The following is a 144,179-nucleotide window of genomic DNA, read 5'->3' on the forward strand; positions in this document are numbered from 1 at the left end:
TGGATTAGAGATAAAAAGTCCTGCAGCACTCCCTTTGACCATTACTTTGAAATACTATATTTTTCACTGGCTGTATTTCTGACAAAAACTGAAGGGTTCAGTCAATATTTAATAAAGATTAATACTCATAAAATTTGATGGAAGCTCTTAAGGAGACACTACATCACTTCTTCAAGCTGACAGCGGAGTTGTTTGTTTAGTGGGACCCCCATAAAATGGCCAAAAATGATTATATTATTTTATTGAATATTAACAATAATAATAATAATGATAATAATAATAACTAGGACTGCAGGAAAAATCGTTAAAAGATCTCGATTCACACATACACATGATCTCATTTCGAAACACAACGATTCTTAAGTATTTTATTTCACGAGTGGCATCACAAACAAATGCTCCCATTTCTTCACGGATTATTTCAAGTGCCCCTAAAGGCAGCACTGCCGCTGACTCCTCCCTCGACCTATGGTGAAGCGTTTTTACAACATGTGATTCCGTCAGTGGAGAAAGCCCACCTGCAGTTGAGTGTGTGGAAACAGCGAGGGACAGAAGCAGAGAGAAGTCAGCGGTAAAGAGAGTTAAATGAATGGCGAAGAAACCCCAGGTGGTAGTGGCGAGAGTCACCCACAGACCCAGACTCTACTTGAATGAAACATTTGAATGTTTTATTTTGTCTGTTTTGTTTTGTTAAAGTTCATCAGTGCAATAAACATTTTGTAAAAAAAAAATAAATAAAAAATCGTGCCAAAGAATCGTGATCTCAGTTCTAAGCTAAAAAGTGTCAGAATCGTGCAGTCCTAATAATAACGATTAATAAATAGTATGCATTTTAAATGTTTTTGACTTTCGACAACGAAAAATGTAGTTGAGTCATCCAGGGCTAGGGAGCGTGTACACATTGAGTAAAATTTTAATATCCCTCCTCTGCCCTGAGCCTCTTGTCCGGTACCACTGCTCTGTGCTTGAAAACATACTCGGTGTATGGTTCAGCCACAACCATTAAAACCTCTGACAGGCCAAGTAAATGACAACTTTTGATTAGATTATAATTGGATTATAATCCGGATTGTATTGCATGCTATGTCACTTCTTCTTCTTTTTTGGCTGAGGTCTCTAGCAGAAACAACGCCACGCAGCGCCTGGGATATGTACTCCAGCCTTTCTACGACTAGTTTCGCAGTGGATCGACATTTACAGAGAAATACAAGACACGACGCCAAGGAAAACCGGATCGCTTTCGTACACGTGGATGTTGACGTGGCCTAGACTAGACCAGACACCCCCACCCCATACAAATGACACTCCTTGATAGCAGGAGCCATCCCAAGCAGGATGCAGCCTGACACACGCAAAAAAAAAAAAAAGTTTAGGAACAACTAAAAAACACGAAGAACAGCACAAGGTGTTGACCTGGTCTCTAAATTCACTAGATCCCAAAATGATCAAGTTTCTGAGGGATGCACTGGAATGAACCTGACCCACAGAGGCCCCTCCCCTCAACCCATAGGACCCAGAGGCCCTTCACTAACAACGTTCTGTTGACAGGGACATCCTCAGAAGGCCTGTGTCCATTCTATGATGAGTCACAACTGTTTTTGCCTTCACTTGAATTGTGCTTTTCATCAAATCTCCTGCCTCTCCCAGAGTGTGATAACACATGATGCTATACTCCAACTCTGGCCGTGAAATAGACGATGACGTTTTTTTTTTAGCCAAAATTATATACTGTGGTGTTTGAGATGATGCATGCACTCCTCATTCTCAGGGCTACTTTCCATTTCTCAGAAATAGTGCGACTCCTCACTCCTGTCGCCCCCTCCACTCCACGCTGTCATGACTCGGGGACTCTTGGATTATACGCAGGTCCATTTTGAAACCTCACTCCGGACATTAATGGAATGTTTGGATCGTGTTTGCCCTCATTCGGTTCTTCAAATAGCTGAATTAATTTGGCGTGCGCTGCGCTGAATTTTAAAGCAGCATGTTGCGACAACTCCTTAACAGTCGCACTCCTTACGCCGCTCACACTCATTTTCAATTAAATTGCGCGAACGCGTCGACACAAGGATCCCATAGCTTTCCAGAGCAGAGAAAATGAAATATATGGGACATGTTGCAGCCCTTTCAACATAACTCACTGTGCACCGGAAATTGTTAATTAATTCTTCCCAATGCACAAACAAGGAATCTGAAAACAGCTGGTAAACTCTTAAATTTTTTTTTAAAGTGAGATGCTTTCAGTGAGGTGAGAATTGAATTTATGTCTCTTTGCAATCTTGCAGTGACAATTAACACCCTGACAAGCCTGCATGTCATTATTTATAGGTGAAAAGGCATTAAATGCATAAGTGTAGGTTTGTGTCCTACAATTTGAGAACTGGGAGAGATTTTTTATGTTTTTGTTGACAGGCCTGCATCGTATTCTACTAACGTATGAATGGTGTTTGGACATTCTAAATTAGCCCCTTTTCTGAATGTACGTCCACCTGTACATCCGGATACGCTGATATTCGTTTTAATAGCATTCTTCGGAAAAGCTTTTTCTGACCCAGTTTACTGCAGTTTGCACAACCTGTTTATACCCAGCTCTGTCATTGCCCACAAACCAAACAGCCAATAATTTGTGAGAATTATTCGAATTCTGTTCAGAAGGAGATACACGCAACAACAACCTTTTACAATTATTTGTGCATATCTCTTTTTTTTTTGGTGTGAAAAGGTTTAATAGTGCTGACCCTAGTCCCGACGTAATAAAAGAAGTAGGAGGCTGTTTTGGTGCATTCAAATGAATCCTTGGAAAAATTCCCAGAGCGTGTAAACAGAAATATTAATCGAATTTTCATTTTCCATTAGGCGTAGCCGCGTCTGGAAAGCTTTGTGTACGCAGATGTTGAACGCCTGCCATAAAGCTGGTTGTAGAAAACAGTGATTCCTTTCTAATTTTAACTGCTTATTTATATTTACTCACAAACCATTATGCTTTCCGACGGTTTGCCAATTAATTATGTTCAGTATTGTAAGTGAAAGAAACCTTTCCGCCTCATTTAATTGCTCGGCTTTCGAGAGTTAAAGATTTAGGTCGTTCCACATTTTTATTCATTCAACTGATTCATTTAGTTAGAATAAAGGAAATTGAGGAAAAATCTGAGGGAGCTGCAGTATCTTTAATTATTTATTTATTTATTTAAATGGCTTTAATGAAGTCATGCTATTACACCAAAAGCAACAATAAAATATAGAAATGAAACGCCGGACTCTGGCCACACTTCTCATTAGTCATGGAGTCAATCATTGCAATACAGCAAAAGGAAATAACTAAAAGGTTTTTAAGTATTGTGGATTAAAGTGAAAAAAAAGGTATTAAAAAAAAGCTGACATTTAGAGAGAAAACTTTAAATATCACAGCTCTTGCTGTCGATACCGCAGACCGAAAGCTCACTTTGCTGCATGTTTATCATTCACGGTTGGCAACATCACCATCAGTGACATATTGGAAAACTGAGTGGGTGGGAGAAAGGGAAAGGATAATATGCGTTTCAGGCCAGGAGACAGTAGCCTGCCAAATTCTGATCTCCTTTTCTCTCGGGGGTCAATTCTAAGCTTTCCCCTCGTGGATACGGGCCTTTTTTCATTTTTTTGGAATTATTGGAATTAATTTATTAATTTCTTTGTTTTTTTGGTTTAGTTTCAGTAGCCGACCGCCTCTCTCTAAGGAGACGTACCCCGGAGTGTGTGTTGACACTGTTCCCAGGTGTCTTGGCTGAGCCGGTGAGCTCAGCGGAAGGTGGAGTGGAGTCATTCTCCGAGCCAATGAGCCAATTTGCCGCTCACAGTTCAGGGAGAATGCACAGAGTCTAATCTGTCACACGCTAAATCATGGCAGTTCAACATGGACTGAAGTGAAGTTCTTTCCCATTTTTTCCATTCTCCAAGAAATTTATGGACAATATCCATATGATTGCCTCAGAAAAGTGAAAATTTAGTGCAGCACTTAAAAGGAATTTGATATCTTTTAGAATCAGCTGGAATGTAATGGTAATTTTGAGGAGATGGTTTTCATGCTCATGCATCTGTTTCTTGTATCCCACTGCTGGTTTCTGTTTTTTTTATTTGTCACACAAAGAAAATTGTATCTGACTCTGGGTCTGTATTTTAGGCAACAATCCCCGTGATGTCAGCAGGGCTTTTGTGTGGTTGGTCACTTTTTTTGTGGTTTGTTTGTGCATGATGGGCACCGCTCTGACTGACTGCTGAAAGAATAACTGAAAATCTTAATTGAGTTATTTCATTCTAAAGCAGTCAGCATACACCGATCAGCCACAAGATTAAAACTACTGACAGGAGAAGTAAATTGACCATATAATCACAATACAATGTTCTGCTGGGCAACTTCTGGACCTGGCATTCATGTGGATGTTACTTAGACATATACCACCCACCTAGACCAGACCAGACACCACCACCCCATAGCAACGATGCCTAAAAACAATACAAGGTGACCTGGCCTCCATATTAACTAGATCCCAAACTGATCAAGTAACTGTGCGATGGAGACCCCTCCCCTCGACCCAAAGGACCCAAAGGCTCTCACTAACAACATCCTGTTACCAGACACCACAGGACACCCGCAGAAGACCCATGTCCATTCTCTGATGAGTCGCAGCTGTTTTGAGAGACGTACACAATATTACCTGATCGGTTCATAACAAAGGAAATAGTCAATACTAACAATAAATAAAGGAAAATATATAAAAAATGTTATTTTCAGAACTGAAATAGCTCAAATGGATACACACATTTTCAGTAAGATCAACTGAATAAAAATGATGCTACAGGCTCGACTTGCAACAGAATATTTTTACAGTTAGAACTTTTACTTATGAATAAATATTAATAAATAAATTATACGAACTCCACCGCTGGTCTTTGTCCAGATCACTCTAAAAGACAAAATTGAATGCAGCACTGTAATATTTAAAAGTCAAAATGGCCAATTGCTTGTTTGTAGCAAAGCTTAAGTGTGTAATTTGTAAAGAATAAAATGCACAAAAAAAGCAGTACCTTAAGGTCAAGGATGTTAGGTTTCCTCTAAACTGGAGCCAAATGCAGACACTGACACAACGCCATACAGTTGAACAGTTTAATAAAAAAGAAAACTGAACAAACATAATAGGTGAAAAATGGCTGAAGATGGTTGGAATCCCGAGGCAGCTTGCCTTTGTACTGTAGACTGGAGAAGGCAGGACTGAACGCAGAGGTTGGTAAAGGTTGACTAGCACTCGCACAAACAAATTGTGGACAAAGAATAAAACAAGGGTAAAAAATAAAAGTGAAGTAGCAGACAAGAACAAGAAATACCTAAGAAATCTCAAAGGCTCCATCACATAATCACCAGACGGAATAAAGTGTTGCAACTGGACGGGAGGGGGAACCGAATACAGAACCCTGGCATAGGGTCTGGTCTGGCATAATGACCAGCAGCTAGATGCACTTGAAACATACATTCACTTGTCACTTTATTAGGTACATCTGTTCAATTGCTTGTTAACATAAACATCTAATCAGCCAATGACATGGCTGTAATTCAATGCATTTAGGCATGTAGAGGTGACCAATGTTTAAACCGAGCATCAGAATGGGGAAAAAAGGGGATTTAAGTGACTTTGAATGTGGTATGGTTGTTGGTGCCAGATGGGCTGGTCTGAGTATTTCAGAAACTGCTGATTTACTGAGATTTTCACGCACAACTATCTCTAGGGTTCACAGAGAATGGTCTGAAAAAGAGAAAATATCCAGTGAGCAGCAGTTATGTGGACAAAAATGACTTGTTGATGTGAGAGGTCAGAGGAGAATGGACAGACTGGTCCAAGATTATAGAAAGGCAACGGTAACTCAAATAACCACTGGTTAAAACCAAGGAATGCAGAACACCATCTCTGAACGCACAACATGTCCAACCTTGAAGAAGATGGGCTACAGCAGCAGATGACCAGACTAGATGCCACTCCTGTCAGTTAAGAACAGGAAATTGAGACTGAGACAGTTCATACAGGCTCACCAACACTGGACAATAGAAGATTGGAAAAACGCTGTCTGGTCGAACAAGTCTCGATTTCAGTTGCGACATTTGGATGTCAAGGTCAGAATTTGGCGTAAACAACATGAAGGCATGGATCCATCCTGCCTTGTATCAACGGTTCAGGCTGCTGCTGGTGGTGGTGTAATGGTGTGGGGGATATTCTATTGGCACACTTTGGGCTCACAAACTGAGCATGGTTTAAATGCCACAGCCTACCTGAACACTGTTGCTGACCATGTCCATCCCTTTATGACACAATGTAGCCATCTTCTCACGGCTACTTCTGCCATGTCACAAAGCTCATATCATCTCAAACTGCTTTCTTGAACATGACAATGAGTTCAGTGTACTCCAATGGCCTCCACAGTCACCAGATCTCAATCTAATAGAGCACCTTTGGGATGTGGTGGAAGAGGAGATTCACATCATAGATGTGCAGCTGACAAATCTGCAGAAACTGTGTGATGCTATCGTGTTAATATGGACCAAACGTTTTGAGGAATGTTTCCAACACCTTGTTGAATGTAAGCCATGAAGAATGAAGGCAGTTCTGAAGGCAAAAGGGGTCCAACCTTTTAATAGCAAGGTGTACCTAATAAAGTATACCTAATATTCACATACATGTTTACATTAAGTTGTTGTCATTCTAATTATTTGAATTAATGCTAGAATTATTATAACTTGGGTAGTGGTACCAGTGGCAGTGTGTGAGGAAGGCAGTAGTAGTAGTAATATTATTAGGCTTAGACTTTCAGAGGGAAGTAAAATCATTTTTCTAAACAAACTTCACTCTGTGCTCTGCCTTTGTACATACCTGTGACATCTGAGATTTCACTGGAAAATGATCTCACCCCAAAAATAAAGTTCAAAGATCCCCAAACATCTCCTCCCTCCCTGCCTCTTTATCACCATGCTTCCTGCTGCTTACTAGTCTTGATGGCAGCTTGAAGCCAGCACCTCACGTGGGTCGGCGTTCTTGAATATTGACGCCGAGGATGAGCAACTTCTTCAATCTTCCTTAGCAATCTGTAAATAGACTGTTTTTTTTTTTTTCTTTGCTTCAGGCAAATTACCATGGTTATTGATCTTTCCGGATGTGCCGAGGAGCTTAGCGTTAGTTTTGGCTGAGGAATAATATTTTTCACATAGCTTCACTCGCTGACATTTTCCACGACTGTCATGGGGTTGTCTTACAGGTCTTTCAGTCTTATTGCACATCTGAAAATGTTTATTTGCTCCCGCAGACCTTGTTCTGTGCACTTGTAAAACCGACAACTCCTTCCTGCTCCACGGCTGCCTTTTCCTTTTTCCTCTTTCATCTTCTTCGCATCCTCCTCCCTCTTCCTCTGGAGGTGTCCTTGATGATTTCCACAGCCCCTCCTCTAGCGCGACTCCCGGAGCCTTTGCTCCTGTCTGGCTAAGTAAATTATGGGCAAATTTAGACAGCTGGTTAGCATGGGAGTCAGGATTTGGGCTCACTTAAAGACCCGGCGCACATAATTCATCAAAATTAACATCGGTTATAACTCGGCGGTGCCGTAAGCACTCCCAAATTGTCGACTCTCCTCCTCTGTCACACACACATGCAAGCACACACTTTGTCCCTGTTATAATTCAGGAACAAAGATTACAAGACATGATGGACTTTGTTACAAAAGAGTTTACAAGTTATAGTCTGGAACTGACATCATGAGGCTGTGAGATGAGCAGTGGATGTCAGCCATTTCATATCCAATATCTCCTCCATGTGAAGATGAGCCTTTGCTGTGAACTGCATTGAATGTGTCTGATATGTTGCAGAATCAGGCAATTTATTTTTTGAGCATCGCCCCATCACTGCATCCTTGGCTTGATATGTAATGTTGATGTAACTTTGTCAGTCTTTCCCCCTGCCTCACATTTACATTTTTATTAGACGCGCGTATACGGTAGACTGGCGCATCTGTTATGTTGATGCAACCTCTTCCGAGCCAGTTTCTCAACTCGCGCACGCATCCATCTCAAGTAACACCTAAGAGAACCGAAACTTTTTCAGGACAGCTGAAATATTCATGTGTCAGACAGCATCTCGCTGTAATCATCGCAGAAATGGGATATTCCAAACATTTCTGACATTACGCCGTGTTGTTGATTTACTTTGCCGGTTGGGGGTCTAGTGTAGGGTGTGAAAGCGCCTTTTAAAAGCTGCTCCATGCAGAACGTATTTAAAAACACTCAGACCGCATTGCTTGTATGCCGTTTGAAATTTGCATTTATTAATTTAACATACAACCAAACAGAACCACGGCAAGTCATAACTGCAGGAGGCTACGACTCTGTTTCTCTGTAAACTTGTGTTCTTAGAATTTGGTCCAAGCCATTCGTCTGAGAGAAGTGATCAATAAAAGGTTGCCACATTCAATATTTTTTTCCAGAGTGTACTGGTAGAGTCTTCCATTTCCAGATGAGTAATATCAATCCTCTGACAAATATACCACATTCTGTTCAGCGCTGGTTCGTAGTATCAGTGAATCCCAGAAACGCGACTGAAGGATTTAAATCAATGGGTCTGCGCTAAATGCTTTGGCAAAGTCAGAAAGATAATCCTCCACTAATCTGATATCCTCTGGCAGCGCGAGTTTAATAAGAACAATAAGGAGATCAAGTAGGTGAAGAATGAGCAATTTAATGAGGAAACATGTATGCGCAAGGTAATAGTTTGGTGGTTAGACTACGATGGTGTCATAGGACTGAGTCAGGACAGGATCCCCTGGAGTCTGGACGCTGATGACGGTGGAGGAAAAAAAACTGATAGGTAGCTGAAGGAGACCTCTGAAGAAGATGTAGAGGTGGAGATAGGGAGGAGGAGGAGGAGGAGGAGGAGGAGGGTTGCACAATGGGCACCCTGCAATCATCAGAGTAATTGACTGATTTTGACAGCATGGAAAAATGGAAGACAGAGTAGGAAATAGAGCGAGAGCCGACATTCACCGGATGGCAACAGATCTTCCTGGTTCAACTTTCCCCTGAGCTTCATAGTATGTCCTAACGACCCTAGCCTAAGCATGCACGGATCACAGCAAGGGTCTTGGAGGTAATTTGCTGAACTTCTGTTTGCACCATTGCAGACGATGTGTCCAGAAGAGGGCCACCCATGAGAAGAAAAAATTAGAGGAGGTAGTTTTTTTCCATCATGCGCTTTGGGGAAAAAGTCATACCCACGGAAGAGTATTGGGGCTTAATTAATAATTAATATTAAGAATTTAAAATTGTCTTTTCATATTGCTGATATATATTATATTGGACTGTTGCGTGTCAACAGTGGCCTAGACACTGTCACACACTGTGGCCTTGTCAGCTGAGGGAAGGACGGAAACACCAAGGCTAGCTCCAAGGACGTCCCTATCCGTGATGAAAAAAAAAAGAAAAGTGCATGATTTAAAAAAAATAAAAATATCGACCTCCTCTCTTTTCTACTCTTCTGTACGTTGTAGTCCTTTGAATTGTAAAAGGCGATGTCTTGCACAGAATTTTCAAATCTTTTTTTTGTCCGCCACTGCTCTTGTGCAGTCTCCTTCCCTAGATCATCCCACCAAGCAGATGTAAGTGTCCTATAGTTTCCACGCATATATGTTTGGGGAGGTTGAGGTTAAGTGTCTTGCTTAACTTCTGAACCTGCAGGTGCATAAAAAAAAGTCCAGCCTCATCAACGAATATGTCCATAAAACTATGAATTCCTTTCCTATACCAGTCTTCAGTAGACTGTTAAATGAGCGTACAAAGGAATGATTTTCTATTAGAGGACTAAGGAGAGATATAGAATGCCATTCATAAAATCTTCGGACCTGTGATTGTATCTTATGTGCTTGAGGGACCATTGGATTGTCTAATGATCCAGGAAATACAGAACTAAGAGATGACAATAATAAGGCTGGAAGAGGGGAGAAGGGTCTTTCTATGTTTAACTATAGTGGAGTACTGTAGCCAGAAAGACATTATCTTTACACTACTCCTCTAATAGTAAAGTTGATAGTTTGGTAGTCCCATTGCCCTTCTAATTCTAGAGTTTTTAGGTATTTTAATACTTTTCATTTTGCCCCACCATCAAGTATGTTTATTTCCATGATTGACATTTACTTTTGTGTCAGGCCTAGTGTGAAAGTAACTGTTAAGATGAAGGCCATTTAGCTGGCCTTAGTTTCCTGAAGGAATGTGGATCTTAAGACTGCACTGTACGTGGCTGGTAAGTCTGTTTGGGGATGGTTGGTAAGTTTGAAGCAGAAGACTTGACACCCATGCACATCTCAAATCTAGCAGCAACCACCAGATAAAACAAAAAATACCATTCCTCAAATGGATTCTTAGGGTTTGTTTCAAAAGAGAGTTATTCCACATATACCTCCATGTTAAAATGTCAAAATTGACTACAGGAATATACATGTTTACAACATGGTACATAAAACAGACATGGTCTCTGAGCTAATTTCTTTCCTGGAAGCCAGCCTGGACTTCCATTGTTCAACAATCCATTGTTGTGGTCTGGTGTTGCTCCCCCGGCAGATCTACCAGGCCGTTCACCTAATTTGGATGGTATTTGTGCAAAGGAAGGATAGAAGAGTAACAATGATGTACTCATACATGAGATCTGAGCACTGTCGAGCTGTAAATGGGTTGTAGGACTATATTTCTGTATCGGTTAAAACACGCCCGATAACGATAAATCCCAGTGCTGAATCACCAGAGTCAAATTCTGATAAGAAGACTGGTGACGTGTCCAGGATGTATCCTGCTTCCTGCCCAATGACAGCTGGGATGGGCTCCAGCCTCCAGGTGACCATATGGCCACCACAGTGGGTTTCAAAGCTGCTCTTCACATGTCACAGAACGACAACACGAAAGGTTAAAAATCTGAAACTCCATTAAGGTCAAGTTAGTGAGCTCGATTCTACATGCAAACTATGGTGAGAATATTACTTTCAAGGTAAATATGGCCAGTCTGTTCAGGATCAGCATATCTCCTTCCCAGTCTACTCAGCCTGTGATGACTAAGGTTGAATGAATTATAACCCATGTGTAATTCAAAAATTTAAATCAAGCCAAGGACTACCGATTCCTCCATTAAAGCTGATATGAGATGGATAATGAAAAGGGAAATGTGATTGTGAACCCCCTCAGGTTGAATGACTTAATGCTCAATTTTGTGAGCAATGAGCAAAATAAGAGACACCTAAAAGGAAATGATATGCAGTATATTTCATCAAAGTGTCCTTTCATTTCAAGAGACGCTGCTTATTTGTCCTGCAGGTACAACAGTTGTCTTTGTCATTCATGATTTATCACTTTCTGAATAAACATCAAAACCAGTGGAAAATCAAATTGTGTTTATTTATTTATTTATTTATTTTTTAACATTTTGGCCTTGGTAGTTGAGGAAAGTCGGGGGGAAGAACACAAAAAAGATCGACTGTTGGTCACGAAAACTTTCCTCTCTCTGCATACGCCCTTTTACGATATTAAACCATTCTTGTCTCATTACATAGCTTTCTTCACAGTTGTCTAAGCTTTCCACGACCCCTAGGGGCTCTGCTGAGGTACTGCAGGGGCAGTCGCAAAATCTTTGGTTGATTAGACATTTTTTTATGTATTTTTTAACCCCTTCCCCACACACAAATTTAAATTTCTTTAAATACACATTAACATGAATCCAACATATTTTAGTAAAGGTATAAGGGATAGCTTAACAATGAATGTAAAATGATAATAATAATGTATATTTATAAATAGCACTAGGGCGAGTTTAATATAACACACATACAGTAGGTAGGGGGTACTTAATTTCTCCATCAATTTGGAGTCCTTAGCCTGAAAAATGTTAAAGACCCCTGCTTTGGAACAAATGTGACGTGATGCCCAGTAGCCTACCCATTTTTAAAAAAGCAGGATTTTACCATTGTACTCAGCTCAATCTCTGTGAAATTCTAATAATGGTAGCCAGTTTTGCTCAGATTGTTACACATTTTGGCGAGGACTAGTGTGGCAGAGCAGTTCTGTCTCTGGGGTCGTACGAGTTGTCACCGTAGCAACCCACATACCCTCGTGCCCTCCAGTAACAAGTGTCAAACATGTAATTTTGTCTCACCTGGCATAACGGGAACCTCAGCAGCAACAGGTAAACTGCCAATCATAAATTTTGATAACCAGGCAGCTGCTCATTTAGATGATCCCAGAAGAGCTGAGGAGAGCGCTGCTGGTTCAGTAAGCTTGGTCAGCAAATAGATTTAATTAAAAGGTGCATAAAAACAGCGTCTGACTGCTCAGAGACATTTACTGTTTGAGCAAAGTTACAACCTCATTTAGTAAAAACATAGTTTCGGAAACATGCCGCGCACGCAATCTTTTTGGCCCAACAAGACTCCCTTTTACAGTGACTGATCAGAGATCTCTATGACTGAAGTATATCCTTGTTAAATTATCCTGGCTGTGAAGTGGAAAGCGTGTCTTTTCGGCAAGAAGTCCAGTTGCTTTTACTTCCAGTTCTCAATTCTCCGTCTTAAGGAGACGTAAACAGAAAGAAAGAGTTGGACGAAATATGATAAAACACTGTATATACTGTAGACTATATGATTGATACTGGAAGTCTATCTATATTATCCTAACCTCTTGAAGACAGTAGGCAGTAGATATATAATGCATACAGGCCTTTTTATGTCTACATGGAAAAAACAGACAACTAGAAAATACCTGAGCATGGCAGGTGAGAAAAAGAAGGAAAAAAGAAGTCACAGCCTTCTTCTATTCACAAAATAGCTCCATCTGCGAGTGTTGAACTCAAACCCAAACTGTGCTCTTATCTTTCACTTCCGTTCATCTGCTGTTGGACTGTTGCGGTCCGGACTTATTCCACTTTTCTGCTGTGTTTGAGAAGCTAATAGTTCCACCTCTTTGGACCACCAGCTGCTCTGGTGCCATGTTAAAGCTTATTGGTGTGGCATTCTGTGGAAAATTGCCAACCAATTTGAGGTGGCTAGCTTGATTGCGTCCATATTTGTTGCCCGGTCTTTGATTCTCCTCAAGCAGCCTGGTGCTTTAGCTTTAATATGACCGGTGCTCTCAACCAGAGTGAAGTGTGAGTATAACAATGGCGTTATACACAGTACAATAGTTTAGCTAGTTGATATTAGTGATGTCTAGTGATATCTTTCCACAGTAAAATATCTCCATATAGCAGATTTGTTTAATTTCGGTACATTCGAGGCTTCTTCTTTTTAAATTTTTGGAGACGGACAAGAGGAACAAGAACTTTTGTCCCTATAAATAAGTGGTTTTGGTTTATGACAAACCTAAAATAAACAACTACACAAGGCATCGATGAGCACATCCTTAGTTTGTGTGTTGTCACTGACCCTCTGAAAACTTTTTAAGTACAAAGGCTGAAGGCTCCAAGGAACTGCAATGATCTCATATAAACAAAAGGGAAAGGTCAGCGGAGCCTGTGGATATTCATATCAAGTCTCATAAGTTTCCGGCCAGTTGCTTCCGCCCACCATCAACATCCTGACCTTTTGATCCAGATGTGGCCGCGCAGGTATTTACAGTATGTGGCAGGAAGCTGCAACACGAAGGGGAAAAAAAAAATATGAAATATCCCACAACAAACATCTGATAATAGATCTTTGCACCGTAAAATCATAGTTAACACAAGTAGTCACATAATGCGTTAATACAAACGCTTTTATCAGCGTTGGTCTCTTTACCATGTTTATAAATGTATTCAAAGGTTTCATGACATTAACGTATAATAGCACCATTAGATTAATACTGAAGCATCAGCAGCATATTAGCAGGTGGAAGTGGAGTAGAATCTTATGTACAGTTTTATACACAAGGCAGAAAATACATCTGAGATGATTGAAAGATGAGAAAAGCGGATAAGCATCGTTTTTTAGATCTTTTATCAGCATCATCTTTGATTATTGAACCATATTAACATTTATCAAAACCAAAGTATGAGACGTGTGAGTGTGGATCTCAGTTCGGTGGGGGTGGTAAGACATCTGTTCTTGTTTTACTAGTCTTTATTTTAAAAGCAGGTAAAGGAAATCCAATATTATAGCTCAGTGGACGGATGTCATAGAATAAAATGGAAATACTCAAGGACAAATACCTCCAAATCACTTCAGTAAATGTAGCCTTTACGCTCCTGATGTGGCTGAGCAATGCTTTGTCCAACAGTACAACCGGATCACAGATCGGGCCTCTAAAACACATATCATACAAACGTGACATTTTCCCACCGAAGCTTCATTTCCTTTGTGGTCTACCTTGATAAAAGGTGAAATTATCCCTCCCGAGCTCAAAAACCTTCTTACATCTCCAAAGGCTTTTTCATCACCTTTGATTTCCCTCTGGCATCTTTAACTCTTCGCGCCACTCAATCAGTCAGTCCCTCTGCCCGTTTTCATCTCTATTTTGGGTTCTCCTGCAGCGGCGGTGAAAATCCAGAGGCAGGAGTTCTCGTGCAGTAATAGTCTATTACGAGTCATTTCTCTCACACGGTGTCGTCGACTCGCAGCGAGTCCTGTCACTCAGTCACGCTGCGAACGAAGGCACATAATCAACAGAAAATGGGCCAGTTCTACAAGCGAGACACGGACTGCTAGACACGTATGACACACTCAAACTCAAACGGCGCACCCGCCGCTCTTTGAGTTGGAGAATGAGATTTTTATGATCAGTCTTCTGGCCTTGCCAGCTTCACCAAGAAAACTGAATGAAATCATTATTCTTTGTCAGACTGATCTGATAATAGCCACTCATCAACTTTATCACATTTTCTAAAAGGTCTTACAAAGCTGCTAGACTTTCATTTGCTCTGTAACTCTATAGAGTGGAACAGTTAGAGGAGAAAGCCCCTTTACATTTACACTATTATTAATTATTCAGTTGTTTTGCAAATTGGAAACGCAGTATAATCAAGGCTCATACATATTTGCTTTATTGAACGCTTCTCTCGGCTCCTTTTCTTTTTTTTTCTGTCCTGTGTTCTCGCTCGCTACGTTTCCCTCCCGTTTCTTTCTTCATATTTATTCTCTTTGTTTTTTTCTCTCTTGCCCGTTCATCCCCGCCCACCGTCCGCCCTCAAAATGCACTTTAGATGTAAGTGAACTCAAAAAGCGCCGAGTTGGGTTCATGATTAATAAATACACGCACGCACACGTATATAATGGGTGAGCTCTTTTTCTGGCTTCAATTTCATCTCCGCCGACTCTTTTTTCCCAGGGGATTAAAGGAAAACCAAACCAAAGCAGCTATTTAAATTGTTGTTTACTTTTCAACAAATCAAGCAGGGCCTCTTATGAATATATTCAGTGGAGGCTTCGGGCCACGATATTGTAGTGTAACGCTCCTTAAAGATTTACTGCTGCGTGATCAAAGAGCAGTTATTCCCAATACCATGCTAACGCGGACCAGCATCTCTGATCATCAGACCAGCGTCAACAATATCAGAAAACACTATTACGTAGCTTAAATGAACACCACAAACCCGTTATCAAAACAAATGGAAAGTCTGAATTACAGAATGAAATTCAACTCAGGGCATCTGAATTTAATTTACTTCTCTGTCCACCCCCTACCCCCTTTATTCTCATGATATCTGGTATTAAACACACACAGATTGCCATTATGCAGCCACACCAGCGGAGGTACATTCTAGCCTTCATTAAACTTCTCTTCATACTCAAGTGCATTTATACAAATTGAAATCTGCTGTACTGGAATACGATTAAATTGGAATACGAGTAACTGCCTCGTACCTCTAAGGAGGATACCAAGGTTGTAACGGCAAATAACTGCGTAGACGGTGATGGCTACGCTATAGATACATAAAGTCTTTTCGCAGTTGCCTCGACCTGTTTCTATTCTGGCAGGAAGTGGTCGTCGGTTGGTCACATTGTGTAACATATTGCGAAGGTTTTAATGCTTTCTTGGAGTAAGCTGACACTTGTAATAGACGTCACCAAGATTGGAGGTGCACCACCCACCCTGTCTAGATTAGACCAGGAACCCCCACCCCATAGCAATAACATCATTTGGTGACAGCAGCCATCCCCAGCAGGACGCAAGCTTGACACAGACAAACACAAATGGTTTAGGAACAATTAAAAAAACATGAAAAACAAGTATCTGTGGGATGATCTATAGAGGCCCCTCCTCTCAACCCACAGGACACAAAGGTCCCCACTAAAAACATTGTGTTGGGAACCCGCAGAAGACCCATGTCCATTCTCTAATGAGTCTAGGGAGACCTACACAATACAGGTGGTCATAATGTTATGCCTGATCAGTGTATAAATTCATTGTGTCCTGGTTTCTATTTACAGGAGCAGTTACCAGATGATTCATTGATTCATTTTATTCAATTATCTGTTAAGGTAATAGACGAAGATAATTATCTGTAACTTTATATGTTCAAACTATTAAAGACCCCAGTTCGAGCTCATGAAAAAGTTTTATAGTCTGGCGCCAGAAGTTGCAAAAATATTCATATCCTTTTATAATCTCGTTTTTCAGATTCACGTGGCACAGAAGGTGACACCAAACGGAGCTCAAATACGCCTTGTGTTAGTTGAGACGACTTGACTGCGTGACGTTTTCATCAGATCACATTGTGCCAAACTGTTATTAAGCATCGACGGTGAGATGCAGGAGCTGAGACCCCGTTGGGAAAAGCACTTTCTTTCTCTCACTCAAGTAATTTTCAACTTGGACAAGCCTGTGCTTCGGTTTGTATCTATTAGCACCCGCTCGTTCGGTCCTTCTAACTTTCAGTCTGTTTTTTAGTCCTTTAGACACTGAATCTAAAATCCGCATCAGACTGTCTATGCCTATATTATGTCTACCACGATGCTGCCGCTCCCAGTTCACCAGAATGTGTTTTCTTGTCATTATTAACACAAATGCTTCACATGTCTTTCTAGCCACTTTGCAGTTGTGTGATTATAATCAGGCATGACAAGTGCCTTCTTTGCCATCCAGTGTAGAAATCTAATGCAGACTCTGCACAGCTGAAATAAATAAATAAATAAAAAAGATCCTGCATGCTGAATGCAACACTCATTCACCCATAATGGCAAATTGTATGTCATGTGCAATTTCCTTTGAGGATGAGAAGACAAATGTTTTCCTCTTCAAGTATTTCTACGGACTATCACAAACAATTTGGGTTGCACTGGTTACACTGCTAAATAAACAACAACAATCCACTCGGCAAAAGAAAAAAAAAACACAAAAATATATCAATAATTTGCATTCAAGCCTTTACAGCTCAAAGGGGTATTCAGAGAGGTAACAAAGAGGACCCAAACGCTGGTCGATCCACCTAATTGGCAAAATGTTATTATCACAAAAAAAAGAAAAAAGAAAGCGGCTGAGAAACCACTCACACATGTTTTCATTTCTTTAATACTGCCAGTGACAAGGAAACTTTTTCATCTCTCACGGCCAGACGGTAACAACTCACGGAGCAGTTGGTATGGCAACTGGTAGTCATCGTCACATCACGTTTACTTGTTCACATAGCTAGCTAAAGCAAAACTCATCAGAAAAATGCATCAGTGTTATATTAACTACCTAAAATGACTGAAACCATCCTTGAAAAAAACATTTGACATGTATTTTCGTGTTTTTGGCCCAACACTAACATCACTAACATGGAGCGGGTGGAGCTTACCTCAGGCCACGCCCTTTTACTTTACTTTACTTTACTTTACATTTTACTTAGAACTAATGTTATTGTCTGACTGCCCTCTAGAATGTAACTTAAGAAGTTACTTAAGGTATGACTTCATCACAAAAAATACTGCATAAATAAATATTACATGACACAAAATGTGAACCACAACACCAGGTTTCCGTGCCTAGATTCCAGCTGTCTCTTCTAATGCAGCGATCCAGTTACTTCTCTTTTCTCTGGCAGTAGGAGGTACTTGTAAAAATTTATCTGCTTTTCAAATCTGTTGGTACAGTCAAATGCACAACAATTAATATTACAATTTAGACGCTATTAAAGCCGATTGGTTAACACTAATGAGGTCTATTAATGCTCAACTGTCACTGTAACCATGGAGACTTCGCTTTCGGCAGCACCACATGTGTAGCCTCTATACTGCATCCAGTCACCAGGGGGAGCTCTACGTGCTTTGACTTCACTTGAGCTGTTCCATCATCCATATTTATACAGTTTCTGGTTAGAACAGGTGCCAACACAGCACTGCCAAAAACTGTAGTAACTTCAAACCGACATATGAAGCTCCAAAAGCAAATGAATCCCCATAACACGCCCCATGTCAAACAGTTTAGAGCGGAAATAAAGTTGTTTATCCTGTTATTCCTTGACAATTCATATATATGTGTGTGTGTGTGTGTGTATAATTCATCCTTTTAAATTGTTTTAAGATTCGAAGTTGTTCATCATCAAGAGAAGGTGGCTTCAAAAGCTGCCTGCCTCAGTGCAACTAACACTCCATCTCTTGGCCTATTTTTGGATTAGTCAGGAGACACTGCCAAGGTGGCGCCATCCGGAGACACCACACTGAGCTTCAAAAGTGCTCCCCAGGAAACATATTAAGTTATTACACTTTCAGTTGGGAACAAGGCCACAAGTCATCTTGTTCTGTTCCATAACAGAACAAACAGCAGATGTAAAAACAGCATTTCTTAAATCACATACCTCCTGCTCTGGCCATTTTAAGGCTCTGCGAGATCCCAGTTACCACAAACACATTTTCTCACCCACACCTCTAAGTCTCCCCCTCTTCCCTACATCGATCTGTTCGGGGGTCTCTGTGCCGTTCTGAGTGCAGCCTCTAATCTTTTCATCTCCTCTTCTTCACTGGTGGAACAATGTGCCCCGGCAGTCGACACAGACTCTGTCCTCCCAGGGGCATAAACAGCTTTGACTGTTAACCTGATTAAGAGATCCAAGATAGTATCTTGTGACGACTGAAGAAGAATGCAAGAGAGTGAGATTGGAATGATAGAAAATGAACGATAACAACCCGAATGATAAATGACCCACAGCACTGAAGTCCTTGGGAACTCTAGATTGACATTGTGTCCGTGGAACAAATGCGTATGTGCACATGCTGGCACTGGCAAATATTAAATTAGCATGCAGGGACTTCTTTTTCTTTACTTTGAATTTGTATTTTCTTCCTCCACTTTGAATAACACAGTACTATTTTCAAGGCTTCAGCGCAATAACAAAAATAGCTGCATATAGACAGTATAGCTCTCTCTCTGTATATATTTTAACACAATGTGAGACAGCTTGACATTGGTGTCAGACAAGAGGTAGTATGTCATTTTGAGGTCCGCGCATTCTCCTCCAGTCACACTCCCTGTCTCATCTGCATCCTATTTCTGTTCCGTCTTCCCTTCATACTCCTCAGAGATTAAGCACAATCCCTCCCTCTCTGCTTTTCATCTTTTTTTCTGTTCCAGGCTTTACAGATAACAGGAGAAAATGTGGAGATGGTCAACCAGTTAGAATGAAAGATAAATCCTTTTCATATCAGGGTCATGAAGTCTGATTCTTGTGGCATTTTAATTAAAAGTTGAATTAAAGCATTGTGTTGGGACACCCACTGATACACTTAAATAATGTTATAAGTTTCCCCCACATTTTTGTCCTTATTATGTTCTAATATTGATCCCATGCTTGTCATTAGGTCGATATAACTATCACCACAACAATCTCTCCCTCTTTGAGTGTTATTTTTCCACTGCTCTTTCAACGGTCTCCAACTATTTTTTAATTGGCTGTGTAAAATGCCAAATCTTGATAATATTATAATCAATATTTAATTGGTGTATGGCCCCTGCTGTAGCTCAGAGCTTTTGGCTTCAAAGAAGCATGCTCTTTACCAAACCCTACCCAGGCAACATGCAAAACACAAGAAAGATGTTTTCCACGAAAAAGCAAAATAAGACCAGTTTCATCGGTAATTAGAAAAGAGGGAGTATGAGGCCACTGCTCTAAAATGTCTTACTGTCTCAGCCATAACTCATAGGGAATACCTTACTTTCAGTAAGTATAAATTATATACTATTATATCAGTATAAACTGTACAGACTAGCAAGAGAGTGATGAGAATACATTTTGACAAAAAAGGGTTACAATTGTCAACTGTCTTTGGAAGCAGTGAAGCTTCAGTGGTTTATTGTACAGTTTTATCCATTTAGGTGGTTTCACATTACAATCAGGCATTTGGCCTTATGTGGACTGGTGATTTGTTTGTGGACTGCATGCATCTGATGCTGGTGCATTGTCACCGGTTGAAAGAATAAAGAACAGTGAATGAATATTTTAATTTTGCTGCCAGCATAATAATATTAAAATACTGTCTCAGTGCCTTGATTCTTAGATTGCATTGCTGTTCCTGTGTCTCTGAGGGCTCTCAGTCATCCAGGTCATAGTACGTCTAAAAATGTTACAGAAAGGGAACCTGACTTGTCAAGCTCTAAAGGATTGGTGGGGAGTTGAGGTGTCTATTAATGACCAGATACTTATCCGTCATTGGAGCCTCTGACTGGGTTGTTACAGCACCATTCATCGAGCTTTGACTTAAGAAGACAGGGACAACCAGTCCCCTCCCAACATGTAAGTATCTAGTGAAAGTGTTGAAAGTTGAGCCAACGTTGACTAGTCCACTCAAAAAAACAAGGTAAGAGGTGGTGCTTTGCAACAATGAAATCTCGTGTCTCACACAAGGAAGCTACGGAGGCTTTTCTGCAAGGTAACTGAAGCTTCAACTTGGGTTACTCGGCTGTAGCTCATGTTAACACCAATAACACCGTCAGTCTAACTATGCAGCTCTCGATCGTCAAACTCAACTCTACCATAACTTCCATCTCTGGCATGGTGCATTTACTGACATCAAGGACAAAAACACACATTATACAATCACTCCTAGACCACTTATTTTTGTTGGACAAAGGTTTGTCTGTGTGATCTGGACCTTGGTTTGAGGGATGTTTGACACTTATAATTCCGTCTCTAAAAGGGACCTTTATAATTATGAAAGCCCCATCATGTGACCCCCTAGGTATTTTCCTCAGACACTGAGGAGGGAACGTTTCCGTTCACATTTATACTGATGACACCAAGCTTTATCTTTAAGTCTAACCTGAGGCATGGGGCCCACTCAAGAACTTTTAAGCAACCATCAGGATACTAAAAAATAACTTCATGCAACTTAACCATCTCAAAACTAAAAAAAAAAAAAAAAAAACTAAAAAATCTGAAAACCAATTTTTCAGTCATCGCATGAGGTTTTAAAAAGCTGCGCTAAATCTTATTGACACCCTGAATGAACTTGCCAATAAACTAAATCTATCATCTACTAGAATCTGCTCATATTTCTGTTCAGAAATGTCAGTCCTTCAGTCCAAACTGTGAGTTATGTATGCTTTCCCTAAATCTGGATGGGACGTTTTCAGATCTCTGCACTACTCTCTCAACACCAAGGCCATGAACTACTTTGAAATGCAGCAGACAGAAAAGTCTGTATAAAACAAAGAAAAGAGACCATGTTTATCGTATTCTGGCTCAATGGTTAAAGTTCTTCAGGTAAGTCTGAGCCTTTCAAAGCCCTAAACTTCACTCAGAAATACTCACCACACTGAAGTCCAAAGTCAAAACAACTATTATAAAGCTGTGACTGCCTCCACTTTAGGGAAAGGCGTAATCTGGTAGCCTTACACCATTTTATTAATTTGAGCTTATTCTAATATTATTATTATTATTTTGGCATTGATATATATTCTGACACATTTTAGTTACATTTCTTCACGTGTTCCCCAGTATAGTTATTTTTTTCATAATGAGCCTTTGCAGTAGAACTAGGGGTAACATGATTAGAAGTAACCTTAATGTTACCGAATTCATTTGCTTGGTTTTCACAATTAGGACCTGCCATGGGAATTAACTGTTGCTTCATGTCCTTCTATTCGAAATTAAGCAGGAAACCTGTGCCAGATTCTCTCCTGGCACAATACCACCACGAGTTACACATTCCAAGATCGGTCCTCTGAAGCGAGGAAATGGTGGCGGAAAGAATACCGTTTGCTTGATGGTAGGCCCGATTGTCATATGCCAGCCAAAGGTAATTTAAAAATTAGCCTAAGCTAATTATCTCCCTGTATTTGAATATGATCTCCGCAGATTTTTTTAATTTTTTTTTTTGGCCATTGTTGGTTTTCAGCTTTGTTTTCAGTTCAGCTATCTTCCCCCATACCCAGGTCTTCTTGTAAGCAACTGGAGTCTATGATGGTCATAATTAGGCTATGCTGGCTAACCTGTGTCAACTTGAACCTAGTCCGAAAACAAGTGCTCTGTTTCCCTGCATGCTACCATCTTTGATCTTCATTAACTGTTGTTACTGTTGCAATTTGGTGGCTTGGCCGTAAAGGGCCCTCTGTCCAAACCAACAGAGACCATTTTTATGGATGGCCATGAATAAAACAGTATTCTTTGCACTGTGGTAGGAATAGGAAATATAAATGCAGAACTGTTTTGCCGAGTCAGAAAACAAGACTAAGTTTCATAGGAATCAAGTGGTTTCAGACTAGCTTCTGGAAAGTTAGCTATTACTCACCAATCGGTAGAAAATTAATTTGTTGCACTCAACAATTTGAACAGCATTCTTATTACCTTCTATCCAGGCACATCTTCCAGTATCTTCCCTTTTTCCAACTTTGTTTACTTTTTTAATGTTCAGTTTTACCTCACTCCTCAAGCACTTTAAAGCTTGCGGAAGGAGCATTGACTATTTGCAACAACGTCCTATCAGATAAAGAAGAAACTATGTATCTCATACTAAAAGCAGTCAGACCTGGATGGTACACTAAAAGCACTTCAACCAGCCCATGCTGGAGTGAAAAATGTTTGGAGGTCTGAATGAAGTAACTTACATAAATGGCCTTAATGCTGCATTCAGACAGACATGAGGCCTACATAAAAAATAAAATATATATATATTTTTTGAGCATCCAGCTACAGGTTGTGTTGACAAATGAATGAAATTCAGCTTTTGCTGCAATGTGACATCATTGGGTAGTGCTGGTGAATCCAATACAGCGTCCAATATTTCTTGTGTTACTGTTGAAAGCTGTGACAAATAGTAGCCTCCCTGATAGCAGCCATACTGTTTTAGGGCACCGTAAAGCATTATTTCATGCTTTAGCCAATATCTGTCCCCACTACAAGTGTGTTAGGAAGTCCAATTTAGATCTGTCACAAACAGATCCCAACACCCTCTACAAAGTCACTGTGACTAACCTGTTGCTAGTGCTGTAATCCCTTGCCAGTTTCCCACCTGGTCATCACCGCCACATACGTTTGATAGAGCTACCACAAGCCCTTCACTTTATGTCCCACTGGCTAACTGTCCGCATGTAAAACTGCAATGTGAAAGGTTTTCTGTTCACTGCAATTATGGATACATGCCAAATATGAAGACAGCCCTATTATAATGTGACCAAAATATATTTCCATCAGCTTCAGCTGTTTGCAGGTGGCAGTTTTAGAAGTACATTTTCATTGCTTTGGATTGAAGGAAACGCCTGGAGCTTTTTGTAAACACACAGGCCAAGCTATACAATCGTAATGGGAATTCCAGCGCATATCATCTTAAAATCTAAATTTTAACTAATAATATTTTTTCTCTCTCTTTCTTTCAATGGACCCAAATGTTAAAATGATTCACAATGTACAGTTATAGAAAGTAGATCATTGGTTATGTCCAAAATGAAAGCACCTCTCCTGCGCATACTGTAGGATACCACCCACCAACTCACAAATACAAATTTAAACCTAAAAAATTACATAGGTTTAGGATGCCTTAACCATAACTGTGACATGTAAACCCAGTTACATTCTTCCTTTCCCAACTACAATTATATATCAAGGCAACTTACTGGCAAACCAGCGTAAATGTTTTTAGTATGTGACTTTTACGTGCCAATTATTTCTTTGAGATTTGACAGCCAACTTTACACTTTACTGTAGTCACTCTTAAAAATGATCTTCCATGTCATAAATGTTATTATTAACCATTGTCATGGTTATTATTAAGAACTTATATTGGTACTTAGTGTCAGAAAGTTCGTCTGATGCAAAGTGAAAGTGGTGTCAGTGCATCTCTGAACTGTATCTGCAATTGTGTCTCCCCTTAAAAAAACTCAGAAGGATTAATCTGGGGTGTATTTTCAGCAGAGTGGAAATGACTGAAAATATTACAGGGATGCTGCTGTGAGCAGTGTGTATCTATCATCGCCTTGCTTTTCTGCAGCTTTACATTGCTTTTTATCTCTATGAACATGAAGGCAATGCTGCTCCATATGGCATGGAGTACGGGCTGCAATATGATGGAGAGCTGTAAATATGTCGTAGATAGTTTAGAAAATACTAGAGATCAACAATAAAGCTGGCAGAAAGGACTGAGAGGCTGAGAGGGGGAGAAAAAAAAAGCGCAGTTACAAATCCATCCGCTACTTCAGCACCACAGAGAGCACCGTGGATGAATCAATACACGGCACAGTGGATGATAGAATGTTGACAAGGGGATGGGATGGATTTTTGCCATGTTGATAAAAAGGGAGCTATTCTCCAGAGCTGAAGAAGGCACTTCGATGAGAGGTGAAACATCTTCAAGGAAACAAGTCCAACAGCCTTTCCTAAAGCTTCATTTTTTTGACCACACTTGCAATATGTTGTCGGCTACTCTTGAACTGGTCACACTTTTGAAGTTTAGCCACACTTATTTGAATGTCCAGTCTCGACACCTTAGACACAAAAACTCCCTTTAAAGGTCGGTGTCGTTTATTGCACATGTAAGCTGGGTTCAGGTCCCACACCGCATACCGATTCAGTGCAGGTCCTGAGATGCTGTGATGCTGTTGCATACTAAATACATTTAATTCAAGGTTGTTGTTGTTTATGTACAATCTCGTCTTGAATCGCAATGCCCGAAGGAAAGAACAGAGCGGTTAAAATCACCTGTGGTTTTTTATTCCGTTGATTTTTAGGTCTATTTCTGCTTTCTTTTGTGTTTGTCGACATTTGTTCCTTGTATTTTGTTATTTAGAGTCCATCACGACTGATCTTCACTGATTTGTGAATTTTAAGAGTAAGAAAACTATCCAGTCGGATTCTGTCACTTCTCCCTGCTCCAGATGACTACTGAAGATGTTGTCAGAGGGTGTAATTGTAATGTAAAATGGTAATGAATACCGAGTCACGGAGGAGAAGTAGTAAACAGCTAACTGAACACACATATACTATGGACAAACCCATTGTGACGTCATCCATTGGATTCTAAACCTTGACAATGAATCCCAAAGTGGGCGGAGCCTGCAGTCTCCATATTGGATGAGCCCACATGCAGATACTCCAAATATGGACATGGGTGGTCTCACCTCCTTTTTTTAACCCCATCAACTAACACTCTTTTCTGTAGTGCCACCTAATGTCACAACCATGTAATAACCATTACAAGACATAACAATAATGTATGTTAAATTTCATAAGAGCTATCAGCGATAGCGTTTAAGCCAACCCATGATTTTACTGTGTTTCTGTTTATACGGACACATCCTTTACAATCAGTAAAGTTTTTTTTTTTTTTTTTAAATTTAACTTTCACATGCATTTATTTAGGTGGTCTGGCAGTCTTCTCTCTTGGAGATTATAGGTTTTATCTTACAGCAGTGACTTCAATAATACAAAAGTTGAACAAGCAAAACTGCAATTATAAGTTGCAGACATATTTTTTTTAAGTCTCAGTTTCGACTACCAGACATGTTTTCTTCAAAGGCGAAATGCACAATTAAGTAGGTGATTCCAGCCTTATAACCCTGCACTCTTGACTTTTGCTCAGCAGAGAATCAGTTGATATTGACAGCAGCCGAAAACGAAGCAGATCACTGCGGGTAGCTGAAGGGCTGACAAGCCAAGCAAAGAGCCTTAGTAGCTGGAGACATTTGGAAAGCTGCCGCAACGGGAGGGAAACAAAAGGCTTATGCATTTCAACACAAAACACACGGCTGAAATAATGAAAGATGACGCAGGTGCTGCAAAGACTATAGTTTGGGTTTAAGAGGCTAGACACTCACGGAGGTCTCGACTCGGGGAAAAGAGCGCGGCTCGTTTGATAAACAAGACGAGCGTGCTTGACTTTCACTGCCTTTTAACATTTAAAAGCCACTCAACATCCCCTCTTGGAGCAAGGACATCAATACTTCTGGATCTAACCCACAACCACCATGGAGCACATTGACTGATGACAGCTGGAATTCTTTTTCGGATTCAAGTCCGGTGAGAGTACTGCAAGTAAACACAGGCGAACTAACACTGTATGAAGTAAGAAATAATACAAACTCCTTAAAGTATAATTTGTCTTCCTTATCGATATTTAATATTGCAACTTTTGTAAAGGCTGAAGAAAAAAATGACTCCATAATTGGACTGACTGTATCGGTGTTTCAGTGTTTTTTTTGTTTTGTTTTGCTATTTCACCGTACTGCGTGCTGTCAGAAGCCAAACTAAAAGATTTAAAAGACTACACTCGTATTTTTTCTTTCTTTGTTTGCAAACAAACATCCTGAGCCGTGGTTGCCAACCTGTGCGCAGGCTTCCTGTAACATATGAAACAGCTTATGACAACAAGACAACAAAGACCCTGCAAATTGAAGCGATGCCGAGCAGCGCATTCAGCACGAACGGATCCTGGCGCTGCCAAAGGCTTCTCCCGCTCTGCTGACTATTTACCGGTGGTGTCAGTCATTGCACCAGTCTGTCGTCTCTGGACTACATCAGAACCGTGCCACCTTCATTCCGGATTCCATGCTAAGCCACGGAAATGAAGACATCAGCGATTTACAAAGCCACACTGCAGCTATCTATGAACCGTTTAGCAAGAACGCGATGGCTCTGTTCAGACAGTCGGAGACGCTGAACTCGAGGAAGTGAGGATTTGAATAGCTGTGTGGTTTGATTTGCTGGAGCAGTCAACATCTCTCAGGCGTGAAGTACACTGTGTTGCTGTGTGGTCTTGTTTTCAAGCACACGTTGCCATTACACAGCATGAGAGGATTATTCCTTATCAAACCTGTGATTTACACTCACTTGCCTCTTTATTAGGTACACCTGTTCAATCGCTTCTAACACTAATAGCTAATCAACCAATTACACAACCATCTCTAGGGTTTACAGATAAAGGTCTGAATAAGAGAAAATATCCAGTGAGCTAAGATGCCTTGTTGATGTGAGAGGTCAGAGGAGAATGAGCAGACCGGTTGGAGATGAGAGAAAGGCAACAGTAACTCAAATAACCACTCGTTACAACCAATCAATGCAGAACACCATCTCTGAACGCACGTTGAACCTTGAAGAAGATGGTCTACAGCAGCAGAGGACCACACCGGGTGCCACTCCTGTCAGCTAAGAACAGGAAACTGAGACTACAGTTCACACAGGGTCACTGAATTTGGACAATAGAAGATTGGAAAAACGTTGCCTGGTCTGATGAGTGTTGATTTCAGCTGCGACATTCAGATATCAGGGCCAGAATTTGGTGTAAAGAACATGAAAGCATGGATCCATCCTGTCTTGTATCAACGGTTCAAGTGCTGTAATGGTGTGGCGGATATTTTCTTGGTCCACTTTGGGCCCCTTAGTTAAATAAATTGAGCATGATTTAATTGCCACAGCCTACCTGAGTATTGTTGCTGACCATGTCCATCCCTTTATGACCACAGTGTACCATCTTCTGACAACTACTTCCAGCAGGATAACGCACCATGTCACAAAGCTCATATCATCTCAAACTGGTTTCTAGAACATGAAAATGAGTTCACTGTACTCCAATGGCCTCCACAGTCACCAGATCCAATAGAGCACCTTTGGGATGTGATGGAACACGAGATTTCACAGATGTGCAGCCGACAAATTTGTAGCAATCTGATGCTATTATGTCAACATGGTCCATAATTTCCAAGTTTTCAGCCTTGTTGAAAGTACGCCATGAAGAATTAAGGCAGTTCTGAAGGCAAATGGGGGTCCAACCTTTTACTAGCAAGGTGTACCTAATAAAGTGGCCAGTGAGTGCATATCACATCCTTCATTACTGAAAAATATTCCATTCTAGTCAGACACATTAACATTTCACCACCTTGAAGCCTTCACTGCTTCACTGTATTTTCTTTTTTTTTTTATTCAGCTGTAGCATCGGTAATTGCTGCTCTCTGGGGCGAACATCTGAAAGTCTCAGCTATCTCGTTTGAGACCGCCACCAGCCCCGAGCGCAGAGGGAGATCGGGTTTCATACAATGTACTATTAAATAAGATGCTTATTTTGCCTTCTGGCTGAGTGAGGTGAGCCCAGTGGGTGCTGCTCTCCAGCTGAGCCTCTCAGTCACGCCTCCTTCGCTCCCTTTTCCAGCATCGGCGAGGAGGAAAAGGAGGAGGGGGGGTTGGATGTTTACATTTTAACATCAAGTATAGATTGGTGAGGGTTATGGGATTTAAAAGTTGCGCGGAGCAGGGTTAAGGGGTTTAGAAGTGGCACAGAGCGTAGCATTAGCAGCGTCGGTTTTATGTGGGGCTGCAAGCGGCATGAATATTTAGAAATGCGCCTGTGAGCATCCATTTGAAAAAGGGACGGGTGGCTGCATCCGTGTCCTAATGAAGGGGATTTTTTTTTTTCAGTGTGAAACAGAGCAAGGCTGGGGCTCTTGGGAGATTCTATGGAAATCAAAGGCGCGGCCCGTCGGATGCGCTGCTGGTTCGGCGGCGATATAAGCAGGGCTGCTACCTTGAAAGATTGAAATACAGATTAAACTCATCATCTCCTTTGAAATTGCATCGTGAGGCTTTCTATTGGACATTGAAGTGGATTCTTTTCTTTCTTTCTTTTTTTTCCGGTGCGTTTTACTCTAAGAACACCCCTTGCCTGATTCCCTTCACGTCCTAGTTATGTTTCCTGGCAACACACTCGCCCACTTTTAAAAACTAGAGAATTCATGCATATATTTTTTACTGAAAAAAGTACTTTATAGTTGACAGTAACACTAGAATACAATTTAATCAAACTCGCTGAAAGCATAATCTTATTGTAATCTGCCACAGCCCGTGTGACCCACTTCTTCCACCATCCTCTCACGCATGTACTTATGAATGTTTGATGATGCCAGCTGAAACTGTACATTGTTGTTGTACTCTGAAGATATGTAAAGACTTGTTTGGTGCCGACGAGCTGAACGGGTTCGCAGGAAAGCCAGAACAGATGACAACTACTGAACAACACGTCCACACAGCCCACCGCGTACATGCAAACACACTCTGCCTGCAGGGAGGACAGGCAACCCACATGTCTCTGGGCCGCCCCGCTTCTTTTTGTTTCTTTAATAAGAGAGGTGATTGCACACCAAATCAATACCTGCTTCCAGCCGCTGTTCATCCCGAGGAGGGATTTACACAAAGCTCAGTGAGAAACGAAGTCATCTGCTCATTTTGTATTCACATGACGCTTGGATGTCTCCGCGCCAGGTAACACCACGCCACGTGTTTTTATTTTGACATTAACATTCAGAGAAAGCCCGTAATCGCCTTTAAGCCACGATGGCATGCTTGGTCGGACGAGCCTTTTTTTTTTTTTACAGAAGCTCATTAAATAGATACTCGGGGAGAGTGGATGGAGCCATTTGATGAGGAGTCATATTTGACAGTTTTGACAGGCCTGGCATTTGATGTCCTGTTAAGGCTCCACAGTTGGTTTAGTGCGTCTTCATCAGCGTGGTGCCAGGAGAGTTATCACCATTTGCGTGCGTGGGGGAAACAACACGGAGCACTCTGAACTGTGGCTTGCAGTCTGAGCATTTCATGGGCTGACAACCCCGATTTTCCTTGAACCATGAGCCAACTCTTTGCTCATTCGAAGAAACTACAGAATTTTATGTCTTATGTGTCTGAGTATGGGGAGAACTAATCGGGCATAACACTACAACCACCCTAGAGATACTTGGATCAGTTTGGGATCTAGTGAATTTGGAGGCCAGGTCAACACCTTGTGCTGATGTTCATGTTTTTTTTTTTTTTTTAGTTGTTCCTAAACCGTTTTTTTTTCCAAATGTTTTCCAAAAGTTTCCCAGGACAACATTGAATTGTCACAAGATGATCAATAGTTTCTGAAAATTCGACAAAGTACAGTTGCGCTTTGTACCTGTTTCCATTCAAAGGGGTTTTGCAAACTCTCGTAGAGTCTCGTAATATCCCACAATTGTTTTAAATTCTCGTCACGTGAGTTCAAATGAACTTGTCACATCACCCCCACCGTCTCCAGTGATGCCAGTGACGAGGAATTGCGGAAAAAAGTGTTTCCATTGCACTTTTGCGCTAAACTGTTACTGTACATCAATACGTCTGAAAAACCACCTCATGAGAGTGTAAAAGTGTTTTAGTGATATCTGAGAGGTTTTTTAGAAATGTAGCTGTTTCCATTACCAGTTTTTTATTGCGATATTTGGGTTTTGCACATTTCCAGGGGTAATGGAAAAGCAAATGTTATTTACTTCTCCTGCCAGTGGTTATAATTTTGTTGCTGATCGGTGTATGTCATTTTGAGTTAGGGCTCATATAAAGTACTGCGGGACTAGATGCCGTCACTTGTGCGCCTGTCAGACAGCCTCTCTCTGTAAAAAGTGGCCAAGTGGGGCCCTGTAGGCTGTGTCTTTTTTTTTGCCAATTATTTTTTGTTTTTACTTTCCGCTGCACTTTCAACAATGGCAGCTGACATTTTTGGCGAAATCTGGCTGAAGTCGAGTTATACAAATGTCTGTATCTCCGAACCTCCTCAGCGAACCTTCCCCCCATGTGTCCCATATTTATTAATTCAAAACGTTCAATGTTGAAATTGTGGAGATGGAGAAGCAGCCGGAAATAAACTACGACCAAGTGGACCAATCACAGGTCTTGTGGGCTGCGTCACCATGACGTGGATTTACATTGGCTTAACATTGAAGGGTCAAAAACATATTTAGTCAGGTCCTCATTACTTTTGACCAGCAAATTCTAATCAGCTAATGAGTCCAAAAATGTGTGCTGCATTTGACAAAGAAATTCTGAAGAAATCTGTTCATCTTTGACTCCAGGTGAAGAATATCTTCACTTTCAAGAGGTCACAAGGTCTTTTGCGAGATCACAGTGACACCGACTTTTGAAAGTTCTAAACGATTCATCCTTGAGCTCAAGTGAACTTTTGTGCTAAATTTGTAGAGATTCTCTCAAGGCGTAACCTCAAAAGGTTATGCCTCTGGGCCATGGGTCTTTCCAGCACAGAGGCATGGATATATTTTAGGCAAAACCAACACTGACTGATCTGTGCCTGCTGTGTTGCTTCCGCCTGTTATTTGTCTTCTCTCTACATAGGCAGGTTACAGTGCCTCTAATTGGATGAACCTCACAGGTTCTAACTGGTTAAAGTGTGAATGGTAAATCTAATCAAAACTCTGGTAATTGGATGGGTAATTGGTAATGGGTATGGCTGTGACACATCATGCAATGCAGATTAAGTCAGTGCCTACTCTAATGGACAAAGCCACTTTTATCACCTGCAATTACCCAGAAACAGGTGTTTTCATAGCTGATACAAGAACAGTCTGGACAAAATTTAAATCAGTTCATTTGTTTTACTATGAAAATTGAACAGGGTAAAACTAGAAGTTTAGGAAAACCAAACCACAGGAAGGCTTTTCTGTATGATTGATTGTATGTTAAATTCATTATCTGTATTGGCGTGATAGAACTTGTGCTTCATGTTTGATGCTGAATAAATGAAAGCATGTGCACGCATCTTCGCTAAATTAGCAGGGTTTAAATGTCAGAAACTTCAATGTGGCTGTTACCGTGGAAACAGCATAGCACAGCATGGAAACATCACGTTGGCAGCGCGCGCACATGTGCACACAAGCTCACACGTACCCTAGCTTCTTTTGAGGTCGCACATGCTGTGATTTTAAGTGAGACGCATTTAATGACACGCTTATCTAATCACAGCCGAGATGAACAACAACACAACAAAGTTTACAAGCAAGCCCACGTTAAATATCCCATTAATGGACAAGCTATTCATTGCGGCCCATATATCTAACGTTTGTAGTGTGTTCAGACGGGTTTAGACGTAGCCCCTCATGACATGATCTGGATCCGTACTTACACAGTGCATTACCTTGTGCAGTCCCCTGATAAGGTTTACGCTCTTGAACAACAGGGAATGAGCTGATTCTAAATAATCATTTAAAAATGGATACATAATCATGGTGTCATGTGATTAAACTTTCTGTTAAGACATATATAAGAGTAATAAATTAGGCCACACCCCAATTTGGGTGAAAATAAGCCACTAGCGGTAAATACAGCGCCCCCACAGTTTATTTTGTGTTGCTAGCATTCATCGGCTGGAAAGCGGGTGAAATGGTGAAATGTTAGTCAAGCAGACACATATATAATGACGTTGCGGGGAAATGATCGGTAACGTTAAACGGAAAAATTAAAAAAATAAAATAAAAATAGGTGCTGTATGTCCAAATAGCCTACCTACTGAGAAGGGCCTCAGTGGCCCGTTGGTGTCAAACCTGGACTTTTACTCATGATGACATCTATCATCAATTTATTATCATTCCATAATGTTAAATTAATTAATCATGACATAAATACAGCATTTACAGAAGCTTAGCCAACGTTAACCCTTTTGTAAAAAATTTAAAAAAAAAAAATGCTTTACAGTAACGTCACTCTGTGCTCTGTCATTACCTACTGTCATCTCAGTTTAGAATCAACGTTCACTACATTGATCTTTTAGCATGAATTTGGAATTTTTAACATTAACTAACTAACAACTCTGACTACTGACATTAGCTAATGTTAGCATCATCATGATTAAGTGTTTGCCGCAACGCACACATATCGACAACCAGAATCCCACAGCTTTCCATCTTTGTCCACCCATTTTATGGCCTGAAGCCATACATTTATTCTTTTTTCGTCCCTCCCTCTTGAAGGGAGACATAAGACACAAAAAAAAGTTTTGTCTTAAATAGTTCGCACTGCAACTTCTTTGTTTTCACCCATAATGGGGCGATCAAAACCATGGGATATTAAATACAAGTACACACTACCAAAGGATTTAAAGGTGCATTATGCATTTTTTTTGTGTGTGTGAACATACTGAAGTTAACACTTTGTCAAAAATATCTTTGTTGTGAAGATTTCTGATGAAGTTAGCAAGCTGATCGGCTAGCCCAGGTAGCACAACCCTCTATCCCGTCTTGCAATAGCGTACCACTTTGTGTGATGGAATAATTAAACAATGGCTGAAGTTCTTGACAAGCGTCCGTTATTAATCAGACGCTTCCAGCAAGAACACATGCAAGAAAAAAATGAAGTAAAACAAGAGCTAACAATAGCCATGCTTTCCACCGCTGGGAACAGCTTGTGATCCCCAGTAGTTTCTTGTGTGATGCTGAGTTAACAATTTTTAGAGACTGGTAAGTAAAGAGCTGGTGATATTAATGTTGGTCATGTGACAGTGATCCAAAGGTAGCAAATCATAATCATAATGACAGCGCTGCTTTTGATGGACGCCAGTGCCACAATAATTATATGCTAATCGCCTTTTGGAAGTTTATATAAGTTTATAATTGCGCACATTGCACCATTCACAATAAGAGCACGATAAGAGTCACACCTGAAAGAGGAAAGTAGAGAGGGAGGGTAAGCAAAGTTAAAAGGAGATGGGATTTGTGTACGAAACAATGGGGGGACGAAACAATGCTTTTTCTTTTTGAATTCCTAGAAAAATACCGCACGAGTTGCGAAATCACTTTATTTTGGAAAGATAATGACCTGGCTGAAGAATAACAGAATAACAATAACATTTAGCAGTTTTCTTTGAAGCCTACATCAGAAATAACGTCTCGTTCCCTTTTCTTTTGCCTTCTTTTATAAATAAACAGGCAAGGAGAAAGGTAAAATACCACAGGGGATGCACAAAAGACACAGGAGACAAAGGAAGACTTTTTAAAAAATACGTCATACGTGGTTTTGCATGGTCAATCTTATGTCTTCAATGCTTAGAAAACTTTTAAAACCTGCAATTAAGGTGTAGAGTACATTTCTATTTTCTGCAGCACGTTATTATGTTGTCACAACAAGTGACCAGGTTTAAGATGAACCTGTTCAAATATATGTCTTTGATTGCAAATACGCAGCATTTCCCCATTTTTCTAAAGTTTGGGATGTAAATATTCAGCAGTCTTAGGAATATAGACCAGTTTGTTTGTCTGTGCATATATATAAGTACTTCAAAAATGTTTTACGAGATCAACAAAGCTGTAAAATCCAAAGCACTGGATAACTCCTGCTGTCAGGAGTATAACTTATGTGTTATATCTTACAAGTTTTGTCTTTGCTCTAAACAGAGAACAAGTAGCAGTAAATCTCATTTCCATAACACATGGCAAGATTGAGGTAATTATGAGACTTAATTACACCTTCTTGACAAATTAAAATTCTGCTGTTCACCGCCAGTAATGAGAGGTGTGCCTTCCAAGGAGGCATATTGACAACTAATGGAACAAATTGACTCATAAATCAGCTTCTGTGCTGCTGGGGGGTGCCATGTCAAGCCGCGGGGCAAATTCAAAAAAACAACTACAAAAAAAAATGTACAACTAGGTCCGAGAACACACACAGAGAACCCTGTTTTCATATCCGCTTCCTAATGCAGGGGTCTTCAAACACAACACTCTTTGGACAAACAAATAAAAAAGGAAAATTTATATAAACATTTAAAACTGTGAAGATAATAAATAGAAAATTATAAAACAGGGCAATTAATAGGTCTGGAAATACAGAAACCAATTTAAAATAAAAAATAAATATCAACTTATGTTCATTAACTACACTTATTCTTTATTTTGTTGGTGGTGCATTTAAAGCTGTATGCAAAAAGTCACTGTATCATACACACACACACACACACACACACACACACACACACACACACACACACACACACACACACACACACACACACAGTTTGGTTCCTCCATAGATGTCATCACCAACCAGCAACGAGCAACAGTGATGCTCAATAAAAGAAAAGTAACTTCAAACGTATGGCTTTCCCAACATTGGGAATGAGGATTAGAGGAGAACTGTAGTCTGGAGTGTTAGAGCAAATATCTTAAATCCATCACAGCCTGAACAGAGCAGCTGCAAAAAATATTCCGAGAAGCCCACAGATAAAAAAAAATAAAATAAAATAAAATGCATTAAAACATTTTCTCTTTCTGCCCACCCGATGGTCAATCTATCAGATCTCAGACTTATTAGGTGTCAGATACAGTGTGCTTAATCATCACTGCAAGTCTGCGAGTCTTTCCTCAGTGTCAGTTTGACAAATCATACGGAAAATGCAGAACTTTCTTTTTTTGTGGGTGATGAATCCTAGCATTGCTGCTTATGCTAGGTTGAACGTGTGCTGACCGATGGACTCCCTGTGGGCAGTGGTAATTACAACATTTCCACTGTTTGCTCACTCATTACATGTGCATACTTAAACATTTGGTGGAATTGCTGCGAATGCGAAATGAAAGTATAAATTAGTGTTACCTTTGTAGAGGATAAAGGAAAATATACAATCAGTGTCCAAACCATCAGCTCAGTGCTAATTGCTGAAGTGCTCTTGAAAGCATCCAGAAAACAGCATACCTCGTAATCTCCACCGTGGAGAACGCACAACGCAGAAGCATCTAGCTCCTCCATCCATCTCCCGCGGCCCGGAGCAGATGCTGCCTCAGTTGCCTGTGGGGTTAGACAGAGCCTGGGGATTCTGGCAGTAGGATCCTTCAAACACCATTATTGTTCTCCGCCCCTCGCCTCTTCTTTTCTGCTATTCTCACCTCCTTCCTTGCATCCTTTCCAGCCCAGGTGGGCAATGGAATGACACCCTCATAATATGCCTCATCTGTACGGCGCCTGGAAGCGTCCTGCACCCAACCACACAAGTGATCATTTCTCACAAACTGCTGGAAATGGGAAAAAAAGGGAAAAAGTGAAGGTGGAGATCACTGGAGCTGGATGTTGACCCTTTTCTAATTTGTAGCATCTGGGCGTATCAGAGGCGGAAGGGTATCACTTGCCATTTGTGCTGAGTAGCAACAATCAAATGTTTTATTGCAGCTGACCAAACTATAATGTTTTGGAAGTTGTTCATTTCCTTTAGAGGCACTCTTACTTTACTTGTCCAGTCATCTTCTCCTTACAAGTCATTACTGCTCCCAACTATCAACCGATCGCATGCCCTCTGCTGTGAGTAGAAATGTACTACACAGTCCTTGTGTCCTTGTGTATATACTACTAAAACATTGCCATGAATGATACTAAAAGGGCCCCTTTGGCACCCCGCTGAGTGCCTACGCACACGGCTGACGCAATTCTGCATCCTGCCGGGGTTAACCACAACCATTACACAAATATTCAAGTAGCGGCAAAGCACAAAGAAACACTGCAACACAACGGAAGAACGCCTCAGGTTTTAAAAAGAAAACTTACTTTGAAACTGGTTTGAAAAAAAACAGTTTGTTGTCACAAAAACTCCACCTTGACATTTGGTGACCATGTATGAAGGGAGAGTTAGGTAAAAGGTTTTCTCAGTGTTGCTATTCTGTTACTCAGTATTTTTTTTTTCTCAGTGTCTCAATGTTTCCTCAATGTTGCAAACAGTCAAATCAATCCGAATCCAAGCAGCGGTAACCGTTTATTGCAGGGGTCTTCAACGTTCATCAAACCAAGGACCACAAACTGATGAGGAGATTCAGTACCTACTATATGTGTTCTATATTAGACTGGGCCTAGTGCTACTCATAAATATATTATTATTATCATTTAATCATTTAAAATCATTAATTTCAACATTAAGCTATTTAAATAATACACAGGTTCAAATATTACTTTTTTCAATTTCAAACATGTGCAGCAGTAGGGTGCAAATAACTGACAGATTCAAGCGTTAACATAATGCTAATGTAGTAGCAATTTCAGCCTCAGTCGGCTGATCAGCTTCGCTTCTGCTGATAAATAAATAAAAATAAATAAATAGGCTCTCGGCCAATTGTGGGGAACCTGACAGAGTCCGGCCATAATATACGGCCTCGTGATTGGCTCAGCAGGGATAGGGGCGGGTCCTACTGTGTACAGGAGGCTTAGATTGACAGGTCCAGTGTGGCGCTCTGTGTCAAACCGTGCGCTGTTGAACAGTGTATCGCTGAATGACAGAAAGATAACACCTTCATTTGTCCCTTTACTGAAATATGTTGGATTCATGTATTTATTTAAAGAAATTTAAATCTGAGGGGGACAATAGCGGGGGGAAATTGAAAAACATGTAAAAAATGTCTAATCAACCAAATCCCCCTCGCAGTACATCGCGGACCCACTAGGGGTCGCAGATCCCCCGTTGAACACCATTGGTTTACTGCTTACGATTGATTGACAAGCAAGCAAGTGACTGAATAAAGACAGATCAGACAAGATTGAGATCTACTTTGGGGAGAAAAGTGACACGTTACAATGACTAATTGCAGACATGAATTGCTAATTGCATGCAGTGTATAAATAGTGTTTTCTTAAAAGACAGGTTTTGTAACACATTTCTCTGGACCACCAAGCTTTAATTTACTCCAGAGGAAGAAAACACAACAAAATGAAGGGTCATACAGACACACTAGACAAAGAGCTATTGCACTCACTGATTGGGTCTGAACAGAGACCTCATTACTTCTCATATGTGATCAGTTTGCAGAAGTACATCGGCGCCTTTCGCTAGTTTCCTTTAGTGTCTTTCTCACTCGGGAACAAAACAAGCTCCCAGTCCTGTCACCGGGAGTTGAACCAAAGTGGTAAATTAATTCTTCACCTAAATATTCCCCACAGCAGCAGCTGAACAGAGACACCATATGCTGACTGCTTTATACAAATAGTGTTATAGAATGCGGTAGCGAGACAATAAATCATTTTTCATGACACTTTCAACAGATAGCTGATCTGGGATTGTTTACGGAGGAGGTTGTTTCTTGCCGTCTTTGTGTGTCCTCAGAGGAAACGTGGTGCATCTTTTATTGGGTCCAATTACACTTACATTGTGTGGCTTCACAAAGAATCGGCCCATTAACAAGCCCTAGTTGCTAATGGAGATCTAAAAAAAACCCAACAACATTCACTGGTGCTTTTTTCGTTACCCATGGGATGGTTCTCTCACTGTGTTGTGGTGTCTGTATTCACTGTGCTCGCTGCAACATAACAACGCTGACCTCCTGTTTTCTAGAGTGGCACTGCCAAATCTCTAAAGGAGGCGATATTGGCAGCGTTGAGCAATGCTGCAATGATGGCTAAGGTGACCCACACAATGGGTAAATTAATAGCAGGATAAGTAGACGGTGTCACATTGCAATGGACAGCCGGTTTTTGCAGTCCAGCTCCGGTACCAAAACCAGCAACCACTGGCATTTTAGTTTAGTACATCTCCGCAATCATCGGACGCAGGACATAATGTACATCTCATTTTTAAAAAATGGGGATGGCTGCTGCCGTCAAGGAGTGTCATTGCTATGGGGTGGGGGTGCCTGGTCTGGTCTAGGTGGGTGGTACATGTCTAAGTAACATCCACACAAATGTTAAACGTTTACCAGCAGAATGTTGAATTGTTCATTTATTTCTCCTACCAGTGGTTTTAATGTTGTGGCCGATCGGTGTATTGGACTGAAACAGCAAAGACTAAAATTGTAGATATTTCTTGTATAGTTTGTTTAAGAATGTTTTTTTGTTTTTTAATTTCAGTAATATTGTATTTTGCTCCAAATCCTTGCCCTGAGAGTAGTAAACACAAAGGGCAAATACAAAAACTAATGAAGTGAAATGAGCATTATCGCTCTAACGTTCTAATGCTGTGGCCAAATAGGACTCATTATTAAAGATTAGAAGTTTGAAAAAAAAAAAAAAAAAGCACTGACCCCTACAAATGAGACTCATTTTATATATGGGAAAATGTGCTTCTCTGCACAACCAGCAGTAATGTTACAGTAATATGCCACCTAAACAGCTAGGTCCGGCCGAACAATTCACCAAAGCTGCAATGCTGAGCTACTTAGAAACGTTAATTAAGACGCAAACCGGACGAAACTGAATTATACTCTGTGATGTCCGCTATCTGAAATATGTCGCGGCCCTGCCCTCCAGTGCTCCCTCTGTCAAAGACTGGCAGCCTGCCGTTCCATTAGGCTCCAAGCAGGCCCAGGTGAAGAATGGGCACTTTGCTGTGCGCTGACCGCAGCCCAGTCAGTGCCGCCGAAGAGCCCTATTCATCATTTGCTCAGGGAAAGGCACACAGTTTTCGAAGATTTCCCCCCAGAACTGCATCCGGAAAACGAATCTCACCCCGGCATCTGTCTGCCTGTGTTTGCTTGCCTCCGCCCGTTATCTGGTTCGACCCTGTCTGGCGGTCGCTTTTTTGACTTCACCCTGAATTTCTCTGTTTGTTTATTTTGGTGTCTTCATTTCTGTGTCTCGGTCATTGATTATGATGAATTTTCCGCTGTTTGGGAGTGGGTTTTACGTGCCCTGAATCTCCAGTGAAAAACTTGAACACTCGACACGATGACCTCTTAGTGCTTCACCATAATTATTCACAACCTGTTAACAAAACAAGTGTAGAGCAATGGCACTCTGACTCTTAAAGGCTCAGCTGTTCTCCAGTCTATTCAAAAAAAATAACTAATCGTTTTTGAGTGCGAATGTTGTACTAATGAGCAGCTCACTTGAAACTCTCTTTTCAGTAAGACACAGGTCTTCAACAGGGGGTCCATGATCCCTAGGTGGTCCGCGGAGGTACTGGTTGATGAGACATTTTTATTTATTTTTTTAAATTTTACCCCACAAATTAAAATTTCTTTAAATAACATTAACAAAAATCCAACATATTTTAGACTCCTGCAGTAAGACAGGCGGTACATGACCACAGCATACCTGTTGCCACCAAACTACACTGATTTCAATACATTATTGCCAACATGAACAAGGCATAGTTCGCCCTATCCATGGAACAATCTGTAAGTAAAGACAAGTCTATTCTTAAAAAGCTACAGCGCCAATGGTAACATGCTGGTGTTAGCAGATGTGATGTGCTCCGTCTTAGTTTACCGTGTTAGTTTGGGATGTCAAAATGTTAGTGTTGGCGGATGAGGAATGTCTTCATAGTTTTGGAGATATTTGGTGACCAACAAGTGTTGGGGCTAGAAAGTCAAGCGAACACTTAACTGCCAGAAATTGGTGTTCTTTGGACGGCTTTTTGAGCCCCGTGTTGAGTTAAAATTCTCGACTTTACAACACAAATAAACCCATTCACAGTCCTGACATTTTTGAGGTGACTCCTTCGACAAAGCTTCAAATTATTCATATTTTAGACCTCTTTCAGTTTTAAGTGAGGCCGTCATAGGTCACTAGCCTCCGTCTCAGCTCCACTCACATTCATGTGTCACTGGTCATATCTGAGGTAGTTTTGAGTTGGAAGAAACTCAAGATGGTGAATTTCTGTGGCTTGTTTTTTTCTGGCACAATTTACAGATAAACGTGATATTTTTCCCACCAGGATTTGTACCGCTCTTTTCAAAAAACCCCTTCAAATGTTCCTCCCGCGGCTTCTCTTTCGGCTGCGCCAGCCGCCCCGACTGACAGCTGTCGCGAAATTTTTTACATTTATTTTCTTCCCTGAAAAATAATTCCCCTTCCCATTTTATTTTGAAACGCTGCTAAATTTAAGCCTGCTCTGCGATCGGAGCTATCGGAGGTGTTTTGGTCCCCTGTGATTAAACATCTTGGAGCTGCAGCTGTTAGTGAAATGCCAAGTCTAGGCTTCATGAAAGCATCTTTATATTCAGAGACAGTGGTCAGTATAAAATGCACTTTACTCTACACTAATTTAATCCTGCCGAGGGCTGCTGTCACACAGCATTTCAGTTATTTGTGGGAAAAGGCCACAGCAGAAGGTCAATTTACTGAAAAAGAGCTACCATTGATTATTAAAATGTTACTTTTAGAATAACTGTGGATTTTGACTGGTCGCTATATAAAACTTTAGGTCGTGTTTGTGACGCACTCTCTAGTGTGAATTAGTTAGACCCTTATTATACTTCACTCTACTTTTCTTAAGTATATAAAATACAGTATATAAAAAATAAACTTCAAGTATACTGCCTCAGTTTTAGTATAATATGAGTATACTTGTCGTACACTTGAATAAACTGCTTTTTGCTAAGGGGAAGTATGATTGCTTGTGTGGATTGTCGTCGAAAATTGTGACAGTTTTTCTGAATTTGTGTGATTAGCATTACTTACGAGCCGACAGTTAACTGAAGTGCAAATATTTGCTGCTGAACTTAAAATAACTGAATGACAATGTATCCATGCAGATTTTGGGCCCTAAAGTTCCATGGTAACATGACTGGGAGCCTAATTAGCAGGTAGAATACGCCAAAAAAATAAAAAGAATATTGCAATTTATTACAATTTATTCTCAACCAAAACCAAAAAAAAAAAAGAAAAAAAAAGAGAGAGATGAAAAGCAGTTTTCAGCTGTGCAGCTGACGTTAGTGTGAAGCTCAAGTTTGAGATGAAAGAGACAAATCCTCAGAAGGTGGCTGTAAAAAATGCATGAGAAAATAAAGCGCGCACGAACAGGAACGTGCGTCAATTTATAACGTACGCGATTAACCCATAAACATTTTAGTGCATTATTAACTCATCCTCCGTTCAATCTTATCATTATTTCATACTTTTTCACCCTCCTCCTCGGTGTGAGCCTGGATTTCTGTGTGTGCGTCCAGAACCATTTGAAGACGAACCATAAACACCTACATGAAAGACCTTGGTGGCTCATAAAATCATAAAATCTGTCTTAGGTGGGGCTTAATCACGGCATTAATCACCCAGATATCGGGAACAAAGCAGGTAAACACGCCTAAAGGTGCCAAACTCCAAATATCTCATCTACATCTTCCTGATTAGCAGGGTCTCATTTGATAAAAATATAAATATTCATAAATTAATTTCATACTTTGTTTAACCCCACCTGCGAGCGTTGGCTCTGCGTGAAATAATGATAAGAGCCCAGGGGTCCCATTAGGCTTCCCACTAATCCCAATAAATCCTCTTGCTTCTGTGGCACAGTCCGACATGACTTGCCTTGCTTTTAAATGACGGCCGCAGCGTAGAGACATTGATGGATCGCGCCCCCGTCCCACCTGTCCCTAACGAGGACGATCAGCCGGACTGACTGGCGAAATCTTGACGTGAAGACGGTGGGAGACGTCGCCGTGCGTGACTGGCAGGTGATAAGCGGGCGTGTCAAAGAGTCATTTTGTGTCTGATGCCAGCAGAACAGCCCATCCTCATTCAAAAGAGCTCGTTCAATACGGCGCTTTGCTGCAACAACAGCTCCGACGTCTTCATGCAGGCCTGTCAATTTTTCTTCCCCGTCACCCTAGTGAATTTTGACATGCTGTGCCAAGCGTAACAAGAGAAAAGAAACAACAAAGTGTCTAAATTGGGAAAGATCTGCATTTTTCATTCATTCTGCCACACAATCTGCTAGATGCGAGGGGTTATGGATCTCACTGTGGAGACACCGAAAGATTTATATGTTTCTCTATAGAGGGAAATCTATCTAAAATGACAGTTTAATCCTCTCAAACCACTAGCCAGCACGATCGAAGAATAGACTTTAATGTTGCATGTGTTCTGAAAGCTGGGAGCATCTTCTCCATTAGGAATGTTGCTACGTTTGACCCATTTGAATGGAAGAATGATGTGCCCGCATTACGTAATGAAGGCGTTGTGAATCTGTGCGTGACCTCACTTTTATCTTTCATGCAAAATACTGTATATAAAGTCTTATAAAGAGAATTTTAAAGGCTTCTTTAGTCCCACTTCTCAGCATGGGATCACTGCAAAGCCTTGTTATTGCAGCCATGTGAGATGAAGCACTGGGCTGGATGCTGAAATCTTGCCATAATACCTCGTCTTGAATGGGACCACAGGATTTAACAGAGAATGAGTGAATGAATGGCTCCACAAATGCGCTTTTATACACTCAAGAACTCGTGTTGTAATCTTTGCGCATTGTGTGTTAACCAATACAGAACCCCAATTCCGATGACTCACAAGAGTAGTCTCGTTGCACCAGCAGCTTTGATTAAGTATTAAAATGATTCATTTGGACGTAGGCATGGTAGTGTCCTGACACTGTGGTGAAAGAAACACGTCCATAGGCTCCGCCTACGTTTATATGCATCTGGTAGGTTCTCAGCACCTTGGTGCAACAAGTGTTTCCCAAGCACCAGTCTCTCATACTGCTATCTTGAAGAAGAACAGTCCGCGGTGTGGACACAGTTTACCATCAATTCCCGACTTAAAACATTATAGCTTAAATGTTATGGTGACTTTCTTTCCTAACCCAGTAGGTTAACTTGAACGTCACTAATTGGCCAATCAAACAGATTGACACCTGTCCATGCCATTTAAGCCATATTTATACTACAGTGCAGGGCTACGCAAGGACCACCCAACGTATGAGACATACTTGTGCGCTTGTCATTTGGCTCGCTCTGTAACAAACACTAGGCGGCGCCAGGTTTTGCCAGTCAGGTTAATTTTTGTTTCCACTTCCTGCTCCACATTCAACAATGGCGGCTCAAACTTCCGCCGGAGTTTTGGTCGAATTCCGGCGAAGTTTCGCAGAATACGAGTCATACAAATGTCTGTATCTCCAAATCTCCTAAGTAGGGGTGAAAATGTACACCGTATTTCGGTATATCACGGTAGTGATAATTGATTCATTATTTGAATATTATGCGGCGCTGCCGGCGCAACACCACTTACACGAGTAGGGAACTCACAAATAAAACATTTCACTTCACGTTCACATTAAGATCAGTGGTGGTCAGTCTGCAGCACTCAGTCACATTATAATCTAACTCTGCAGCCGCAGCAGTAGACTGAAAAAGCGTTTCCTACCTGTGTGCTGCTCAAATGTATATTCCATTTAGTTCAGGGCAGGCTGCGTGGTCAGCGTCTTTTAGCTGGTTCAGTGACAGTCCAATCAAAAAAGGTAGTGTCGGGATCTGCATTCATGCAGGAGCATCTGCGACACTTTAGCGCAGTAGTATAAATTGCGCATTACAACTCAAGACAATGGTGCATTCAGGAGCCAAGTTAAGTATACGATATTCCACATACTTAATGAACATTCCCAACACTGAACATTTCAATTTGTAACGGTCTAATGTAATTTCCTCATTTTGCAAATTCTTGCCATGCGCCAGATCCTCTACTGAGGCTAGCAACTTTCGTATGAGTGTGTATCACATGTGGGGACGTTCTTAGTATGCATGTTGTAAAGCGTCATATGTATCACATGGTAGTGGCGTCGTGCACAATGGGCTTTAAACACTATCCCAGTCCCCCGGTCTGTAGCTATCCAATGTTTCGGTGGGAGCAGAGCGTTGTTTGCAAACAAACCGAGCTATCCTCCAGATTTCCTAATAAGAGCTGGTGTTTCATATACTGCCTTGAAAAGCAATCAAGCGCAAAGCCCTTTGTTTGCCTCCAGGCTGTGAAATAGATCAGATACATATAAATGTCAAAAAACACGATCCTTGGTCACAAGTTAATGTCCACTGGTTCTTTGGCAAATTGTAAGAAACAATTCATTTTTTTTCTTTTTTTTTTGGGGGGGGGGGGGGCTGCTTGGGGTATTTTACCCCAGGCAGCCATATATTCTCCATGCTGCCAAGCGTTGGAGTGCGATCTCAACAGTAATTTAATATTATAAATCTATATATAAGATTATTATTATTATTATTATTGGATGGTACTGTTGGTTGCATATTGCATAAAATGATAAATAAAAAAGGTATTTGTTGAAATAAGTCTTAAAGCCTTTTGCTATAATTTATTTGAACGGTACTGTCAACTTTCAGCTCTCTGTTATGTTTCTGGTTTTCCCAGCTTTAATAGACAAATACAATAAAGGCTACAGTAGCATTAGCATGTAACACGGTTGTACATCTAGATAGATTTGACACAGGCCTGCTGATAATTACAGGGAGGATGCATGACTACGCTACTCGCTTTGGGTCTCTGTTAACGCTGCAAAGATTGGAATACTGTTTTGTATTCCATACATATTAAAGAACTAGGCACGTGATTTATTCAGATGACTGAAATTGTTAATTGAGGTCACTATTTGCAATCAATCACTCCCTGCTGTTGGGGGACTGCTGTGAACCTTCCTTGGTTTCTACCATCATTTATGAATACCTTAGTGCATGTCAGTCTATTTATTCTGATGTGCCTGTACGTCCGCTTAGGGATCACTCAGTCTTGCTTTTCTTCACACCGGAAGCATCAGAGTGGAGACTGTTTGTTTTTTAAAGTCCAGACCTGCTATAGTTCAAGGGGGAGCAAAGGTTTAAATAACCGATGTTTTGGATTTTATTAATTTAGCCAGAAATTTGACAGAACGTCCACTAGTGATATGTAGAAATAGTAATGCAACAAACCTTCAAAAGCTGAAAAGCCTTAGGCAAGTTTACATCAATCATCCACAACATTAAAACCACTGACAGTAAATAACACTGACCATCTTGGTGCAATATATTGTTCAGCTGGGAAACCTTTGGACCTGGCATTTATATGGATGTTACTTGTTGGTGGCATGTACCATCCATCTAGACCAGACACCCCCAACCCATAGCGATGGCACTCCTTGATGGCAGCAGCCATCTCCAGCAGGATGCAGCCTGACACAGACACACACAAAAACAGTTTAGGGACGACTCAAAAAACATGAAAAAACGTGTCACCCGGCCTCCAAATTCACTAGATTCCCAACTGATCAAGTACCTGTGGGAAGAACAGGAAAAAGCCTGATCCGCAGAGGAAGGTGGTCATAATGTTATGTCTGATTGGTGTAATCAGAGGAGGAATATTCAGGGGGTAGCTGTCCAACTCCTTGAACTTGAAGCACTCTGCTCTGTTCACCTAGGGCTGATTTTATAACGATAAAGTGTGTTTGGAGTAGGAGGAAATGCTTGTCTTTCCCTATAGATTTCCACCTGCTGCAGTTTTGTCCAGTGTTTAGACTCAGTGGAGTTTTTCTGTAACGTGTCCTGTAGAAGGCCCCGGAGGGCTGGAGTTTTGGTGTAAAAAAATAAAATTTGTTTTACTACACTTTAGGCCGTGTGCTTTCTCCTTGTACCACTGGCTGGCTGTTTATATATAGGCTTATATATTCTTTCTAACCCTATTCTTTCACGTCCTCAGCTCTGTTTGCTCTTTTCCACAATTCCCACGCTGTCAGAATCACTTAATTATCAGCGTCACCACTAAGGTCCATTGATCTGTTTGGTTGCATTATCTGAGCCAATCAATCCCTAGTACCTGTTCCTTAAGTTTGTTCGTAAACCTGTCACTCATACATTAGATGGTCAATTATGTGACCCTCCTCCTTCTCCTCCCGACTTCCACCTCGTCTTCATGTGAGGTCCCACACCTCTGCTACACTACTACACTACAGTGACTGGACTTCCAGGGCCTCATTCCTGCCTTCTTTCATAGTCTACAACTCTACTTCATGCAGTTTCTCACTGAACCGTCAAGAGAAAACACTTTCATGTTCACTGCAATAGAAATCTCAGTCAATACTTCCATATGATCTCTTTTTATTAGAAATCGTTGTTGAAGTGCTTTGAGGAACACCGTCGGTTCGGTGTGTTTAATGATGCTCGGCTGCACGACTGAGCATCCGTTTGCACTGCCAGTGTGTTTTGACCCCGGAGGGTTAGTATTAGGTTCTACCTGTCGACATGTCTTTGCACAATCTGCCAAATTTGCCCCCTAAGGATTACTGATTTGATTTATTTAATCTACTGGAATATTAACTTTAGTTTCTCTTTTCAACAAAAAATATTTATCTCCGAATCCCAGACGGCTCAACCTTTGGGGTTTGTGCTGCTGTTGTTAAAGTGTGAACAAATTTATATTTGGTGATTTCCCAAGGTGGTTGGTCTCCTTCTGCAGGCATTAAACGTGTCTACCTTTGCCACATAAGATTTGCCATTTACGTGAGTGCTGTAGTCTGTGCCTAATGTGGCACAATTTTATCTTTAGTGCATATTCATTTTCCAAACTGTGTGTGTGTGTGTGTTGCTGGCCTTAATTAGTATCACATAATGTCCTGGTTTTTCGACTAATTTTTCCACAGACTAAAATGTCTTCTGCATATTTAACTGTTTTAACAATTTTCGAATCTTTGAATCTGCGGTCGACCTGTCCGCACACTACATCTTATTAATGTCTAAATAATCCCTATTAAATTGCGCCACCATTCCCTATAAGCAACCTGGTAGACAAATGTTATAAATCCTTGAAATCTTTGCCAATTCACTGCGAAGGTGTTAAAATCAAGGCGAAAAGGACAGCAGGTGTTAAAGGATAACATGCCATTCTGCTGCGGCTAAATTACTAAAAATATCAGGTTCTGAGCATTGAGATGTGAGATATGGCCTTACTTTTAAATTCATATAGGGATAAGAGCACAAAGATTAACGGAGGCATAAATTACCTAGGTTTAATCCCTGAGCGTATGGGGACACTGTTGCTGAGCTTACATTCTCTGACCATTTATAAGTATAACTCTCCGAGGTGGTTAATTACAGCCTTGGCTTCCAAAAGGAAGCATGACCTACATATCAGCTCTTGTGAACAACATCTAAAAGATGTACGGCGATTAGCCGCAACATTAAAACCAAAGGAGAAGTAAATAACATTGACCATCTTTTTTTTTAAACAATTTATTTATTAATATTTTTCATATACAGTTCACAGCATCAATAACAGCAATGCCTTCATCCCTAAAAAAAAATAAAAATAGGTAAAAAAGGAAGAATAACAACAATAATAATTGATTAAATGACAAGTATGTTGGTTAAATAATTAATAAAAATAAATTAAAACCATAAAAAGATAAAGAAAATACAAAGCACGGCAAATTACGTGCAGCACAGGCAACAGAGACATTGGCAACAGAGAAGCACAGCTACTCCTACAGGTGTGCTGCAACCAATGACCACCGCCACAGAACTCAGCTACTTAACTGTGAAAACTTATCTAGGTGGTTAGTGCGTTTTGATGGCAGGAATGTCGTTTGAGTGCAGTTTTATTTTCTGAATATAGATGCACATGCTCAAAAATAAATGTTGCATATCAGTGTACACTTGCAAGATGCAGTATGTTCCAATTGTACTGACAAGATATTTATTCACCGAGACGTGTGATGTGCACGCAATTGTACAGCACAAAATTGTATCCACTGCAATGCTGCGAGGCTTTGTCTGGATGCTTTAATTCTCTTCGCCTTACCTTCTCTCTGCCGTAGATGTTGTAGCCTCTGCTTTTATGAGAGCCTATGGGCAAATCTGAACAAAACACAGCCAGAGGTTGTAAATAATAGAGGGAGGCACGAGCTACAAAGCCAACATGCTCTATCCTTCTTTGCATCTCACTTTGGCTTTGTGATCCACTCAACTAATCGCCCCTGTGATAAATCATCTGACATTCAATAGAACGGCCTGTGTGCATGCATAAAACCCTCATCATAATAAATTAACATAGTCGCGTATCTCTGCTCGTGCTCATCACAGGATGCACTACGTCTTACATGTGAATCATTATTCCTCCACCACGCGCTTCGGATGCCACGGGCAGATAAAGTCAAGTCTGACTGGCAGTGGCTGGTAGAGAGAGCAAAATAAATAAATAAATAAACGAATAATCAGATACGACTGCGAGGATTGCTGGAGCTCATTTGAACTCCTGGCTTCAACATATTTGAAGGAATTTTGACCTTCGACATTCTGCATCAGCTTTTGATGTCTTTAACGCTCGTTGAGAAATCAATTTTTATGTTTGGAGCTACTGATCTATATCCAGATGTGTGTGCAAGTGCAGAGGCGCAGCTTGTCAACCGGCAAGGCAGGAAACGGCTCGGGTCCCCCCAGGCCAATAGGAGGCCCTTTGATGGCTGACAAACTTAAAGTGAAGCGGTGGGAATACGAAGAGTTTCCAGTGACAGCGGTAGACCTCCCTAAGGGCCCCTCATCTGACGCAACTCTGCACATTCAGGCACGTTAGAAGATATGTGCGTGACTCTTTAAAGTAGTTAAGTTAGAAAATTAAAAGTTATCCCTCTGAGAGTGAAGAAAATAAGGAAAAGAAAGAGAAGCGGGACAATGGGAAGTGAAGCAGACAATGATGATAAATAACGCTACTAACTATCTAACTGAATGCTGCTAGTCTAGCCTAAGCTATGAAAGAGAGTCATTTGAATAAAATAACTGCAAGAGGCGTCAAGCGATTTGGTTTGTTCTGTCCTTGACCATTAATATTAGTTAACTTAGCCAGCAGAGTGCAACCAGCTCTGTTGTGGTGACAATTTTTGCCTAGGGTGTCAACAGAGTCTAGACTCTCCCGCCATGACTCAAACACGACTTTGGTTACACGATGAGCCAAACTGACTGAACTTTGCAGTGGTAGGTTTGAAAACACGCGATGATTCTGTTTTGTAAAGCGTATGTAACATGCAAATACATGGTTGTAGGTTTTCCTGCACTCACTTTTTGCGCATCAGCGTAAGTCATCCTCTCCTGCTTTGAAAAAAAAAAATTTTAAAAAAATATCTCAGTCGGTCAGTAAGCCAGTCACTCATATTCAGGAACAGATTTAAACAGATTTACTTAAGTGTGCTATATACGTTCACATACTGACAATATCACACTAGAGCCAATATCATTACCGACAGCTTCTTCAGATTCCACAATCTGCCTCGCCAGGATTCAGCAACTCAGTAAAGGTTTATTGGGACAGAGAACCAATAATCTTTCTCTACACCAACCTGTGCTCCAAAATCAACACTCATTTTAAAAATAATAAAGTCTGCTACCGCCAATCATTTGCTTTTATGGTCACTATTTCTCAGAATACTCTCAGCTTCTCTCTGAAACAGATGAGTAATGTCTAGTTTCTCCCCAGTGTTGCTGTTTTTCGATAGCCAGCAAAAGCATCTCTTGTTGTGCCCAGAATAATAAATTGCATTACGCCGACTGATATGATGTATGTTATTACTGCAAACTGCTGCCTGGGTGCTGCGCTAGCCCACTGCTACGAGTGCACACGCTGCTGTGTAAATAAATGGATGAGTTAGATGCAGAGAAAAGAATTTCCCCATGCGGGATTATTAACACCTTTGCCTTTTTGTGTTGACATGGTTATTTACAGGAGTACTGGAAGAAAGACATCTGTTCCTCTGTCTCCTGTTTTATATGCTGAACATGGTAATGATGTTCAAGTGTTTTTCTGCTTAATTTATCATTACAATTTGAAAGAATTACATATAAAAAACTAAAACAATGAAGCAAACAGAATGAGGACAGCACTAATGAAATCTATTAAATGTTTATTAGTGAATTGTTTAAAACATGTGGAATCTAATAAAAACAGATGAGTTTAATCAGATCAACCATATTTTACTACACTGCTTGTTAAATACTGTAGCTGTACTATGTAGCTAGTTTTAGAAACACGTATAGGAAAGGAGCTTTAAAGGTTAAATGAAGGGTAAAAATATAATATTTTATAATAAATAAAAATATTAGATTAAAAGTTCCCCTATTTAAACTCCAAAGCGTTTATCCAGCATTTATGTTTGAGTCTCTCAACTCGTTCTAATTATTTTTAGACAAAATTGAGTATGTGCTTATTGAAATAAATAAACTTTGTATGCTTTTATTTCATCTACAAACTCTCAAGAACTTAAACGGACAACGGACTGGTAGTTAATGCAGATTTGATTCATCACAGCACATTCGACACATTTAAAAAACGATGTAATTGACGAATAGTAAATATGCATGTGGATATATATATTTTATACTTCCCTAAAATGACAAATGCCATCGAAAAAAATATGTAGTATTAGTAAGTTTGAACAACTCATACTTTTGAAACTTATAATTCTGCAGTGTAAATGTCGTTATATGCCGACTCGCATACACAGCTACTTTTACGCTCTTGCCAACATGGCGACTCTCAGCATGTAGCATTTTGTCTAGGAGGAAAATGCACGGATTATTGTGACATTTAGATCACCTGCCGGCTATTTGGTTATCAGAAAACCTCTGCAGTACCCTTGTTACTGTTTCGTCTTGTAAGATAACCTGCTTCCGCGAATATCTGGGAAATGTATCGTCGTGCAGCGGCAAAGAAAGACCACAACAACAAACCGGCGGTGAAGGATGTGAGTGACAGTGAGAAATACGCCGACCTCTTGGTGTTCGGCTATGCCTGCAAACTCTTCCGAGACGACGAAAGGGCTGTTTACCACGAACATGGAAAACATCTTATTCCATGGATGGGGGACAAGAGCATCACGATTGATAGGTCGGTTGAACAAACTTAGAACCGAAACATTATGCTAACCATCTGTGCTGTCCGTTAGCCTGTTTCACAATGCAAGGGACCACTTGGAGTTTGTCTTGCAGAAGCTTGTGAACACCAGCAACTGGCGACGATTGTGTTATTTCTTGCCTGTTAACTTGTCCTTGGATGTACCTGAAGTGATGTGACATGTTTTTTTTACGAAGTTTTTACTGTAACGTGCCAACATGCAAACGCATACCAGTGTTTTTAATAGTAGCCTTGACTGGCTACTGATACTCGTTGGTATGGACACCAGCCCAAAGGTACTGTCATCTAAAATAAGTACAATCGATACAAATGGGGTGGAGATAGTCGATTTAACTATCAATGCAATTCGCCATTACTTTGAGCTAAATACACCTATTTGCCAAAACTTTAAGACCAGGAGACATGCAATAAATCCCCCTTCATGGCCATTCAACCGTATTAACATTTTGAGGGGTGTAGTTTGTGGTGCTGTTAAAGTGTACAAGATTGTTTCTGTTACTCAGCCTCAACACACTGGCTAAAATGGGGGTTGTCAAAAATAATATGAACAGTTGCTCATACGATTCGTTACGACTGCAAACCACAGCCCCAAAATTGAAAACACAGTTGAACCAGCAACTTTCTGAGGTATTAGAAACCAGTGCTGATTATCGTTAAGAAGCTGAGAGCGGCCCTTAGTGCAGGACTCATTTTCACCGTCTCTGCATAATGAACTGGCAAATTATTCTTTAATTGGTGTATTTCAAACCCAGTTTCTACTTTGGTTGGTTCTGAAATAGGCTTTGCATCTTGGCATGTTAGGAGAATTTCCTCTGGGAACTTCAACTCCATGGACAGAGTTCTAATCGAACAATGTGGCTTTAAAATGATGTACGACACAGGAGAGTGTTTGTTCTTTCCGGCCCCTTTTCCCCCCCCGACACATTCTTTCTCTATGTGACATGGGACTTTAATATTCTTTGATAAAATCCAGAGGCAAATTCTGTCCAAGACTGAAGTTACTGTAGTTGAGGTGATTCAAGATTGACCGATGAGAAACTCGTGTTCGACTAACAAAAGCTTGAAAGGTGCTTTTAGCCTTTCTGATAAAGTTTCTGCAGCTGAAGGAGTTCCGCTGTTGCCTCCTTGCAGAAGCTGAACAGAGACCAAACTGCTCTGAACAGTGCAGGCGATTTAATTGAATCACCCTGAACTGCAGCAACCCAACTTATGTTTCATTTGTACAGCCTTTGTATGTGTGTCTTTATTACATAACCCAGTTTCTTCCCCAGCAAGGTAGGCTAAGGGGTCCTTCCAAACCCTGAATGCCAACCTCGGCACCCCATTTCTTTGCCTTCATGGAGAAACTGCAACAGAGAGATGGCGTAGAGGGACGAACCCTGGAAAATGTCGTCCATTTGGGTTCTTACGGATAGGTATTTATGTGCTCGGGTTTGTGTGAATGTAACTTTCTTTGCAGATGTAGAAGTAATAGGGGGGGAATTGAACCCTGTAAGGTAAGAGACGAGTTGCTTTGTTTGTCTTTCTTTTGTTCCTTTTTTTTTTGTTTATTTTATTTTTTGCGGTGTAGGCTGGTTGGTTTGTAAGACTTGTCAAGGAAGAAAATAGAAGCTCAAGCCTTTCTAGATATACTAAGCCCAAGGACTTTATTAAGTCATTGTGTATTTAGAAAAAATGTCAGACCGTCTATATTTTGCATTTATAACTTCTTGGGGCAGACTTACAGAGGTAGACCAGTTTTAATGTTGTAAATTGGGGGTTTAGGTCCCACTGCCTTGGTAAGTAGGTCCATGTTTTGCATAAAAAGCTCCGTGGACTCCCTTCTCTCTAATCCTTCTTATCATTCAACAGATACGATGGCCGTGGTCACTTACATGACCTTTCAGAGTATGACAGCGGGTCATGGAATACATCCTACCAGCTGTCCGAGGAGGAGGCCAGGATTGAGGCGCTGTGCGATGAGGAGCGGTACCTGGCCATGCACACTGACCTGCTGGAGGAGGAGGCAAGACAAGGTGGGCAGGATGTCGGTTCTCATGTTCAGTTAAAAAAAAAAGAAGAAAAAAAGACACTATTTAAAATGTGAAAATATGCATGGCACACCTTAATGTGAAACTTCCCCTCATGGGTAATGAAGTAGGGAATTAAATGTCTTTAATATCCAAAATTGAGTATCTTCTTTCACACCTAATGAAGGAGAATGCAACATCTCTCCTTACCATCTTTTAAAGAAGATGGGAATCTTCACGCTCGTGCAAGCTGTGGTTCTGTAATGTTCACTTTTAGTTTCTGAAACTGGAAAGTAGGAACATGAGTAAACGTGACCGAAATACTGATCGACACAGGCAGCTGACATTTAGATTTTAATACCTGTGCGCTAGGGTAATTAACAGGGCAAGCCACATCTGAACACTGTGAACATCACACAACTTTGGCATATGTGAAGTTATTGCTTATTACTGCCTTTATAACTCATCCCTTATTCATGGACTGTACGCTGCGTCACAGAACCTCACTGCGGTGGCAGGATCTCATTATGTAAAATTAGTTTATGAAGTCATTATACACTGCTGGCCCAAAAGAAAAGTTGCCACGGAAAAAAGGTCACACACTCTAATATTTCATTGGACCGCCTTTAGCTTTGATTACAGCACGCATTCGCTGTGGCATTATCTCAGTAAGCTTCTGCGTGTCATAAGATTTATTTCCATCTAGTGTTGCATTCATTTTTCACCGAGATCTTCTATTGATGATGGGAGAGTCTGACCACTGCACAAAGCCTTCTCCAGCACGTCCCAAAGATTCTCAGTGGGGTTAAGGTCTGGACTCTGTGGTGGCCAATCCATGCCTGAAAATGATGTCTCATACTCCTTGAACCACTCTTTCACAATTTGAGCCCAATGAATTCTGCCATTTTGGAATATACCCGTGGCGTCAGAGAAGGTTAAAGAAATTGATTGATGGAATAACCTGGTCATTCAGTATATTCAGGTAGTCAGCCGACCTCATTCTTTGGGCATAATGTTGCTGAATCTGGAACTCCCAGATCACAGCACTACCCCCACAGGCTTGTACAGTTGACACTATGATGGGTACATCACTTCATGTGCCTCTCTTCTTACCCTGATGCCCCATCACTCTAGAACTGGGTAAATCTGGACTCATCAGACCACATGACATTCTTCCATTGCTCCAGAGTCCAATCCTTATGCCCCCTAGCAAATTGAAGCCTTTTTTCCCCAGTTAGCCTGACTGATTATTGGTTTTCTTAAGGCTACATAGCTGTTCAGTCCCAATCCCTTGAGTTCCCTTTGCATTGTACAGTACATGTGGAAATGCTCTTACTTTCACTATTAAACACAGGCCTGACTTCTACTGTTGTGTTACTTCGATTCGGTTTCCCTAAACGTTCCAATCACCAATTTTCTGACCACATTTTGTCCTCGAAGACGATGTTTCCCCACTATCCTTCTAGTTTTTAATAATGTGTCCTTAAGCCAGTTTTAGTAGTTTCTGCTTCTCCTTAGTCTTCTTAGATCTTTTCTCTGCTTGATGCATGCCAATGATTTGACCCTTTTTAAACAGTCTTTGCCACGACCACGGGATGTGTCTTTGGTTATATAAGAAATGAGAAGCCATTCATTGCATCAGTTGGGGTTAAATAACTTGTTTCCAGCTGAAAGATAATCGCCCATGCTGTAATTATCCAATAGGAGGCTCATGCCTACAATGTATGAGCTCTTGTCAGTGTTGTCTGGCTGTTTCATGGCAGTGCTTACATTTTTGTCCAGAAAAACGTTTAATTCCAGGCATGCATCGTCTTTTACCAATTTTCCTGCAGACCTCCGCCGTGGAGAAAGTGGCATAAAAAAATAAAAAAATTGAAAGTGGCAAGTTACAGCTGTTCCGTGCTTTAATCTAGGCTTCTTAACACAATGTGATATTCTAGCACAAACCCTCAGAACAAAGTGACATCCCCATCGAAATCATTTTCAGCTTTATGTCTCTGAAAGGGACCGGCTTTGACTCAAATGCCGCCATTTATATGGGAGTCACTCTTGACTCGTCTCCGATGCTTGCATCTCAGTCATTTTACACCGTAATGAAAATGGCTGATTTGATGACAAAGGACCCGTCTGAAAGACTGGCTTAATGACTCTAATTGAATTAATAAGCCACAATTTTAAGTGAAATATGGTGTCTTATGCTCAAACCGACAGGACAGAATGAGTCAGCTAATGGTTTGTGTCACACCCTCACTGCAGAAGGTTCATCCCCGGGGCTGGTTTGCCCTTGAATTTGGAGGCCTGACCCCATTCACTCGAGCTATTACCCATCTGTCCGTTAAAAGGACGGTGTGAAGGCGCAAGAAACACTGATGGTTTCAGTTGGAATTTTGCCCTTGCTATTTTTATATGCTTTCTATCAATTCCTGTAGACGGTCTTGTTCGAAGTATAAATACCAATAAAAGATCAGTTTTAAAATACTTTTCAAGTGGCGTGTAAACAGGTTTTCCAGAGACCTCGTTCTGTCAAGCATCAACGCTCATCAAGGGCATCATTGTGCAGTAATCTCCAGACACCGGCTGTCACATCAAGATCATAAACTATCAAAAGTGAGAGATTTCGGTCACACGTTCTGAAGTGGTTTGTTTGTGCTGTGAAAGCAATCTGACCTGATTATAATCTACTATAATAATCTATCTATAATCTGTACTCGGTGAGTCGGACCTGAGCGGCTCTTATAGCCAGCTGCAGTTTGCATGGTATGAACTCAACGGTTGCTAGCAACAAGCTGCTCTCACTCTCGCCTTAGGGCTGCAACAAACGAAGCTTATTCATGGCTCCTGGCCAGTGGTGGGGTGGCTGGTGAGCGCCCGCAGCCCAAATTTTTGGTAAAAGTCAGAGCCATGTGAGCAGTGGGTGAGTTCACTGGTGGACCGTTCGCTTTGGTAAATAAACACAGAAAGAGAAATGGAACTGACAAAAGTAAGCGGACACTAAAGCAGAGGTGAACCAACTGATGAGCAGCGTTCAGGGGAGGCCAGCTCTGTGCATCTAGTGCATTTTACAGTATTTTGGACCAGACACCGTCGGCATGAGGGGACGCTACAGTTAGTCTTGTTGTGTCTCAGTCTATAGACATGTCTTACCAATGAACACAGTGGACATTATCACATTATTATTTCTTGCATAAAAAGAAACAAAACCAGGAGAAAGCACAACCAACTCATCCACAGATTAGTACTCATTGATTGATCTGCTTACCTAGTGTTACGTTTTCCAGGGCATGCACTTACAATGATCATCAGCCTCAATCCGTCTTTGTTCTGTTTCCTTATCCTCCACAGAGGAGGAGTACAAACGTCTGAGTGAGGCGCTGGCTGACGAAGGCACTTACAACGCGGTGGCTTTCAAATACAGCGCCGACTACTACGACCCCTCCCAGCCCACTGAAGAGGAAGACGCTAACAAGGCAGTCGGTGAGGACGACGCGCGCACCCTTTACCAGTAGAGCTAACGCTACAAAGCACAGGGAATATGCAGAGCAGCTCTTTGTAGATTCAGAGTCTCTCTATTTTCCGGTCGCCCACTGTGACACCGATACGCTTCGGATAGCGTACAAAACATCCCTCCAGACTTCAGTAATCAATTAGTTGGGTTTTATCAAAAATAATCACATTTGAATGTTCCACATGAGAACTTGATCTTTGGTATGCCACTTAAGTATGTTTGGCTGCTGCAGTCAAAGCACCCTTGAGGTTTTTCTCTGAAGTTGAATTTCTGCAACATGATATGACCCCCAATCTGATTTCGACTGCTAATCACCTCTCACCGCCAGTCAGGTTTATTTTGCATTCACATCAGACTTCACACAGGCGTCTGTCTTTTTAAGGACCCTTCATTGACGCTCCCCTAACTCCTCACTCTAACATCACAACAAAATGCCCATCCTCATCCTAACTACAATCTCATTTCTAATTCAGACTTTTGAACCTAACTTTCCACAAATGTCCTCAATCTCAAGGCCCGTATTTCAAAATTGTCCCGACACCGACAGACCCACAAGCGCACACGCGCACTTGTGAAACTTTAAATATTTGATGGAGAGTTTTCTGGAAGTGCTTCCAGCGGCTTCGTTGGTAAACGGACTAGATCCCTCTGGGGGATTTGTAGATTTGTGTCCATGTCTTTTAGAGCTGACGATGTCAGTAGAATTTGCCTTTAGGGATTAAATTGGAAGGTACACGCGTCTCTCTGGCTATTTTGATCTGAACTTTTCCTTTAAAGCGTTTGACAGTGTAAAAGAAACGCTATATTAATAATAAAAACTGCTCAGAACCTCTCTCACTACAAAGCGCATTATAGCTCAGAGAGACAGCGTTTGAGCTGACGGATACAGACGCACATAATCACAGTTTAAAATCAAATCATTATCACCGTTCCTTTCTCCTGAGTGAAAGCCAAATAAGCCAGAAGGTTAATTGCGGTATAATTTATCACATGTCCCCTGTCAAAACATGACAAACATGTCTTATTGTGAACCACTGCATAAAAAAAGCCCACATTAATTGTTACTCAGCCGTTTTACAGTACACCTGTTAATTTCATGTTCCGTCAAACCAAGGAACTTAATTTGAATATTTTATATAAATTAGCTGAATATATTTAAACCTACCCACTTTGCTTTCACCAGCCCTCTAGACCGTAGCAGACTTCATTCTTTTTTTTTTTTTATGTATATTGAGCTGCTGAGTGCATGTGCAGCTTTGAATAAAAAGGACGTTGTACTTTTATATAAAAGCGAGAGTACATCCATTTTGATGGTTTTGTTGTGGAGTGCAATTATCAATGAGGTTCACATAATATGCCACTTAAGCATTGGCTGCGTCGTTCAAATACAGTTTAGTCAGGCATGGTGATTCAAATCCAAGATGGAGTGAACACCAGCAGTTTCAAATCGTAGAGGAACAACCTGCGCATGAAGCGAACGCCGAATGAAATCAATAGACCCAGCCAAACGTCTTTTATCACCCTGCAATCTCCGTACAGCACAACATAAAAAATGAAGTATATCTTCTCCTCCTGACCCGTGCGTTGTTATAGAGAAGGAGTTAAAGGCTAGTTTGGCATTTTGCTCTGATGCATTCGTGTATTTGGGGGAAGTGTGGAGGGCGTGCGTTACAACCGTTCTTGAAAATGTTTTTGGAATTCAGAATTAGCGTCCCTGTTTAGCCATCCAGTAGGGCATATTAGCGCTTGGTAACAAATGACTAACCGGAGTTAATCTCGTTCTTTTTGTGCCTCTGAACACACACAGAGGAGACGGAGCCTGAGGAGAACGAAGAGCCATTTGTTGCTCCCGCAGGGCTGGATATCCCCCCTGATGTGGAACTGGTGAGTGTTAGATGTTCTGCTGCCTCGCTGATGCTGGTAACCTACTGGGGCCGTATATACAGTATAGACACGCAGGTATTCTCCATGTCATAAACAAAATCATAACATTAAGTGTGTCTAATTGGCCACAGTTCTTATTCTACTACTAAAAGCATTCAAATGCTGTTAAACTACTAATAAGAAATTACATTTTCAACTATATAATAAAATAAAAAATATGTGTGTTTAGTATATTTTTAGGACAAGTCATAATTCAGTTAACCATTAAAAAGTGAGTAAAGGTTTAACTTCACCACTTAAGGCTAGGCAGTATACCGGTTCATAGTATCAGTATGGTATATATCAGTATTTCCTTTTGTTACAGTATGAGTTTCTAATATACTGGCATACCAGAGTGTTTGATTACACAGCATTTGGAACGCTGCTCCGTGAGACGCTGTTTCAGACCGGACCGTTTTCAATGTAGCGCTTCTTAACACGCATGGTGCAAGCACATCACAGGGAGGTGTGGTGAAAATGGTCCAAAAATTAGGTGGCAGAACAAGAAGACCATGAAGGCACGGAAGAACATGTGCTGAAAAATAAGCCTTGTCGATTGTTTGGGGTTTTTCAGTTTTAAAAACTGACTTCGACCAAGTGCTGTCGGGCTAAAGTTGTAGTGCTAACATGAGACCATGCGAACTTATTTTACCTATTTTTACTTATCCTCACTCATCAAAATAGTCAATCTACTGCATTAATTCCTTTGTCAGCCAGTAGAAAATGTTGTGAACACCTGATTATGCATGAAAAAAACACTGCAATACAGTCAGGATTTTGAAAAAAATACCATAATATACATTTTTGGTCATACTGCCCAGCCCTCTTTGTTGGGTCATGATTGTTTGATAAAAATAAAACTTTAATGTGTCACTGGGAAGCTGAGGACAGATTTGATGCTTAAGTTGTACATTTTAAAGTTTAACCATAGCTAGCAGGTTGTAGCCGAAAGAAAATAACTGGTGTGCTGCCAGAACGTCCCAGGTGGACCAACACTACAACTGCTTGTGTTTTGTCGCTGCAATTACACAGCAATGAATAGACGTCTGACGGGAATTGTTCAGGTCACCGGGCCTACCAGCTGAGAACACTTATTTTTATATGTCATAGTGGACTTTGTTCAGTTTGGCACAAGTACACATACCGTTACACCCCTCCTATCACCTATCCTGTTATTGTCCACTTGTGACCACAATCAATGATAAACTTGAAGAAAGTAGCCATGAAGTCTCATGTCATGGCTCACCTTTCTTTAAATGCTGGATTTTGTAAAAATGAGGATTATTGACAATTTGTTATTTTAATCGAGTGTTGATAAATGTCTCTGTCAAGAACTTTCTAATAGTTCCATTTGGAAATTGTCAGTCCAAAATCCAAAGTTTATTTTCCAGAGAGTCCAAAGACGCCCAAATATTTATTTTTATAAAATAATAAAAACCCAAATAAATTTTAGTGTCCTTGCTTAAAATAAATCATTGAGATAATCAGTTGCTAAATAGAATTGATGCTTACAACTTGTCCGTCATTTGACTAAATGATGAATTGACAGAGCGATCAATGATTCATCAGTGAAGTTTTACCAGTGTAATCAATGGCCACTGTGGCTTTTTTTCTCGGAACATTATGGCGAAAGTTTTGTTTCAAAAACAGTGTTGATGATTGTATAGCCCTTACTTCAGTGCACGTAGGGAAGGTTTCACAGCGACACAACATAAAAGAAATCCCAAAGAAAAGAAAACAGAAGTAAGTAATAGACTGACATATTTAAATTGAATTTGCTTTGTTCTCCCTGGTGTCCGCCACCAGAAACCTCGCGGTTCCCTACGGCTGCCCCTTTCTTATGCATGAAAGGAAAAACAAGCTTGAACGCTGCCATGGACTGCGTGCATATTCAATACCATACAGAGTAAAACACAGCCAAAACCACAATGTGTGCATCTGTAGAGAGCACACCATAGCAGCGGTATATTGTATGTCAAAATTAATAGGCTCTCTTCCCTGCATTGTTTTTGGGGAATGCAATTCTTTTGAATACACTCATCTAGCCTGGTCTGTAGCCTACATTTTACACTGACCTTTTGCTTTGGCTTCTTGATTAAAAATACTCAAGGCCTTTGTTCAAAATGACTAGACTGGTAAGTTTAAATTATTAATATCAGCTGAAAAGGCGACTTTATTATAGCTGGTACCAGTAATGCACATGTACTTGGATCGGTCCTGACACCTATCCTTAGGATAGAGACACGCTATAAGCATTTACCATTACTAATTTAAAAGGATTATGAGATTTCCCCTTGTTTGGTGAGCGAGAGAAATAGAGAAGAAAGGGGGAATAATTCTTTCAGATCCAAGGTTTAATCATCTTTAGCATCTTAGATCAGATAGTTACTAAGAAACAAACACAATAAGATCCATTTTGTAGTACTGAAACAGTTTACTGTTGGTAATATTGTATTTGTTAAACTATGATTACAGAAATGGTAGCATCAGTATGCTACTATGGGTAGAAACCCGTCAACAGTCTAGATCAGATTGGAACCCATAATTGCTAACAGAGGTGACACACTACTTTTGTGTGCGTAAATGAGAGAACAAACAGCCATAAAATCGACATTATACTCTGAGCATGCTCAGTGGGTATTCTATTGGTTGCTGACTTAGATGTGTGAGTAAGGATGCTTTCCCTGCCCATATCACATAAAAATGAGCATCTCACACCCCGTTCCCCTTAATGGCTAAGTTCTTAAATTGAATTGGAGAAGGTCCTTGTATGTCAGGAAGTCCTTGGCAGCTTAAAACGCAATAATGGCCGATTGGTGTGAGGCGCTGGCATCTTTTTGGCCAGTGTCTCGAAAGGCAATATTTTTTTTATGACTTTCGACCTGGTGAGATATGTGTGTACTTTTGGAGATTGCTGCACTTCCCTGTACTCTCTAGGTAATGACGATGATTAATCATTAAAAGCACACAAGGCGAACAATAATAAAGAAATTATGGACTGTTTCTTGTTCCACTGATTTCCAGCCCTTACGTGTATCCAAAGTGAATGTCACCTAGCGGGAGCATAAGAGCGCTTGACATGAAAACATTCCTCAGACAAAATGGCCTGTGTCCTTGGCTTGAATGCTCCTCACACACTGTACTTCAAATTCATATTCAGTCTCTCTTATGTACTGATACTTACTTTGTTTTCTTTTTGTTTTCTGTGTTCTGTTTGCATTTTGTTTAAAATATCTTCCTGAAACTGAGAATGTAAAAATTCAGTCTGAATCTTTAAACCATCAACATTCTTTCTTTTTTTTTGTAGCCGGCAACCGTCAAGACTCACAACATTATTGAGAGGACAGCCAACTTCGTGTGTCAGCAGGGGGCTCAGTTTGAGATAGTGCTGAAAGCTAAGCAGGCCGGTAACTCCCAGTTTGACTTTCTTCGGTTTGACCATTACCTGAACCCTTATTACAAACACATCCTGCGGGCCATGAAGGAAGGTCGATACAACCTCAGCGCTGCCAACAAGCAAGAACAGTCGCAGGGTGAGTTCACAACATTTCTGTGAGGTACTGAGTGCCATAACTCATGCATGAACGTCAGATCTGTAATAGATAACTAGTCAATTAGAACAGAAATATAAATTAAAATACGGGTCGTTTTTCAGGCCAATTACTCCCAAACTAATAGAGAGATTAAGTAGGGACCCCTACCTACTATATGTGTTCTATATTAAACTTGGCCTACCGCTATTTATGGATATATATATTTTATATATACAAATTCAAATTTGTGGAGGAAAATTAAAAAAAAAAAAAATCTAATCAACCAAAGATTTTGTGATGCCCCTGCAGTACCTTGAATGCCTTAAAACATTTGAAAGTATAAAAAAAAAAAATCTATAATAACTTTTGTACATGCAGACATTCATTCCTTTTTCTTTTTGCTCTCTTCGTGTAGAATCTAATTCCGATGATTCAGACGATGATGGAGATGGCAACTACCTTCATCCCAGCCTGTTTGCTCCTAAAAAGAGCTCTCGTCTGGAGGAGCTTATGAAGGTAATGAAAATTGAAGACCCAGTGATGAGGGATATTTTACCAGTTCATGCAGTGGCCTGTGAGAACTTCATCTGATCTATGAAAGCCCCACCTCCCAACTTACTGGACTGAAAGGATCTGCTGCTGACATTTTGGTGCCTGATACCCCAGCATGCCTTGATTGCTCAGGGCTGTTGAAAGGGGGGCCAACACATTGGTGTATGTCGCAATTCTAAAGGCTCATTTAGAGTCATACAAATGTGTGTACAGTGAACCCTCGTTTATCGCGGGGGTTACGTTCCAAAAAGAACCCGCGATAGGCGAAATCCGTGAAGTAGAAACCTTTATTTTTTTACAGTTATTATACAATGAAATACAGTGAACCCTCATTTATTGCGGGGGTTACGTTCCAAAAAGAACCCGCGATAGGTGAAATCTGTGAAGTAGTCAGCTTTATTTTTTTTTTTTTACAATTATTATACAATACAATACAATACTATAGAATAGAAACCCACGATCAAAACCTGTTTTCAGGCCCAAGCATTTGTTAAAGATATAAAAATATCCTTGTTAAAACTTATCGCTGCTGTTGTCCTTATGTTATTTTCCTCCTTCTTTACGGAATGAACCGAAGATTTATTTATTCCGTGATGGCGTCCTACAGCCGCATAGCTTCTACCTTCCTTTAGCATGTCCAGAAGTTTAACTTTTTCTGCGATAGTTAGCATCTTCCTCTGCCTTTTGGGCGCAGAACGTTTCGTCAACATTGTGGGTTTTGTCATGGAGAAAATTTGCAAACGTAAATTTGGCAGGCTGTACAGAGAGGAGGCACGGAGACTGTTGACATTGGTCTACAGTCCCTTAGCCAATCAGGATGCAGAACACAACGCACTGTAAAAAAGAAGCATAAAAAAACTGCACAAAAAAATCCGCGAAGCCGCGAAAGGTGAACCGCATTATAGTGAGGGTTCACTGTATCTCCCAACCTAATCTGTGTTGATCCAAAACAATCAATTCAAAAATTGTGGAGATGAAGAAGCAGACGGAAATACTCAAGTGGACACACGCTACTACCTAGCAGACCACTTCAATCCAGTACAGCTCTTGTGGTCTGTGTTGCTGCTGTGCATAGTTACATGTCTGAGGCGGTCCCATCAAGGACTGGGCTAGGGACTGGGCTAGGGACCGGGCTAGGGACCGGGCTAGGGACCGGGCTAGGGACCGGATTAGGGACCGGGCTAGGGACCGGGCTAGGGACCGGGCTAGGGACCGGGCTAGGGACTGGGCTAGGGACTGGGCTAGGGACTGGGCAGGCTCTATGCTGTCGATGTAGCTATGGCCCAGAACTCTAAACCGCTTATAACTTGGAGGCGACCACTGTCTGCCATCAAAATAATACATTATTTTTTTATATCCCTTTAGGGCTGCCCACATCCTTACTGAGATTAATACCCGACAACTCTGTTCCGTTTCCCTGCCTTCACGCTGTTACAGTTTGTGTTAGTGCTTTCATGTGCCTTGTCAGGATAGTCATTAGTCTTTGAGCAGCAATAATAGAAGCATCTTTTTAAAGAAGCATAATGAGCTGCTTTTAGTAAGAAGCTGTCTAACAGTCGCCTCCCATCACGAGGGATCCCTTTTCAGATCATCTACTGTAATTGTCTACTAAAGACTCACATGTGTGGGGTTAACTCTTTAATTCTGTTGATCTTTTATACTGCACTGAGATGACAGAAGATTGCTGCATAAAGTTGTTAGAGGAAAGTAATAATTATTATATTGCACTGTATTTAAATACAAACTAACACTGTCTCACATTATACACATGTGGTGTATTCTCAGATACTGAAATATTTCCATGCAAAGAATAAAAAGCCTGTGGTATATTGTTTTCTCAAAAATTTTGCAGCCTCTTCGGGTAATGGACCCAGATCATCCGCTGGCAGAACTTGTACGAAAAGCCAAACAGGAAAGAAATGGCACTGCAGCAGTAGCAACTAAACCAGAGGAACCTGCATCCACTACACCGGCACAGTATACTGCCGACCGTGAGTATAGTTTCTTGTCTGAGAGACACAATATCACATGTTTGATGCGTATTACTTTGTTTTCTGTCTGTACTTTTGTCTATACTTTTATCAAGTATTTTCTACTTATATTGTTTTCCATCTGCTCATTCAGTGCCACTTCTCGCTACTGATGCTAACTATAGTCAATAATTAGTGTACAGGGATTTTCTTGGCAGCAAACTAATTATCAGTTTAGAGAGCTTGCAAGGTCAGATTTCCTGAAAACAAAGAGGACCTGACCCAGACCAAGTCCCAAATCCCCACAGAGTCTTGGTTCTGAGTCAGGTCAGCTTTAAATAGATGTGTGGCCTTGTGTTTGCAGAATTTCAATCAGCCTAATAAGTTTTGATAACATACTGTGACCGCAGTCAGTCAGAATAAATTATCCAAATGTAGATATGGCACATTAGACACTGTACATATTGTTCTTGTTTCACCCTCTGTCCTCCTCCTTAAGGCTCCCCTCCCTAAAAACCCACTTTGCTCTGATTGGTCAGGTGGCCCACTGTTGCTTTGAGTCAGCCACTTACTTGCAAGATGCAATCTTTTTCAAAAGAACCCAGAAATATGACGCACCACACCTGTCCCATAGCAACAAATGTTGGGAGTTTTTCCTTGATGCGTCAACCACTTATATGCTCTCGTTTGACCACTTTTAAAGGGAATGACGTCAGCAGCAGTGTAATCGAGTGCTTGAGCATCACTTAACGTTGACATTATTGCCACGCTGACCGAGTTGCTGCATTTGTTGGCTGTAGAGTAAAGGGAGCAGTAGAGCGTGAGTGGTGTCAAACCGTCGGACGTTATGCAAATACCTTACAAATAGATGAGTAAAAATGAGAAGATGCTGGACTCAAGTGATGTGTTTCAGGCAGTTCAGGAGCACTTGTTTTATTTGGCACTTTGCCGACATGGCCAAAGTTGTGTATACCACAATGAAGGAAAGGAGAACTCTGTTGCATAATGTGGCCTCCTTAAAGGCATAGGTTAGACTCCTTTTTAATGTCTAAAACGTATGAGGTACACACTGGTAGTGACATTAATCCAGACATTTAAGTGCATCTAATACACTCTCCTCTCCACTATGGGCATTTGTTGAGCTTGTGACATGCTTTTAGTGAATGAAATGGATATACCAGAATATGCATAAGCCTCAACTCATACACGGCTCTAAAATGATAATAAGTGATAAATAAAAGCTTTCAACAAAATAGATTAGGTGAAACATAAAATCTTAGTGTCTGAGTAAATTCTTTTGAGAAATGCTAAAATAACGGTTTTCTCCTAAATACCACAAGACCCACAGCTACTTCTTTCTTTGACACATAATTACACGAATTGAGCTACTTTGGGAGATCACTGGAGGATGATTGGCAATTCTGAGTCGGCCTTGGTATTAAAATGAATTAATCATCCCCTTACGCGAGGAATACGGCATTAAGGCGGAATATCATTCAAGCTTTTAAAATAAATCAAAATGTCATTTTAAATGGAACGAAGCAAAACAATAGAACTGTCTTTATGTTGAAGAAAGATCATCTGGTGTCGTAAGTGTATTCATTCACGATGAGCCTCATCTACGCTGCCCCCCCCCCCAAGTTGTGCGTCACAAATTGCCGAGGCAATTGTGCCATGTGCAGGCCGTGCTCAGCCTTGTCTGAAATAGCTGCTTACATATACTGATGGTCATTGCTCCCTGCTGACCCGTGAATGTTCACTTGTCTTTCCGAAATATATTCATCCCTAAGACAGTTGCGTAGGCTGTACTTTGACCTCATCTTTGGTGCTGGAATAGGGCTGTTGATGTTTGTAAATTGGTTGTGCATGACTTGGTTGCTTAATGCCGCTTAAATGCACTGTTGCTCAGTACAGAAGCTGTTCATTTGTGAGCCAGTGACGCCATGCTTTCGTCCGGTCCAGTGGCTTTGTCTTTTTATTTATTTATTTATTGTTCCGCCACCAATTATAATACAGGAGATGCGCCATCGTATCTCTTAAACGAGATAGCCGGCCTTCGTTCAGTGAATATAATCATCTGTTTTAATGGTAACAAGTCTGCCGACGACCCTTTAAAGAGCGTGACGTAAAACTCAAGAAAAAAAAACAACTAACTTCAAAATAAAAGTCAATGAAATCCATCTTACAATTTATTATGTCTGGTTGGCCAACCACCAAACTTAATTTTTTTTTTCGCCTTCTACGTACCCATCCTAAGACGTTATCCTGTATCATATGTTGTAAATGAGAGCCCCTGCTTTAGCTTTCCATTTTCTTGACTAGAGAAAATTGGATATCATTAAAGTCAACCAGCTCAATGACTAATGACTTAATATCACACTGTCTCCAGTTTTATTTTGTCTCGTCCCCATTTTGCTCCCTCCTCCCCGCCTCTCCCATTTCAATAAATGGCATTTGTAATACAAACCCCTTAATACGAGAGACAACCTTTTTTTTTGTCACATGTCGATTTATAGTTTTGTAATTCTGCTTAATAAATAAATTGGTGCAATCGACACATTAGGCACACAATAAAAACAAAGCTTGAAACAACCGCAGTCAAAGCAAGCATCGCCAACAAAAGGCCCATTGCGGCGATATAATGAACGCCTCGACAACCCCGACTCCTCAAGTCCGACCTCATCAACCGCACCGTATTGCTGTCCAGTGACCAATTTCAATGCAGCTGCCTTCTTGTTGCTTCCACTCACCAACACAGTGTAAAATATTCTTAATAACGCGGATCTCTCAGAGTAGCACTTTCATTACTGAGGTTGATGAACATTTTCAGGTCCTGGTTTGTCCGTAAATTTGCCACAAACCTCGAGATTGTGCTTTAAAAAAAAAGTTCTTTGAAAAAGTTCCTGTGGTCGTAAAGGGCAATCAGTTTGTCTAGCTTTCCTATTTTTCCACTTCCTTGAAAATGTAATTTCAACAGTGATTGAGCACAAATGTGACGTCGGGGGTTATTTATAGACTCCCTAAACAACCCCGCTTTGACACATTTCCATTTCTGGTGGGAGATGGCTCTCCTCCGTGACCTGCTCATATCTTTCACCAAGGTTAAAATGGAGAGATTGCATGATGCAAGTCTGAAATGAATTAGTAAATCATCTTGTAACCGTTATAAATGTGCCGTCATTCCCCATAAAACGTAAGCGTTCGTTTCACAGTACTTCCCACTTCCCAACTTAACTATGCAGGGGGCGAAAGAAACACCCCTCGCTCTGAAGCGCGGAGGGGAATCAATGAGTCTGGCCGTGCCAGAGAAGAACTGAAAATTACCATCTCGCTAAGGCTATTATTTATTGTATGGGTGCGAAAATGGATTGCATTATATTGTGCAGTTTGTTTTCACATTCAGAGGCGAAGCAACTCATCCATTCATTCATGTACAAAGCAGGGCAGTTTCATCTGTTCATCCCAACTACCGACACAAAGCTGTGTATTCACCCATGGATCCCACTTGAATTGACAGAAATGTTTGTCCTTTTGTCAGGCGCGACGGAATTATTTCAGGGAGGTATTTCGTGTAATGATTTCCTCCCGCTTTGTCCACAGCCAACGCAGCTGCGATGTACTACGGATACTACATGCTCCCAGATGGATCGTTCTGCTTAGCCCCGCCTCCCCCGGGCGTAGACGCCACCTCATACTATAACAGCATGCCTGCGTCTCTCATGGCGCCCCCCGCTTCCTCTGAGGCTTTGCCTCAAATGGCGACAACGGCGACTCCAGCCGAAACCGTCACCGTGGCGACACCGGCTATAGCGCCCTCTCAGGTCACCACCTCTGCTGCTCAAGTGTGTGTACCAAGTGTACCAGAAACCAGGTAGGAACTGAACCACAATCTCATTCAACTTTGCTTTATCAGAAATAAACTAATGGGAATCTGGCTTAATGTGTTCATAATTAGATTGATTAGTTGTAATTATGGGTCACGACTGATTTCCTGTTTCACATTGTCCCTATTCCATTCAGTTTAATATTCGTTCATTTAGAGATGCTTCAGTTTTGAAACAATTTAGCTTACTTATGAAGTAGATTTTTTTCAAAATTATCACCGGTTTCAGAGCTTTGTTGTATTTCCACTCCAAAATGTATCCTTAGTTGCCTCATCTTTGCTTTTGTCCAACTCAACAACTATTAAAATTTGCTCTCAGAGTTTTATCATTTCTTTTTTTTTGTATCTGCCTCCTACATGGGAAAAACCTGCAGCAAATGACTCATCTTAAAAAAAAATAAAAATCAATCCAAGAATGTTATATAACAATAATGGATCTTTCAAATGAAGGTTGGATTGAATCTTGAAATCGACCTTTTTAAACTCATCACTAACCATAATGACATTGATCCTTTGTTTGTTCAGAGTATTTAAGTAAAAAGCGCAATCAAGCCGACTGAGTTTTAGAGGTATAGGGCTTGAGGACTTGTTTCACATGACTTAAACGCATAAAGTCATTCAACACAAATGTAAACTCATCACATCTTAAATTTCCCTGCAGCTCCAAGGCCGAGGCGCCGGCTTCCACACCAGCAGCAGCAGCCATCATCCCCCCACCACCTGACATCCAGCCAGTCATAGACAAGCTGGCCGAGTACGTTGCAAGGAACGGTCTGAAGTTTGAGGCCAGCGTCCGTGCCAAGAATGATCCTCGGTGAATGTCCAGAAATAAATCTGTCGTTCCAGTCCGATCTTGGTTCTGGGAATGCTTATCGGTAACTTCACTCCTTCACCATCCTGGCTCATCAGTATTTGTTATTCTTTCTGTGCACTGTAGGTTTGAATTTCTGCAATCTTGGAACCAGTACAACACCTACTATGAGTTTAAGAAGAATTACTACATGCAAAAGGGAGGAAGAAGCTTTGCAGAGGTATTATGAGTTTTTTTTATCCAATCTGTGCACCTTCAAGTAAAATGTGCCCTTTTACACGACCGTGTGTTCGATGCGGTCAACAGTACGACTACCTCGCAGCCTTAAAGAGTCGTCCGAGTTCCCAATGAGAAGAGGTTGTCTCAACATGCACTGCACTTACACTCAGCCTTGAAATTAGCTTCTTTTTATCGTGAATACGCCTGGACCTGCCATGCTCAAATTCGATTATAGGTGTTGAAATGATGGAAGAGTAGAACACTGAGAACAAAGAAGAAATTAAATGTCAAGAGTATTGTCAAAAGTTTGATCCAATTTTCTTACTGGGGAGCAGAGCAGCACACCAGCTTATCTCCTCATCCAGTCTTGTTTTCCACGTTCAAGGATTTTAGCGCAGTTTTGCCACTGATGTAATTCCACCTTTGTCTGCCTTGTTTCAGAAATAAATTCAGTCGAGAGCCTCTTGAAATAATAATGCAGAATGCCGCAGTTATCAAAAGATTAAATATTCCCCGCACAAAGTGATTGATTTACTAAGAACATACTTAACTCGGCGCCGCGGCTTGAGGTTTTTCCAGGCACATCTTTGGTGTTCGCTCATGTGTTTCTAAGCCATTATCCCCATCAAGCCGTTACGCCCTTCGAGAGCTTTTCTTGCGTTTTGAACAGGTAAATAATTAGCTGCAAGGATAGACGCCTCGTACAAATGAACAAACAGCACATCTGTGTAAATATTATACATTCGCCTCTTCGTGATTTCAGGAGTCTGCTTTTTATCGCAGCGTGAAAGGGAAACGAAGTGAGCGAGTCCTTTTTTTTAAATTATTTTTTAGGAAGGGATTTATCTTGTGAAGAATCAAATCCATTAAGTTGTCAGAGTGCAGAGAAGTGTGTCTCGTTGTTACGCGGCACACGCTGCTCTTACAAGCTGCCGCTCGTCTCTTCTATCAAGAAACCAGTGTTTGTGATTTTGCACCGTGGTCAAAGGGTTGCATACATTGAAGTTATAATATATAGTTTCGTAGTTAATGAAATAGTGAGTGGGTGCTTAAATCAGCCGCTTTGTGTTGTATCAATAAAGTGTTGGCAATCTTTCGAATGGTGCACTTTTGAACTAAAGAAAAGTAATTATATAGGAACTTATGATTCTATGCCTAGAATCTAATACACTCCGATTCTCATTCACACATGGTTTTTAATGGCTTTTAATTAAAAGTGTGATTTTTCTGTTCTGCTGGAACCTTCTGAGAAGACCTTATCATTTAAAAAAAAAACATAAACATATGTTTTCTTCTTGTTGGAGTCACCCATGTCACCATGACGGGCCGTTTCTGGCTTAGATGTGATTGGAAACCCCAGGCGAGACTGTGTTCAGTCAAGAAGAAATAATTTGTTCAAGTTAAATTTGTGATAATGTTGTAGAGATAAGCTGGATTTGGGCGCGACGCCGCAAGCTTACGTAGGATGTGGAGCACTATATGGCAGTTTTCATTCACTCTGCTGTCAGATTATCCACAATTAAGTCATTCTGACGCATCAAGTCTAATGGCTGGACGTAGACTTGGGCAGACTTTAATGATCCGCGAGGGAAATGGCTTGGCCACAGGAGTTCAGTTGCACATAAAAGAAACACTTAAAAACCACAAGTAAAAATAAAGATAAAATAAGAGAAATTTTCAGACCACCAATCAGTCTACTTCCTTTTATCACCTCAACCCTAGGTAACGTGGAGGCGAGACCGCTAACGTGCTAACTTTGACATACTTGTCTATTCACCTGTTTTATGTACGTTTAGTTTTTAAGGTTTAATGCTCCCGAGTCTACAGACTTTCAGTGTTTTCTGAGGGGAATAAGACTAAGATGGGTCTATAACCTAGCAACAGTAACATAGGAAGCCAGGCCTCTGGTTGGTGGACCAATCAAAAAGGCCAACAATGGTTCAGTTTTCATTCTCAGGACACGTTCTTCAATTTAAGCCCATATGAAAGCTCACCTTTTCCCTTGAACGACCTAACTCACTTATAGTTTTCTGCAAGCAAAGGAAGAATTATTACCCTCTGAGCTGTCATGTGTGAATTAATCCATCCAAGGACTGTTGGTGCTCACAGTTTAAATGTGAGCGCGATCAACGAAGATCTTCCCATAGTGGTTCAGAGTGTTTCGTCCTGCTTCTTCTCCTGTGAGTTTTTATTTGGAGTTTTGCTCTCCGGGGGCCTCCGTAAAGTGCTCTCGCTGTTGAAAGCAGCGTTCAGCTCCAGCTGAATAGTAGGAAGTTGCCTTTGAAGCGTTCTTCAAACGTGATAAAACGTATCTCACGAGGTTACGTTTCTCTCCTGTGGCGCTGCCTTCATCACCACTTTTCCATCTCATCCCATCAGTAGTTTATATTTGGGATGGCACCTAAGAGCACTTGGTCCGCAGGTATTACTACAGAGGGGTTTCTGGTTATCTCGCTCCTGCACAGCAGCTAGCTATAAGGGCTTTGTGGGGATACTTTGTTGATGTGAGGAGCAGCAGACGGATAAGTTTATGGGAGTGACAAGGAAATTGAGTGAGAAGCAAGATGGAACAAGTAAAAGTTAAATGAGTCAGTCCTGTTCATACACGGTTTACATAATGATGTTACTAGTCACCTCCACACTTCCCTTAACGCCGGTATGTACTTCATCACTTAAGTTTTAACAGATTCTCACAGAAAAATGCCTTTTGATTGAATGAATGTGAACAAAGCTCCGTGTTAATTGCAGTTTCAGATACAGAACGTCCTGTTATGATGAGTTGAGCTCAGACAATTAATAGAAAAATGGGCCGGGACGCAAATTAGTTACTGATTGAACACCGGCGTACTTCATTTGTAAAAATGAATGCATCGCTAAATAGCGAGCTTTGTGTTGCTGATAATTTAATTTAGTGACCACAATAACTGTGTCTTCCTTCAGTGTGCTACATCAAACTGAATTCAGACACCGGCGCGCATTCAGTAAATGGTGTTTTTCTGTGAGGAGAGGTGTCGATGTGCGAGAGAAGGAAGGAGCTGCCAATCATTTGTTGTGGACGAGACTTAAAAGACTAACGCTGCACACACTTTAATACTTGCCTCTTCCTTACCCTCCATTACGGCGCTGCGGCTGTAGTTCTCTGTAGAAAAAAAAAAATTGTCTCATCAGACTAACCCGATTCTAAAGAGCCGTCCGCTTTTGTTAATGGTATCCAGCCTCCACTATAGAAATATAATGGTGGCGAAGAACAGAACATTAGGCCAGAGACGTAATGTTCTGTTCTCCATGGGCGCTGTTGGTTTCTCTGCGGAAACATCCACTGTAGCGCAGTAGGGAGACGTCTAACCTCAGCTGTGGATGCAACCCCGCAAATGAGTAATTATAATGATTAAATGAAACTGTTTTAGTTTTTAGGTTTGTTGGAAACCAGTGGAAAGGAGGGACTCGTTCTAACATGTCACGTCCATCCATTAACAATTTTACACAGTGAAGAAGCACCGCGAACCCTTGGAGGTGTTCTGTGTTTTCAGCTACCCTTCCAATTTAATTAGGTTTTTTGCAAGAAGTGACAGGAGACGGATGTGAGGCTTTTCGCGATGTTTCTATTAAAAAAAACACCAACTTCTCTCACGTGCTGCTTCCGTACGTCCAGTCCGCCATAAAAAGAACATCGTGCAAAAAAGAAAAAAAAAAGAAAGAAGGCGTGCAGGTTTCTGTGAAATCTCATTCTCGGCACCATCTGTCTCTTGTCAAAGTTGTCCTGGTTTTCACATAATTTGGATTCACTGCAGCGTGTTGTGTGGCCTCTACAACATGTTTAAGAACCAGATTTTGAAGCTGATCTTGTTCTGTCCTCGTATTCTCCTTCATCTAGAGTGGGACAGTGGACGATTGTGACGAGCTTCAGTCTGACAAGTCGGCCATGGATTCCAAGCTGACAAAAGGTACGACACTGACACGAGCAAATGCACAAACACACAGGCCGCAGTGGCGCTTCCTATTCTTTAGTTCATTCCTTTATTAAATGAGATGCAAAGCCTTTGGGGCATTATGTGTATATGAGTCTACACGAGTGTGTTTGCTGTAGTGTGTGTGCGAGCGGGTGCCGTATGTTGGAGTTTATGCACAGCCGCCTGCTGGTATTTATGCTGGCAATTTCATTTGGCGATATCAGACCACAAATGTGTGTGCAAAGATGAAAGGGTCTGCTTGCCACTACGCTGGCGGGAGTCGTAAACATGCACATGTATGCAAATGAAGGCGTGCACTCGCGCAGGCTGTGGGAATGCGACAGATCGCAGAACAGGCCGAGGAAAAGAAATGACTTGTCAGAGGAGTGTGTAAGTATCCAGCCCGCCACAATAACCGTAAGGGTCTTATAAAGGTTACTTCTTCAGGGAGCTGGTCTCTTTTAGAGGAGAGACGCTTCATAATACAATAGAAATGACTGTGTCTGTGACTCTTGTTTTGTAAACTCTCTTTTCTTTCTTTTGTTGTGTGTTCCTCATTTCCTTTTGACACTTCTTCCGTTCTGTTCATCTATCTTTTTGTTATCGCTTTGTCCATTCCATTCCGATCCTTCTTGCAGCCTCCACTTTCTACCTTGTCCCGAACTTTTCTCATACTCCTCATTAGAGATCGACCCATATATATTGGCTGGCCGATATTTGTGCTTTCTACTGGTACCGGCATATATATCTGTTCCTGGCAAGGTTTACAGACGCATCCTCGGGCAACCCTGTGCTGCTGGAGATACTGCAGACCTGTGCAGCCCATACATTGCCCCTCCCCCACTAGAAGACTGCATGTTGCTGGAAGCTGGAAAATGCTTTTGCTCTGTATCAGCTAAAAATATTGGTTCAGCAAAATGGGCAGCACATATCAGCCACCGGCCAAGGCTGATGTAAAAACAATCAGTATCGACCCTAAAAAAAATCCATATCAGTCCATTTCTACCTCTCATACAATTTTCTTTTCACTCCTTGATACCACAATGCACTTTCTTACCTGTTTCTCCTCAATCATCTCTCTCGGCGGCAGTTTAATCTTCTGTCCCTGTGACATTACAGCCTCGTTTGCCCCCATCTGTTTTGCCATCAAGGCAAAGGAAAATGACATGCTGCCACTGGAGAAGAACAGGGTTCGACTGGATGATGACTCGGACGAGGACAAGGTCTGGTTCAGCTTTGTTTAGTCGCTGCACATGCTGTAGATCCAGTGTTTTGATTGTGATTCTTGAACGTGTAAAAACACTTTTTCATATGCATTTGCTTGAAGCTGTTAGAAGAGCAGGGGCTGGAAGCCGTGATGGGGGGAGCTGAGACGGTGGACAGGGAGCCCTCTGCCACCAGCGCCCCAGAAGAGAAGAAACCCACCCTCAGTTTGGAAGAGTTGGAAGCAAAACAAGGTAACATTATAATAATTTAAAAATTGTAGAAAAAAAATATATATTTCTTGGGGGGGTGTATGTAAGAACAAGTTAATTAACTTCATTTGAAGACAATCCTGCACTGAAACTAACATCAGCCTCATTCTTCTTGAGTCCCTGACAAGATGTTAAAATAGAGCCTGATGGTGAATTTCTCAGCTTCGTGGTGATTTGCTGTGGACCTGCTAAAACACATTTTTTTTTTTTTTCACTGTTGGCAAATAGGCGGCTTGGTTACAAGACATCTCTTTCACACCTGCTGGCATTATGTTGTTTTTGGGGAAGGTTGGAAAGAAAAAAAAAGAATAAATCCACTGAATCTGAATTATGAATTCTCTCAACATCTCTGTACCCAGCAGTGAGAGACAAGCAATGTAGTACAGTAAACGGCCCTATTTATCTCTCCCAAAGGCGTAACAGAGATGTATGTATTCTCTCTGTTTTTGTCTCTCATTTGTTTGGTGGTGGATATTAGATAACAGTCTTTCAAACTAAAGTAATGCCTCAATGATTTTCATATTCTATTAGGTTCATGTGCCTCAGAAATCATAAATAATATCAGGTTAACACCACAGATGGTGGAGGGTTGATAATAATAGTGTTTTACTGAAAGCTAGTGCAGAAAGGGCCGAGATTTGACCTAGCTTGTTAACCAGAGAAATAAACTGTCTCTAACAAAGGTGTAACACGGCACAAATTTCTACTGCCATTTCCCGAAATTACAATCATGCCACGTCTGCAGAAATTGCTTGCTACCAATGACTGCTGTGATAATGACAAGTCGACTGCTGACACGCCTGCTCCCTCCGCGAAAGCTACATTTCTTAATTCTGAAGCCATAGAATTAACAAATGCCAAAGAATAGTATTAGAGCAACTTTAGACTTAGACCGACTTTAATGATCCACAAGGGAAATTACTTGGTCGCAGTAGCTCAGTTGCACATAAAAGAAAGACTCTTAAAACCACAAGTAAAAAGAAGGAGAAAATAAGTTTAAAATAAAAGTATTATCTAGTAATATAAAATGGCACACAGTGTAAGCAAAACATGTAAATAATTATCATTATCATTGAAGAAATTTACAAACCTTGTTGGCAAAACAGGTGATCCGGTTGTTTGGACTGTTGCATGGCAACAGTGGTGTGGATAATGTCAGGTAGCTTGTCCACTGAGGGAGGGACGTAAACTCCGACACATAGGAGCATGTCTCCATCTGCCCGTAGAGTCCCAAAGCTGGGCACAGATGCACTGTGGTCCGGGAAGGTCGCACACAGCCAGGTCGCCACAAAACCCAAACAATGCTCACGGCCACCTCCCTCTGGTCCCAGCAAGCAGAGACAGTTCGTCCATCTTGCCAAAGACTTTCCTTCCCCATGAGCGCAGATGTCACCCCCGGCCTTAACCTCCTTCTCCGCTCTTTCTCTACCGATCCCTGCCGACCACCACAGCCCAACACGAAAAGAACAAAAAGAAAGCAGCACAAACAGACAAAACCAGCCAAAAGCAAAAAAAAATAACCACTAACACACAATGCTGGCTGCTGTTAGAAGTAATATTACGCTTTACCATGTACCGATGGCTATAGCATGTCGTATAGTCCTCCACATTACCACCACACGCTGGACTGCTGAGGAGCAAGATGTTGATGTGTAAAGACCACCTTGGAGTTTTAAGACCTCAACAGACGCCACTAGCAATGCAAACAACCAACAGTCTGAGAGAACCTCTTCGTTCAACAATAATGTTATTGCAAGGAACACTAAGAAGAAGGGAGGCAACAAGATGAATTCATTGGTCAAACCTCAAACGGCAGAGGTGAAAACACAGAAGGGAACGTGGCACTTCTGCCCGTTTCATCAAGCTTTTTATCTACGTTTGAATGGAGACACTTCCTACATTTATTCAAAGTGGTGTGGTCAGCTCAAATAAGTCTACAGTTCAGGAGATTGTGACAAGCTTGGCAGTTTTATTAGATTATTTTTTTTTTTAGTGAGTTGTATTTAAATCTTCCAAGTTTGAGAATCTCTTGTAAAGAACCACATTCAGCGCTGTGAAATTTCTTTAACAACGCGAAATAAAACCAAGCAGCATAGTGCAAAATTTATACTTAGCAGTTTAACAGTCGTTTTTGTGCTGCGAAGTTTGAAGGGGCTTCGGCTGTTTGGCCAAACTCCCCAGAGACGGCGTGGGTCTTCAAAGACACGGATTTCAACAGTTCACAAGACCGAAAAGGGACGGAGTGAAAGCGTAATAATCTCCCTCAGACCTTATAGACAGCTGTGAAATAGAGCCTGAAAAGATAGATGGACGGACGGACGGACAGAAAGTCGACGACAAATGTTCTTCTTTTCCCTATCAAGGAGGTTGACAGGTCCCGTTTAGGTTCAGCGGAACAGCCTCCGAGTGTAATGGCCTCTTTTGGAGTTGACAGGCGGCCAGAGAAAGAGGCTGGAAGAGCCTAATAAAAAGCTGACTGAATTGGCTTTGCCGTGCTGCAAAGTAGCTGTCAGTCAGCGGACCTAACTCGATCAGATAGCAGGAGAATCGGTGGCTGGCGGGCAGCACAACACTAATCCGTATTGCCGGACTGGAAAACAGCCCCTCACACTTAACACGGTGGCTAGGGATAAGTACATAAGTGCAGTCATTTCCCAGTCAATGTGCATGTTTAAGAGTGACGGCAGAAGACTTAAAAGACCCTATGGTATCTAAAATTGCATCTTTTAAATCTGCGTCGAGATTCCGTTCGGATAATATTAATGCAGATACTGTTCTCTCATGTAGGGCTCGTCTGGTTTATGTGGCTGCCGTATTTTTGGGGCAGATAACAGTGTGAAAGCTGTGTTGAAATGTGACATTTGTGATGAACATACTACTCCCTTTTATATGAGCTTTTGAAGTTCCTTTCGTTTGTGGGTAAAAATTAAAAAATATATAAAAAATGTCTAATCAACCAAAGATTTTGCGACCCCCTCCCCCCAGTTGGACACCTACGGTGTTAAGTAATGTGAAACTGATAAAAACAACCAACTTGAAAGAGGTTGAACCTGGAGAATGTTTTGCTTGATAAGTGGCTGAAACCGTGACTATGGCAACGCAATTTTTAGACTCGTTATTTAATTTAGTAATTTACCATTTTCGCACAACTGCTATTCCTTGTTCAGGCACATTAATCTATAAATACAGTAGTGTAAGACCGGACCAGGAGATGGATTGTGCTTCACTTGCTTGTTGCTCCCTGCATTCAAATATGATGTGCCTCGGCAGCCGGCCTATTTTTAACCCCCAAAGTGATAACAGGAGCCCCAGCAGTTGCATAACTTAAACAACTTGTTTTCCGCAAGCATTTGCTTTATACTTTTCTCTTTCTCGCTCATGCCGTTGCTCTCTGCGCCCCGTTACATTCTCCCTGCCTATCTACTCTCTGCCCGTCTGCCACTTCTTCCTCTTTCCTCATCTTTCAAACTGTGCATTTTTTCCCCCCACTCCCATTGTCATTCAGATGTCTGTCTGCTCCTCTCCACCCACATGCTCTCTCCTACTTTGTCTACCTTTCCTGTATAAACTTTGAATTGCATCAAATTATGTATCACCAGAGACTTAGTCAGGACTTGCCTCTTAGAGCAAGAACTTTGTGAATTCACAGCAGTTGGAAACTCAGCAAAATGCCAGACATCACCTTAGTTAAATGTGTCAGCAAGAGAGGATAAAATCCCATCATCTTTTTGTTCTTGCTTGTTTTTTTCCACTTTTCGTCCTGTCTGATTTATTTTCTTACACGGCCTTCCTTACGTCTTCCTGTCTATCTTTTCTCCATATTTTCTCGCTCTCCTTCCCGTCTCTCCAAAGACAATTTGCTTGTGAACGGGAACAAGGTTTGATTTCCTCTCACTTTACAATCAGAGGGAGCAAATCCACCATTTAGCAAGTTTTTTTTTTCCCTTATCTGTGGTAAAAACAAAATAAGAGACTAAAAGTACAACCGTCTCCCTTGTGTGTACCCACTCGTCTCCCCGCCCTCAGCCAAGCAGAAACTGGAGGATCGTCTAGCAGCTGCAGCCAGGGAGAAGCTGGCCCAGGCATCTAAGGAGTCCAAGGAGAAACAGCTACAGGCGGAGAGGAAAAGGAAGGCAGCACTCTTCCTACAGACCCTCCGCAACCCGCTCTCTGGAGAACCGGATGCCAAAAGAGCCGAGCTGGAGTCGTGTTCCCAGTTTGAGGTACGTCACGGGTTGGTGAAGGTAGATGACAATTAGACCAGAACACTAACCGTTCTTGCTGAGATCAAGGCTAAATGCCGAAACCACAAGCGAACAGATCCCAAGTTTCCCTGAAACACAACATCAGGTGACTCGTTCACACCAGCGAGTTACACAGGTCCGTAACGGTGTAAATAGAGTGGACATGTAATGAGAATGGATGCGACGTAGAAGTGATCCCATTAATCCCCATGACCAGATTTCTGCTTCATTTTAAAAGTTAATAGGTGCATAACTCACAGACTCCGCTACTAATGAGTAGTTTATGTGATGCTGAGACAGTACCAAACTGGGCTGTTTGTGATTGCAGTTTGGGGCGTCGTGTCAAAGGGGAAATCATCTTGGTTATATTAAATCATCATTTAATATCATAGTTTTTTTCATGCCACATCCATTCCTGCTGATATCGTTTCCTCTCAGAGCCTAAAGGATAGGCCTGAGATGCCTAAGCTCTCTGCAGCCTACGTATTAAATGTTGAATAGACATCGGTATTGGTGGAAAGGTTGTGTGTCTGATTCCCAAACTGTTCAATCAAATCAGTATTATAGAACAGAGAAAATGGTTGCTAGATCATCAGTTCTCATCATGGTCTTTAGACTTGGGTTGCTTCTTATTTATTCCTTAACATCCAACTTAACGTGTAGCCAATATATGTCATTTCAGTTTTTGACAAAGTTGGGATGAGCACTGTCCACAGTATGGACAGTATAAAACAAATATTGAACTAAAATACATACAGACTTTACCCTGACAGTTGCATGTATATCTTTCCAGCCAGTCTTAAACCAGGTTTTGTATTATGAGAAAAACCCCAAATGCACGAGTAAGAATAAGTAAGAAAGAATAGTGACATTTTTTCCCATCACGATTGAAACATCAGTCTTGTAAAATCATGCAGGTTTGGTTGCTAGAATATAAATATTATAATATTTTGTACAGTTGGAGTATGTATCCCGTATGTAAACATCCTCCCTCCCTACACTAGAGTAGTATTTTAGACATTGAGACATCAGATGGCATACAGTGTTGTCCTGTCTTTGTCGTGCACTTAGAATTCAATCTTAGCACGGCGTTACGCTGATCAGCCGCAACATTAAAGCCACCGACAGGTGCAGTGAGTAACACTGACCATCTTGTGACAGACGGCACGCCATTCATCTGGCATTCATGTGGACGGTACTTAGACACGTACCACCCACTTTAGAATAAGTTTCGAGCACTTACATGAAGTGGGAAACTTTTTTTTCTTCCCCCCACAGTCAGAAGACAACTTTGACGAGTGTAATAATATCATAAAATAGAACGCCAACCACCACATCACCCAGCGAGTCTCCTAATAAAACTGCAAACTCAATTATAGGAAACTTCTTTTCTTGCCTGTTGTCTGGCTCGCTGCCCTCCAGATAATAGCACTGTATCTGCTTTAAAAATCTCCTTTTGTGAAGTTTCACCAAGGTGTTGCAATAACGCACATTTTACGAGCCTTTTGTCTGTCATAATAAGGAGGCGAGGAATACTTTATAGTGTAAATAAGAGCCGGTGGCCATTTGATGTGTAGATTGCCTGTCTGTCTGTGATGGATGTCGCACGTCAGCTCCTCATGTTCCCCCGACTGATACGTGGCGAGCTGGCCCGGCGCCTGTCAGGCCAGGTGGCAGTGGGCAGGGTCCTGCCACTGCTGCGCCGACGCTCATTTATTTTTCCAGATGTTTGTCGACTTCTGCAGTGACCATCAGAGCACGTACGTGGAGAAACAACCAACACTCACGTCCTTGGCCTGGCGACCGGTAAATGGATGTCGCAGTTGAGTGTAGCAGGAGTTGGAGATCGTGTACTTTGTCGGACGTCCACTCTTCAAGGGACCGCGTGTTCAAATCTAATCAACACTAGCAGGCAGAGATTGAACATTCCTGTTAAGAAGAGACTCACAAGAGCTGCGATGTATAATTTTTCGGGTGAATAGGTTTTCGGGGTCCCAAAGAATGCGCCGGCTAATTCTAAGGCTTGATTAAAGCTGATGTTGGATAAGTAGCACCGCGCAAGCCTGCGTCTTGATTTTTTGTTCAGTCGAAGAGGCGCTTTGAAGAAATTTTACCTGAATTTGGAGCAAGTCGGGGAAGATCAGATGTATTTTTGGAGCATCAGAGAACTCGGCATCCAGTAGGTCTGAGGACGGCTGCAAATGATGATCCCGTGTCTGTGTAGATTTTCGCGCAACGCTCATCATCTGTTAGTCCGTCTGTTGGTGGTGTGATTCTGTTTCCTTTGACACTGCGGCTCATCCTGAGCAGATGAACATGGTGCAGACCAACATGCTGTTAGATTGACGCACATCTACCGTCTTCAAACCCTTCGGGACGTCGCTAGCTTCTTCTTTTTGTTGTTAGTCTGATGTTCTTGTCACTGAGACGGTGTAAATGTTTGTTAGAGTTTCATTCAGACATGACGGGTCACGTCTTCAGTTGTCGGTGGTGGATTTTAAAACGTGCAGTTCAGGACTTAATCAGCCGCCATTATTAGCACGAGGAATGTGTCTCTCACGCGGTTTCTCGTTTAATTGCCATCTTTAATTAGACGTATTTGCCACCCAGTTACTTTTATGATGTCTTTTTTTTTTGTATGACTAGACTCGTCAAAAGGGAAAGTAATCTCTCTTCTCCTCTCCTGGGACTGTAGTTTTTTTTTTTTTTTTTTTTGGTGACGCACCTCTTACTCTCTGAAGTTCTGTATCTTACTAGAACAGGTGTGAGAGATTTCCTGTGCCTGGTGTTGGAATAAGCCTCCCAGGTGTCGGTGCTAATTTTCAAACCAGACCCCGTCATTATCTTTCCCTTAAACCACACGCCTGACCTAGATATTGTATATATGTTTATTGTTGTTTGTCATGGGCGCATTCTCCTGTTCCTTTCCTTTTGTCTTTCCCTCTCTATTTCCCCCTCTAGTTTTGTGCTCCACCCATTTCTTACAGGTTTTAGCAGATGGGTGAGAGGTGGGTGGCTTTGGGATTGGAGAGATTGAACATCCCTTTTATCATTCTGGACTAGGAGAGAAACGTTTACTACAGCTAGTATGGCGCAGACAGATGTTTGCTTTGTGCACTAATGTCCATTACTTGTCAAGAGAGGGACTCATGTCACTTTGCTAATATTAGCATATAAAGTAAAATTAGTTTAATGTATAACTTTATCCAGACGCCCGTATAGATACGAGGAGTGCATACATATGTGACATCGGTGGCTGCGGGAGCCGTCTAAGACCTGAGTCCTAACCCTGGCAGATAAAATCTGACCTTGGAAGATTTACCGCCGTGTTTAATCCACCGATGGACTGGAGCCATGTTATTTTTCAGCATGAATCCAGCAGCAGGCCAATCTTAAATGAGCAGGCAGACTCGCATTGGGGTAATTAGAGGCACTTTGCAGCTGACAGTTGTAACTCAGTGTGTAGCCATAGGGCTGCACCGTGTTGTGTAGCTTGCACCATCTTTTAATCAGCTGAGTATGGATTTCTTTTTTCTTCTTCCCGCTTTGTTAAAGCAGAGTTGTAATAATTTCCCAAGAGAGCAAGAGACTTTTGACTTGAGCCAGTTGGTTACCATGCCATGCCCCTTCGAGTGCTTGTTCTGTAACTATTTATAGTACCTCCTTTTAAAAAGGAAAAGAAAAACTCTTTTGTATTTCCCCTTGCTTTGCTTTTTGTTAATGTACCAACCTTTTATTCTGTTTGATACTGCACAGATATTAAATATTAAGTATGACACTTTCGCGTATTGCATGCTAAATTATATTTTATATTTTCCAATACAGGACAAGAAGTTCCTCAACTAATACAAATATGTAACACTGACAACGATGGGATGTAGCATGAATAAATCTGTCTTTAAGAAGACAGGCTTTCATATTGAATTGCCGCATGTGTCCACAGTAGGGCTGTCACGATATCTTACTTTCACTTCGCGATTATCGTGGACAAAAAATATCACGATAACGGTATTATCACGATATCAGCAAAAATGTAAATAATAATGACGACATCCAGGACATGCATCTTTAACTTTATTCATGTCGTTTTCTCTCTTTTAGGAGATGCATTACACTCAAAGTAACAGTAGTGGGTCTGGATCACTTTCACAATATTATCATATGCTCATTTTTAACATGATATTGAAATTTCATTTTTTAATACCATGATTATTGTCAATACTACGACATCCCTACTCCGTGGGTATCATGCATTTGGCAATTCAGTGAAAGGACGAGTGAACATTTAATCTCATCCATGTGTTCTTTCTGTCTGATTTTAAAGCAAAAGGAGAACAGTCAAAAATAAAAAGCTATGCCTGTAGCACTAATATTTCTTTTTCCTCTCTCCTCCTTTAATCCACCTCTCCGTCTAGCTGCAAGAGGCCCTTTCGGTTCTGTCCGATCAGGCGCCTCCTCAAGCGTCCCCCGCACCGCCCGTGTATCTTCAGGATCAGAGGCTCACCGCGGAGAACCAGAACCATGGGGCCCATCGCAGCAGGGACGCCCCATCCAGCTCGTCGTCCTCTCACGCTACCTCCAAGGGAGCGCACAGGGATCGGGATCGGGATCGGGATCGAGACAGAGACAGGGATAGAGACAGAGACAGGGATAGAGACAGAGACAGAGATAGAGACAGAGACAGGGATAGAGACAGAGACAGAGATCGAGACAGACACAGAGACAGAGACAGGAACAAAGGTAGAGACAAAGAGAAAAAGAAGAAGAAACACAAGAGGCGGTCGAGATCGAGGTCGAGATCAAAATCAAAATCGAAGAGCAGATACTCCCTTCCCAGTGCCTACAGGAGGTCCCACAGGAGCCGGTAAGTTCCACTCCATGGAACTAGTCATGGACCCCTTTTCCTCTGTCGCTAGAAAAAAAAAACTCACTGTACGGCTGGATTCACAGTCCTATAATTAGTTACACCCTTGAAACGTAATATTATATTCTAGCGGTGGCCTGCATTCTGTTTGCAGTGAGACAAAACAAGCTGCAGACGTCCACTCCTTTATTGGCTTCTCTTTTTTTTTGGTGACTACAGGCACAGTAGAAGGAATAGTTTTATTATAGTTATTTTATTCTTGTGTTTTTATTGTTTTTTATGCTGCCTTGCTGCCTGGACTAACTATTAAACACCTGAACAGGATGAAGCTCCACAGCACTCTAGGGAAATACAGGAAAGACGCATAGTCGGCCGCGTTCCTAGTATTATCACGGTTCTCGCTTGACTTTTAGAAACGGAGTGTACTTTTCTTCTCTAGCTTTGCTACTTTATGCTTGTAAGTGACACGCATGTTCTGCATACTAGCCAGGGGGACAAAACCATTTCAGCCCCACCATTTATGCAGAGAAATTAATCTTTTCCACTGTCCATAAATATTTAATACTGTTTTCTTTTCAGGCTAGTAATTCCATTTCGAGAGTCCATATGATATCATTTCTATAATGAGCTGAACTCTGGGCTGGTTTTTATTCTGTGGCCCGGTTGCACACCATTTAGATTGGGTTTCATTTCTTTAATGCGATTTTTAGCCACTTTCAGGTATTTAAAAATAAGTGAAAATCTTGCTCAGAGCCTAATCAACCTGTCACAGTTTTCAGTCATGCCGCCTTCATCCTGAGTGCTCCCTTTATATTTTGCCATTGTTTTATCGCTCTTTGCCTCATCTACTCCTCATATTCATTTTAAAATGCATCTTCTTCAATTTAATGGCTTTAATGGCTTCTTCCCGTCTCATGTTTTTTGGGTTGTTGTTGTTTGTTTGCTTGCCAGATCCCGTTCCCACTCCCCAGGGAGAAGGGACAGGAGGGGGCCCTCATCAGAAAGGAGGCGTGAGGAGAGAGAGCGGGAACGCCATCATCCCAGCAGCAGCTCCGGTTTGCCCAAGGGACATTCACGATCCAGGTAAATCCAGCCGCAGGTCTGCGGGCAAGAGGAAAAGTCATGGATCTTAGCGCACAGCTGTGCTTATTTCACAGCTTGTACGCATCTACTGTACCTTGTTCTGTTGTGTATTTAAGTTTTATTATGTAACTTGAACCCCAAATGAGCGATAATTGAAAAGTGCTGAGTGTTTTGCTGAATAAACAGTCATGTGTTTAAAAAAAAAAAAAAAAGCACATGGAAATTGTGTGTACTTCCTCAGCATATTTGAACAGGCAAACACTTGACTCACTTTTAAGCAGTACCTAGAGATTAAGGTAATATATTCAAATGACTGAGATGTAACATTTGCATTTACATCGTTTTAAATCATTAAAAACAAATCAGCCACATGGGAATAGTAAGTACACTGCTCACATTCTTCAAAGCCATAAAACTCCGGGACCTGACTGAAAAAATAAAAACATCTACGGTCTGGCATCTTCTTTCTTGTTTAAGTCGTGTAAACATGCAAAGACCGGAAGAGATTTCGGCCGATTTATCCCCAAAATTCACCTCCCCCAGAAATCAGGTCAGGTTCTTGTTTGGTACTGAGGTTCACTTTAACCCAGATTAGGTTTTAATAAGGTGTTTTACGGATCTGCCGTTAAACCTCCGAGATTAATATCGCACGCATTTGATATTTGGCGCTCAAAATCTGGACAAGAGAAACATGAGCAGCTGAACGTTCTCAGCAAGTTCTTGTCCCCCGTTTCCCCACAAGATCATGCGAATTCGCCCGTATCTGCCGCGACAATCTAAATAATAGCATGTGCCGTGCGTCGAGCAATTACTTTAAATTCCGGTGGCGGGTCCATGTTTGAGATTAGAGGGGAAAAATATCTCTTAAGTCTTTCCTGAACTGGGTCAGGCAACATGGTTTCAAAATCAGGCAGGATTTTAATATTACTGTAGTCTGAAGCGAGCTTAAGTAAAATAAGTGGAATTTATTTATATGGTGTTTTATATGTTAATAGAATTATAACAACGGAATAAAGCAAAAAAAATAATAATTTAAAGCGGTGGCGAATTGCATAAACATGAGAAGCAGATCTGGCCCGCACAGATTACCCAAGCAGCCGTATAAACAGACACGTCTTCTCTGCCTTTTAACACATTGTACAGAATCTGCAAACCTTAGGGGTGCAGGCAGAGCGCTCCGCAGTCCTGGTGCCACAAAAGCTCAGTCACCTCGGGTCCTTGGTGGGCAGTGAATTTAGCATGTGTGACCTAAGTCACCGAGATGAATAGGTGGAGGTGGAGGAGATCAGCCACATGGCCTGAGTGCATGGCTGAGGATTGCTTTGTGAGAAAGAGTGAGAATTCGAAACTGGTTCCTTAATGCAACAGGGAGCCAGTGAAGAGACGTACGCTACAGGCCAGAAGTTTGGAATTAACTTGGAGTTTCTGTTCACAATGTCTTTCTTTAAAAAAGAAGCCACGTTCCATGTATTCTGGGATGTATTTACTACATGATCACACTTTGCTTTTATGATATTTTCCTCAGTTTATCTTGAAGTGTACATTAATGTTACCAGACCAAAGGTGAATAAATGTCAGCAACAGAAAAGAAGAAGAGCTTAGTTTTAGGGTCGAGAACATTTGAAAGAGTCATAACTTCATGGCAAAAGTAAAAAAAAAAAAAATGAAAAAGTTTCATTATTTACTTTAACTCTTTGGCTTTGGCCAAAAATCCCCCGTATATGTCATGATGTTGTCAAAGCCAGAGGAGGTTACTATGAAGAAAGACCTGATAATTATAGTACAGATGTCCTCTGATCAGTAAGGGTTAGGGTTGGTGCAAAGTAAACCAATGAAACTATCCTTTTTGTACAAATTTGATGTTGCTTCCAAACTATTGGCCTGTAGTGTAAGTAGAAGGACAGTCTGTTTGACCGAATGTGTAGTCTTACGTGGAGGCAGAATTCTGGATTATCGACAGATGTTTGAAGGAAGTGAGGAAAAAAAGCATGACAAAAGGCATGAAAAAAAGGCGTTAGCTGAGTAATGTCAACCCAACCCAAATTTTACGTCTGGGAGTCGCTTTGCCGAGCACCTTGCAGTCATTGATTTATCTGTGAATTTCGCATCCTGTCGAAGAGCGTCAGATAATGTGAGGACGTGAGCCGAAGCTGAGCTGACTTTTCTTTTTTTTTCCTGAGGGTTTCCTGAGGATTATGTAATGGTCTAGTGTGGGAAAGATTGCACATTTGAATGCCGTTGAAATGTTGTGGGGGTGGTAATTGCAAGCAAACCCTCAAACACCTTTCAACTGTAGGGATTTTCGTATGATGTTCATGTATATCAGTGAGCCAGTGGCAGAGGCTGCTGAACTAAACGCCTTTCTACTTCAGCTAAAAGAGGTAATACTTCTGAGATCAAGGGTGCGCTTGCTTTTCCACATAATATTGCATCATTTGATAGTTTTGCTAAATAAATGATTGAAAAAGCCTATTTATCCCGTGATGCCGTCCTAATGTATCACATTTACCTGTAGGCAATGCTTCAGGGAGCATCAAAGGTTTGCGTGTCCAAATATAAAAAAGAAGCCATTCCACCCCTTTTGATTTATTGTGAAATGCGCGGAGCTGCTCCCTGAATATGAATTTTTTACCTCCTGCTGCTCTCTTCCCGGCTTTTTGTCTCTCAGGTCCCCTCCCGAACAAAGGAAGAGCTCCCTGGCATCCTCAGGACAGATTCAAACTGCAGCTTCATCTTTCTCCCCGTACTCTTCGCCGAGAGTTTTGTCCCCGTCTGCGAGCCCCGCCTCCAGCCTGGGCCACTCAAGGTAACGCTCCACAAGCAGACAATCATTTAGATCCATTCCCAGATGGAACAGGAAATTCGCCTTATATTTGAACTACACAGCTTTTAGACTAAAAAGACAAAGAAGATACTTTATGTACCATATACACTGATCAGCCACAACATTAAAACCACTGACAGGAGAAGTAAATGAGCATCTTTTGATGAATTTTCAACTTGGCGTTCATGTGGATGTTGCTCAGACATGAACAACGCACAGACCCCCACCCCATAGCAATGATGCTCCTTGATGGCAGCAGCCATTCCAAGCAGGATGCAGCCTGACACAGACACACACACAAAAACAGTTAAAGAACAACTCAAAAAAAAGACATGAAAATCAGAACAAGTTGTTGACCTGGCCTCCAAATTCACTAGTTCCCAAAATGATCTGGGGCATAATCCACAGAGGCCCCTTCCCTCAACACTAAATCCTTAGGGTTAGGGTTAGGGTTAGGGTTAGGGTAACCCCCCTAACCCTAACGCAAAGACTCCCCACTAACAACATTCTAACACCACAAGACCCCCTCAGAAGACCCATGTCCATTCTCTGATGAGTCACAACTGCTTTGGAGGCACAAGGGAGACCTACACAATATTTAAAAAGGTTTTAATTCAACTGCATGATCTCTTTGGAGGATGCAGTTTGTTGAGCTGGACTGAATTAAACACAAGGATGTTTCCGTTTTTTTAGCCTAGCTAAAATTAGGTTGTGAAAATGATAGGGACATGTGTCAACACAACACAAAGCAGTTCAATAGCACCACAAACCACAGCCTCCATGCAGAGTAGAATCATCAGCTCTCTTGCTGGACACCCTAACCTTCACGAAGCTCCAAAACAGAAATAAACTCTAACGCACGGTATTCATTTCTGCAGCTCGTAAAATCTGTGCCGGCGCACGCGCGCACGATTGAAGACGACGCGGAATAAATTGCCATTAACTTTCTAACGTGAACTCTTGAGAAAATATGCGGAGAAACACGCTTTTGCTTGTTTTGCAAAATCCCTCTCTTGAACAATGTCTGTAGGCTTACACCTCTCTCAGCTTCAAGGTCAGAAGAAGAAAAGTAATTCACGGCGGCGGATTCTTGTGATTTCTTGGGGATGTTGGAATATTTTCAGCACGGTGTCGGAGCTGCATACATTGACTTTTGGATGTTAGAGGACGAGAACGTATTGTCCAAAAATGTAATCCCTCCGTGTATCATGCAGCGCAAAAGCCCTGCGAAATCTTATTTTAACAGAATTTGGTTATTTTCCAACTATTCACATGTAACATCAGTTCAAACTCTGCCAATATTTATTGTCCATTTGTTTTATCATGCATCTGAAATTTGCTCGTCCGTTCGTACACACAAACACTTGTGAGGGAACTGTTAGTTTGTACATGATTCTCTTTCAGTGTCTCCAAGTACAAGCTCTACGCTTTAAATGCTTTTCTACACGGTAAATCAATAGGGTTGCATGAAAGTGTAACTTCTAATGTATTTCCCAGAAACATTTTTTAAAGATGGTAAGCCATGTAATTATTTTCTATTTTAAAGCAGACAAATAAAAAGGCTCTGGGTTTTTTTTATATATTTATATATACGTATACCTGTACCGTCTTTTTTATTACAGCCAACCTCTCGCGCTTACTGCACTTTTATATATATTTTTAAAAGCATCTCTTTTATTCTTTAACTACATCCAACGTAACCAGTATCTTGTACATCAGCCCTTTGTTACAGGTAGCAAAGCTTTTTATCTGATAAGAAAAATTTAGCTTGCTTTTTACTGTTTGTCTGCTGTAATTCTTCCATCTTTTCAGCGAAGCGCAATTATTTCAGCAGCCGCATAAGAGGAGTCCATTCCTCGAGGAAATTGGCTTGTTTTTTTTTCTCCCCCTTTCTTGTGGTTTTTTTTTTTTTTTTTTTGTTTCTTTTTTAATCAAAAGTTCTTCTTTTCAGTAAAATGTGTGAAAGGATGGGGCCTGGCCTCTGTTGGGTTTCGCCGTTCAGTTTCTACAAGGGAAGGGAACTCAAAATGCAATAATGGAGGCGGTGGAGTGCCGTGCGGAGGCACAGTCGTTCCAAATTTCCCCACTTCCCCCAGTGGACCGGAGCCTAAAAGCTCCACATCAGCAGCGGCGACAGTCTATTCTCCAGTTCCTTGTCACCTGTTGTGTTCTATCAACTTGATGCACATGATTTGGTCCCATTTTTTTATTTTTATTTTTTTAAATAAAAAATCTCTCAATAAATTATGAAGTGTTACACTGTAGAGAGATTAACAGCTTTGGACAGAACCAAAAAGTTGAATTTGTGTCGTGCGACTTTTGGCACGCTTTTGTGTGCGTCATTATGCGCCCGACTGCGTTTGACTGCTGCGGATATTTTAAGTTTTTTCGCGCGTCTCTTCCTCTTGTTCCCGCTCCCTGTCCAACCTCGAACATTTCAGAAAATACCATCAATATTGTATATCCTCCCCTGTTAACATGATTGATTCTCTCCCCTCTCCCTCTCCTCTCTTTAGGGGGGCCTCTCAGGAGAAAGACAAGGCGGTGGCGTCATCCATAGTGTCTGCTGTTCAGTCCAAAATAACTCAGGTATTGTTCTTTGCTTTTATCTCAGATGCGTCCTCTGCTGAACCTCGCCGCCGACAAAAGTACTGAGTGGTGTTCTTTGTTTCCATCATGCAAAGAGAATGGATGGAGAGTGCTTTTCACTTCACACACAGAAATATAACTGTTTTTTTATAGCCTTTGTTACTTTAATTAATTTTTTATTTCATCCACATATTGCTCCTACTGTATGTTTGTACAACACATCTATAAATCATATTATATAAGCCTTGTTTGTTTGAGCCTAGGAAGATGTTATTGTCTCGTCTTTCCCTCTGGTGTTGCTGCTGCTGCTGCTGCTGCTGCTGTTGTTGTTGTTGTGTGCAGTCACTGGCCACCTTATTAGGTACACCTAGTACGAGCCTGTCTTCACAACTGCCTTAGTTCTCTGTGGCATAGCTTCGACAAGAAATGTTTCGGCCACGTGCGGCCACGTGCGGTCCTTTCACATGCTGGCTTCGCGTAGTTGCTGCTGCGAATATGCCGTTCCACCGCATACCAAAATGTGCTCTGTTGGATTGATTTGATGACTTTGGATGATTAGTTTGAGATAATTAGGTTTGTGACGTGGCTCGTAGTCATCAGATGATGGGTACCCTGTGGTCATAGATGGACACGGTGGGTAACAATACTCAGACTGTGCCAGGAAAATATCCACCAGCCTGAACTGTCCATACCAGGAATGATGGTAACATGTTTCCATGTTCCCGTCCCTACAGCTTCAATATTGCAGACCAGGAAACATGGTTCCCAATCATCTGTTGATGTTGGTCAGCCCTCGCGAACCGTTGACTCCTTCTTATGTCATGAGTGGCATTTGATGTGATTTTCTGCTCTAGTCCGCCTCCTTCAAGTTGCCGTGCGTTCAGAGATGCTCCTTTACGTACTTCGGTTGCAACAAGTGGTTTAATTTGTGTTGCCGTTATGTTTCCGTCAGCCTGAAGCAGTGCAGCTATTTTCCAATGGATGTGCACGGATGAGCTGGACGTGTGTCTTTGTTACGCAGCCAGTTTGTGCTGTCACGTAGAAGAACTATTTGCAGTTGAACGATTTCTTAATATGAAGTTCCTAGTTAGTTTAGTTTTTGGTTTAAAATGGGGCTTTTATCAAAAGAGCCTTGACTCAGGATCAATTTTTTCTAAAACTCACAACTCTTATCAACTGGTCGTCTTCAGCAGAGATGAGTTTGTACCACATAAGTGTAGAAAAAAAATAAAATAATATGTTGTGATGTTCAAACTTTTTTTTATTTTGCCTCCTCTTGATGTGGACAAAGTCTGAATGGAACTGTCGGTATACATGTGATAATTTACTGAGTTATAGTTTGTTGTTGTTGTTGTTGTATTGAATTTCCAAATGGTGTTCCTGTGGTTGTGTCTGTCTTCAGGGGGTACAGGTAATGTCAAGGCCGTACACTTGTATTTTAACAAACAAACTGGAGTTGTAATGCTAACAACCGCAGCAGCTCATCCAGGCTGAAACGGCGCATCTGGCCTTTGCATTCATTCTGGGAGCTTTGCCAGGAGTTTAGGAGGAGAGGGGCTAAATATTGGTCGATGCCAGTTGAGTGGCAGGAGAAAGTGAAGGCCTTGGCGAACTTGCCCATGGCTGCATAAAATCTTTCGGGACATGGGGTCTCACCTCTACCGAGGAAGCAGGCAGAACTAATATATGGTCTTAAAATTGTTTGTCCTCCAGTAGTAAAGTAAATTTGGAAAAGACGGAGAGTTGCTACTTTTAGTGAGATATTCAAGTAAGTTGTCTTTTTATGATAAAAAAAACTATAAACCGTTATTTCACTTCACCCTCACCTCCCCTTGCGGTCAATAGCACTTATAAAAGCTTCATAGTGAGTTTGAATATATCGTCTTCCCCACCCACAATCTCTTCTAGTTTTGTTTAATTGTCACCACTATGAAACGTTTTTTTCTATACCAAGCAGGCAGAGGTTTTTGCCAAAAAAAACACTACAAACAAGCCATATTATTAGCAGCAATCACCAGATGCGTAAATATGCGACTGTTTGCTCACAAGTTGGCCACATTTTGCGTCTTTTATTGTAGATTCAACAAAACCATGTGGCGATGGGAGGTTTTTGACCGTAAAGCGGCCACGTGCGGTACGGCCTCCCGGAAGCCGTGGCCTCCCGCCGAGCGCTAAAGCCAGCATGGACACTTTCATCTGTGAAATTATAGTAATCGCGCCCAAGGCTCTGCACGTAACCAGTTGTCTTTACCAACTGTAAAGACTCCAGATCTTCCTGAATCATATTTGCTGCTCACGTCAGCGCCCTGCTGTAGCAGATTTACCACCGCAGATGCGTTTAACAGTGATTCAGCGTTTAGATAAAATTAAAAGACATTGAATAGGACGGCTATTTTTTTTTCATACAGTGGTCCACCTATTTATTTGGTGAATGACAAATATTCTACAAAGCCAAAGGTACGTGTGCAGTTTATTCAATTTATTATTGTCGAACATCTCATTTTAAAACAGCCACGTACTCCGCATACGTGTTCTTTATCGTTATGGAACGACCAGGTTCTAGGTAATAAAGCTAATGTAGGTAAGTGGCTCAATAAGTGGTATACACTCATTACTCACAATGTAACCTCACACACAAGCTGTCAATAAATCCTGACCCTGGTCGGTGTACCCTCTCCCTGCTCCACCCACTGCTTTCTGAAAAATCAGCAAAATATAATGTATGTACCGCACCACAAATATGTTGTGGGTTGGTGAAAAGCTATAAACTGCAGAGAGATAACTTAATCCTTAAGACTCTTTGTAGGGCGATTCTGTCACTGCCGTGCTAGATCTCGTTATATTAGCTAAAAGGTTTCTAAGTGCTGTCACTATAAATATGAAACAAGCAGCCATTGCTCGGTATAATGTGCCTTCTTTATTCCATTTTTGTCCAAATTCTCTTCCGGACCTCTTGTGCAATATTCAGATGTTCCCTTCAATTGCCTTAATGTTGGCTGCTTGTGAAAACTCGGAGAAGCATCCCCAGAGACGGATTTCTGAATCAATTACTTTGATTAGTTTGAAATGAATTCACTAAAATGGAAGACAGTTCCGCAGATGCAAACTCTCGGATTGTTGGTGCCTCTTGCACTTTCGGGTCTGGATTGCCATCAACGTCTTAAATTAAACATCAGCAATTTCATTTTCACATCTCGCACAAAGTGATTGCAGTATTTTGATGTATTGATTTTCCTGCAGCCGCACGTGCAGCTGAATGCGTTAAATCTAAAATTCAGGGCTCGGCACGTAGTGAATGATTTAGGGTAAAATCATGTGATGCCGAAACAGTTACCCTCCACTAAACAAGTGTTAAAGTCGAGAGAGGCTGCATTGACGGAGCGTTTCAGGGTGAGGGTAGAAAATCTCTCGACGCAACTCTCTCATCAACCCGACTTTCTTTTCTTTCTGCTCGTCTCCCAGCTTTGCCTTTGTCTCAACATGGCAACATAAGCTAGCTCATGAAAACAGACTGTTGTTACACAGATTCAGAACCGCTAACTACTAACAGCCCATCTGTGATGTTTTACAAACACATCTTGAATAATTCAGCACATCCTCATCTGCCTAATGGGCTCTTCTTCCCCGAGGGTGCTTGGTTGCTGTTTGCCTCGTTCCATCCCTCCTTTTCCTCCTGTTTGTCTCTTCCGCTGTCTTCGGTCGCTTCTTTCTCTGCTGAACGTTTGATAGATTCTCTGTGAACCCTTACAACAGCTTTCAGACCTTTTTTTTTAAAAAAAAAAAATCATTTGCGATTTTTAATTTTTGTGCGGATCGTCTTATATCTTGTTTTTAGTCTGTGATAATGGAAGGGGCTTGAGCCAGTCTACAGGGAATTTATGCCAGGCAAGTGTGTGCATGTGTGCACAGCTCTCTTCAAGCGTTTATAACAATGTTCTTGTTAAAGCCTTTAAGTGTGAGGGTGTTGGCAATTACAAGCAAGACGTGGGCAATTCTTCTTATATGTGTGATGCAAGTTGCTTTCCTCTGTTCTCAGTGAGGGTTAGAAATGGGTTTGCCACTGTCTCAGGGCTAGGGTTATACGCTTGTTTCAATTCAGATTCAAATTATTTGTGACCAAGCCGAAAGTAGAAGATATTTTTAAGTGTCAGACACAGTGATGATAAAAGTTGTATCCTGCCAACATCCTCAAATTGGGAGTGTACCTATGTTCCCTGGGTCCTATGTTCCCCGGATCCCTAGCCCTGTCCCTAACCCTAATCCTAACCCTAATCCTTTTGTAAAAAAAAAAAAAAGGGTCCTATGTTCCCCGGTCACATACAAAGCAGGGAACATAGGGATAATGCCCTCACTTATAACAAGCCAATTCAGTGGGTACTGGTATATCTGTTAACAGTGCAGCAACGCAAACTCCCATTATTTTATGAAGAAGCCAGTCAAGTATGGTAGCATGCTGTACTCACTGCAAAGGTTACTACACAACAGCTGGGGAGTTAGAGATGTGCAGTCTGTTCCCCTCAGACTTATCCGTGAGCTCAGTGTGGCTACTCCTTCTGTTACTCCTGGCCCAAGACCGTCAGAAAATCTGTTTCCTTGAGAATACGTTGTACAGATGTGGATCCTTTACAGCCTGTGACACAATCTTAATAAAACTGGCCGTCTCGCAAGACTCATTTCACAAGGCTCGTTTTCACGTTGACTTACCTCGTTGTGTGGTCTCACGTGTGAAAAACATCCAAAACATGGCAGAAGCTACAGCTCTGAGAGCTGATTCTTGGCTGCATTTTGGATTTAAATAAAAAAATATATATATAGTGACAAAGAGCAGGTGGACAAAAGCAAAGCTGGATACGAGATGTGCCAACTGGAGGTAACATACTGTAGAAATACCTCAACATTCCAAAACCAATGACAACCTTATTGTGTGAAAATCTATTTCATAACAAAGCAAAACTGAAATATCTTTAAACGAATCAATAGTGAATTGAATCAGACTAGAATCGAGCCCTTGTGAGTTGTTGTATTGATTCAGGAAGTCAGTAGCCATACCCAATCCTTCAGGCTCTCTGTGTCACTGGGTCAGACCGGAATTCAGTCCGACAAGAGGACATTGAAATGCAGAGGTTGAGCCTGAATCCAAAGGACTGATGTTGACGAGTCTTCTCTGTACTTTTGTACCAGTCATTCTAGTGCGAGCTCATCTTAGTGTTATTCAAAGAATGCTGTTTGAAGACTGGCTAATTTGATACTCCTGAGGTTTATGAATAGTTTGCACTTTGTGGTGAACCATCTGTATTTGTGCTTGTGAAGTCTGCTCTTTATGATATTCTTACCCCCTAGAGAGTGTTCTCCGCTTGGCCGAATGTTGTGAAGGTTTTTTTTTTTTTCTTTACCATGGAAAGAACCCTGTGATCATCCAATACTGCTGTCTTCCACAGATGTCCAGAGCTTTTTTTATGTTACTGGCTGCAGAAGACATATATACATATGCAGTGTATATATATGTGTGTGTGTATATATACAATATATATATGTGTGTGTGTGTGTGTGTGTGTGTGTGTGTGTATAAAATTGTTTATTTTTTCCCAGACCAAATTCTCGCCTAATGCTCTGGCTGATCAAATGTGATGGATTTGGCTTTTTTTTTTTTTTTTTTTTTTTGTAGCCTAAGGGTATAGACTGTTTCTCTGGCTTTGAGAGCTCATTTATACTCAGGATGTCTGAATTGAAACGCTATACTTTTGGAAATAATCCAGACTTTTTAGGTACAGGAACATCTCATATGTGTCCATGGACCGGTTTTTGATTTGATTTGTCCAGTCACTGAAAATAGGACACTGTGTATTAAAAAAAAATGTTGTAAATCCTCTGCCTTTTCTCCAACGTGGATGTGAATACCAACCAAATGAAAACGGCGAGTCTTCACTTTACGCCCACATCCATTATAAAAATATATTCCCACACTAATTATATAAATGTTACTTATGTAATATGTTTCGATAAACCACAGAAGTGACAAAAATATATGGGCCTACTGTTCGGGTCAGTGCAAGAATGATGGACTCCATCATTAATGGAGAAAAGTGTAACTTGGCATACTTTAGTCCACTGGCTGGCATGGGGGCTTTCTGTGGCTGGTTTAACCAACTATTGGTATTCTGCCACATTCCTAACGTGTGTTTGCTTGGCTGAATTGGTGATTCTTATTTGGCTGTGTTTGTGAATTTTCGTTTGTCTTCCTGTGTGACCTGTCCAATGTGTACCTCACCTCTCTCCCATTGTCAACTGGGTTAAGGCTCTATTGGGACATATGTAGCCGGGTCTGGACCTGGACTGCAATGATAGAGACGTGTGCTATATATGATAAGTGATAATAAATAATTACTGTATTGACCATCGACAGTATCAAGATGGACTAGTAATGTAGAGTTCCCCCTGATTGGTCACAGTACAGGTCATAAGTTCCACCTCCTCCATGTTAGTGGATGGGACTTGAGCCTAAAATACAAGGCAACTATTTCTTTTAATGATGGTTTCTGTCATTTTAGGTAGTTAATATAATTTTGATGCATTTTTCAAGATGTTACTGGTGGAGGTCGAGCAGAGCAAGATGACACCGCCCATATCCTTGGGAAAATAGCATCAGTTTGACCTATGCTAAGAAGTGGGGACGCATTGTCCATATTTATATACAGTCTATGCCATAGATTGTCATAGACTCGATGGTAAGGAATTAACATACTCACCCTAAGTAATAGTGTCAAAAGTAAAATGTGGTTTTTATTGGTGATTATGTCAAGTAACACAACTTTTTCTTTTGCTGCAACTGCTGCATCACTTCATCTGTGGCTCAGTAGATAGAGCGGGTTGTCCACGAACCTCGGCGGTACTGAAAATAGACTTGACACAGGTGTGGAAATGAATGTGTGCCTGTGTGAGCAAGCACTAAGTCACTGTGACTATAAAGCACTTTGCTATATAAATTTAAAATCCATTCATCAAGATCAAACTTCATAATGGGTGGCGAGAACCGCAACATCGTCTTTAAGACTTCGAAGCACAAAGGCTGCCAAAGACTGAAAGCTTAATCAGGGAGACTGCCTCTTGTCTTTTACTGCAAACCTCTTACATTCAGTTATTAAGGTGTCACCTCCGAGTTCATACATCCCCTTGAATTAATGTTGGCGTTAGAAAATGTTGAGGTAAATTGAGCCACACCAGATTTAAATGTGCCACCGCGGTCTCAGTGTGTTGTGACGGCGGATCATGTAGAACTAGGTTAACATAATAGCTTATTTAAATTCTTTGTTTTAGGCGTAGTTTGCGTTTCCCGTGTGGGCCAGTTGCCGTTGCATCCGATGAACACAGTCTGAGCACATTCGCACCCCCTCGATAATAATTAGGAGCACGGTTCGTCACATTGGACGCCCAATATGTGTGTGTGTGTTTTCATATGCATTAGAAAAACACTAGGGTTTTGAGAGAAAAGGCCTTCTGAGTGATTTGATATGACAGCCCCTTCCCTTTGTGATTACAGCTGTTAATTTGTCTCATCTGTCAGGAGAGCTCAGGGGTGGATATTTGTCCAAGCGTGTCTGAATCACTCGTGGGAAGCAATGCAAATGAACGCTTTCCCATTCTGCGGCGTAAGCATTTGCCCCGTGGTCAGCAAAATTTAAATTTGTACCTGATGAGTGAAGGAAAGTGAAAACTGAAAACTGCACTTTGGCAGCTTCCTGCGACACGTTGCTGGCGATTTCCCTGCTCGTCTCTGCGCTCGCTTTTCACAAATGCAGCAACGAATTAGTTTCATCAAACAACTCAGATAGCGGCTGATAAAGAGGATTACGTCCTTGTAGGTAGGTATGGTTTGGGGGAAGAGGTGTTTGATTTTTAGAGTACATTCTGAATTGAAAGTGCATCATTTGTTTAAAGACTACTATAAAACGTAAGCATGGTTAAACTTTTAGACCGGACTTTTCCACACCGGCCATTATTTTTGCCGGAATCCTCTTCGTCGGCAATCCTCGCTGCACTCCTGGTCTTGCTCGTCTCTAATGAATTAGAAGCTGCGTCCAGCCATGCGTGCCGCAAGCAAAACTGAGCTGAGACAAATCGGCGAGCTTAAGGCGCCTGCACGCCGCATAGTTGATTCCCAGTGGGAGCGGCATTACTAGCAGCTCTTTCACGCCTCAGGGAGTAGTTTCCTGATTAATTATTCTTCATTTATGAGCTGTAATACACTGTGAAGAGAACAGGGAAGTGTTACCAGATCAACCAAATCCAGTTTTCTCAAAAATAAAGTCACTTATTGAGAGTGAAAGTTGCAGTGAAGTGTCATCAGTCGGGCCGGTTTGACTATTTATCAGCAGTGCTCATGGTTTATTTAAAGAGCAGAGGTCTTGAAGATGTTTCGCCACTCATCCAGCTGGCTTCTTCAGTTCAGTATTACTGGCTAAGGGGGTTCACCAAAACGCTATTGGCCCATCTTCCAACGAAATAGCCAGATCTGCGACATCTCTAGCATCCATTGGCGTGCACCCAAAATGGACTCGAGCTCTAGATACATGGCCGACTTCGTAACGTCCTGGTCTCTGTAGCTTAGGAACGTACCATCCCGCAAACTTTCTCCCTGCATGGTATGAATGCTGCGCATAAAAGAACATCTGCCTACTAGAACTAGTCAGTCCAAAGCAGAAGACACCTTTAAACTCTTGCCCCAGAAGCCCAAGCATAGATAACCAGCAACTTTCTGGTATCTACAGGTCATATTATAGATGTGAAGACCATTTCTTTGTTCTATCATCCTAGGGAAATTTAAAGGCAAATAGATGATACAGTTTTTTGTTCCTGTTGGAAATTATTGGCGTGGCTTCACAATAATCATTTTTCCCGTTCCCTGAATGTCTTTTCTCTCCCCCTGCTTTCTTAACTCCCACCAGAGAAGCAATTTTTGTTACTCTGTCCCTCCGCCGAAGTGTGTGGCCTTCTGTTTCTGTTCCCCGTTTGTTCTGAAATGCTTGCAACATAAACTGTCAGTAAGGTTTGACTTGATTTCTCCCCGGCAGTCTAAATTAAAGGCTACTGGAATTTATTTGTGTAGCTTCAGTATGATTTAATTTAGTTCCTGAGTTAATGTTCTGTGTATAGATTTTTTTTCTCTTTTATTATCGATGAAAAATATGTATTTTAGTCCACAGGAAAGCTTGTATTTGTTACAGCCGTATGTCTTGCAAATGCGTTCACTGTTTTACTCTATCATCTATCCAGGTTTAGTTTCCATCAGTAACTGAAAAAACAAACAAAATTACCATAATTTTCTTTTACCTCTTTTTGGAACCACAATGTGCAGCTAAGTGAGTCACAATAGGTATATTTTTGGAAGCGGCTTCAGCCAGACTCTGAGATCAGTATCGGCCAATCCCCACGATCGTCTACAAAAGTGCTGAGTCGGCGCAGAATAAACATGATCGTATCAGCTCAGTCGGTGGTATTCTACCCAACAAATCTCTTCCCACATACTTGGGGCGATCGCAAACTTTGCTCAAGTTATTTTTTTTTAGTAATCCTTTAACATGCAAGTGTAACTCATCTCACTCTTTCCTTTCCTCTCTCCTCTGTTTTCAGGACCTGATGGCCAAAGTGCGAGCCATGCTTGCCACCTCCAAGACCTTCCACCCTCCCGATTCCTAAAGAGGGCGCGAGGGTTCACTTTCTAGCCACAACAACATCTGCCAGTCAGCGAGCGCTGCTCTCCGGTTTCCTGGAGATTCTCCTGGCACGCATCTGTTTCGCGCTCCCCGTGTTTATCCACAATTTATGATTTCATTTTGACTTGAGCATCTTGATTTAAGAGGGGGAAGCACCAGGCTTCCCACCTGAGAAAACGGCTCATCAGCGGGGAGATTTAGAGATTATCATTGCAGCTGATACAGCGTGACTCGGTGCAGGGAGAATAAAATGTGGAAGTAATCATATGTTATTTTGCATCCAGTTTTAAAAATTCTTTTCTTTTGTGTTTTGACATTCTTTGCAGCGTTGCCTAAAGCTGCTTGAAGTCTGTATTCTCTCCTTCTATGAAGGTTTTGATCATTTCTCTCACTGACTTTTCTCTGCTGCACATCCCCCAGCTCTCTTTACTCCCACCTGAGAAGCAGTTTTAATTTTTTTTTTTCTACTCTGTCCCTCAGCTCTAGTGTGTGGCCTTCTGTTTCTGTTCCCGGTTTGTAATGGATTTAATGCAGAACATCTTTGTAATCTAAACTGTCAATAAAATCTCAGTTATGATTTACACACTGCACAGAGTTGTTTCTTGTCACACACCATGTTTCCGTCTGCATTAAGCACAAATGTGAAATGAATTATTGTGAATCTGGCAGAAGAAAACGTGTCACATGGTTCTTTCTACTTACGGGTTAGACGCATGACAATTGGTTGTAGTAAGATATGTGGAAGTAAGCACATTTAAGGTTTAAATTTTTTACAGGATGTTTCCGCAGTGCCAAGAAAAAGTAAGTGACCTCTTGGAAATTATACACACTACTGCAATGATTGCATCCAGTTGCGGCTTTCTCTGGAACCACTCGCCCAAACGAGATTGAATGAGCTGCAGGGTGTGAAGGCCGGCTGATGACGAATGTCTGACCAAAGATGTCATCGAAAAACGTAACTTGCGCCGCGAGAGTCGGTTAAAATCAGCCAGCCATTCAGTATTTGTGAATCCCCGTAGAATGACAACAAGCTGTGTGGAGTCAGGAGCCCAATTAGAGAAGCCAGACTCAAGACGTGTGTGTGTGTGTGTGTGTGTGTGTGTGTGCAAGAGCTACTGATTAAAAAACACTTTCAACGTGTTCTTCACACGAGTCAGCTGTGTGAAAATAACAGAAAAGGCACCCTCTAGAGAATCAGCAATGCTGCTCGGACTTATAGATGGATTATTCTAAGGTTGCATTGTTTGGGGAAGAACATGCACCACTACATATGACCTAATAAGGGCAGAGGGAAATATTAACCCAAAGGTGTGAATCGATTTTCCAGCTTTATCCTGGCATTTTCTAAGCCAACGTCAGACATGCTACATAGGAATATCACATAAATGCTTAATCTAAACTTTACACAGCAATGCACGAGGTCTTAAAAGTGACACAACTGAGCAGCATGTGTCACGAGAACACACTAGACCAATAAGCCTGAGATCTGTCATCATGCCAGCTGTGTTATTTTAAGAAAAGTGTCACCATTTCTCATGAGCAGCAGCAGCAGCAGTGTTGGCAACTTTCACAGCACAAACGTGATTAAACACTTATCGTCACGGAAAGAAGTGCGATGCAACACATGTTGTTCCCAATTTAGTCGGAAAATGTGGATTCGGATTGGGTTTGGCAGATACTCATGTCTGAGGGATCAGAACTGGATGAGAAAAAAAAAAGCCATGTTCTGAGACCTCAAAGACTGTGGCTGAACTGAAATAGTTCACTAATTGACCCAAAGTATGATGTGTGCGATTTGCAACTACCTGAAATACTTAAAAATACTTAAAATTCTTCCACATCTTTGTAGAGGACTGGTCAGCAGTTACTGGAAATACTAATTTTCTATTAATGCAACTCTCAGATATGAACAAATTATTAATTTTCTGGAGTAAATAATGTCCCTGTAATTTGAATACACTTTGATAAACTGTTAAAATAACATATATGTCATCCTCCAATCACATATTCCCGTGCCTGCACAGTATGCTGTGTTTAAGAAGATTAGCTCACATTCATTTAACCACTAATGAATGCAGAAGCAGTTAATTCTAAGGCCATAATATCTTCATTATGGCACACAGGTCCAGATTTCAGCAAGCGGCTCAGCCCTCCTCCAATTCTATCTCTCCTCCGTCCTTCATTTGAGATACACTGATGAGGTGGAAGGAATTATGTTTACTGCCCTCCAGCCTTCACCTCCATTGAAGTTTACTGTCACAGCTGCGTCGTTGCGGGTAAACCTTGAAAACAGAACAGTTGATTGGATGATATCCTCCGGATGCCTGCCGATGCTGCTGCTACTGCCGGCAAACTGCATTTGTGACCCAGCATATAGCTCAATGATCTTAAGCAGAGCACCGGCTCACAATTTTCCGAGCAGTAATCCTTCGAAGGTCATTAAAATTATCAATAAAATGTCAAAGTCAATTCTAAAACCTTTATTTTTACTCTGAGCGTTGTGCTGGTGCTAACTAGGGTAAAACTGTGGTGAGATTAAATCAGTTCATTACGTTAGAGGTAGAGCTGTGTGTCATCAGCATAGCAACGTCTCCAAATAAGGCTAATCGGGCAGGGGGGATAGTTAGAGCAGAATTAATTGGGGTGAACTCACAATCAGGTGAACTATTCTGAACATAGCAATTACTCGGATGATCTGCACAGCAAACCTCTTCTGAAGTCAAAGCCTGTGAGCTCCTGTCCTCTCTATCTCATATCCACCATCAAAAACATCATCCTGTGGGTGACCTGAGGGCCAGTTCACACCCGCTACAGCAGTAGTTCCGTCTCCATCAAGGAAACTCTGCAGGAATATAACAAGAATTAAGCTGAAGAGCCACTTGGAGCCTTAGGCCAGGAGAATGCTCAATGCTCCCTCCCTCCCAACAAACAGAAACAGCTGACACAAACACATTGTGCTGCTGATGTTATTGTTTTCCACATTATTATTATCCCCTCTAAAGTACACTGACCTGTTGTCATTTACCTACGAGCAAAGTTTCCACGCAAACACCTGAGTTTGTTTCCTCCACCCTGTCCGCTTCGTGTTACATTAAAGTTTTAGGATGTCTCGTGTCAACGAAAAACTAGACAGCTTCAAAACGGCAATGCTGTAAACATGATGCAGTCTAATACTACTGACTCATGAACAATGTCACATTGCAACGTGTCTGCCCCACACCCACGAGGCATCTTGGATGTGTGCGGTGAAGAAGCGATTTTCATCAAATGAGTCTAAACCAATGAAAGAAATTTTCCCCCACAACGGGGGTGGTTTCTGTTTACTGCCGTAAATTGGCTCAACACAACTAGGACGACTGTGTTTTCTTGAAGCTGGTCTAGAAAATCAAGTTCACTCAGGTATTTTTTTGTCTTTTTGCTTCCTTGAGTAAACACCGGTGATGATATACATTTACTATTCATTCATTCAGCATGTACTGTAGATAATTACTTCAAAGAAGTTATCCGTGTAAATAATTTGTGAACGTCGCTGTCACTCTGCTATGTTTTGCACTGGTGACAGTTGTGACAGCTGTGTGGAAAAACAACTGTTAAAAATCCTTTTCTATGCAAATACGACTTCAAATGAAATCACCCATCAATCATCTGCTGAAATGATTTAAAACCATGAGTGTGTACTGAACACACAAAACCCCACTAAGTACTCTACTGAGTCTATGTATGCAGCTTTGTAGCCGACTTGGAGTGGGGTAAACGCAACCTCCGCAGTGGATCCTTTTGTTTAAAGTCGATACAAGCTGCGACACGTTTTCAGAAAAGGTGGAAGTGAATGGTTAGTCAGCATAGTTTTATCATTTAGTCGTAAAGAGGGTCTTTTCTACATTAAGTTGCCTTGTTGTTAGCTTGCCAAGCTATTAGCATTGGTGGCTTTTTTCGGCTGATGTTACAATTTTTGTGTACACAACTTCCTGTGCCGTAACCAGAACCTACTACCTAGGCAATAGATGTTACAGCCTATGGTGGCCTTGGACAACCCTTTCAGACTCATACGCATTTGATATGCATAAACATATGTCCTCCAGACAAGGATTGGTATCCATGCTCGTTCAGCATCCTGGTCTGTGTTCTTCTTCTGTTTCCTATCTTCCACCATAACAGGAAGACGATCCAATCAAGCTGTGAACTTGTGAAACGTCACCAGTTTCTGTCCAAGTCACGTGTGCATCTAACCAAGTATTGTCCAAATACCCAGATATGTACTTGCCCTGTCTGCTTTTTCAAGAATGCATCAGGAGGTAGCTTGTGCAGACTTGCTACGCCCAGTTGTACTTCAAAGTGCACTTCCTAGAATGCATTCCAAGTACAGCGCTGTTCCAATTTCAGAATGATTGCCCTGTGTCCTCTGTGCTACCAAGAGCAAAGTTCGCTTGCTTACTATTGATAAGTGCCTCCTGTTTCACATGTGCAGTTTAGAACATACAAGCTCCAGACAAGAATTGGTGCACACATGTTAGTCTCGCATCCTATCATTGATTGCCACTGATTGGACTTATCCTATGTGCCACTGCAACTGACTGAGCTGCTGTTTTGTCCCACGTTCCAATCAAGCTGCAGCAATCTCTGCACCTGGTCTAAAAAGGACCCCGATTTGTTAGCCCTGCCAGCTGTGAGTTAATTTGCACAGCTTGCCTGCATCTCACATTTTTGAGATCTCTTGTGGCTTCCTGCAGCTTTCTGTATTAGCAGTTACTGGTTATCTTAATGTGTTGTGTAGCTACATACTAGTGGCTACTTATAGCTGCAGGCTTTGCTTGCCTGTTGTTCTGAGGCACTTGTTAAACTGCCTGGAGACTGGGCTGAGCATGGTTAACTTCTCGCAAAGTCCTTTATATTAAAAATAGAAATAGAGAACATGGATGTGAAGCAAATGAATTGAATCCACTTGAACACAAGGTTGGTAATGTGACATTTAAAAGCCAACTCATCTTGCACACCACACTGCCTCGCTATATATCCTTGGATGTACAGCTAACGCTCACATTGCCTGCACCACGGTGAAAGCCTGCTGTGGGTGTAAAGAGAGATTACTACCTCCCGCCAGGCAACAATGAGCTGCAGCAACCGAGGGCTGAGTGTCTTGTAGTGTCGACAGACCACACGATAATCCTCAGACATGGCCATTTTGAAATCCCCGACTTCTGATGTTGGTTTTAGATCTCTGCTGTACTTCTCTTTCACGTGTATCCCTCTGCAGCTCCGAAGGGATGAAGACGAACATTTTGTAGAAGGTCAAAGGAAGTTACAATAGTTCTGTTGGAAGCCAGCCACAGTCTTATACTTGCCAGCACCTTTCTTTTGTACGTGAGTCCTTCACAGCTGAATCCGAAGTGGTCTTTGCTGATCTCCCACTGGACTGTTATATAAAATACAGAGCTGTATTTTATAAAATGTCCATGTAAATGCAACGGTTAAAGGACTGCACTTGCATATGGCCAATAAAGCCCTTTTTAACCTCTATTTTATTTGCCTCTCAGTCACCCTGCAGTGCTGTTTGCCTGCCAGCGGGTGCGACCTGGGGTTTGGTGTCTTGCTCAAGGACATTTTGACATGTGGACCAGGAAAGGAGAAGAGAGAACCACCAACTCAGCAACCAGAGCCACTCGAAGAGTAATTTAGAGCAGGCTCAAGTCCTGGACAGACAAATTTTCTTTAATCCGACACAATAAGTAGATTAACAAAGAAAAGATTAACAAATTAAAATAATTAGAAAAATCCAATGATCCAATAAGATACATACATTTGCATGCTCTGAAACATAAAATATTTTTTTTTACAAATGCAAGGGAGTGAAGCCTCCAAACTCAGTGAACAGCCATTCTCCATTTGACTTGTGATTCGTAGTGTAATACTAGTGTCCATGTAAATGCAGTGGCTGTAGTATGATCAGGGTTAGGGTTAAGGTTACAAGTCCTTGAGAGACATGTCACAGTTCAAATCTAACATCCTTCATGCAGCATACTTGCTAAAGGCTTTTCATAAACCTATTCAAGTTCTCATTTTATTCAGCTTCTATTTGCCTGGCATGTCATGAACATAACCTCGCATACTGAATGCAGAAGATTGATTACAACTACGAAATGCCATTAGCGAACCCATTGTCTTTTCAAAGAGTGCTTTATACCGAGTTCTCAACAGAATCTCACAGGGCACCTTCGTCAACACCTGCCTCCACATGTGTGATTGTAGCTGCAGCTATATTTGCAAACATACAAAAGTGTCAGAAAAGAATAAATAGTTCATTTTTTAGCGTTTCCTATAGCAACCGGGAGGATGTGTTCGCACTACCTGAGATCCTCGCTTTTAGCAAAACTTCATGAACACTCCAACGTTTCCTCATCCTTCTAAAAGGCATCCGTTTTAATCTTCACTATTTTGCAGTGATGAAAAAAAAAGAAAGAAAAAACGCTCTGTGAATATCAAAAGCGAGGAACTCGCACATAAATAAGAAATGCGGCAACAAATTTTATTCATTCATTCGCCTAGCTCAGCCACTCTCATCTGAAATTAATCTAAATCTTGGAGTCGCAACTGTACAGCTTGGGGTCTTGTTACAATACAGGTAACAGCGGTGAGTTTCTTGCATGAATTATGTTACAGCTCGGTTGTACTAAAATGAACCCAGAGATGTTCTGCATTCAGCTGAACTCCTAAATGAAAGCCTCTTATGATGTGTAACTGTGCCAAACTGAGGAAAACTCTGGAGTAACTTCATCGGCTGATAAAATAAACCTGATCCCTTATTCCTGTCAGTGTTGCCATTTACACTGTGCGACACATGGGTCAAGAATTCAGCGAGCAGTTCATCTGGCCGGAGTGTGTGAAAAGACACTTATTTTATTATTTTGGTCCTTTATCTGTCGGTACAGCTGCAGCGGCTTTGATAAGGAAGGCGAGTGATGCCTTATGCAGCATTTTTCAACGGGTAATTGTGCGCTACCACTGAGGAATAGATAAGTATGAGTCCAACAGAGTCTACTGAGGAAGATTTATGTGAGGGATGAGCCTGTATCCTCTTATTACCACCGCAAAAAGTCTTATAGTCCTTCTAAGCACGTACCGAGTTTGTGTAACATTCAGCTCTTTTGGCCCAGGTGTCAAAAGGAGGTGAGGAAAAAGCCACTGAAACTGTCGATGCTTTCGCCTTATCACATCTCATCTCCTACTCGTTTTATATGTAAAGCGTATTTGCCAAATGAGCCAGTGTCAGGTGTTCTGTTATAAGTGCCACAATAAATCAAGGGTAATGGCCTACAAGGTTAAAACTCTGAGTTAACTGTCATGCGAGCAAAAGGCTGTAAAAACTGGGGGGAGAAGGATAAACAAGGTCAACCTGACCTCCACTCTTCTCTTTAGCGTCATCATTCGTGCGGCGTGTAGAGATGGCAACTCATCAGCCCCTGTTCATCCATCAGTCTTTGCCAAATTGACTCACGTGGCAGCAAACGCGTCACGGCCTAGATCTAGTGTACTAGTTCTAGTCATCCTTTTGCCTTCTGACTGTCCCCTCGTGTTCAGCACACTTGTGCGCCAGGCCTGATCCCAAACAGCTCTCCAGCCACCAGCCCCTCACGAGTACCCCTCATCCTGTCTTAAGCCAGCCACCTGCCTTGCCCACTCACTCCCAACGTATCAGCTCAATCCCTCAGTCAGGGCCATCAGCATGATTCCTCAGCTCGGTGAACGGTCCTCCTCAGTCTAAAGCCAATTCAGATTCAGAGAAAATTGTGCAGAAACTTGTGGTAAACTCTTGTACCGAGAATAGTACTGATGTACCATGTGATTCTTGTTCTGGTCTCTGTTTCTGGTCACGTTCTGACAACTCACTTCTAGCTACATGTGGGCTGAACTGCACTTTCACTGCATTGAACACTAGGGGGCGTAAAGATCACGTATTTTGCGGAATTACCGAAAGAAAATAAAGGCGTGTTGAAACCCATCTACGGGACTGAAAAATGAAGCCAGCGAGGAAGTGCCAAAAAAAAATGTAGTTTCTTGGATGGCTTCTTTAGGCTTACTCCAAATTCCAATGGACCAAAACAGAAAAGAAAACTTTGAAGCCACCCACACTGAGCTTGAAAACCATTCTTCGAGAATCCTGCGGGAGAAGCCAGGAAAGTGCATCCATCTTAAATGGTGAACGAAAGGATTTCAAAAGGGAAAATATAGATTCAGATGTACAGTGAGAATCATTTTATTTGAGATCAACAGCAGAAGCAGGAGCTACTAAACATTGGTTTAGTATCTCAGAAAATAACAGATGTTTCTCCTTGCTCACTACTTTTATTCATCAAGACACCTCATCAGTTATTCGGTTACAAAGATACAGAAAAAATAAATCACTCAAAAATAAATCAATCAGTGCAATCCAGCTGATCCAAACCACAAAGTAATCAACTTTTCTTTGGCCTGAAATTCAACTTGTAGACTTCTGACGCAGGTACAGCCAAGAAAACAGTCGTTGCACTTGCTGTTGAAACTTAACAGTGACTCTTCTATTGACATTTTTAGAAGGCAATAGACTCTCAATAGTGGTAATAGTATATACTTATGACTGTGGCACATGAGCGCCAGTGGCCCATAAAAAACAACAACAAATATGTCAATAAGTCATATAAACAGTAATTTAGCCTGGCTCCTTCATTCTGCTGTCGGTGGTGACCATAATAACCACAAGGTCCGGGGCCAAACATTAAATCACAATTTTATATTTAATCAAATCAAGCTCATCACATCTGCCCTGATTGATTCCGGACTAAATTGCTGCCTGGCATTTGCAATTTCATTAACTCATACTGGCACAGAGCGATTGTGCGTGTGTGCGTGCGAGCGAGCGGGCAAAACATTGAAGCGGAGTGTTCAGGGCAAAGTGAATCAGGCGAGCAGTTGGGAGAAAAACATGAGGGCGGGGAGTGACTTGTTTGTTTTACGGGACCCGAACGCGTCGTAATTCAATGAGACATGTGGGGAGATGGCAGGCGGAGTATAGGAAGCTGATGACGAAAAGGAAAGAGTCTATTCCCAACTGCAATTCATGTCTGTATTCATAATTTTATGGCCAAACATTAAGATGATTCAGTCCTCGGGGCTAACCGCGATAGGATGTGACACGGTATTGATGTGCCATATGATTCTTGTGAAGCATGGCAATTGGATGCTTAATTTTGAAGAAATACTGTCGTCCTTAAGCGTAATCATGGTTCACGGCTCCAATATATTTCAAGTGGCTTTGACAGATGTGGCCTGACCCCCGACTAGAGGAGGAGTGAGGATTCGGGGGAACCTTGGCCTCAGACCCAGACAGAGACACAGTGATCTAATTAAGACTTATGGAAAGGAGGAAGAGAGTGCACTGGCATGAAGTCCCGGCAGTTTAGAGGGTGAGGATGTACTCTTTGACGCTAAACCGGAGAACAGCCTTCCCATGTAGACGCATCATACTGTAGGAGGGGGGATGGGGTCTTTGCAGGTGAGACTAGTAGTTATAAGAATATTTTGACTAAGTTACAACAGGTCTACTGAATTCCCCGCTGCTTGCTTTAAGCTTGTGTAGGGAGTAGCAAAGATTCCTCTCTACTAATCATAGACTATCCAAATGTTCTGACCCACTAGGAATCTACCTACCTACCTACCTACCTACCTACCTACCTACCTACTCGTCTACCTACCTACCTACTTTTCACGTCTACCTGTCTATCTATCTATACTTAGCTCTTTGTCCCTAGCCTCCATACCCTGCTGAAACTGAGTGTCTGGGACTTCTTTTAGATTCCTCCTCTACGCCCTGTTGCCACAGCTCTTAATTAGACCACTATGTCTTTGTCTGGGACAAAGGTGCCCTCGGCCTTTACTTCATGTTGCCGTTCTGGTCGGGGGCTGCAAGTCTGCACAATGAACAGAGGAGACGATCTGCTTTGCGGCCACCACCACCCCCCCGTCCGACACACTTAATGTGATTACCGTCCTTAATGTTCCCCCTGCATTCGGCAAGGTACCCTGAATGTTCTTCCCGAGATAGGCAGAGCTAAAAGCATCATTTTGTTTAATACGCGCTGACCCGCTGCGTGGTCAGGTGTCAGGTTTATTAAAATTCTGCCTGACTGGCATTTGAAAACAATGTAGTCTGGGAGCAATATAATGCTCAATTTTATTTCATTACTGGTGGATTGCCAGCCCTTTTGTTCTCTGAGTAATTTGTAGCCTTCAATACCTGCGCCTGTTCAGGGCTGTACACAAACCTTAAGATGGATGGGGCGTTCAGGTGATGCCTGAGCAGTGCCAGTTTGGCATGATTTTCCCCTCTCTTTTGTAATTTTTTTTTTCTCCGTGGCTCTAATTTTCTTTTTCTGTTTTCTCTCGCTCATTTTTCTTCCATTACTGAATGAAAGAGGAGATGGATGTGGACAGAAAACTCATATGATTAGACTTGTGATATTTTAGATGCCTGCTAACAAGCTGCATCTTGCAGTATAAATGCTTTCAGAGTTAATACAGAGTTTTTCACAAAATACCTACAATGGGTTTCTGGTAAAAGCCGCTCAGACATCCCTCGTCTCCTCATCAGCCTCACAGCGTAGGCCAGTCTACAGTGCCAGCGTGAGTGCCTGTGTTGTCTCATCGTGTTGGCCATTTCCGTCTGCTACCTGTTGACGCTGTCAAAAATAATTTCCTTCCTGATTTGATTTGGTCGTCCAGCCAACCCGCTGTTGCTCTGATTTCGACGTACGCGGACATTCCTAACTGTAAAGGCTGCAAATTGCCTTCTGCCATATACCAGTGTCAATATTTGTTCTCAAGCGCCTCTTGCAAGTCAACTCAGAGTGACAGCAAAGTTTAGGGATGTTAGCTGTAACAAATTGAAGGAATTAGACACTTCGTCTCGGGGGTTATATTCTTGTGGCAGATGTGTGACAACGCACAAATGCTGTGAAAGTTGCCACTAAAACATATGACACAGGACACTGAGGTGAATGGGGTGAAATCAGCACTGTTGAGGGGACTGGTCCCACTCTTCTGTGGATGGTATCGAGAGCGAAATGCTCAAGAGTAAATGGTGGATGGTTGTGATGGATAGTGATTCTATTCTGCTTCTCCCCAGCCACATTTTCTGGCCCACTGCTACTGCCAGAGTTTCGCTTTGCTTTGGGACCCAAAAGAAAAAGACCCATTAGCCACCCCGTGTCTTCAGTCTGAACCACAGATCTGTGAGATATTTCAGTGCTTTGCCATTTCTGCGAGTGCTATTATAAAAAACGTCTCTCCGTCTTGTTTTCTGAAAAAGCGCATTCTCATGGACAACTCTGCACGGATGCACTGACCACCTGCATGATGTGTGGACGTTCATTTAGTTTTGTGGATTGTTCCTCGCGCTGCTAACGGTGTGACGTACAGAACAGTGACAAACGCTCCCTGTCGTTATTCCATTTATATTTAGTCTCATCACATCCACGTCCCCCCAGCAGCAACAACAGGATAATAACCCCTGGGATCTGAAAGTCAACAAATCTTTCTTTTTTTTTTTTCTTTGAGATGAGAGAATCAGGAAAAAGAAAGAAAGTGTGTGTGCGCCGAGAATCTCAGTCAGAAGCTATTCTTATCTTTGAATGGCTGATTCGGAGCGCTGTCATCATTGTGGATGGTGTAATTACTATAACTTGAATCGTGTCCTGAATCCTGTGATCTAATCTTGGCTCCGTGCGTGGCGTACAGTTAGCAGCTATTGTCCACCGTGACAACTGTTATCATTACAGCTCATTTGTCTGTCCTCTCAACGAGACGAATGCAAACAGGAGCTGTGTACATGCTTGTCTTTGCTATTTTCTAATTATAGGGGACTGATAGCACTGCACGTGAAAAAAAACAGTAGATAAAGTTCGCTGAATCGGGTGAACAAGACACTGAGCCAAGTAGCATTCAAATCATTCTAATATCTAAATCCCACTTTATGACTAATGTTCACCCATCACATTTATTATCTGTAATTTAATGGACAGGGACGACAGATGAATCTGAGATGATTACTGGGAAACGAAAGTTTTCAGTTTTCATAGTTTTCCTCAAATCTTAGTTTTTCATGAGATATTGAATATTTATCCAAATGAAACCCACTGAGATGTTTATAGAGAACATGCACTATTGGCTGTAGATGTACCAACTCGTAGACAGATGCACATAGTACAGTGGAAGTGGAAAGAAGTTTGGCCTTTCTTCACAGTGTTTTGTATACATTTTATTGAAATGCTCTGCAGATCCTCCTCACAAAAGTAGGAGGATCTGCAGTACCTTCATCAGCAGATGGTGTTCCGTTATTCGGTGTTAACCTTAGGTGCATGTTGGATCAAAATGCGGGTTTGTTAAGAGACTGGTAGTTGAGTTGTGGCGAGATTAAAACTACTGCTATTTTAATTGTGATGGGCCAGTGTGGTTTGGATGTTGTGCTGAGAAGTTCTGATACTGTCAAAAGTCCAAGAACTACTTCTACACCCACAGTTGGGGTAAGACTGCGCTGTCGACAGTCTTCTGCGTTCATTCCCCAGTGACCAAATAAAAATTCTGTAGTTATATAATAAAAACACACATTGTCCATTTTATTCCAAAGCTGACCAGAATCACATTCTCACTTTGTGTTCTACTCTAAAAAAAAAAAAAAAAAAAAAATGAAAAATTTGACTTTTCGTGAACTGAATTCTTGAAATCAGCACCAAATTTCCATTTCCATGGATTTGACAGAGGTCTTCATCATGCAAGTTGCAAAGTAAACCCCGGACAGGTCACCAATTTATGGCAGAGAGACAGATGAACCTAATGAGCATGTCTGTGGATGGTGGTCGGAAGCCGGAGTACCCAGAGAAAACATGCAAACTCCACACAGAAGGGTAGAGAAACACTTTAGTAACAGCCAGCTAGAAACCATGCTCCATACTGTCCAGTCAGTATTTGACCTTTTGCGGTTTAATTTAAGGCCGCAGGGTGCCTCCATATGTGAAACACTCCTGAGATCCAAAGATGACTCTGTTGACCGAAAAACTCAGTCCCCATCTGCCACAGAAAATTGAAACTAGCAGCGAGATGTCGAGGAGAATTTCAGTCCAATTCACTCCTGGAAGGCACTGACATAGAAGTCAGAAAGAGTGTTCACCCTGGAGAATACTTGGTGTTGTTGTTAATGCTTGTCGGGAGAAGAAGCAAAGAAGTAAATGAAGCAAATTCTAGTCTACCCTTTACTGCTGAGAGCTGTCTGCTGCCAGTGAATACATAGAAACCTTCAATTTGGACTCAGGATCGCACAATGGGCGAGGGTTGTGGCCTTATTTTCTCACTTCAAATTAGTAAGTACTGACTGAGGTCTAATTTTGTTCATGCTATTTGGTATTATAAACATTATATATCGAGCAAAGTCCCATTCTTGCTTTCCTTTCTCCAACTTTACAATGATCAGACGATGTCTATGCCAGACTTAAGTTCAAAACGCTGTTATTAAAAGTATTCAGCACTAGCAATGCATTCAGATTGTCTGGTGAAAGAACTCAGCCCAATATTAACTCCCCAAAACAAGGATTCAATGACAGAGCCAACAGTGCCTCTTTGGCAAAAAATACTGTAGCCAAGGACCCCCAAACTGATAAAGAGATAAAGTAGGGACCCCCTACCTACTATATGTGTTCTATATTAAACTCAACCTAGTGTTATTTATAAATATACAGTATTATAATCATTTTGCATTAAAAAATTACACAGATTCAAATATTAATTTTCTTACTTCAACAGTTAGATGGCGGTAACATCTTCTGACTCCATTCATCTCTTTACTAAAATATGCTGGATTCGTGTTAATGTGTATTTAAAGAAATTTCAATTTGTGGGGGGAAAATTTAGAGAAAAAAAATTAAAAAAAATGTCTATCATTCAAAAATTTTCCGACCTTCCTGCAGTACCTCAGCGAACCCCCTAGGGGTCGCAGACTTCCTTTTAAAGACCTATGCCCTAAATAATAGTACTCTGCTTGGTCAGGAGAGGCCAACAGTATTTTGAAGGTGGTATATTGTATTTCTGATTATTTTCCATATAGAAAAACCAGAGCTTAAAAGTATTTAACCACAGCATTGTCAAATTTTATGAAATCAAATTCAGATGTGCTTCACACCACTAGATTAATGTAATACTGAATGCATGTGAAGGTGACATAATCATTGAAAGCTAAATGTTCATATGAAACATTTATGAATTGTATCTGCAGATAGATCGACTCTGCTGTGGAAAAAAGAGTCAGAAAGACTCTGTAGCATTTTGTTTCCATGCAGTGTCTCAGTACCCCCCCCCCCCCACCCCAAAAAAAACTTTAAAGAAAACTATGTGAAACCAACCATCCCCCTTCATGATTACATCCCACTCTCTTCTAATCAGCTCTTTCTTTGTCAGCCTGTTACCCAGACACATAGACACATTCTTCCAAGTGGTATATATGCAGACAACATTCATTTTGCAACTACGGCGAATGGAGGAGTGAGCCAGCCGCCCCGCGCCAATTTCGGGCCTGATTTTCAAAAAAGACTGCTGATTGCGACGCCGAACCGCGCCTAATTTCACCTGAGAATGCGCGGCATTGTGTCCTGCCATTGATTTCTCTGACTTTATTAATGGTTGAAGGCAGAGATGAAAACGGAAGAGGATGGAGCAGGGAGAAAGAAAGTCGAGCGAAACGAGGAAGCGGGGCAGACCCACGTCGAGACGGAGGGGGAAAAAAATCCAAATATGAGAAAAAGATGGATATAAGGAAAATAGTGCCCTCGTTAATGTCACATTAGGCCTTTCCTGTACCTCATTAGTCAGAATCAGCTTAATGTCAACAAATGTACAGTAATTTGTCTTGATGTTGCTGCTTCAGTGGCATTGACCCCTTAGCCAGTGGTGTAGAGAGAAAAGAGCAGAGATATATAGGACACAATACAATATGAGATACTATGAACACAAAAGTTTCACAAAACAAGATTTATTTTTTTTATTATTATCAGCAGTAGGGGTTTGTCTGAATTCAATTTGCCACTTTGTGAATATCACCAATGTCAGAGTCCGATGTGAGTAGAGCTGATGCATTGTGAGGCTCTCACACTAGGTAGGGAGGTTTGGACTGAGCCTCACTATAACTAGAGCAGTGAACTACTCAGATATGAAGCCTATATACCAGAGCTGTCAAACTCATTTTAGGTCAGGGGTCATATACAACCAAATTTCATGTCAACGGGGCCGGACCGGCAACAGAACAGCATACCAACCTATAGATAGCGACAACTCAAAATCTTTACTTTTATTTAGTGCAAAGACGCGCATCATGAAAATGTTCACATTTTATGATCCTTTGACAAAAGCTTTTTTTTTTTACCTCGAATTTCTTATTTCCCAAAATAGGTGAAGTTTCAGCACATTGCTGCCACCTGACTCCCTAGTGGACAAATTAGGAATAGCAGTTTTGAGAAATTGCAGTTAATGTCTTCAGTGGAATTTTCGCACTAAAAACCAATCCTGGGTCTGGTCAGATTGGACCCTCTCGTGATGAATGTGATACTGTTAGTTGATCATATATATATGCTATATTCTCATCTAGACAACTAGGCATATTTAATTCTTTCGCTACAAATAATAAAGCTGATTTGTCATTGTGCATAAATTGGATGCTTGGTGTAGGCCACTTGGTTGCAGATGTGCCAGCTACTCCAAGTCTACCAGTAGCCAAGCATATAAAGATTTATGCATGTTTCTTACAGAGCACTCCAGCTAGCATATCTGAGTCTCCCAAAGGGTTAACTCTAGTTCCTGAAAACTTCAAGACCGACAACAATTGTAGAACCTGGAACAACTTTATTATTATTAGCCAAAACCAGTCGGTCTGCTAAGTGTCACTGGAGTCTTGACCTGCTTGTATATTTTCTCTTCCTTGGATGTAGGTGAAGGCGTGCCAGGAATACAATTTCTTCTACTTAACCCAGGTTCCTGAAATGAAGATATAATGTTTACACGTGCAAACACAAAACCTGGGCACATTAAAAACCTGGTCACAACAATGTATTTAAGTTGTAAACACGCTCTATTACTGTACAAGTTTCTCAATAATCGATCAGCAAGGACAGGCTGTCATAAAACTACATGCAACAGCAGTTGTGTTACAAGAAACTGTAAGTTTCTAAGTTGTAATATTGTGTATAACACACACAGAGAGACGCTCTGAATGAAATCTTGGAAGTGCGACTTCAAGAGCTCTTAGTTCCCCTATGGACGGCCCCCGAGGATAACTTTTAACCACCAAGGTTCCCTCTTACTAACCTAAACAAAAAAGTTATAGTCTCTCAAACTTAACTCCACCTTTAAGTCATTTTCAGAGCAGACATATGGGGTATTTTAGAACACAGAGGACTTTCTCTGCCTCCCTGCAGGTTTAAGCTACGAGGTAGTGTGAAGCTGTATGCTACACCTGCCCTTCTCTTTTTTCTCCCCTACGCCCTTGCAAGTACTTGGCATCTTTACCTTCCCCCCTGTCCAACAACCATCAACTCGATTCCCACGCGTCTGAATTTTGCCAGCAATCTGAGCGCAGTATTGAAAAGGTGTTGACCCAGCTGCTTGCAGACACACGCCAGGGTGCTGCGCAAAGAGACTAGATTGTCAAAATCAAGGTAAGTAAGTGGGAAATAATTTGACTGTTTATTTAACGAGTATGTCAGGTTTTTTCGCTGTGTGATCATGCTCTGAATTGTTATTCCAGCCTGATCTGGGATCATGTTGCACTGCGGGACTTTTGGCCTCTGTCTGCCGGTCTGTTTGCATCAAACCCCTTAAGCAACACACTGAAAACCCCCTCACACAAAACCGTCGTACAATGTGCTAAACACAGACACGTCCTGATTAATGTATATAACTACGGACAAGGCTGAACTTCTAATATATATATATATATTTTTTATTTTTTTTTTTTACTTTTCTTCCTTCTTCTTTCACTTCAGCATCTATTTTACAGCCAGATGAAAATGTCTGAGTGCCTTCAAGTGCACGCTTCAATTGTTCCACTCCTCTTAGTGGAGCATCACAGCGGGGAGACATCTTCCCCGGCGCTTTTAAAACCACTTACCAACTTGTGCACTCTGTACACACAAGTGCAGAACTTGTATAGCCATCAGTTTTAGTCCCTCACATCGACGGGCTCCTGTAGCTCTTATTATGAATGATTTTTAGCACGTACGGGGTTTCTTTTTTTTCTAACAAGCGTCTTCTTCTTCTTTTTCTTTTTCTTTTGTTCTATTTGTAACTATTTATTGCTCTGTGGCATTTGTGTGCATTCCTTGTGTTGTTCCACATATTCCGTCTGCCCGTGCCCTCCTTCTTTTGCGCTCTAATGGAGATCAATTCATCTAAATGCGATCCATGGCTGCAGTGAGGGTGATTTCCATTGTCTCTATCTATCCTCTCTTTCTGTTACCCGTGTAAGAAGGCCGATCAACTGTGGGAAGACTCAGGGGGAAGGAGCACTTGGAAGCGGCAGCCACACCGCTCCTTTTTTTAGCCCACCTCTGTACTCTCCTGGTGTGTGCTGCCTAGCTCTTGGCTCGTTCTGACACACATAGAGAAATCCTCGTTGTCTCTGGACCCCCACTCGGTGTGCAGCCATTGTTGCTCCTATAGCGTGAACCCATCCTCTCATGGCTGGAACACAGGCAGGGCTCTCCAAACAATGGCCCCCCTGAATAACCGTGACGCTGGATGTGCAGACAGTCCCGCAGTAATTGCTGGAGTAACCCTAATGAGTGAGGCTGAATGCCTGACCATGGGCCACCAAGCCCGAAGCCTGGGAGTTTGTATTGTCCTCCCCCTCGGTAGGCTTCAGATCGGACTATCTGGTCTGGTTTAGCTTCCATTTGTGTGAGCGGCCCATTCCCACAGTGCACATCCCATCCTTTGGTCTTGGCCTGATTTGCATTCACTCTAAAGGCTACAGTCCCATTCACTGTCGTGCTCAGTGGTCTCTCTGTGCATCCTAACTACCTTTCTTGAAACGCACATGCAGATCCTTTTTCTTTTTTTTTCCTCCTCCCCTTTTGATTTGATCAAAGACTTTTCCCCCTCTGTTTGCCCCCCACCCCCCAACCCCCTCACTCTGAGAATAGATGTGGTTAAGGACAGCTCGCTGAGGTAATGCAGTTTTTTTGATAATGAGCTTCCAGTCAGCAGAACAGCCCAGTCACATCTAATATCTCCTAATAGAAGGAGAGTGGTTGCTTCCCTCTGCGGGGCGCAGCTATTCAGCTCAAACTTGTTGGAGTGGTGGTCGAAGAAGCTTCTTAATTAGGGGCATTACTGCTCCAGAAGGAACACTAAGGAGCTCGTGGATGGAGGCATATATATACATGTCTTTTTTTTTACCTCTGATGCTGCATATTCTAGCGACCCATTGATATTCTCTAATCATTAAATCCCCATCTCTCTTCCTTGTAAAATAATTCCATCCCTTTTTTCACTTGTGCTGCCTCTCAGCCTGATATTACACGCCAGCCTCTCCAGATTCAACAAAGGCTGAGGTCACAGCCTCACTGAGCTTCACTCTGACTGGCAGACACAATGGGCTTCCTCTTAATAGTAGCAATGTGCATTTGATCTGGCTTTTGACCATCCAGCTATGTGTGTATGTGTGTGTGTGTGTGTGTGTGTGCGTGTGTGTCTGCTACAGCAGCCTAACCTCTACCACCTACATAGCAGCGAAGCAATAACAGAGCTGTGACACTGAGCCCCTTATGTTCTGTTCTCTCTCTCTTTTTTTTTGTATCTTTTCAGTCTGATGACAGCTGTACTGACCTGTCCCCCCGCTGCACTCCCTTTATATTATTACTGTATAAACATTCTTGGTTCTCCAGAAGTCAAAATAACATGGTTCTAATGCTGGGGCTCCGCCTGACAAATCCTCCACACTGCAGCCTCACTGTCGAAGTGAGGCCAGCCACAAACTGAAGCCTCTCTGCAACCAGCTGCAGTTCGGACCACTTTTTTTTCTTTTTTTTTTTTTTGGTTCCAGACTCGAGAGAGCTTAATTAGACAGCCAGACCAAAGGAAGCAGCTCGTGTTCCTTGTTAAACATGCTGAAGGCCGTAAGCTCAGCGCGCAGACTGTCTGGGGGTCAGTGGGTCAGGCTGAGATGATGAAGTTTCCCGTCCTTGTTTCCTGAGTTCGGGTGAGGTAATAGTTTGCATTAGCCGTCTGTGTTTTTACACATTGGCCGGGCTCACGTCTGCACGAGGTGAATTCACACGAGAAAAATATCAGTATGACCGTTTGAGACTCACCCTACGAATCGCTACATAATTGTTTGGAATCAAGCGTTCTAGTCCTGGTTGTGTTTGTTGCTAATGGACGGTGACAGCAGATGCACATTAATACCACAGAGTACTGACGCCAGTGTTTTAATAAAGCCTGGCTATAATTGGCCTTTGTCCATCATCCTGTGGGCAACCATGGTTTGATTTTAATGCTTCACAATGCAGAGGAGAACAGTGAAAGGAGATGGTTGCCTCGCTGAGTCGTGCAGCCTGCAGCTCTTCATCTAACAGCTCATCGTGGCTGCTCTTTCTTGTCCCGTCACTTCTTGAAATATCTCTACTGGTCCACTGTCTAATGATATTACAAGAAGAAGAGGAGAGAAGCAAACAGGTTCGTTGGTTCGGCATGCCCATGGTGGGATCTTGTTTTTGCGATTTTATTGAAATGTCATCACCCACACACATTGCAAAAGAGAGTTAATTGACACACTTTTCATATATTCTTTTCATATATTCTGATCATCCATATGTCCTCATTTGAGCACAGCTGAGAGTTTAACCATTAGATCAATAAAGTACAGTTACACAATTTACATGCATACTGTATGTTTTTAAATCGTGTTGAGCATATGCACAGCATCCTGTCATACATTCTAACAATATTCAAATGTGGCACCTTTAGGCAGCATTGTAAGTAATTAACATCACCGCTTCAGTGTATGAAGACGTGCCTATTTTACTTACCCCTGTACATAGTCAGGTGGCACAGCTTGATTAAAGAATCCAGTTGATGCTGAACTCATTCAATTTGGGCAATGATGAAGAAATGCAAAAAAGGCTGCCGTGATGCGTACATTCCAGCTTCACATTTAGCACATTTACATTTCTGACAGCACTCCACTCCACTCCAGTGCAGCTCTGCAACCCATGAGACAATTGTTGTGCGTAATGATCCGCTGTCCCGTTACTCTTGGCTGATCCCTTTCTACCATCCCTGAGGTGTTCTATTTTGCCAGTCCAATCGAGCCTGTGCAGTCATTCGCATCCACCAGATGAACCCAGACGAAAAAGTCATAAAACTTTAATCTGGGATGAATTGTCATCTCGGCCCCGTACTAAATCCGCAGCTTTAAAGGATGCGTTATGGATGGTGAGAATCAGTATCTATCTATCTATCTATCTATCTATCTATCTATCTATCTATCTATCTATCTATCTATCTATCTATCTATCTATCTATCTATCTATCTATCTATCTATCTATCTATCTATCTATCTATCTATCTATCTATCTATCTAAGGTGTCTGTCTGTCTGTCTGTCTTTCTTCCTTCTAACCTGATACCACAATTTGTATTAAAGTCTCCGGGGACATCTGGTCTGTTAAAAAGAAAATCCCTTAATTATTTAACTCTCCGCTGACTAATGACTTGAGTGACATTCCACACAGGAAATGCCCTCTAAAATGACTTGATGGATTTCTCCTTTCTGTTTTAATTCATTTTGGATCTTTGACAGACAGATGGGCATTTCAGAACACAATTATTGCGCATCAGACTACACACCACAAACTCACAACAGATACAGTTTGTTTTGGAGGCACAAGGGAGACCTACACTATACTGGGAGTATATTGTCTTATTTCATATTATTGGACATGGGCCTTGTGAAGGTGTCTAGCAACAGAATGTCGTTAGTGAGGGCATTAAGGTCGAGGGGAGGCGCCTTGTGTATCAGCCTTGTTCCAGTGATTCCCACAGAATGCCAGGTCCACAAATTTCCCAGAAGAACATTGCATAGTCACAAGATGGTCAGTGTTATTCACTTCTTTGTGGTGGTTTTAATGTTGTGGCCGATCGCTGCACATATATAGGATAAAGTTCAATAAGCTGCAGAGAGACATAAAGGCCTTTTTTTTTTATTTACAACAATTCAGTTTCAAAATAAGAAGTTATTTGATTTAGTATGGAATGAGGAACGCTCAGAACGTTTGAAAAACCTCCGCTGTGAGAAGAATGAAAAGGTCAGTTCTCTGCTGGTGAGTCGGGAGTACGAACAGTCAGTGTTGACTGATCAGTTCATTGTAGAGAAGAGAGAAAGACAAGTGGCTGATATTAGGAGAATGCTAAGAGTGCACCATAGGCCAAAGGTTTGGGAATGAGCGGCAACACCATTGGTCTGAAGGATCACTGGAGGAGCTTAAGAAAGAGGAAAAGTAATGACAAGATGGTGTTATCAGCATAGAAACCGTATGTAAATTTATGACACATCTATTATTTTTAGTTTATGAATAAAAAAGTGGGCAGTTCGCAGGAGATGTTTTGTGTTATTATCCAACTGATTCCAACTAAGGTCAAGATATGTATGTTTCACTTTTTACAGCAATATAATCTACAATGGTGCAATATAGAATGCTTGATGTAAGCGCTATTTCCATAATAATGTATTTCTGTTAGCTTCACCTGAATGAACATGTGTGAAAAGGATAATAGGAAAGCTTCTTTTACGTTCTCAGAGCTCCAGGGATGATGAGCTGCTTCCTTAATGCGGTGCGGCTCTAAGAGCAAGATTGGAAAGGGAGTTGAGAAAGTGGAATTGCAGAAATTAATACATTTATGTATGTTTCATTTCTTTACATTACATTACATGTCTGTCTGATTTTACTATAATCTCCATTGTCAACCTTTTGTTATGTCTCCGTTCCTCCCCTTTTCTTTTACTCCTTCATCCCCAGTCTTACTTTCCTGGTGTCTGCAGGGACCTCAGGGGACTTGAGACTCAAATGCATGTGTCCCCCCTGAGCTCCCTGCTTTGTTTGAGTGTTCCAGACACTGACTTCCCCTCTCTCTTCAGTCATGGCAGAAAATGATTGAGTATCTATTACGCTTCTGAGGACAGCTCTTTCTCAGTTAACAAGGCAGCCGCGCTTGCAGTTCTGTGAGTTGCACTTGGCACAGAGGTGCATTCTAACTTCCTCCCTCTGACTCTGTAGAGATTTAGCAGCCAGGATATTCAACATCTCTATTAACAAGCTAACATAGGCTGGTAACCGCTAACCACATTGTACAGCTGATGCTAATAGGAAAGGAATCCACTTTGAGTCTAGACACTGGTGGTGGTGAGAGGATGAAACTGACGCTCTGCATGGGGTGAGGAGTGGACTGTTGAGCTTGACATGGACCCAGGATGTGAAGACTGGAGATGTGGATTGAGAGCTGGCAAAAAGTATATTCTTGTAAACTCTCCAGAGTCATCCTAGGACTATTTCCTCAGAGCACCAAGAATGTTTGTATAAAAATGCATGTCAATCCAAACAATCATTACTTTAATCAAGAAATTCGATTCATTCAGTTAACTCAATTAATTAGATTACAGGCGATTATTACAGGCGATTATCGCGATTATTCTGTATAGCATCCTAAACCCAAACTACAAAGCATTTGACACACAAACCAGGGATCAGTATCTGCATTAAGTTTGCCTGCTTGAAGGAACCCCCTCAGACATGGCCAATGGGATATAATCATTTTTTAATTCTAGATGGAAATGTAATCAGGGGATAATGAAACAAGTCTTTCTGTGATTCAATCTGCATTCTTCAACCTGTATCTGTTTTGTGTTCACGGTGCACTGATTCGACGGCGCGCTGAGAAGGAAACGTGTGCCATTTTAATAATTCAGCTTGACTTATAAGTGAGGTGAGAGGCGGTTTGCTCTACCTAAATTAAAGTGTTTGCAGTCTGTAAAACATATGTTTTAGAATGTTAAGTTGATGATTACCTTGCTTTTAAATCAGGCAGATATGTGCGTCTTACTATGGACAGCCCTTGGAATGTCCTTGTAGATGCATAGGTCCAATGAATAGCTTCTACTACAATGACTCTTATCTGCTCTGTGAAACTGGGGCGCGTACAGAAATGGGCTGCCACAGGACCATCCCACAAGAACCAAGTCAAAGGAGAAGAGCAGTCAAATCCTCTCCCCTGATTCCATTGATGTCTAAGCTTAACTCTAATTGAGGAGGTGCTCACTTGACAGAGCATGAGCCCCGCCTCTAATACTCACTTAAGCAGCTCTCCTTGAGGTGGAAAAGATGTCCTTTTGCTCCCTAGTGTCCCGCAGTCAACTTTTGAAAGATCAATTGTAATTTGGGCTGAATAACCTCAACGACTTCTGATGGATTGCACCCGTGGGCTCATGGGGATCAGTGGATCAATGCATTTTATAAAATGAAATAGGTGAATGAGTGTTCTATGTTTACTTCAATCGAAGTGAAACAAATACTCTATTTAGCCAGATCCCTGCTGAGGCAGGGAGTGAGTTTCAGATGAGTGAGTTCACAAATGGCGCGTTGGTATGAATGCATGACTGTTTCATGAGGGAATGTCGGAGTTTGTGCCACTTTTTTTTTATTTTGAGGTAGTGGCTGCCATGAGGATTTGATTAGGCTGTAACAAAGAAAAGCAAAGAGTGGAGAGCTTGAAGGGGTTTCGACGCTGTTTTGGGTTTATCGACCCTTGCAGATATAAGATTGATGATGGACTGATAACTGGATGAAAAAAGAAAGTTAACCACTTAAATGTTCAGAGATGAGAAGATGATTCCTCTTAAACGTATGGACTGGCCCTCGGGAAAAGCATAAAATTCTGCTAATAACTAAATGAATGAATGGTATGATTTAGGGAGATGTAAAACAGATGTAGCACGTTATTGTCATTATGTTTTAATTAAATTTAAAATCAGTTTTTGTTGTGGAAAGATGTTCCGGTAAAGATATGTCAGGCCAATCTAATTATTTGGGCGGGCTTTATGCAGAGGTGGAGCAACAGTGTCATCTGAGTGTGGTGGAGTTAAAATCATTTCCAACAAAATGGCTGTGATTGGTTGTAGGACTATCCAGTTGTCTACTTGGGATAGCTAGGGCGTAATCTTCAATGTCACCACTAAATTCCACTGAATCTTACATACTGGAGCTTGAAAATCCCCATTAAACAGTTTGGTGAGTTCTACTTGTTTACACATGTTTCCATATTTCCTCTAAAGTCTAGCTAAAGAGGCTGCTCTTCTTCCCACTGTCTGGATCAGCATTGCCTGTGCATTCCTGCTGGGGAAGATGCGATGCATGGTGAAGGAGGGGCATAATTAAAGAAAGTGTTTGGATGCAAAATTAGTATAGGCCCCCAAGAGCGGGATAAGTCAGCAAAATATTTAAATGTTTTTTGTTTTTGTTGTTTTTTTTTCAATTTAGATGACAAGCTCTAAAATATAGGTCTTCAACAGGCAGTCTGTTGCCCCTAGGGGGTCCGTGGAGGTACTGTAGAGGGGTCACAAATTTAATTTTCTTTAAATACACATTAACAAGACTCCAAAATATTTCAGTGAAGGAATCAATGGAGGCAGGAGACGTTATTTTTCAGACAACACTTCACTCATTCAGCGATGCAGGAGCTGCCTCGACCGTTTCACATAGAGCGCCACACTAGACCTGTCGTTCAAAGCCTCCTGTTCACCGTAGGACCCGCCCCATGTCGCTGCTGAACCAGTCACGTGGCCGCATATTACACACTGACACTGTCAGGTTTCCCGCAATTGGCCGAGATCCCATTCAGTCCCCGGGTGAAATCCAGAAGCACGCTGTAATATTAGCAGAAGAGAAGCCAACAGTGCTGGTTCAAGTTTCAACTTGGATCTGTCAATTTCTTTATCTGTCAACGGCAGTTGCACAGTCACCCTACACATGTTTGAAATAAAAAAAAAATAATAATATTTGAACCTGTGTATTATCTGAATAGCTTAATATTGAATGTAAAATGATGATAATTAAGTATATTTATAAATAGCACTAGGCAGAGTTTAATATAGAACACATACTGTATAGTAGGTAGGGGTCCCTATTTAATTTCTCATCAGTTTGGGGGTCCTTGGCCTGAAAAACATTGAAGACCCTTGCTCTAAAATACAACTAGAATAACTAAAACAGCTAAACAACATATTGGCATAAATAATTATGTGCGACATGTCATGTAAAACATTTAAAGTTGAATTTGCAGGCTTTAGGACAAACATTAAAGACACAAGGTAGAGAACAACTCTAAGCCTGCGGTCCAAACACAACTTTTTATGATCCCCGTACAAGCAATTTGATGTGGTCATGAAATTTCTTCTCTCAAAAGTAAAATACTAATGGAGCAAACTTATTTCACCTAAAAACAGGTTTCACTGATGAGAGCTGGGATCGAAGCAAGCAGACTGCACCAAACCTACAGGGTCTGTGGATTTTATTACTACTGCCACTATTTTTATTACCGCACACACCTAGCAATGTCCTATTATATCTGTTGTTTCTCTGCACTTCTGGCAGTGATTCCATTCCGTCTGGATAATAATATTGTACTCAGCAAATTCCTGATCACTGCAACAATGGTGCTCTTGGAATGAGTGGTCATTATCAGACAGGTTGCACAGGTTTGATCAGTGTCCAAGAAATTGACGGCAACTGGTAAAGTGTCCCCCCCCCCCAATATCAGTAACAGTAAGAGTTTACTACTTAACGTGATGATACTTGACCACTGAGGGATTAATGTTGTGTTGTGAGCACCGTCAAATCAAAGACAGTGGCATAAACACCTACGTTGCTGGCTTGTTTACATTCTGACTGAACTTCTGACTGAACATCTGACTGCGTTATTTGTTACCCCATTGGACCGATTTTCTGCAATATTGAAGTGATTTCTAATCACTGCAGTTACTTTGCCTGAGGAAAGGTAATTGTAAATGATAGAACTGATTGCTGGAGGTATGAAAATAGTAATAAGCTGTAACTGCTCATTTAAACCCAGAGGTGATGGATCAGAAGACAGGTTAGATGGCTTTTTACATATTCAGTCACATTCACGTGATGTTTGTCCTCATATATCCAATATATGTTATATCCAAACATTAAAAAGCTGAATAATAATGAGATGAAATCATATATTTTGCTGCCAATAATTATTTGATATAATGTTGTCTTAATGCATTGTCTTAAAGACATAAACTATTTGGGAAATAAAGAAATTAATTATCCATTTTAAATCAGCATTTAAATCAGCATTTAAAACCCAAATTGTTGCTGCATCTGGTCAGTGTGTGAAATTGCTTAGCAGAGGACAATGCATTGAAAAAATGAAGCTCACACTACAACATGAATATGTGCAGCACAGAAAACAGCACAGAAACTCCAAATTTTCCCACGGAAGTTATTTACTACAAAGAAATATATTTAGCTCCACAGGTACATAATAGAAGATCTTCACGGCGTGCCATCAGGGCGTCACAAATCTGGAAGTCGCCATGTTGGAGGCACCCGGCATGGAAAATAAAAGTGCCTGGACTGAAGTAGATTGTGGAAAATGGTGAATCATTGCCATGTTTTTGGCTGTACCAATCAGGCAGACTGTGAAAAACATTTGGAAGTTTATAGACTGCCAAAAGTTATTACAAATCAGGAAGAACAATGCCAAAAGTTATCAGAGGAAAGGAGGCGGTTGTGGTTATCTAAGCTAAACCAGGATCTACAATCTAAGGTCTGGACAACATCCAAACTTGTTTGGTCCATTTCTTTTCAGGTAACTGAAATGTTGATGGTAGCTTAAGTAATTTTGTAGTGTAGAGCTAAAATCTGCTGTACTTCTCATTGTATTCCAGGTAAAAAGTCTGACCTTTATCAAAAGGATGACCCAGATAGGATGCCATCTGTTGGAATGACAGGTCAGCAAAGATCACCTGAAGAAACAAGTCAATAACTTTTCAATAAGTTTTAGCAGTCTATAAAATTCAAATAGTTTTTCACGATCTGCCCGATTGGTATAGCCAAAAACACAGCAATAATTCACCATTTTCCAAGATCTAGTCCATGTGCTTTGTTACATTGCCAAGTGCCTCCAACATGGCGACTTCCAGATTGATGATGCGCCGTGAAGACCCTTTATTGGCGTGGCTTTATTTAACAACTTCTCTCTGTAAGGGATTTCCACTGTTGCCAACAGTTGGAAAAATAGATTCTGTACACAGTGTACAAAACATACTTAATGGACTAGATCGGTAGAATATGGAGTGACTGTGTGTGTCGCCGGAAGAGCTGGCACTAGGGAATTGGATAAAGGTTGATGTATACCTCATAGAGCTTGCAGGCAATTGATCCTCCCAAGAGGAAAGCACAGACGAAGTCACGATCTTACTTATGTTTCATATTAAGTCGCAGGAATAGGGTACACATACACTGAAACACATAATGACAATAAGTGTCTCCAGCAAACCAAATTGATCTCAGGATTTAGAACTTAAAGGTTTAAAGCTCGTGCGTGTACATGCAGGCCGGCCTGTATATATCCTTATGTACATGTATGGCAGCATCTCAGTCCTCAGGCCTTTCATGTGCATTTCTTGAGCTGTGTTGATCTTCAGATTGAGCTTGTTTGCTTTGGTTCTCAACAGATGTACCTTGCAGCTGCTATTGTATCTCAGATTCGTTTCACCCATGGCCGGTGGTGCAGTCACCAGCCCATCATCTATTATTCAAAAAACCATGTGTTCGCAGCTGTTCTCCAGGCTCATTAGACAGAGATCACGCCAGGTCAGATGATACAAGTTTTGCTGTGACCTGACTTGAGCAAAAAGCAGTGTGGATGCAACCGAGAATATCAGCAACACCGTGTAGCAGAGATGAAGATGAATTGCATAAACTGATGACGCTGCTTTGCTTTGTCACATGACAGAGTAATCTTTTAGTGTACACTATCCTTATTTACAAACACAGGTACTTTCAGAACCGGACATCTGCTTTTTAACTGGAGTTATTTTCTCTGGTGATAGCAGATGTAACGTGGGAAGAATATAAGAATGTCTCAGACCCTTTGATTAACAAAAAATAGGCTATGAGACATATTTCATAGATTCTGGAAGAGTGACATCATGGCTGAAAGGGGCAGCTCACACGTCTTTTACATCAGGGTGAAAGAGACTTGGCACTGAAGCTTGGCAACTCAAGATAAACTGGTAAAATCCCTAAACAAAGCTTTTGTAGACATTGAGATAATATTAATAATGCTATTTGTTTTAATGTTTTGTTTTATATTTTTCATAACTGTGGGCTAGTTTCCTGAGGCTATTTGTTCCAGTGCAGTAATGCTTCTGTTGATCGACTGTTGCCTGTGGCTACTGAAAATAATTAAAGAAATAAATTATTTTGCAGATTTGAATATATTTCCATCCAAAAAACGGCATTTAAAACCATTCTTTAAAATTCCTGGTGGCAGTTTTGAAGGTGCGCTGTTGCCTCCCTGCAAGAAGGTCCGGGTTCGAGTCAAGAGTTTGCATGGTCTCCCATGTCCGCGTGGGTTTTCTCTGGGTACTCCGGCTTCCTCCCACCTCAAAAGACATGCTCATTAGGCTGATTGGTGACTCTAAGTGGACCCTAGTTGTGCGTGTGAGTGCGAATTGTTGCGATAGACTAGTGAGCTGTCCAGGGTGTACCCTGCCTCTCGCCCGATGCCAGCTGGGATAGGCTCCAGCAACCCCCATAACCCTAGTGAGGGTTAAGCGGTATGGAAAATTAGATTGTTATGAAGAAACATTAAAGTAGGCAAGCTGCCTTCCTGATCTGAGCTTGAGTTATTGAACTTCTGTGCGAGTCATAGATTATGACGAACACTGTGTTTGGGCATAGGGTGATTTATGACACCTTTGGTCAGATCTTCATGAGTGACTGTGGTTATAGAATCAGACCATTTGTTGCATATCTTGGACACATACGCACACATAGAATCAAAGTTGTTAACAGAGGATGTTGTTGAGTTACAACAGGTGGTGGTAGACACTCAAGGTAGACTGGGACTCGAGGAGCCTGTTTTTCCCAAAGACTTTAGGTTCTGTCCCAGAGGAATTCGGCATGGGTTCCAAGAAAGATTTGGGACATGGAAACCAAACACATTGCATTGGGTTCTCATCAGAAGGTCACTTTTGTGTTGGCGTCGGAAATCTGAGAAACCCATTGGTGGAAGTGCTTCATCCCAACTAAGTCTTCAGAAGAGCCAGCATGTATTGTTAGACTGCCCGAGACTGGCAGACTAAGATTGTAGATCTAATTTCTAACAAGTGGTTGCAGAGGGTGTGTTCCATTGACCAGGGCTTATACTACTTAGCTTCCCTGAAAAAGTTAATGCCGAGGGACAAGAAAGGAGGTGATGATGGCTTTATGGTGGATCTGACGGATTGTCAAATCTCATACCCAGAGGGACAAAGAGGGATTGTGCCCTATCATGTAACACTGGACCAGCTCTTTGCCATGGCAGGATTACTTGAGGATCATGGGGGATTGCCTGTATCTTCAGCAATAATGGGGGTGCTGTCGTAAAGTGAATGGAGCACTAAGAACTACCTGCCCCTGAACACCTCCAAGACCAAGGAAATGGTCATAGACTTGGTCTGAGCAAAAACTCCTGCCAGTCAGCATCAGAGGTGAGGACACTGAAGAGGTGTAAAGACGCCATGTACAGGAAGGGACAGAGCCGACTCTTCTTCCTTCAGAGGCTCAGATCCTTCAACGTGTGTAGTGAACTGCTACTCATGTTCTACCAGTCGGTGGTAGCCAGTGCTCTTTTTTCTTGCTGCAGTCTGCTGGGGGGCAGCATGACTCAAAGGAACTCCTAAGAGACTGGACAGACTGGTTAAGAAAGCTGGGTCTCTAATTGGCAGGAATCTGGACTCACTGGGGACTATTGTTGAGAGGCGCACATGCAAGACAGTGTAGTCCATCCTGGACCTCATCAGGCACCCACTTCATGTAATCCTGGAGGGGCATAGAAGCAGCAACAGTGATAAGCTGCAGAACTGAGCGGTCCAGGAGGTCTTTTGTCCTCACAGCCTTCAGACTGTACAATTCCACTGTTTAAATGCTAAAACACTCATTTGTAAACTGTAAAATTGGTCAACTTACCCTAATTGAAGTTAATTTTAAGTGTAGAGTAGCTGGGCACACCCTTGGTGAGGAACTCTGGGGGGTCTGGTTCTGATAAAGATAAGGTAGTTCCACAGGACATCTTGCTGGAGGACACCTTAGGAGATGTTACTTGGGTTGCATGATACCTGCCGGACTGCCATCCCTAGCCTACACACACTGTGACGTGGCACTGAAAAAGCAGCCAAATGTCATTCTCTCAAATGTCTACCAAATTCCACTTATGAACTGCATTAACATTTGAGGAGAGAGCTGCAGATGATAGAGACAAATGATGGAGAAATTCTCTCCTTGCTAGTTGTGTTGTTTCGGTTATGGACTTTACTTCACATGCTCTTTGATCCCCTCCCCTCATGCCTCATCGGAAACTGCGGATACCGAGGTAATTAAGGCGAAAAAACCCAGCCCCCTTCCAGTCCTTTCTGGTATACCCCGCCCTGCCATTTACTTGAATCCAGCTGGAAATTAATGAAGTACCACGAAAGGGTTACCCAATCAAATCACAGGATGCATAAATCAAAGACATCATTTCGAATGGGACGCTGGCAGAGTCATCAGAGAAACAATTTTGCAAGGAGATAAATACTATATTATTGAATTATTGTACTTGGTAAATTCAAACACATCCGAGTGTTCCTGGGAGCATGCCTACTCACTCAAACTATTTGCAAAGCTGCTTACAAGCATGCATACTGTATATGTGCGTGCACAAGCGTGATGTTTTTGTTTGCAGGTCGGTACGTACACATTTATGTGGCAGTTGCACTGCTCGGTTGCACAAAGGCTGAGGCCATTAACTAGATTAATTTGAAAGATTGGATGGCTGTGTAGGGATGGATGAAGGGAGAGGGGACAGCAACCGTGACAGCGAGGAGGGAGAGGGAAGATGAGATGGGCAGAGAGAATGATAGACAGCTGTGTGGGATAAAGCAAAGAGGCCCGAGTGGAAGAGAGAGAAAAGGAGGAAGAGTGAAATAAAAAGAGATAAAGACAAACAGCAAGCTAGCCGGACTGGCTGATGGGAGGGAGACAGAGTGAGGGTGAAAACAGGTAGGCGGCAGAGGAACATTAAACACTGAGCGAGCAGGAAGGAAAAGGATACGGATGTGGGATCTTCTTGTGGAGGATAATGGCTCCCCTCTCCTCTATTGCTCACTGAAGGGCACATGTGTCTGTGGGCAAATGTGTATCAGACTCAGGGCAGCTTAGGCAATTTCATGGAGCTAAAGGAGATGATGATAATCCAGTTAAATTGAAAAATGGCAATGACTATGGATCCTCCTTCATCCTGTAATTAATCCTCTCTTACATTCGTGCATCCAGATAGTTTATATGATTAGGATTGACTGAGCGTAGTACTTCGCCCAGTGCGCCTTGTTGAAATATCTCCTCCTGCCGTGTGATACCCGAAAGAAACGTTCCTTTCGAGCTGTAGCGTGCGACGGAAAAGGCCCGTATTTGTATGGCGGGATTTTAAGTGTGCTTGACTGAGAGTCTGTAGGCCCTCTAGTGTTTAATGGAACAGTTAAATGGAGTGCCTTCTGCTAGCGAGGTTTTTCCCCGTGAACATAAGCATGTGTTGGCGGGGGTTTATGGGTGACACTTAAGGACCAATTTTGAACTGAGGTTAACTGGAGAAAGTGTTTGCCTTTATTCTGGTTAGCAAAAGGGTTACGGCGAATGCAAAAAGTAGCCGAATTAAAAGAATTAGTGTTGAAATTTATTTGAAAAAGAAGAATATAGTCGTAATTAATGGTTCATTTGAGAACCTTACATAGTCTAAGCAACATTCTTTCTACTGCTGGTGTAGAAACTATTTAGACTATACTTTTTACTGTGTATTTTTAAAAAATACACATAAAAATAATGAAACTGTGCACGGAGAGGCAGGAAAAAAAAAAAAACACAGTGGGCTTATTTGAGGCCTCCATCTTATAATATTATTATAATATATTAATATAATACAATTTCATGTTGTTATGAAACACAAAAATAAAAAGGAAATATGACTACATAAAAATGAATGGTGACTAACAACAACAATAATGGAGAAATAAAAACAGAAAATGTCAGAAAAAAATCTCTTGAGCAATAATAATGAGAATGATCTGTATTAAAGATGTACAATAAGTCTACCAATGAGCAGCAAAACATTTCACAGGGGGGAAAAAAGTACTGCATTTTTATCAATTCAGTCAAGAGCTGAACATCTTTTTAAAATTTGAAAACAGTAACTGGTTAAACTGCTTATTTTCCTGCATTATTAAATGTGTACAGGAAAGAATGTGGATCAAATCTTTGAGGAGGCAAGAGATCAAGGAGAAGCAATGCAAATTCTCACTATGCGCTAGTTGCAAACATGAAACCACTATTCACACACTATTGCTGTGATGCTGGTCGGTTAAAATGGTTTACAGCATTTAAGTAGTAGGTTTTCTCTTATACATTGACCACAAATTCACAGAAATAAAAGAAAGGGAAGATCAGAAGCACTTGTGTAAGTTCAGAGCTTAACTATGGGATTACCCCTAACAAGCTATGCATGCGCAAGGTCTCAACATTCAGCCAATTGGCTGTTTGTTGTACGTGAGACAACAGTCAATCGACTATCGCGCTGATGTACCCTCTGGGGGGATATTGACCAATGTTTTGGGGGTTTCTGTTGTTGCTGCCGGCAGATATCATCAAGGCCAAGACTGCCTGTTTGTTCACAGTCTAGCAACTTTAAACTGGAGAACGGAGCCGAGAGACGACTTACTACGGAGCTTTGATTGAAGTATTTACTTGTGTTAGCTCACTCACCAACACATGCTTATGAATGTTTGTTATGCCTCAGTAAGGACTGTTTACCCATATGCAAAGTTGGACTACAAATTGAAACCGGGCAGCTTCTGAAAAGCTTTCGAAAATATTGTCTCAATGCTTAGATTTCATATTTCTTTACATTCAGTGTGTGTCCAAATTAAACATACATGTAGTAGACAAGAAGACATTTTCAATTATTCAGGGTGAAATTTACCAAATCAAGAAATTACGGGCTTAGTTCAAAAAGACAAAAAAAAAAAAAAAGCATCAATAGTCAGCTGGTGCTATTACATGAAATCAATATAAAATCTCCACAAGCAGCCGTCCTGCGAGTGAGCTGAATAATGGCATTAAGAGCTGCATCTCAACCAAGACCTTTGCCTTTCTAAATGTAGTCGCTTTCCATTCATTCGTGTCTCAAAGAAAGCACAGAGGACATTTTGTAGATTTATTAGGAACAACAAATTCTCAGGCACGCCGCTTACTAACTCAAGAAGTGACACTCTGAAGGTCTGACCCTTCTCAAGGATGCATTTATCGTTTTTCGAGAGTTCCACATGCCGGGGCGGGGCCGCCGTGCTTGTTTGTCAGAAGTCGGAGAATAGAAGGAGCCTCTTCAAAAGGCAGCTTCGGAAAAAGTGTGTGTTGGCTTAATATCCAGACGCAAAAATGACTCGTTTGCCTCTAATTTGCACATAATATTAATCACAAAGATGGAATATGAAATACTGAGTTAAATTTAAATTATAAAAAGGCATAATATGATTTTATACAGCCAAAGCATCGGTCTTCAACAGGGGGTCTGTGACCCCTAGGGGGTCCGCAGAAGTACTGCAGGGGAGGTTTGTAAAATCTTTGGTTGATTAGACATTTTTTGTACATATATACATACATTTAAAATATATATTTTAAATTCCCCCCCACAATTTTACATTTATTTAAATACACATTAACATGAAGGGATAAATGGAGGCAGAAGATGTTATTATTTTAGTCAGCCCTTTACTCATTTAGGATCCTCTCAACAGCTTCACACGGAGCGCCACAGAGACCTGTCAGTCAAAGCCTCCTGTGCACAGCAGGCCACGCCCCTATCTCTGCTGAGTCAATCACAAGGTTGCATATTACATGCTGACATGTTTGAAATAACATAAATAATATCTAAACCTGTGTGTTATTTGAATACTGAATGCAAAATGTTAATAAGAATGAATATTTATGAATATCACTAGGCCGAGTTTAATGTATGACACATATAGCAGGTATATTTGTGTCCCTGTGACCTGAGACATGGAAGGTTGTCGGGGGCTCTTTGTAATTGTATGCAAGTCAATTGTGCGTAAGGAATCGCTCGCTGGCTGCACTCTGAGTGTTTGAAACGGAGCAGCAAATGAGTGACAACAGTCAGTGTCATATGACATCCCAAGAGGGTTTTGCGAGCATGCCTCACATGAACGTTTGCAACCCCCTGGAGCATGAAGAGTCTGGCTTGAGTGCCGAGCTCAACATCTGTGAAAAGTTGAAGATCGTGCATCGCTGGACTTTACAATCTCCGTGGTGGGAGTATGTATAAAACAGAAGCCCTTGGCCTTGAGAAATAAAAGGCAGGCCTGCGTGCATTAAAACCGCCTACTGGAGCTGTTTGTTTCACTAAAACTACAATGCCGGAAAAACCCAAGTGAGAAATCTCTGGACGTCCTTGACTGAGTCTTTACTGATAAACCACAACGTGAACACGACAACGTATGGAGGAAAAAAAGTGAAAAGATCTAAGCGCTTTCCAGTGCTGCTCCGGATACAGTTGATGCTACTACTGAACGACTAAATCCACAAAGTGGGCTCCGGGATTTCTCTTTGGCTGCAACTGAATGGAAAGAATTTCCTCTTTGTTCTTCATTTACTCCCCTGAGCATCCTAAAAGCAACAGTCATGTGCACTGAACACACACACACAAACACATAAGCAAGCGGAATTTATAAAGTAGACCGAAGAGGGTGCGAGGTGAGGATGGGGTACACAATGACATTACTTATTTATCAAGCCAAATGGGATTTCAAAATGAGAAGCTGAGTGGATGGCCAGGCAGTGCTCCCTGTGTCAAAAAAAAAAGAAAAAAAAATCGTAAAGACAAATAAAGTTGCTTGTTCATAGCTTAAAAACACCCAGGACACAAAGATGATGGATAAACTAAACAGCGAAGAGAGCGAGAACAGAGCTGTGTGCGCTCGGGCGTCACAGAAACACTGCACTCTGTTTACTTGCACTCTGATGATTCCATTAATGTTAATTTCGGGGGCAAATCAAAAGAGGAAATGGAATATTTTAGAAAGCCCAGAGCAGGGCACATTTATCTGAACTGTGTTCATATGAATAAGTAATCAGGGAAAAGGGTTAAGACGGGTCACTCTTGTGTGCATGGCATGAATCGCTAACGCCAAACTGACATACTTCTGAACTGGCAATCGCATCAGGAGGAAGCTGGGTGATTGGCTCGTATCTCCAACGGGTGCGATGACCATGTCTTTTCATAAACATGTGTAACTATTTTCTTATAAATAGATAATCACGGACAAGGTTTCAGCATGGCGTTTCCTCAAAAATTCCAGACTGATAGAGTGAATAATGGATTTTGCGATAACCTCTCTGAACTATGCTGCCAGACAGATCCGTACAGTGGTGAAGGATCACCTCTAAGTTGTGATTCTGTCTTTTTCTAATTAGCAAATGCAATTGCAGCAATGCAATGTTTAAATGGTAAAAAAAAGAAAAAGGCTACAAATAACTAGCACAGAGTTCCAACAGAATACCTTTTATACAAAGAATGTATTGCATTGTGCAAAAATACATTTACTGTATGTCACTAAAAATGGGCCCAGTGGCTTGTGATGTTCGATACCACTGACTTCCTTTCCGATCCGATACGGAGTAAAATTCAGGCTGGTATCAGCGATACCAATTGGATAATGCTACTTTGTGTAAATACACTAATGTGCCTGGTAAACCTAAAAAAAGTAGAGTATTTTAAATCATAGCTTCATAAAGAATACAGTTTGTTTATTTTAAATTCAGGAATACATTGAGGTAGCGGCCTCATTTACTATATAGCTGAGCTAAAACAACAACAGAAAGTTGCTTTAGTTACTTTCCACTGTGTTCCTACATTATCTCGAATGACTGAAGTATCGAAAGTATCGATATTTTGATTTGAGAATTGATTTTAGAGCATTAAGACCTTGTATTGGAAGTATCGATATTCCGGTATCGATCAGCACATCAGTTACTGGTGTCAAAACGGGCACGGGCAGTGTTCAGATCTTCAACAGGTAGAGAGAGGGGGCTATACGTGACATCCCCTGAGGCCCTTCACTTTTTGAAATGCTGTTGTTTTTCACTGCACTGCAATTGGATTCAAGGGAAGCAAAGACCCTCAATTTAAAGGTCTTTTGTTTTTCTGTTGAATGTGATAATGTGAATAATGTGTAGGTATACACAGGGTCTCAGATGCTTTCGGAAGCTGTTTTGAACGTCTCAGTGGTGGGTGGTGGATGTGATGCTGAAGTGAGATTCGCTGTAATGACAGAGATCCTCTCAAAATGAAAACGTGCAGGCTTCCTTCCCTTTAGCCGTTAGCCCTAATCCACTTATGCTGTTTATTACTTTTGATTAACGATTGACTTCCTGTTACATGTAACATGGAAGGAGGGAAATAAGTGTCCAAAGTAACCAAGTGGAAGGGGCGCGTGTGTGATATATACATTGAATGAATTAGCATGGCACGAGTCCAGGGTGTTATCCCTCCTAATGGGAAATCATCATGATGTATATGTCAATATATTGATTAAAGAGGGGGAACCTGGGTAAAAGGCTTGACTTAAGGCCCAGAGTCAGCATCTCCAGAGCGGATATAAACTCACTTGCCACTTTATTAGGTACACCTGTTCAATTGCTTCTTAACAGAAATAGCTAATCAGCTAATCTCATGGCTGCAATTCAGTGCATTTAGGCACGTAGAGGAGATCGAGACAAGTTCAGTCTCGATTTCAGCCGCAACATTCGGATGGCAGGGTCAGAATCTGGTGTAAACAACTTGAAAGCATGGATCCATCCTGCCTTGTATCAACGGTTCAGGCTGCTGCTGGTGGTTATAATGGTGTGGGGGATATTTTCTTGGCACACTTTGGGCCCCATAGTACAAACAGTAGGATAATGCACCATGTCACAAAGCTCATATCATCTCAAACTGGTTTCTTGAACATGACAATGAGTTCACTGTACTCCAATGGCCTCCACAGTCACCAAATCTCAATCCAATGGAGCACTTTTGGGATATGTTGGAACGGGAGGTTCTCAGCATAGATGTGCAGCCGACAAATCTGCAGCAACTGCCTGATGCTATCATGTCAATATGGACCAAAATCTCTGAGGAATGTTTCCAACACCTTTTTTGAAAGTATGCCACAAAGACTTAAGGCAGTTCTGAAGGCAAAAGAGGGTCCAACCTTTTATCAGCAAGGTGTACCTAATAAAGTGGCCAGTGAGTGTATCAGTTTTGAAGCTGTTCAACCATTTGTTCTAGTGTAAACACAAATCCCAACCCGTCTGTCTTTACTCATGTCACATTCCAGGTAGTGACAAAGTTCCTGTCACGTAAAGTCCGACCATGCAGTTCATTGGTTCATTCAAACTTTGGACTGGCCAATCATTATTCAGAGCAGCACATTAAAGGGAGCACACCTTTATGGCAGAGGTTGGCTTCATCAAGTTCTAGGTGTATAGCATGAGGCTGCAGATGACAGGTGAGTTAGGGTACCCCTTTACATCCTTCATTCATAGTGTCAAAGATTTATATAAAACTGAAATATTCTCTTCATTGATTCTTCCCCTATTTTAAGCAATGAGATGTAACAATCCAACTCCCTCTTTCTGTCTGCCAAGAATATGCCAAAGTGGTCCAGGTTGGCTTATGCATCTGACACTGACCCATCAAGAGCCAAGTCTGTGTTAAATGCGCCCCTCCCCTTTGGATAGATTTGTGCAGAAAAACTAACAAAGAAAATGCAGTCTATTGTTGTTGTGGCCATAATAATGTTTAATCCATACGCTTCTTTCTTTCCCTGCTATGTGACCTACCTCATTACAGGATCAAGGTTACAGCTGCAATGACTCAAAGATCTAAAGTCAGCGTGGCAGTCGTGCCGTGCCAAAATCAATTGAATGGTATAATGTCAGCTACAACGAGTACAAAGTCTTTTTAAGGGCGCTTTCTTTTTCCTGCTGGTCATCCTACATGAAGTTACAGTTATTTCTATGGCCTGTTTACTATTACTATTGTAAAGGCGTCTTATTGGGTAGCTATAGTGTTTCTTGCTCTGCACTGGAAGGAAACTTTCATTGTGTTGTGTTTCTTTCATCTCTCATGCCATGCACATTATTCCACCAAGATTTTTCATTCATTGAAAGGCCACTAAGGGTGCACCCTAAAGGGCACTTTTTATTTTTTTTAGTTAAAAGGGCACCCAGCTCTTAACTTCATTATGCCATTCTGCATGAATAGGCCCAGACAGAACCTCCAGTGCACCAATTACAGTGGCAAAACATATGGCGCAGCAACATATCTTCATTTAAAGGCATTTTATCTTGTGTTCTCCCTGGTGCGGGTACTTTGCAGACACAATCGTATTTTCTTCCTATGGATGAGGATGCTTCATGCACTTTATAGTTCACTTCATCCAGGGTTTTGCCATCTTACAGAGTCACGGCGTGTTTTCTCCTTTGTGTGGGCACCTTGGCCGGCAGTTCAGTAAGGGTTATCCATTCATGCTCACAATGTTTTCTTTCGATTGCTTCCACCAGAATTATGCACTGAATGGCATCACAAAGTACATATCAATTCAATATGCTGCAGAGGTTTATAAAGGCTCCAGATCTCATATACATAAGCAGAAACCAGTGTTAATACCTTTTTGTGAAACGTCTATTTTATCATTGAAGTCACAAGTCGAGGTCTTGTCAAATAAACTGATCACCACATTGAAAGTCACTGGCCGTCTTTCAATTAGTTAGTAATTAGCTAATATTCAGGAGGGACCAGGTTACGGCGGATTTTATTATTCATGAACTCGGTTTCAGAGAAAGGAGAGAAACACATGTGTTCCCACTGCCTTTAATGTCCATTTACATTCACACACCAGAAAATGAAAGTGTCACATGCATTTCTATAGAATTTTTGACAGTGCAGTACAGCATTTATTAAACTTCCAGGGCGTCAAGCCATTTACACGGCCATTCAAAATTGTCAGAGCCAAAACATTTTGCATTGTAAACTCCTCCAAGTAAGTAATTGGCACCCTTACAGTCTCTGAAGTATCTTCTGATTATTTTGTTCCATTGTGTCATGCTATCTCTTTTTGAGAAAAAATACAAGAATTAATGAACTATTTTAAGAACTTGTATTTTGTTTTAGCAGATCTGCACTGTATGCCAGGAGACGAGACCATGCAGCTGACACTTGATAAAGACTGCGCACACCTGGGCTTTGTGGGCCTCGCAGAAGGCTGCAGGCTGGTAATTAAGCTGGATAACTAAATAGCTATTAACCCCACTTTTACTGTTACTTGCTAATATTGGAGCCTTAAATTGGACTCCTTGGGGTGTATTCATGGCCTAATTCTGTCTCACCCAAAGAAAGCGAGACTGCACTTTGGTGTAGAGAGTCAAGCTACCATGATTAATTATAATCCTTTAAAGATTTAATTCTGTGCTACTATTAACAATACACTAACTAATATTTGTATCCTTTTCTATTTGTTTTGGATTTGTCTTGTCATTTTTAATGTTTACTTTGAAGCCAATGTCAATTAGAAAAAGAAAAAACAAACTATTCTGCTTCTTCATCCAAATACTTGTACAGCAGAACTTCTTTGGCTGTGGAATACCTCGTAACCTTGCAGCACTGAGGCGGCGCCTCGCATATTATGCAAATGATCGGTCTTTTTCTTTGAACTGCTCTACTTGCTAAACACTAGTTGCCACTGTTTTTCATTGTTTCGCCGGGGAGACACAGCAGGCCTTCAAAGCCAAGCAGCGAACACTGGCAAATACAAATTATGGGAATGACATGGGAGATGGAATAGCGGCGCGTGTGAAGAACAGATGAAAGGAGGGAATGCAGAGAAGAAAAAAAAGGAGGAGGGCAGGGTGAGGAGACTATATTGCTTCCATGATGCATTGGTTTGCCGCATCCCCTTTGGAGCAGCTGTTTGTTATCTGTCGCTGAGTTGCAGCAGTGAGCAATGCTAACTAGTCCTCACTGTGTTGACACTCATGGACGCTGAATAAATGCAGCTTAATAGACCACACAAACACTCAAAGAGAAGTACAGTAAGCTACAGTACAAACTACTGTAAACATATTTCTGGCTTGGCAGCAATCGAGCCAATACTCTGCAACATTAGAGCAACACAATGTAAAGAATGGGATATTTTAGCTTATATTGGAGTTATATAGGTGAATCCATTGGCTGTTGTGTAAGGACCCAGAGTGTAATTAATAAAAGTCTTTATATCCATGAATTCAAGGCAACCTTCGTATGCTGGTATCTGTTAACAGTCTGACTTGCGACTTCAGATGCTGTGGGAAGAACAAAGCCCACTTTACAGTTTTATAGAATTTTTTTGACAAACACAACTTGTTAGCTTGCTTGTCGACTGGATCTGACAGGGCCTTCTCCCTTTTTTATTGTTGTTTTTTTTTTTCTTTTTTTTGTCGTATACACGTACCCTTTACCTGCACGCAACCAGAGCTCGCTCAAATGTGATTAGTCAGTGCTGCTCGGATTACAAACGCAGCGCAAACAAATACCCCAAAAGCTTCTGGTACCATTATCTTGTCACTTACATATTGTGCACATTCATTTGCAGAAATCTGTTTATGGACATTTAGTAGAGTTTGTCCATTCGGGCCAAGTAAAGAGCGGATTAAGGTACATTCTATAAATAAAAATCAACGTAAAGAGATTCGGCGGTGTTTAAGAGGCAGGTTTAAAAACTTGAAGAAGAACTTACAGTAGTTTCATTCTGATCTCTTAACATGGGTGGGGGTGGTAATCTCTGCCATGATGACCTATCGGAACTACACTAACGTCTGATTAACATGGAAAAATGAAAGATGCGTATCTACAGCTTGCAGATCTTGTCTCATGTAATTATTCCGTGGCCTCTGGCTATAGAGAAGGAGCAAATGGTCGATGTTAAACTTCAGACGTTGGTGTCTGCATGTCGCCCTCTGCCAGCCAGGATCTCAGATTTCATTACCCTTTGCTGGGCTATAGCCGCAGATTTAATCAAACCTAATTATACTATTGCTATTAACGGAGAATGGAAAAGCATTCTGTGATCAATGTCATGAAAGCCAAATAATTTACCCACTGTAACATTAGTTCTCTGTTCCTGCTCTTTTGTGCTTCTTAGAGCCACTCAAGCTCTTTTCTGCACAGTGAAAATTTGCATATAGCCAAAGGGGGTTAGCCCCTCTGACCAAATATAAATTTCTTTCAACTAGCTGAACAGTAGGGAGCTGCTTAGAGGGTTACACCTGTGTTCAAAGAGCATTACATGCCTCTGTGGAAATTAAACATTAGTTATGCAGACTTGCTCTGCATAATTAATGTTCTTTTTTCAAAAGGAACCTCCTAATGGAGCTCTTAAGGAAAAATAAATGATAACGGTATCCTCAACTGTAGCTTAGTTAAATCCTAATATTTAAGTATTCAGCTTCTAATCAAAGGATCCCAGACAAACCTAACTGATCACTGTATAGGAATCAAAGCAGAACAACCGAGTCTCGCTTACTGCTGCCTGATAGGAACAGAACTACCTACCTGAATATCTTAGGTTTAACTCTCACCTTTATTTGAAATAGGAACGATTTAATTCCACACTAAATAAATGGCCTCCTTATCTAAAATGGAAAAATCAAGGATTTCTGTGGCTTATACCAAAATGTACTTACTTGAGTGGAAAGAGTCTGTGACTTTTCTTTGTTTTATGGCCATGACCTCAGTGGGCACGCACACAATCCTGGAGATCTGGATAAGATGAGGAGTTTAGTCTGGTGAGCTCGACCCGGACCCTCGGTGGGAAGATCGGAGGTGAGCGGGGTGGCGGAGGTTTGCAGCAATTTCAAACTGAAATGACAGCTGCAGGGAAGAACGTATTTAAAATTCACCAGCAGTGACAAGATTGGATGATTAAGTCTGGGGTTAAACCTGAATGCTTAAGCTGGAAACTCCCAGAGGGGAAAGGGATAGAGAGAGTTGTGAATGAGGGGGGATAGAGATAGTCTTCCTGATTGAAGTTACGCATAATTTCAGCAACTTCGATGGGACGACTTTGGCTACGAGTTTGTGCGTTCTGTTCCAGGCTTGGTGAAGGCTGTCTGAGGACAAGTGAATGGTGAATCCCGGATGACCTCGACGCCTGGGAGGAAATTGTGGATATGGCCAAGCGGGAGAAAATGGAACTGGCTCAGCTCTTTAGGGCGCTGACATGAGGTTAAAAGAGAAGGGAGTTAGGAGGCCAAGAAGACACACACACAAAAAAAAATGCTGAACCAATGTAAGTCCAGGGTGATGGACCGAAGTTCTTTCTCTGGAACGGCAATGAATGCTCTGGGTGATTATTTTTGGAACTTCCAGATGTGGTGTTACTGACAGTACTTTCCTACGATATGTGGAGCCCATTTGGGAGTCTGAGTGGCTGGCCAGAAGCACCTCAACGTCCGTGGTACACAGGTTAATAAAGCAATAAGTAAGATGCTATTGGTATGTCCAGGGATGATGGTAGGGGCACTTGAATTAGGACGAGGCATGGACCTAGTCCTGAACTTAACTTAACTTCATTAAAAAGTAATTTCAGTCAGACAGGTGCACTCCCACAGATGTGTGTCCCTTGGTATCAAGCTTCCAACAAACATTTGTACATATCTTTGCAGTCTCGGGGTGAATAGATAAATGTGCTGGAAGGTGTATAGTGTACAATCTTGATGTCCTCAGTTCAAGTCCCACTATTGTCATTGTCGTCGCTTTCTCTTCTCAGGTTTGTTATCTCTTCATGGAAGTAGAAGCAAACT

The 144,179-nt window shown here is 41.5% G+C and overlaps 1 protein-coding gene and 1 long non-coding RNA gene across 4 annotated transcripts; one reads left to right on the forward strand and one right to left on the reverse strand.

Moving 5' to 3' along the window:
* Positions 1–12,449: 12,449 nt before the first annotated feature.
* On the reverse strand, positions 12,450–44,375 carry LOC124996843. The gene is made up of 4 exons (XR_007110894.1): positions 44,247–44,375; positions 36,083–36,208; positions 35,892–35,984; positions 12,450–13,670 (listed from the first exon to the last, which is right to left on the reverse strand). It is a non-coding gene; the product is annotated as an uncharacterized LOC124996843 (long non-coding RNA).
* Positions 44,376–51,355: 6,980 nt separating this feature from the next.
* Positions 51,356–101,480, forward strand: LOC124996533 (splicing factor SWAP). Of its 3 annotated transcripts, XM_047569659.1 has the most exons (20): positions 51,608–51,728; positions 53,027–53,170; positions 53,607–53,770; positions 57,107–57,238; positions 59,077–59,153; positions 62,500–62,725; positions 63,141–63,241; positions 65,130–65,268; positions 68,848–69,118; positions 69,792–69,944; positions 70,068–70,161; positions 74,035–74,104; positions 75,230–75,333; positions 75,438–75,567; positions 79,612–79,808; positions 84,245–84,693; positions 85,645–85,776; positions 88,445–88,582; positions 91,117–91,189; positions 100,817–101,480. In XM_047569659.1, the coding sequence occupies exons 2-20, from the start codon at positions 53,142–53,144 to the stop codon at positions 100,880–100,882; spliced, it is 2,745 nt and encodes a 914-aa protein (XP_047425615.1). In that variant the 5' UTR covers positions 51,608–51,728; positions 53,027–53,141; the 3' UTR covers positions 100,883–101,480. The 3 variants fall into 3 exon arrangements, with proteins under 3 accessions (XP_047425613.1, XP_047425614.1, XP_047425615.1); XM_047569657.1 differs by lacking the exon at positions 53,027–53,170 and having other exon boundaries at positions 51,356–51,728; XM_047569658.1 differs by having other exon boundaries at positions 51,577–53,170.
* Positions 101,481–144,179: the final 42,699 nt, after the last annotated feature.

This window comes from Mugil cephalus, chromosome 19, assembly GCF_022458985.1.
Source record: "Mugil cephalus isolate CIBA_MC_2020 chromosome 19, CIBA_Mcephalus_1.1, whole genome shotgun sequence".
NCBI lineage: Eukaryota > Metazoa > Chordata > Actinopteri > Mugiliformes > Mugilidae > Mugil > Mugil cephalus.

Coding starts and splice junctions, on each gene's coding strand:
- LOC124996533 (XM_047569657.1), top strand. CDS start 51,529: ATGTATCGTCGTGCAGCGGCAAAGAAAGACCACAACAACAAACCGGCG. Junction 74,105..75,229: donor GGATTCCAAGCTGACAAAAG/GTACGACACTGA, acceptor GTGACATTACAG/CCTCGTTTGCCCCCATCTGT. Junction 75,568..79,611: donor AGAGTTGGAAGCAAAACAAG/GTAACATTATAA, acceptor CCCCGCCCTCAG/CCAAGCAGAAACTGGAGGAT.